The sequence below is a fragment of the Castor canadensis genome, chromosome 18 (assembly GCF_047511655.1).
Source record: "Castor canadensis chromosome 18, mCasCan1.hap1v2, whole genome shotgun sequence".
NCBI lineage: Eukaryota > Metazoa > Chordata > Mammalia > Rodentia > Castoridae > Castor > Castor canadensis.
In genome coordinates this window covers 38,570,539-38,698,805 of record NC_133403.1, presented here as the reverse complement: position 1 = coordinate 38,698,805, position 128,267 = coordinate 38,570,539, and the positions used below count along the sequence as shown (strand labels likewise).

The window sequence follows — 128,267 nt, the reverse complement described above, 5'->3', positions numbered from 1 at the left end:
GAGTTCAAACCCCATTACTAACAACAAAACAAAGACTGTGGCTTCAGCTGGAGATGGTGATGCACACCTGTAATTCCAGCACCTAGGAGGCTGAGACAGCAGAATGGTTACTTCTAGGCCAGCCTGGGTTACACAGGAAGACTGGCTTCTGTTTTGGACTCCCCTTTCTTGGTTTGGGGAAACCTAGCTGCCAAACTGTGAGCTGGCTTATGGAGAGGCCCACCTGGCAAGGATTTGAGGTCTCAACCTACAGTGGGTGAGGACCTGCTGGTCACAGCTATGTGAGCAAGCTTGGAAACCCATCCCCCAGTCAAGCCTCCATATGACTACAGCCCTGGCCTACAACCCCTCCCTCACCCTTACTGGACTCGCCCACTTGAAAGGCAATCACTGTACCCCAACCTTCTGGCCTACATCTTACTCAGCTTTGTTAGAGACCCAGAGCTATGAACTCTCAGCCAAGCTGCAGCTGGATTTTTTTTTTTTTTTTTTTTTTTTTTTTTTAGACAGACTCTCCTGCTGTCTTTGCCAGGGCTAGCTTCCAGCTCAAGATCCTCTTGCCTTTGCCTCCAGATTGGCTGGACTTACAGGCATGCCCCATCAGGCCTGGCCTGCATCTGGATTCTTCACCTTGTGTTGCTTTATGCTACTAAATTAGGGAGTAGTTTGTTACAGAACAAGCAATAACTAATAAAGTCGTGCATTTCCCATGTGTATTCACAGTTCCTTAAAGACAAATGCTGAAGTCAGGATTTAATATATCCTATAGAAGTTAAAATTGTGACTGTTATGCCTCCTCCAAATGACTTTCAGGAAGCCATTTACACAAAACTGACGAGTGTCTTTGAAGAATTGTTACCAAAAGCAACAAAAACTACTGTCCTGAAAGAGTTCTGCCGTTGAAAAGTACTGCCTACACTGAGCCTTTAAAAGCAGCTAGGCTTGAAGGCTGCAGGTGCGACCTCAAGTGGGAGGGCGCCTGCCTGACAAGCAAGAGGCCCTGCTTCAATCCCCAGTACCACAAAAAATGTATAAAATAAAAAAGTCATGATTGAGCTGGGCGTTGTGGTGCACATCTGTAATCCCAGCACTCAGGAGGCTGAGGTTTAAAGTGAGTTCAAGGCCAGTCTGGGCTACATACGGAGACAACCAATATTTCAGTAATGAAAACACAAGTCTTTTAAGTGAGAACTTTCAGGCTTGGGAATTCAGTCCTGTGGATTCTTTACTCACTGTCTGATTTTCAAAGACCCTTCAGCCAAACTCACAGTACTTTTATTAGCCTGTTCATTCTCACCACCTCAATGACTATCAGGCCTCAGGATCCGGAGAGGACAAACTGATGGAGCCAGGTGAGGCAGAAATGCTGAGCAATCTGCTGTCAGTAACCACAGCAACACGCCACACACTCCAACATTCCCAGCCATTCATTTTTCTGCAATCATTTCTTTTCAGCTGGCTTCATTTGATTGGGTTTAATGCATGATAATACATTATTCAAAGCTCTTGATTTCACTTCCAAAAGCATGAAGATTAATTCAAATCAAAACTAACTTGCACCCCCAAAAATCCATCCTCTTCAAGTTTTTGTATAGACCAATCTTCTTTTAAAAAAAAAAAAAAGAAAGGCACATGTAGTTTCAAAAATAGCACCATGGGTAATTAAACCAATGGATTTTTTTTTTTTTCCTAACCACTATGGTTACTCCAGAATTCTTAGAGGCTAATCTATTTGTAAACACTCCAGGAATCCCAAGACAAAAAACAAGAAAAAGAAAAAAGGGAAAAAAGAAGTGTGTGTTTGGCGGGGGTGGGGTGGAGGGGTCCCAGGAAGGTATCATTTACACACCTCGAATGCAAAGTAATAACTTCCCCAGAACTTGGAAAAACCTGAGGGGGTGTGGCAGAATAGGAAAGAACACAGCAACATTATTTGAAAAGCTTTTAAATGAGCCAGTCCCCAAAGGAACACACTTCTGGTTGTTAGGTTGCTCGTTTTGTTTTACCTTGTGGGACAGAATAATGATGCAGTGACAGTATTCACAAGGTAAGAGCCGGATGCCAGCTGAAAGAGAAGAATTCTTTAGTTTTCACTGCAAGTACCTGTGCTATGCAGAGCCAACAATTTAAAGAAACTCAGCCTTTTGTTTCTCCTCCTTCTCTCGTTTTTTGTTTTTATTTGTTACCTTTTCCCAGGCCACAAATCTACTGAAAGCTGGAGGATGGAAGAGTGTACCATTCGGAGAATGCAAGAGGGCATTCAAAATGATGGGAACAGTACAGTGACAGCTGTACTGGCCATTAGCAAGGGGGCTTTTGAGTTTGCTGTGAGGAGTCACACAATGAGACCCCAGGGGGTCAGACAATAATTAATACTGACATGGCTGACCTATGATCTTAGAACAGGACTTGTGTTCTTGTTGGGGAGTCAAGTCAGAAGTTGGCCTAACAATGCTCGTCTTGCGTAAGCTCGCAGTTACCACAAATACACTTGATCCATAAGGTAGGCCTGGGCTAAAGAGTGGTAATGAAGGGAAGGTTTGCAGCCCAGCAGAGCAGAGCAGTCACTGCAAGTCTAAGTGCTTTCTGCACAATACCTCCTTCATCTCATTTTGTAACAACCTGCTGCTATGTCTCTGTGGGAGCAGGGAACTTTGTCCCCTCCACCTCCAGACATTTTTCTTTGTCACAGTTGGCGGGAATGCTACTGGCATAGAGACCAGGTATGCTGCTTGTGACATTATGAAATAGGTATTTGGTCTTTGTCAGGGTTTTCTGGGGAGCAGTCCTGAAATGCTTGGAATCTCCTCGGTGATAAGTGACTTTCTGTATGCTAATGAGTAGACTTTCCTCTTCTGGTCTCCTAGATCCTGGTTGGACCCGAGGTTCTCCACAGCAGCAAGGGGAGGTGAGCCCCATGCACAGGCACTTAGCAGGTCTCTTGTGTCTGTTTCTCTTTCTTTTTTTTTTTTGATCGGTTCTGGGGCTTGAACTCAGGGCCTCACACACACTTGCTAAATGTGTACTCTACCTCTTGAGCCACTCTGCCAGCCCCTCATGTCCAGGTTTGAGGTGTTGGGGAAACAGACTCTACCTCTTAATGCAAAGCTGCAAATGGACTTTGCACAGGATGGGCACATAATGGGAAAGAATTGGTAAGCTTTGTCTGTGAACATCCATACCAAAAACAAATTTTAAAACAAGATGCCTTGCCAAAAAAAAAGTCAGAAGAAAGCTGAGAAGCCCATTTTCCACAATCTAGTGACTTTCAAAACTGTAGATTCTCAGTCATCTCACTCAGGACTATTAGAACCATCCTGGTGGTGTTTCTAAAAAACTGGCTGTCCAGAAATGCAACTACGTGGCCTTGAGAAGTCATCTTCCTTTTCCTCCATACATGCCAGATGTACTCATGCTGCAAAGGACCTTCCAGAGGTGCTGTTGCAGGAACACGGAAGGATAACAGAGCACCCGCTGGAAGCCTCGTTCTGCCTGTAGAGGTGACAGACAGAGATAGATGTCTAGGGTGTGGCTCAGTGGTAAAGCATGTGCTTAGCACGCCCAAGGCACTAGGTTGGATCACCAGCCAAGATTAATTAATTAATGAATTAAGAGATAGACACAAGCCAGGCACCAGTGGCTCATGCCTGTAATCCCAGCTACTCAGGAGGCAGAGATCAGGATTGCAGTTCCAAGCCAGCCTGGGCAGATAGTTCCGTGAGCCCACTAACTCAAAAAAACCTTCACAAAAAAGGGCTGGTGGAGTGGCTCAAGGTGTAGGCCCTGAGTTCAAACCCCAGTACTGCAAAAAAAAAAAAAAAAAGAGCGAGAGAGAGAGAGAGACAAAAAGATGCAGAGACAGGCCTGAAACTGTGCCTGAAAATTTGATCCATGTCTGTCATGACCTGTGAGTCTATGGTTTTCAATTTTTCTTCCTCATAGGCCTAATCACACCCTCTGGTCTCATTTTATTGTGCAATATCATTACACCACTTAGTCCAGGCTGACATTAAAAGTCTTCCCCCTACCCTCCACTTCTTGAAGGGCACTCATGATTAGTAGAATCCTTGGCAATGCAATATTGGATATGAACAGGGAGGGAGGCTTACAGTAATTGCATGAAAAAATGGTCAGATAAATGAAGGCCAGGAAGAGAGGAAGGAGAGAGAACAAAAGCAAACAAGTGAAGAGAGCCTGTTGACTTAGGACATTTCCTAAGCATGTCTGACTTGTACTTTTTTGTTGTTTCGTGGTGCTGGGGATCCAGCTCAGGGCCCTCCCCATGCTAAACACACACTATAGCACTGAGCCACAGCCTGGACTAATTTTTTCTTGAGGTACTGGGGTTTGAACTCAGGGCCTCATGCTTGCTAGGCAGGTGCTCTATCACTTCAGCCATGTTCCCAGCCCTTTTCACTTTGGTTATCTTTGAGATCGGTCTTACATTTATGCCCTGGCCAGCCTGAACTACAGTCCTCCTATTTACACTTCCCATGTGCATAGCTGGGATGACAGGTGTATCCACCATGTCCAGTTTTTTATTGGTTGAGATGGGGGGACTCTTTCAAACTTTTGCCCAGGTTGGCCTCAAACTGTGATCCTCCTGATCTCCATGTGAGCCATTGTGCCTGGCCCCAATTACTTTTTATCAGTTTTATTGAAATAGAATTCATTGTATACAATTCACTCAGTTGCAATGTACAGTGCAATAGACTTTTTCAGTTTACTCACAGTTGTGCAGATATCATCATACTATAATTTTAGAACATGCTTTTCACCCAAAATGGAACCCCATGTCCACAAGCACTAACTCCCATTATCCCTCCTGCCAGACCTTGGAAACCACTAATCTGCTTCCTGCTACCAGCCACTTCTTTTTTGTGCAGTAAAACAGGCACAACATGAAGTTACCATTTCAGCCATTTTTAAATGCACAGTTCAGTGGTATTATGACAGTCACCATCACCACCGTCCATCTTCCCAAACTGAAAGTCTAACCCATCAAAGAAAAAAAACTTCCCAGTTCCCTGGGAACTGTCTCAGTCTCCCTGTGAGCCCTCATAACCATCACTCTATTTTCTGACTCTGAATTTGATAAGCTGAGAAACTTAACAAAGGTGGAATCATGCAGTATGCACTTAGCATGATATCCTCAAACTTCATCTACTCTGTAGCATGTGACAGAATTTCCTATCTTTTAAGGCTAAATAATATTCCTTTCTATGCATATCACAACCTACTATTCCCCAGTAGTTCAGAGGAGAAAACTGAGCAATTTGCTCAAGGAAACAGCCTGGGTTTGAACAGAGACATGGAATCTCAGATCTGGAAACCTTGCACACCGAGAGACACAAAGGCATTGGCCAGGCTATTCCCTATAGCACTGGAAGAGTCAAAGCCCCCAACCTCCTCAATGTCATCAAGGGCGGATGGTAGGAGCAGGGCAGGATGGCAAGAGGCAGAACCAGAGCAGATGCTGCAAGTCTAAAAGCAGCTCTGTACAGATGAAGAGGGCAGGGCCAGAGCAAAGCCAAGCTGCAAAATCAGTACCAGCATTTGGGGGCTTTGTTACTTATTTATTCATTTAACAGTGCTGGGGTAGAACCCAGGGCAGAGACTCACACATGCTAGGCAAGTGCTCTACCCCTGAGTTCACCCACTGCCCACATTTAGGATTTTAAAGAGCAGGAAGGAATTAACACATAACCAGATGCTCCTGGGTGCCTCTGGACAGAAACAAGAGGCTGAGCAACTGCTCCCTGAGAAGGAGGACTGGAGATTATTAAAAAGGAGAGAGACCTATGGTTTACTTGCTGGGCACCTTTGAAACTGTCAGAATTATTTAAGTATACTTTTTTGCCACTTTTGTGAGGTATACCTGGTATACAACAGACTGCTTGTAGTAAACATGCATAAGGGCTGACAGAGTGGCTCAAATAGTAGAGTGCCTGCCTAGTAAGCAGCAGGCTTTGAGTTCAGTCCCCAGTACCGTCAAAAGCAAACAGCATAACCATATTTAACACGCGTAGCATGATACATTCTGACATTTACACATCTGAAAACATCACCACAACCAAGGCATAAACTTATTCATCATCTGCTAACGTGTTCTGATCTGCTTTTGGAATCCATTTCTCCCACCCCAGCCCTCCAGCTATTACTTGCTTTTTTTCCCTTTGAGGTGAGGTCTTGCTATATTATCCAGGCTGATCTTGAACTCCTGGGCTCAAGTGGTCCTCTACTTCAGCCTCCCTTAATACCGTGCCCGGAATTTTTTTTTTTAATCAAAAACGTAGAGGGCTGGAAACATGACTCAAGTTCAGACCCCAGTACCACTACAAAAGAACCACACACACACACACACACACACAAATGAGCAACAGTGTCAGGGTGTAGCTCAGTGAGAGAGCACTCGCTTAGCATGCTGAGGCCCAGCATCAACAACAAAAAGTAGCAATAAACAGTAAGCCACTGTCACACGGCCCTGGGGCTAGGAGAACACAAGAGGTGCTCGTGGACTGTCCATTCATCCCTGAGGCTTCACACTCGGGGTGCAGCAGCAAGCTCCTCCAGAGCAAGGTTGTTTAAGTTTGGACACGTGCCCACCATGCTCACAGGACACCCCTGCTTCATCCTCTCCAGCAAGCCCCATGTGCTGTATAGCTCTCACGCTGCCCACCATGCCCTCTGTGGAGTAGCACTTGTCCATCCAGTCCTCTAGAGCTGCCCACTGCAGACCCCATGCCTACTTCTCCATCTTCCTCTTGCTGGATGTACTCTCAGTCTTCATCCCAGTTGGCCCCAGCCTCTTCTGGAGATACTCTGCCCCTGGCTCCCTGGCAGTCACTCTCACGGCCCCTCCCCTGCCTGACCTCTCTGTGGTGTACCCGGTGGTTGTGGACGCAGCCCATCTACAGGGTCTTCTAGTCCCCGTTCCCAGCCTCAGAGTCACGCTCTCCCTGCACCTCACCCATGCCACCCCTCCAGAGCAACGGTCTGCTCATTCAGCACCTCCCACTTGGACTTCTTGGGTGTTATTGTTTTAGGCAATACTGGAATTTGAACTCAGGGCTCTGCACTTGCTAGGTAGGAGCTCTACCATGTGAGCCAGCCATTTTTTGCTTTAGTTGTTTTTTAGATAGGGTCCCACATTTTTGCCTGGAGCCAGCCTCAGATAACATCCTCCTTCCAGTAGCTGGGATTATAGGTTCACACCACTGCACTAGGCCTGACTTGTTGGTTGATATGGAATCTCACTAACTTTTTCCCCAGGACTGACCTCGAACTGCAATTCCATCTCACCTCCTTGGTAGCTGGGATTATAGCTGTGAGCTACCATGCCTGGCTTGTGTTTTTGTTTTTGTTTTTTGCAGTACTGGGGCTTGAACTCAGGGCCTTCACCTTAAGCCACTCCACCAGCCCTTTCTCTGATGGGTATTTTCGAAATAGGGTCTCATGAACTATTTGCCTGGGCTGGCTTCAAATTGCCATCCTCCTGATCTCTGCCTCCTGAGTAGTTAGGATTACAAGTGTGAGTCACTGGTGCCTGGCTTTGTGTTGTGTTTAAAATGTACTCATGGAGAACAAGGGTAATGGCTGACAAAGCCAAAGAAATAAAGGGATGGATGGATGGATGGATGGATGGATGGATGGATGGATGGATGGATCTACCTACCTAGGAACAGATAACACAGAGGAGTTTAATGGCCGTGGACCTAGAGATACCGATTGACATCTGTGTCTACTTTTAAGCCTATAGGATGTGTCTATCTCAAGCTATATCTTATAGAAATAGGCAGATAATACAGATACAGACACATGGATCCACGCCATAAACTCCTCCAATCATGTTCAAATTAGCATAATACATGGCTGGGCCAGGGGTATAGCTCAGTGGTACAGCACCTGCATAACATAAGTGAGGCCCTGGCTTCCATTCCCAGCACCACAAAACAAACAAGAAAGAACAATACATATGTCAGGCTGGCTTCTGGCTGTTTTTTTCTTTTTTCTGTCTTGTTCAGTTGAAACAAGGAGATCATGGTTCTTTTCACCAGCGCATAGCTGTTTAGGAGCCAGACTCAACACTGGCAGCATAGGTTCCTACTGTTCTTTGGTTGCCTTTTGTTTTTAAGCAGAGTTCAGTGAGTTTAACTTATGCAGGGCACACATCAGGGTATGTCCAACCTCACTATGTCCAAAAGTAAGCCCGGTTGGCATGCATGAAGGATAGAAGCTTTTCCCCCACTCTGCATTTTTTAAAACAAATCAAGTGCAAGATTTGGGCCCTATTGGTACAAAATAGATAATTATGTAATTAGTAGGCACTTTCCAAATCTAGCCTGCTAGGTCCAAGGGTTGTAGCCCAGTGGTAGAGCATGTGCTTAGCATGCCCAAAATCCGGGGCTCATTTTCCAGCATCAAAAAGAAAATTCAGGGCGGGGAGGTGGTGCAAACAATGTATATACATGTGATTAAATGTAAAAACAATAAAAAAAAAAAGGAGGAAGTGGCAAAAAGAAAAAAAATGAAAATTCAGCTGGGCGCTGGCAGCTCACGCCTGTAATCCTAGCTACTCAGGAGGCAGAGATCAGGAGGATGGCAGTTCGAAGCCAGACCAGGCAAATAGTTCGAAACCCTATCTCAAAACAATCACAAAAAAGGGCTGGTGGAGTGGCTCAAGGTGTAGACCCAGAGTTCAAACTCCAGTATTGCCAAAAAAATAAAAAAATCCATCCTGCTACTGCACAACCCCTAGGGATGGCCATAATTAAAACAGTGGAAAAGAACAAGTGGGGAGCAGGATACAGAGAGGTTGGAACCTTCCTTCATTGCTAGTGGAAATGTAAAATGGTACAGCTTTGGTGCAAAACAATTTGGCAACTTCTGGAAAAGTTGAATTTACCATGCAACCCAGCAATTTAACTTGTAGGTACATACATTCCTCTCCCAGATGTAAAAGGGTCACACGACATAATACATGTGCATACATGTTCATAGCAGCACTATTCAGAATAGCCAAAAGGATGAAATAGCTCAAATGTCCACTCACTGATGGGTAAACAAAAGGGTAGAGTACCTGCCTCGGTGAGCCTCAGACACATGATGCTAAGTGGAAAAAGTCACATACCGTGTGATTTCATTCACTGATATGCAGCATCCCAGGGAGGCAAACCAAGCAGACTTGGTGCTGAGGTGCTTGGGGAGCAGCAATGAGGAATGAGATGTCCTGGAAGTTGACAGTGGGTGCGTGACACTGTGAATGTACTAATTGCCACTGACTTGCTCACTTTGGGATGGTTAATTCTATCTTATATGCATTTGATTTCAGTTTTTAAAAAAAGCTATCTTGGCTTCACGTTAGATCCTTCTTTAATTAGCATAACCTTGACTTTCATTGTAAAATAGTTAGCATTTTTTTTTTGCAAAGACTGAGTGACAAAAAGGATTATTGTGTCTCTACAGAGAACACAAATTGCAAAATTTCTTGGGCAGAGGGGACACACAGGGTTCCCAGTCAGAAAAGAACCCATTCATCCCTTCCCCTCACCCTCTCATGAATACACTACTGGGGAAGCCAGGGTGGAATTGAGTGTTAAATTTAGCTGCTCTGTCTTTGAAAGCTTCTTCCCCGCCTGTTACAGCTCCTCACCCCAGCACTCCTAGAGCACTCCCTCCAGCAACCCTGCCAGCCTCCGGTTTCCTTTCTCCCTGAACCCAATTTGATTCAGACATCCCCTTCTCCCACGCAACCCTGAGCCTCAGCGGAAGCCAAGCTCAGATCCAGCCCCAGAATCAACTGACCGTAGGATAATCCACTCTCTTTACTGGTGCCTGGGTCAGGAATAGCCATGTGCCCTAAACCTATGAATTGAGGTGCGAGAGGAAAACCTGGTGGCTGGTGTGATGGTTTCAAAACTATTTTAAGCGGCAAGGTGGTACACTCTCAGCTACTCCAAAGGTGGAGGTCTGGAGGATCAGACCCCACAAAAATTTAGTGAAACCTGATCTCAATAAATAGCCATGTGGGGTGATGTGCACCAGTAAGCCCACCTATAATACCAGCTATTAAGGAGTCATAGATGCAAAGATCAAGGTCCAGGATGGAGTAGGCAAAAATGTGAGACCCTGAAAAATAACTAAAGCAAAAAAGGTCTAGGAGCATGGGTCAAGTTGTAGAGCAGATGCAGGCAACCAGTGTGAACACAGGGAAGTTACTCCGACTTTCTGTGCCTCAGTTTCATCTAGAAAATGGAGACAACCACAGTGCCTACCTGGTAGGGTAGAGCAGGGATGTTATTTCGTGATGCCTGTAAGAAGTGAGCACTAGGCGGCGTGCAGGTTCAGCAGTTAGTGTCGGGTGGAGAAGCAGTTCTGCCCTCTCACTGGGTCTGGAAATGTTTGTTCCTCAGATTTAATCTTTGCCTGTTAAATACACGCATTGAATTATCATACCATACCCCACAAATGTGTACAATTGTTGTGTCAATTAGAGTATTTTAAGATAATTAATGAACAAATAAAAAGAATTCTGTTTCTTTCCTCTGGGATTCACTTCTTTAGCTACTGGGAGCACCATTCAAGGGGCTAGCACAGCCAGACATAGTAGTGTATGCCTGTAATACCAGTACTCAGGAGGATGAGACAGGAGGATCTTGAGTTTGAGGCCAGCCTGGTCTTCAATAGCAAGATCTTGTTTCATAGAAAAAGAAAGGGTGGGTTATGCACACTGGCAACTTCCAGGTTGCCTGGCATACCTACTTCTTCCTCCCTCACAGACACAGTTCTCCCACCCCTGCCTTACAGTGCTCACTAATCTTAACCTTGGGAACTTGGAAACAATGTCCCCTTCTCTATTCACCATTCTATTCCCACTGACTCAACACCAAGCTGCCATCTTTCCTAGAGCTTCTTCAAGGCCTCACTGGTTGCCTAGCCTCCGGTGTCCACTCACCTTGTCCCCACTGTCCTTCCCAGGACCACACCAAATTTCTCACTCTCAGATACCCATCTAGGGCTGGCAGTGTGGCTCAGGTGGTAGAGCACCTGCCTAGCAAGAAGGAAACCCTGAGTTCAAACCCCAGCCTGGGCCAAAGAAAAAAGAAAAGGAAGGAAGGAAATTGCAGCAAATTGCCAAAACTCAATGGGTTAAAAACTACATAATAGCCTTAAGGCACAGTCACAGCGGTAAGAAGTCCCAAAGGGGTTTTATGTGGACCTGGCTGGTTCCTCCTGGAGGCTGTAGCGGAGCAATGCTTCTTGCCCTGTCCAGTGTTTTGAGGCACTCCCTCTGACTCTGCCCTCCTACTCCCACTTGAAAGGACCCTGTTATTGCATTTGGAGACCCTGATGAGCCATGGTCAGGTCACGCACTCATTCCATCTACAGAGTCCCTTTTGCCACCAAAGGTAACAGTACTAGGTCCTGGGTCCCATGGATATCTTTGGGAGCCCACTGCCCTAGCCTGACCCAAGTGGAGCCAGGACACTCTTGGGTCTACCAGGCAGTTCCTCCTCTCTGAGCCCTGGATTGCCTCTTCTCTCTCTCTCTCTCTCTCTCTCTCTCTTTCTCTCTTCTCTCTCTCTCTCTCTCTCTCTCTCTCTCTCTCTCTCTCTCTCTCTCTCTCTCTCTCTCACAGACACACACAATGTTTTTTGAGACACCCTCTCAATGTAGCCCAGGCTGGCCTAGAACTCCCCCATCTTCCCGCCTCTGAGTGCTGGGATTACACATGGGCACCACCACATCTTTCCCCTTTTCAGCTTTCCTTAACCCCCACAACCAGGCAGAATTTGGTGCCCCCTTTCCCATGCCCTGGAGCAGAACGTTTTATGATGCCAATTGCTGTTTAATTGTGAAGCCTCTGGGAGTACAGACTTGGGCTTCATCATATTTACTCTCCCCAGTTCCTACTTCATAGTTCATGGCACTTCATAGGGCACAAAAAAATATTTACAGACTGCAACAACAGTTAGTGAACTCTACTAAGAACCCAGGGTATTGTGCATGCCAGGCAAGGCGAGGGCCCTACTACAGAGCCACACCCCCAGTGAGTTCTGATTTACAGTGGATGGTTTCACAGTGGAGGCCAGTTGCTTTGCCCTGCCCCTTGTTTTCATAGCAGCTGCCTTCCTCCCATTGGGGAGCTCCCCCAGCCCAGGCCCCATCGTGGTGCCCTCAAGGCCACAGCATTGACTGTGATACAAGACCTAGGTGTGGTCAGAGCAGAGTAACTGTCCCAGACAGGGACATGTGATGCAGACTGGGCTAACCAGAACTGTCCTGTTCTGGGATTGAACATGGAGGCTGAAGAGAGAAGATGTCAGTGAGCTAGGTGAGGAGAGCGCAGCGCTCCACCCGTGGAGAAAGCCTGCCCACTCAGGGAGGTAGGAGGAAAGAGGGAAAGCAGTGCTCTGGGTGGTGAGCAAGACAGACAGATGGGGGACAGAGTCCCCAGGGTCAGCTCCACCCCTGGCCTTCCCTTTATGAGAACTCACCAATTCCCTTTTTCACTATGCCAGTTGATGTTGGATTTCTGACACTTGGACCTGAGTGAGTCGATTAATAGGAGTTGTAACTTTTTAAGAATGTATGGTTTAAGCTGGGTACAGTGACGCACACCTGCAACCCCAGCCACTCAGGAGGCTGAGTTGAGAGAAGCACTTGAGCCCAGAAGTTTAGGGCCAGCCTGGGTTACATAATGAAACCCTGTCTCTTAAAAAAAAAAAAAATCCTCTACACACTACAGAAACCCAGCAACCCTGTCTCTTAAAAAAAAAATAATAATCCTCTACACACTACAGAAACCCAGCAACAACAAGACAATCAATGTCTTTCAAATGACATATAAGCTAAGACCTAAAAGGAAGAGAAGTCCCCCATCATCCAAAGGGATCAGGAGGGCATTGCAGAAAGAACAAACAGAACATGCAAAGGTCCTGACACAGGAAAGAGCTCAGAGAGTCAACACCCTGAATTATGCCAGGTTCTGGTGTTTCATGCCTATAACCCTAGCTACTCAAGAGGCAGAGATCAGGAGGATCAAGATTTGAAGCCAGCTCCTAGCAAATAGTTCAGGTGAGATCCTATCTCAAAAAAAAAACCATCACAAAAAAGGGCTGGTGGAGTGACTCAAGTGACTCAAGTGGTAGAGTGTCTGCCTAGCAAGTATGAGGCCCTGAGTTCAAACCCCAGAACTGCCAAAAACAAAAACATCCTGAATTATGGGTTGAACTGTGTCCCTGACATCCTAACCTGCAGCACCTCAAAATGTGATTGAAGGATAGTTTTCAGGCGTTATCAAGTGAAAATGAGGTTACAGGAATGGGTCCTAACCTAATATGACTGGTGTCCTTTAAAAAAGAAATATGTACACAAGGGGAACACCACTGGAACAGCAAGGCAGAGACTAGATGTCTACAAACCCAGTGACACCAAAGATTGCCAGCAACACACTAGAAAGGAAGAAGCACCTGGTACAAATTCTGTCTCTCAGTCCTCAGAAGGAAACAATCCTGCCAATCTTGATCCCACACTGCTAGTCCCCAGGACTGAGGGACAAAACATTTCTGGGTTTTTGGTTTTTTGAGACATGGTCTCACTATGTATCCCAAGCTATCCTTGAACCCCTAATCCTCCTGCCTCAGCCTCATGAATACTTAGGGATTACAGGGGTGAGCTTCCACATCTTGGCAAAATAAACATTTTTTGTGCTTCAGGGAAAAGAAAGTGAAAAGACAATCCACAGAATGGATATAAATTTACAAATCATGTTATCTGCTGGGGGACTTGTACACAGGCTGTACAAAAACTATCTCAGGCACCAGTGGCCCACACCTGTAATCCTAGCTACTCAGGAGGCAGAGATCAGGAGGATCTCAGTTTGAAGCCAGCCCAGGTGATTAGTTCATGAGACCCTATTTTGAAAAAACCCAACAGAAAAAGGGCTGACAGAGTGGCTCGAGTGGTAGAGTGCCTGCCTAGCAAGTGTGAGGCCCTGAGTTCAAACCCCAGTACCAAAAAAAAAAAAAAAAAAAAAAGAGCCGTCATCAATCTGAACACTTAAGGTCTGCATGCATATGTTAATTATATCTCAAAAATAAAAAACATACACTGGACGCCAAGGGCTCATGCCTACAATCCTAGCTACCTCAGAGGCAAAAATCAGGAAGACTTTGGTTTGAGGCCAGCCCTAGAAAATAGTTCTTGAGACCCTACCTAAAAAGGGCTGATGGAGTGGCTCAAGTAGTACAGCGCCTGCCTTGTAAGCATGAGGCCCTAAGTTCAAACCCTAGTACTGCAAATAAATAAAAAATAAACATACAAACAATATATTTCTCTACTATTTTCTCCTAACTTTTAGAGTGTATCACTGTAAGTAAGTAGAATATAAGTGGAATATGAATTCCATAACATAAAAGCAGGTACCAAATTATTTCATAAATTAAATTTGACTTGTTACAATATTAGAAAAGAGGGAAAGAAAAAGCTCTTGTAACACATCTGCACACGGACACATGGCAGTGACACCTTCTAAAATAATACTGCTTTATGATGTCCCCAGTAGTTTACGAGAATGGTATCCTAGGCCATCTCTGCCCTATTCATTCCTTAATAAATTGAAGTTGCAAATTAAGCAAATCTCTTGGAATCCAATTTCCAGCTTGCCTATTGTGCCCTTTGTGCCTCTGGAGAGCAACCTCCCTAGAGTCTGGAGAGTTTTGTTCTAGAAGCAGCTTTTCCAGGCCAGGAAGCACCTCAGTTTCCATGAGACTCTGTGTGAAAGAAGTGAGCATGGAAAGGAAATGCAAATTAAAACCACGCTAAGATTCCACCTCACCCCTGTTAGAATAGCCATCATCAGCAACACCACCAACAACAGGTATTGGCGAGGATGCGGGGAAAAAGGAACCCTCTTACACTGTTGGTGGGAATGTAGACTAGTACAACCACTCTGGAAAAAAATTTGGAGGCTACTTAAAAAGCTAGACATCGATCTACCATTTGATCCAGCAATACCACTCTTGGGGATATACCCAAAAGACTGTGACACAGGTTACTCCAGAGGCACCTGCACATCCATGTTTATTGCAGCACTATTCACAATAGCCAAGTTATGGAAACAGCCAAGATGCCCCACCACTGACGAATGGATTAAGAAAATGTGGTATTTATACACAATGGAATTTTATGCAGCCATGAAGAAGAACGAAATGTTATCATTCGCTGGTAAATGGATGGAATTGGAGAACATCATTCTGAGTGAGGTTAGCCTGGCCCAAAAGACCAAAAATCGTATGTTCTCCCTCATATGCGGACATTAGATCAAGGGCAAACACAACAATGGGATTAGACTATGAGCACATGATAAAAACGAGAGCACACAAGGGAGGGGGTGAGGATAGGTAAGACACCTAAAAAATTAGCTAGCATTTGTTGCCCTTAATGCAGAGAAACTAAAGTAGATACCTTAAAAGCAACTGAGTCCAATAGGAAAAGGGGACCAGGTACTAGAGAAAAGGTTAGATCAAAAAGAATTAACCTAGAAGGTAACACCCATGCACAGGAAATCAATGTGAGTCAATGCCCTGTATAGCTATCCTTATCTCAACCAGCAAAAACCCTTGTTCCTTCCTATTATTGCTTATACTCTCTCTACAACAAAATTAGAAATAAGGGCAAAATAGTTTCTGCTGGGTATTGAGGTGGGGGAGAGGGAGGGGGCGGAGTGGGTGGTAAGGGAGGGGGTGGGGGCAGGGGGGAGAAATGAACCAAGCCTTGTATGCACATATGAATAATAAAAGAAAAATGAAAAAAAAAAGAAAAGGGAAAAAAAAAAAAAAAGAATTAACCCAGAAGGTAACATCCACGCACAGGAAATCAATGTGAGTCAATACCCTGTATAGCTATCCTTATCTCAACCAGCAAAAACCCTTGTCCCTTCCTGTTATTGCTTATACTCTCTCTACAACAAAATTAGAAATAAGGGCAAAATAGTTTCTGCTGGGTATTGAGGGTGGTAAGGGAGGGGGTGGGGGCAGGGGGGAGAAATGAACCAAGCCTTGTATGCACATATGAGTAATAAAACTAAAAAAAAAGAAAGAAGTGAGCATGGGCTTAAGTGGTGGCTGTGGACTGGTCCCCATCTCTCCCAGGATGAAGGGGCCAGGACAGCTCTATGCCATGGCAAGATTTCTAGAGCTAGCCCTTGGGCACAGAGGGAAAGCACCAGGGCTCTTTCTTCTGTCTTGCTTGTTTCTGTGCCACCTGAGCCCCTGCTGATGTTGGAGGTTAGAAAGCTCTAGGTGAGGAGGTGAGGGCTTTTGGGGGTGGGCATAGGGCACCCTCTGATTCCCACAAAAGTGGTCTTAATTCAGTGCTGCCTTCCTTTTCCAAAGCCACAATGAAACAGAGGCAGGCGGCCTAATGCTTTCTCCAGGTGATTATGTGTGCCAGTTAGTTTTCCATGACTGTGACAAAATACCTCAGAAAAATCAACTTAAAAGGAGGAAAGGTTTATTTTGGCTCATGCTTTCAGATGTTTCAATCCATGGTGCTTGGCCCTGAGATTGTGGGCACACAGAAGCACTGTACATCATGATGGTAGGGGCATATGGTGGAGGAGGCTTGTTTCAGTCATGGTGGCTCAGAAGCAAAGACAGAGAGAGGAAGGGGTCAGGGCCAATATTCCCTTCCAGGCCACACTCCCAATGACCTAACTTCCTTCCACTAGGCCACATGCCCTAAAGGTTCCACCCCATAGCATCATCAGCTGGGCACTATGCCTTCAACAGCTTTGGGGGATATTCAAGGTCCAAACCATAACACCATGTAACCACTCAATCAATTCCTAATGATTTCTAGTAATCAATAGAATGTGTTCTTTACATTCTCAAATCTCAAAATTAGGGGAGGCAATAGAGTGGAATGGGGCCCAGCCCAGACTTGGGGGGTCAGATGAGGCAGAGATTGAACACTGCTTTTACCACTTACCAATCCGGTGACCTCAGTCCATGGTGGCCAAATCCCATCCTGTTTCTACTGGGCCTGCGTTTCCTGACCTGTAAAATGGGATGACTATGGACCTGACAAGGCTGTACTAGGAATGAATGAATGATACACACCAAGTGCTCAGTATAGTGACCATGCTTCAGTAAGGAGGAATTCCGCAAATCCGATCTGATCTTGGAATTGAATAGTCAAGCAGTAGAACAGGACTTAAGACTTGGTTCCACTTCTCATTTTCAACAAATACAGCTCAAGAGTCCTGCCAAATAAAGCAGAGATTTGGGATTAGCCTCTCTGGATTGCCTAATTGGAGTGATCAGTGCTTGAAAAGAAGTCTCTCATAGGGATGTACTAGGCTTTTCCACATCACACATGCTAACACCAACCCAATCAGAGCTTCTTAGGGCCAATTATCTCTCTTCCCACAAAAATATTATCTCAGAAGTGAAAAGAAACTGTTTTTTAAGGAATCATAAAAGAGCTAGCAAGGAGAGGAGGGGCTTTTTCATGATTGTTCCGTTTCTAAAAGCCATAGAACATTCTTATATACAACTGTGAGAGGCAGAGAGGAGCAGGGAGAAGACAAGCCAGCTCACAGAGGAAGAAAGACAGGAGCAAGCTTTAGCTTTACTCCAGCCAAACAGAACCAGGAATCTCGCCAATGCAGGATTGGAAGTGACTGAGAATCCTGCCTTTCAGGAAAGATTCTGGGTTATAGCATGGGGCGTCCTCTCTCTGGGCCAGGAGAATTCTGGCAGCAGCCCCCAGCCCAGGCAAGTTCCGACATAACTGAAGTCAAATGTGCTGGGGGAGGGCGGACAGAGGAGGCCTCAGTTCCTCCTGGCTGCAGAGTTCTCTGAATCCTGCAGTTGGCCCTTTTGGGATCAAAGCCAGTTAGTGTTGATTTTCTCCAGCTTGGAAACAAATGCAATGAAGCTGTTTTCCTGAGGCCTGGATTTTGAAAAGAGGATTTGAGTTTTGATCCCCAAGGACAGGTGGGGTGGGGAGGTGAAGGAATGTGACGTGGCTCTTGTATTGCTGGTGGGTTTGCAAACTAAACCATTTTTAGACTTGTAGTTTCTGCCTGAGCATAAAGGAATCAGATGAATGAAGGAATCAGATAAGTGGGTTTGGCTTCAGCTCAGGCTGCATCCCTTACCAAAGACAGTCCCTGAAATGCTGCTAACATGACCCTTTGGCTGTGTGTAACAAGTCAGACTTGGGTTGCTCTTTGTTTAAGTGTTTCCAAGAGAACTCTCCTGATTCCTCCTAAAATTTTCTGCTAGCTCTCCTTTACATCTAGGTATTAACTTTGTGATCTGTTCTTCTGCCCCAGAAATTAGTTCTCATTCATTCTCTTCACTCAGGACCCAAGCCTTCTGGTGCTCAGCATTGTGCTAATAATGTGAAGTGACAGGGGCAGGCTTATCAAATTGTGGGAACACCTCATTCTTTGACAGAGGACCTGACTTCCTCTGTGTTTGGGCTGAGCATTTTGCCTGCTGGACCATCACAAGGCAGTGAGAATTCAGAAGCAGGCATGCGTGCAGCTGGAGGGCTCTCAATGGGTACTTCCTTATTGGCATTTTTTGGTTGCCCTGGGAACTGCAGCCACTCTACTACTGAGCTGCATCCCCAGACCCAGGGCTCTTCCTTTGTGAATGGGGAAACAAACCTGCAAGGAGACTCCGTCTGGGATCTGCTGCTTTTGTGCAAAAGACAGCAAAAATATCTCCATGGAGGCCTCAGTGCCGCAGGTTGACTCTGATCATTTGAAAAGAACAGCACCACCAGTCGTATTGCACCAGGGTGGATTTATCCCAGGTAGCGTTAGCTTTCCCCATGTTGGACTCTGTAGGTGATTTCTCCCCTCCTGGACCACCATCTTGGGCTGGATCCGAAAGTAGTCTCAGATCAGGGAATTTAGAACAGGGTCTGAAAAAGAAACAAAGCTGCTTTAGTTCACTCAGTGAGCTTGGTAATTAGCCTTGAGTAACAAATGTTATCTGCACCAGTGCAGCTCTGAGCCAAGGACCAAAACCACATTTTCCAGATGATTCCGGTGAGAAAGTTTTGACCTAAAGCAATTCCACGTTAGGCCCCGAAGACTGCAGTCATCTTCATAAAACAACAAATTGCTCATCTCTTCCTTTAATGCAGCAAGAATGCAAAATTCAGATTAAGAAGCTACTGCAGAACAGCTTTCCTGTTCTAAGATTGCAGGATCTCGGCGAGGCTATGCAGTGCTCATGGGAACTTGCTGGCTGTGGTGGTTCTGAAGTAGTTGGCCAGGAAGTATAGTTTTAATAATTAGTGCCCAACAGAACCTATGGGTTTCTGTGTCTGGAAGGAGCCTCCCAGGATTCAGATATTCAAGGTGAAGAGGATTATCATTAAAAAATGAAAAGACAAAGTAGAAGTGTTGATTATGACATTAGTCAGGATAAAGAGGCCACAACCCCTCCCCAACACAAAATAAAAGGACTCTTTTTAGCTCCCCTTAACGAACAAATTTAAACGGTATTTTTTTGTTTGCTCCAATATCATGTGGCCTTGGAACTAGGATGAAACTTGGCTTTCCTAAAGGGAAAAGCTTTTCTCCCTGTTACTGCTACTAAATATTGTCACTTAAAAAAATTTTTTTTGGCAGTACTGGGGTTTTGAATTCAGGGCCTTGTGCTTGCCAGGCAGGCACTCTACTACTTGAACCACACCCCCAGTCTTGTTTACTTTTATTTTTCAGGTAGGGTCTCCAGTATTTGCACTGGCTGGCCTCAGATCATGATCCTCTTGCCTATGGCCTCCCTAACAGCTGAGATTACAGCTGCGAGCCACCATGCCCCATTTACTGGTTGAGATGGGGATGGAGGGGAGGTCCTTGCTTTTTGCCAGGACTGGACTTGAACTGTAATCCTCCTGATCACCACCCTCTTGAGAAGGTGGGATTATGGGTGTGAACCAGTGCACCTGCCAGTCACTTATTTTTAACTTTATGCCAGGCACGGTGGCATACTTCTGAAAACCCAGCGCTCAGAAGGCTGAGGCAGGATGGTCTCTACTTTTAGGCCAACCTAAGCTATAAAATAAGAGTGTTTAAAAAAAATCCAAAATAAGAAAAAAAACCACATAAATTTAAAAAGCTACATCTACTTGGTGGAGATATTTTAGGACTCCTATTTTAAGAATTTTCACATGCAAGAATGAGAAGGGTGTGGGGGTGTAGTTCAGTGGTAGAATGTGTGGTTAGTATGTGCAAGCGCTTGGGTTCCATTCCCCAGGACCAAGGGGGCAAAAAAATAGGATGGGTTGAAGGCACCCACCCATCAGAATACCCACCACAGAATACTTGGTAGTGTCCCAAGGTTGGTGGAGGCAATGACTGGACCTTTAGGTAGCTTACATGTCCCCAGCATCACTATGCAGCAGGAGTTGGTCTTCAGATTCTTGTGGCAGAATCAGTGTCCAAGTGTCAAGAGTGCCTTTTCAGATAAGCCCAGAGAGTCCATCACAGAAGCAAAGTATGCCCCAAGCCCAAGCAGCGTGCCATGGCACATCACAGCAGATCTTATTCGGTACTTGCAACATGTGTATCCTGGCTGCACAGAGAGGGCTTTCCAGCACCGACAGAAGGTTGCTCATTCGGGATGTGCCAAATTCTCACACTCTAGTGGCTGGCTGTTTGCAGTTTCTCAGCACTTTGGATGAGGACAACTCTGCTGTGCAAGCAGGGAGGGAGGAGTTGTTTCTAGTGCTTTCTATTACCTAGTGGGTCCCAATGAGTCACATTTGTGACACTCTGCTTGGTATAGGGTCTGGTAAGGTCTCGGGTGTACAAAACTGTGTTTGGTTTGCAAAAGACTGTATCTAGGTTTCTCCTACCCCAAGCTGCCAAATTCAGGTAACGTTCCCTAGTCTGTATCTTGCATGGTTTTTTCTTTTTGAGATGGGGCCTTGCTTTGTTGCTGGCCATGAATTCCTGGCTCAAGTGATCCACCTACATCAGCCTCTGGAGTGGCTGGGAAAACTGGCAGGGGCCACCATTTCCACTTCAGGCTTAGGTTCTACTACTTTGCATTCCTTTGGGAAGCCTGAGGAAAGGTCTGAACGATGGATAATGAGCTTGTCACCACCCTGTGGCAGAGGTGATTTTTATGCTGCTTCTGAAATCCAGGCCATTGACACTTTCTTAGATTATTACACAGGTGCTCCCAAGCAAATGTCAGAGACACAAAGTTCACACAGGGCTGAATAATGTCAATGTCTGATTATTTTAATGCAATCTAATTGTTCAAGGTAGTATGTGTAAATGATTCATTTCCATCTTCAAGAAAACACTAGCAGCTTCAATCTTATGTCATTTTGTCAAATTCAAACATAACTCTTTGACCTTTTAAAATAACATTTTATTTACATATCTTGCTTTTTTCCCCTGGAACTTTTTTTTTTTTTTTTAAACTTCAAATAGTTTGGAAACCTTTGCCTATTTGCTCATTCCCCTGGGCAAGGCCTTCCAGAGCATTTGTCCCACCTGTGCTGACAATCTCTGCCCTCCCAGGTAGTGGCAGGGCTGCTTGATGGAGACGATCATAATGAAAGGAAGAGCTCCCTCGCGCCGTAAACTATTTCCAATTCTCGTAATCAGTATGCTGAGATCCACCCCGATCCACCCCATCCACCACGACTTCTGCAAGGTCAGACATGCAAGACGAGTACTTGGCCAAAACAGCAGGATTCTAACTAGTGTAAAAATAGATTTTAAATAAAATAGAATCTCTATAGGAAAGAGAATTAGGTTATGTTTTACATTCCCACTCTTGCTTTAGGATATCTGTATATTTAAGTCCAAGAAATACTTAAGAGTGTTGGTCTGCCCTTAGTAAAAATGAAGAATGTCTAAGTACATTCATTTTGCAAAACCACAGGTAAGGTTAGGGAAATGCTGCAGCACATTCCACAAAACTGGATGGTGATTAGCAATATAGTTGACTGTTAACAAGTAATATATAAGACATTTAGGTCAAACGGGATGAGGCCCAATCACAGTCTAAAAAGCCAGTTCTGAAATGTGATCCTTTAAAACCTTTGGCGAATTATACAGCAGAAGACAAAACCCATCATTTGACAGTATGCCTTGTTAACCTATCCAGCTACCTTGTCTAGAAGCTAAATTCCAACATGGGTTTCACTTCAATTTTGCTCAATTACTGTAGGTCATGAATTATTTGATGTTTCTGGCTCTAGAGAAAGTACACAACCCTCCTGTTGGCCCACAACACACATTACGTGACTGTTTGAAAGGGGCTCTGTTGAAATTCCAATTTTTTGGATTGAGAAGGCCTTTGGTTGTATCTTGAAAGCATAATTGAAAATCTGCCCAAGCTTGCTCCATCCGCAACCTGAACATGCAGCCTGATCTTTTGTAAACATTCTGAAAATACTGATCCCAGCAAAATACACAATTAGGCAGTCAGAGGCCTCCCTCTGCATTTTCCCGTGGATGGCAAACCTCCTCAATTATTCTTGCTAGATGCTAGGAAATACACTTGGAGATTTGTGTCTTGGAGAACCACTGAGCCTCTTTAATTTGAGGTGCCTAATGACATGTGGAGTCACCAAAATAAACAAAGTAGAACTGCCACCATTTTTCCTATACTGGGTCTACTCAATTTCCCCTGGGTTGTTTGTTTTTCCTGGCTAGCCCTACAGCAAGTCGGGATGGCTGCCGGGGACCAGCCAGCGCCTGGCTTATGACCCTGCATCTCTTCTAAACATTCAAACAATTCTTTGACTCCCCAGAGGAAGGGAAGGATGGCAGTGATGTGAGACTAATGCTAGAGAATTTTCCTAGCTCCTCAGTAGCCAATGGGAACCAGCTGCTATGACCCCTAGAGATTCAGTGCTTTAGTGCTAGGTAATATTACCTTTAAGTCACAATAAAATTTCCCCAAACTGAAGGTCATATGCTCCAACTCAATAAATACAACGCAACAGTGCACAGCGGGGCTGGGGCATCTACCAAGCAGGAAGGCATAATGGTCATTTGAACGTCAAAAGTAAGTGAACTCTCACCACCTTTGAAGCCACTGCCACCAACATCTGCACTCATCACACCACAGCTAGAGAATGAAAGAGCAAACGATGCGGCTTATTCTCTCTCATACTTATTAGGCCCACCCTCCCACTTAGCAAAGGTCCCAGCACACCCTGCAGTCAGGGACAGTCTCAGGGACATGTGCTTCTCTCAGGGTCACTTGCCCCTCTTACTGCGGCCCTTCCTGGAAGGCAACTTCCCAGTGCCCCCTGACGAAGGGCCGGAGGCCGAGGCCATGGCGATGTTGATCTGTCCCTCCTGGATTTCCTGCCGGGTCTCAGCAGGCAGGTGGCTGATCTGCTGCTGCGTCTCCAGGTAAAACATGACGTCGCGCAGCTGCTCCTGGATCTCAGTGATCTGCAGGTCCTTCTGGTCGCAGGTCTCCTTCAACAACCTCTCCTCCTCCTTCAGCTTGTTCTGCAGGAGGGCCTGGTTGGCCCGCAAACACTTGTTCATTTCCTGCTCCTCCTGGAGCTCAGTGGTGAGTTTGGCCACTTTTGTGTTTAGCTGGGTGCACCTTTTAGAAAACAAGGGGAGACGGAAGCACATTTTCATTTGCTGACACAGTTCCCGCTCTGCCCTGGGACTGAACAGTGGGCCATGACCTCAGAATCTGTTTCTTGCAGGCCCCTCCCTTCCATGCTATTGCAATCAGCTGTGCAAAGCAGGAATTTTTGCTTTAGTTAATCCAGATGTACCTTTTTTAAGCATCAGAAAATTTTCAATAGCAGAAACTTCTACTGGTAGAGTACCTGCCTAGCAAATGCGAGCCCTTAGTGCAAATCCCAGTACCGCTTTCCCCCACCACAACCAAAAAAAAAAAAAGTAACTTGTGTGACTCATGTCAACACTACTACTATTTCTGTTTGGCAGTCGATGGTTAAATAGGTGCCTCAGAGACAGAGCTGAGACAAGGAAGTTATGAGGAAAAGTGACATTCTTAGAGAGTCAAGTGCTCTGACCTCATCGCACTTGCTGAGGAGGATAAAAGGTGCTTATTCTAATCTAAGGGCTTTCGAGAACTGGGAGTGCCCTATTCTTTATGCCCACTCTTACTCATAAGCAAACAATTACAAATTAAAACACCATTTGAGGTATCATTTTTATGTATCAAAATGCCAAAGAGCTCAGGCATGGAAAAGAGGCACTGCTAGCCAGGCACCAGTGACTCACGCCTGTAATCCTGGCTACTCAGGAGGCAGAGATCAGGAGGATTGCAGTTTGAGGGCAGCCCAGGCAAATAGTTCTTGAGACCTGACCTCGAAAATACCCTTGACAAAAAGGGTTGTCAGAGTAGCTCAAGGTGAAGGCCCTGAGTTCAAGCTCCAATACCAAAAAAAAAAAAAAAGCACTCCTGCACAGTGGCACCACAGCAAGAATTGTATGTATGAATGTTTGGAAGTCAACTTGTAATAGCTATGAAAGAAAAAAATCCACGAGCCCTTTCACACAGCTGTCCTACCCTTGTTCTACTGTTTCATCCCACAGAACAGATGTACTCAGGACTGTGCAAAATGACACATGGGGAAAGATGTGCGCTGCAATGTGGTTACAGTAGTGCGGTATGTGAGACAATTTAAACGTCTATCAACGGGGAACTGTTTCAAATTAGTACATCCATAGACTGGAAACAAGGCAACTACTAAAAGATCAGGACAGCAACAAAGCTTCCTTGAATAACTGTATATGCTCATAAAAACGTTTAAGAAAAAAAAAGATCAGGGTAGATCTGACGTGCTAGTAGGAAAAAAAAATCTCCAGAGTATTTTACCAAAGAGAATAGGTATCATTCTGTTTTTCTAGAAAAAGATTATGTTTGGTTTTGAGACAGGGTCTCACTGTAGCCCAGGCTGGCCTCAAATTCATAATCTTCCTGCCTCAGTCTCCTGAGTGGTGGGATTACAAGTGTGCACCACCATGCCAGCTAGTAGCAGATTATATATATGAAATGTTTATGTGGGTGGAGCTAAAGATCTGGAAGAGTAATATTCAACAGTACTGTTAATTATGGCTATTGCTAGATAGCAGGACACAAGGGATGGAAAAGAATTTCCAGTTTTAACTAATTTTTAACTTAAGAGTACTTAAACCATAGGAGATTTAAAACTTCGTTTCTATTAATATTGCTGTGTTTCTTCTGCAACAGTCAAAAAAAACTCTTGGTGAGAGAGTTTCAGGGTGATGATGTATTATAAACATACTTTGCTACAATGAAAAAATATTAGAAAACGCATTTTTTTTGGTGGTACTGAGGTTTGAATGCAGGGCCTCACCCTTGCTAGGCAGGTGCTCTACCACCCACTCTGCCAGCCCTGGTCATTTCCCAAGAAATGACCTTACATTCAAGACCTTTGGCCTTCACTTCCTGTTTGAGGCAAAGCCCAAGACATCTCCAGCAGTTTCTTTCTAACTGCCAGTTCTCAGCCACCATGGCTCAGAGAAGCTGCAGCTCTGGACACAAGGAAATTGCTTGTTATAGGTAAAAATGGAAGTGGCCTGTACACCCTGACAGCATAACACCACACTTGCCGTGCATCCACCTCATGTGAAACACACTTTCACTGTAAGTTTATTCCATCCATCGGGAGACCTCTGAAACCTGGTGATGCACATGCTCAAAAAGGAGGGTGGAGGTGTGGTTCAAGCAGTAGAGTGCCTGCTTTGCAAACACAGAGCCCTGAGTTCAAACTTCTATCTCACTGGAAAAAAAAACCAAAAACACAAAAACAAACCTGGAGGGCTGGAAGCATGGCCCAAATGTACAACACCTGCCTAGCAAGCCTAAGGCCCTGAGTTCAACCCCCAGTACCAAAAAATGGGGGGGGGTGTCAGTATTTTCAAAGGAATGAAGGAGCTTAGTTTATAGAAGAGTGGCTAACGTAAAGAACTGATGAAGGGTACCCACTTCCTTTCCACAGACTGCTTTTCCTTGAGAAGATCGTTTAGCTTGTGCTCCAGACTATCGCACTTCTCAATTGTTTCTTTAAACTTGGTCTTCATGTTGTTAATCTGAAAGGGCAAACAGAGGTCAGGCACGATCACGGGGTCTTTAGGACTAATGTCATTACCTCTCCCGCCCCCAGTTATCTGCACATAACTCTCACAAACCAAACCTGCAAAAGACAAGGTGATCATCTGAAAGAATTTCTGTGATGAGAATAAAAATTGTGAGAACCCTTTTCTTCCTTACTATCTCTCTCCTAGGATGAACAAGGGATCAGAGCAGCTGGGTGTCCAGGGAAACTGCTGGAAGGCAACAAGCGAGCTTGAGGCTCTGAAGGAGATGGTTTGACAGAGACCAGACCAGAGCCTCTCATTAAGTACCCTTTTCCCCAGCTTACGTGTCAAACCATCCACTGGTTATTATCCATTGGTCATCTAAGAAACTTGTGAAGATGGATTTTTTTTTTTCCAAACTCATTACTTTTTCATGAGCCATAAATTCACAGGGATATAAGCAGTTCATATTTTTCTAGGATTTATTTATAAAGGCAATTCATATTAATTCATATTCATACGTAATTCATATTACGTAATCTTTTGTTAAAAAAAAAAGACCTTTTTTTTGTGTGGTACTGAGGTTTGAACTCAGGGCCTCACATTTGCTAGGCAGACACTCTACCACATAAGCCACTCTGCCAGTCCTTTTTTGTGTTGCGTATTTTTGAGATAAAGTCTTGTGAACTATTTGCCTGGGCTGACTTTGAACCTCAATCCTCCGGATCTCTGCCCATAGGCATAAGCCTCTGGCACTTGGCCATTTTTATTAGCATATATTATTGTATATGAGAGTGTCACTGTGACATTTCCACATGTTCTTACAATGTACCTTTGCTTAGATTCAACTCCTCCATCATTCTCCCTACCATATTACGTAGTGTTAACAACTTAAGAGAATTTGAAAGACAGAATCCTAAAAAAAGAAAAGAAAAAATAAATAATTGATTAAAAAACCCAAGAGAATTAAAAACTTTTGGTGAATTCTATTAGATGGCAGTAGTCCTGTCCAAGAGTATGCAGCCGGCTAGCCAGGGGGCCCTGAACTGACTTAGGTATAAAGGTCTACAGACTTGAGAATTGTCTCAAGTCCACTGTCTAGACACTGGGAGAGGTGAGGGGGCTGTGTGGACAATGGAGTAATAATGACAGCAGCTGAAAGTGACTGAGAAAACCCTACGGTGCAGCTATTGCCTATGTGTTTCACAGGCAATGCTGCGTTTATTCCTCATAACAAGCCATATGACAGACAAGTCAACGTTTAACAGAAACTGAGGCTTAGGGAAAGGTAAGGCAATATGCCTAGGGTCGCCCAGCTTGAGTGTGGTGCGTCCAGTGCAGGACCAAGTCTGGGTTCAAGACCACATTCTAAACTCCTCTCTGCACACTGGAGGCCAAAGCTCTACAGCAAGGGAGACATGACCTCTGGGCTAGATCTAAATTCTACAGAGACCCTGCTTGTGCTGCACGTGACATCTATCATGCTGGAGAAAGGGTCAGGCTTTAAACTTTATTTTTAAACATTTTCATACAACTTGTCTAGCTGGCTCCTAATAGCATTGTCTTAAAAAAAAAAACCTAATAATTGTTTTATAGAAATTGACTTTATAGCCCATGTCATTACATTGGAAGAATGCTGGACTTCTAAAAGTTCCTCTACTATATTAATCAAAGTAACTTTAAAATTGCTGTAAATCTGGCTTGACATTATCTCTCCTGTCTCTCCCCACACATGTATATGTATATATGTATATATATATTTGTGTGTGTGTGTGTGTGTGTGTGTAGTTTTGGGGTTTAAACTAAGGGCCTAGCACTTGCTAGGAAAATGCTCTACCACCTGAGCCAAACCCCCAGCCCTTTTTTGCATTTGTTGTTTTTTTGAAGAGGCTCTTGTGTTTTTTATCAGGGGCCTTGAACCATGACCCTCCTGATCTTCCCTTCCTGAGTAGATGGGAGCTGCTGTGCCTGGTCAATATTACTTTAACATAAGAGATCACTGGATCCTTTTGGTATTTTCTCCTAAACTGACTCTTTGGGGAAGTTGGGATGGACAGAACTTACTAACAAAAGGAAGTAAACTGTATATGTTTTGTTCAGTGAGAACACTTAAGCCAAACACATTTAAATCAAAACAAAAGCATCTACCATATTCTCTGTAATAAAAATGCGATTTGTAGTTCATCAAACTCAATTTCACAATCCATAGCTGGAGAAATATTGATATAAATGGAGCTAAATGTCAAAGAGAAAAGAGGAATCTTTAGGGGAATTCACACATACTGCCTCACACATAGATGTAGCTCCATGAAAACCAAGAATCTTCAAGTGTGTATGAGCTTCATCTTCTAGACTCTGCTCACATGCTACAGTAATCACACCACCTCAGGCACTGGGTGAAAGGCACAGTATTTATAAGTGAGTCCGCAATGAGTTTCAACTTTGATTCATACCTTGCATCCACCATGAACTTTTTAAGAAGCCCATGAACAAAGATCCATCAGTGAAACTCAGGGTCCAGGCCACTGTTTTCCCCTGCATGCTCTAATGTAGGGGAGTGGGCAAAAGAAGGACAGTGCAGGAAAAAGGCTTGCCTTCTCCAAGCTTACAGACAAATGACATTTGTTACTAGAAAACAAAAGCATCCTTTCAAGCACTGTGAGCTTTCATCTGAATCTGATCTGGTCTCCATCTTACCTCTTCCTAAAAAGCAACTGTGAGCCAGTTCTGCTTGCAGGTTCTGTGAAAAGAAACTTGGTTCCCTGTATTTGTTGGGAATAAGGGAAAATCAAGCAGGCAGAGTCCTAGGCTCTCCACTGGTATGTCACTAAGGTCATACCACTTTCTTCTGACACATTAGCAGAAGCGAATAGCATCTTTTTTTCCCTTTCCCTGTCCCAAATACTTTCACTGGCATGTCTTAAGAGAATTAGAGAATGCAACTAATCCTAAAAAAATCTTTTTTTTTCTTTTGCGGTATAGGGTTTGAACTCAAGGCCTTGCCGCTCCCCTAGACCTCTTTTGTGATGGGTTTTTTGAGATAGGGTCTCATGAACTATTTCCCCAGCCTGGTTTCAAACCCTGATCCTCCTAATCTCTGCCTCCTGAGTAACTAGGATTACAGGTGTGAGCCATGGGAGCCTGGCTAATCCTAAAGAATCTTAAAAGGAAAAGAGAATCCTGGCTGAGCTCTCAAAGGTCTAACTTTAGGTGGTTACACTGAATATCCTGTAGAAAAACCCTTTAGCAAGGCAGAAGAGGCATTGCCAACATGCCTTCCTGTGCATCCACAAAGTGACACGGAGTGGCAGCAACACTGCTCTGCCTCTGTGAGCTTACAGAGAGGCATGCCCTTCCCCATGCACTCCAATGAAGCCCAATTCAGAATCAGACAGTCAAGTGTCCTCAAGTGCCTCTGGAAGGAAGCTTCCACTGTGTGGAAGGTTCTTACAAGAACTTCGCTGGTAACTTTTAACTAAAGATCATTTTAAAGCCAGTATTAAGCATTATTCAATTTACTTATTTTTAAACCTCTTTCTCCCAGGTAATGGTGGGGACTCATTAAGGCACTAGAGCAATCATTTAGGAATTTTTGAAGCCTTCACTTAATAATAAGGGAAGCGCTGAATTACAATGTCCCCAGGTCCACAGAATGGTTCCTAAAGCCCTAATTATTTATAAACCCTCAGGTGCTCACTGGTTTTCAAACTACTTTCTTTGGAAACTTGGGTCCATGTATTTGTTGGGAATAAGGGAAAATCAAGCAGGCAGAGTCCTGGGCCCTCCACTGGAATGTCGCTAAGATCATACCACTTTCTTCTGACACATCAGAAAAAGTGAATGCATTTTTTTTTTTTTTTTTGGTGGTACTGGTACTGGGGTTCGAATTCATGATTTCCTGCTTGCTAGGCAGATACTCTACTGCTTGAGCCCCTTCACAAGCTGTTTTTTGTGTTGGGTATTGTGAGATAGGGTCTTGTGAACTATTTGCCCAGGCTGGCTTTGAACTGTGATCCTCCCAATCTCAGCCTTCTGCGTAGCTAGGATTTCAGGCATGAACCACCAGTGCCTGGCTTTTATTTTTTAAAATTAATCAATTATTTTTTTTTTTGAGGTAGGTTCTTGCTGTATTGCCTAGGCTAGCCTTGAACTTCTGGGCTCAAGGAGTCTTCCTGCCTCAGCTGAGTAGCTGGGATGACAGAAGTGTGTCATGCTTGGATGAATGGCAGCATTAAAGGATTATTTTCTTAAAATCTGAAAACCACTGTCCCAGACCAGAAACTTACCAGAGTGACCACTGAAGCTCCAAATCTCTGCCCAATTTTATTTCCTTCAACTTAGAAGGACTCAGCATTATCTCGTTGCTTCTGAAGTCCACATTCAGCTCCCAAAGCAGCTGTTCACAAGTTGATAAACCAACTGGCTGACTCAAATTACAAACCCTCATGTACATACTTCTATGTCTTTAATAGAATTGCACAAGGCACTAGAAAATCTGATTGAGGTTAAAAACAAACAGATCCCAAGATACCAAAAACATTCAATCCTTTAAACACTTCAAATTATCTTCAAGGGTAAAACAGTTCTCTACCAATTATCAGACTGCAAAAGGAAGACTCTACAGATTCCTCTTTCCCTTCCCCCACCCACCATCTGACTGCCCTGCCATGTGGCATTTCAGCAGTCACCCAACTCACTTCCTCTGCAGTGTCCTTCTCTATCCGAACAATCTTGTTTTCCCAGTAGATCCGCTGAGATTCCAGCTGGCTTGTTAGTAAATATGAATACTAGAAACAGAACAAACATCAAAATGTAAGTCAATGTTGTCAGTCTCGAAAATCCAATTAAAAACTGACCTTTAATGATCTACAGAAGAATAGAAGACCATCAGAATTTTTTTTCTTTTGGTGTTACTGTGGTTTAAACTCAGGCCTCGAGTTGGTGAGGCAGGTGCTCGCTCTACCACTTGAACTACTCTGCTAGCTCTTTTTTGTGTTGGGTATTTTCAAGATAGGGTCTAGAGAACTGTTTGCCTGAGGCTGGCTTCAAACCTCTTATCTCTTTATCCCTGCCTCTTCAGTAGCTAAGATGAGTCACCGGCGATCAGGGTTTTTTTTTCTTCTTTATTAAGACAGGGTCTTATTGTGTTGCCTGTAGTGGTCTCAAACAGCACAAGCAATCCTCCCACCTCAGCATCCCAAGTAGCTGGGATCACAGTCACTGGGCTGGGCTCATCAGACTGCATACTACACTTGGGCTCTACTCTAGTCAACAGGACCTGGGCCGGGGTGCAGAGCTGGAGCTTACAATCTAGATGGGAGAAACGTATATTTATAAAAATTTATTCTGGCCTTTCTGACTTTAAGAACCACCACAGTGTTTTTTAAACCTGTGTAATTCAAGGCTGCGGGGGTATAGCTTAGAAGATAAGCATATGCTTAGCATGCATGAGGCACTGGGGAACCCAGCACCATCCACAGTGGGGGCAAGGGAACATTGTTTAGGTTATAAAAACCCATAACTACAAAAAAGAAAAAAAGAAGAAGAAAAAAAAAAACCCATAACTAAAACCCATTCTGCCATTGGCTTATGCACCCCCCTCAGCTCCCTCAACACCAAACCTCTCATCAGTAACACTCACGACACTAGTGCTTAGTCACTGATTTACCTGCTGTCGCCCTGACTAGATCATGAACTCTCTGGAAGTGTGGCCTGCATCTTCAGTTCACACACTGGATGAACAAGAAATGTCTGCTGTATGACTGTATGAATGAACAAACAGTGCTGTGAACTACAGGGAGGGAGAGATGGCACATGGCAGTTGGATCTTATAGGACTTCTGAGAGCAGGCAAGATTTGAGAGGAGAGATGGATAAACACAGAGCTCTGATTCCATAGAACTGCTAGACACAGGTAGAGCTGTGAACACCTGGCGTCTCTTTAGTACAGAAGAAGTAACATCAATGAAGCTGGAGTGTACGGTACAAGAGACGGGGCCTGTGGAAGGTTGTGGGGTATTATACTAGGACCTGGGAGAAAGAAGAACCCAAGGCCACACAAGGGGACAAAATCACTTCTCTGCTTTGGAAAGAGCGTTCTAGAAGACAGAGGGTCTAAGCACGTTTGTGTCTAGAGAAGGACGATTAGGAGAATGCCTGTAGCATGAGAACATGTGCTCTGTGACGACAGGGAGGTGACTTAACGATGTGTTCAATGCTGTCCGAGTGGCTGACGACAAATTTTTCTATCCTTTTTTTGAGGTACTGAGGACTGAGTCAGGGTTTGTCACATGCTAGGCAAGTGCTCTACCTACCACTAAGCTACAAAAAAAGTTTTTTTGGTGGGGTGGATTTTGAGACCTGAATGCTATGTAACCCAGGCTAGCCATAAACTCTTTTTTTATTTTGGCGGTACTGGGGTTTGAACTCAGGGCCTCACTTGCTAGGCAGGCACCCTACCACTTGAGCTACTCTACCAGTTCTGTTTTGTGTTAGGTATTTTTAAGATAGGGTCTCTGAACTATTTGCTCAGGCTGGCTTTGACCTGTGATCCTTTTGTCCTCTGCCTCCCAAGTAGCAAGGATTACAAACATGAGCCACTGACACCAGGATGGCCTTGATCTCTTGATCTTCCTGACTCCTTCTCCAGGATGATGGTGGTACTGGGTTTGAACTTAGGGATCTGTACTTTGTAAGTGAGCACTTTAACAGTTGAGTCATGCCTCCAGTCCAACAAATATTTCTTGAATGGAAAAAAAAATGTGGCCGGGTGCCAGTGGCTCACTCTTAACAATTCAGGAGGCAAGATCAGGAGGATGGAAGTTCAAAGCCAGCTTGGGAAAATAGTTTGAGAGACCCTATCTTGAAAAAACCCAACACAAAAAAGTGCTGGCAGAGTGGCTCAAGTGGTAGAACACCTGCTTAACAAGTTGGAGGCCTGAGTTCAAACCCTAGTACTGCTGAAAAAAAAAGTGTAACATAATTACAGTTAATGTGGAAGTTACTTATTTTAAAATCTTAATGTTAAGAATTAGATCTTTTCTATACCAAGGCATTAACTTTATTTTTTGCAGTAGAAGAACCCAGGTTCTTGGGCATGCTCTACCACTTGAGCCATCTATTTTGTTTGTATTTTGTTTTTTGAGATAGGGTCTCACTGACTTTGCTGGGGTTGGCCTCTAACTCATGATCCTCCTGTCTCCAGGCATGAGCCTTATTTTAGGCCATTATTTCAAATCTTTAAGAGTCTGCAGATGAGCAAAGCAAAATTTTCAAATGTCCATGTCTCCTGGCTATTTTTTTTTTGTGTGTGAAGACAGGGTCTCATAGCTCAGGCTGGTCACACCCAGAAAAAGTATTTTTTAAATTTAAGCTTTGTCTGGTAGCTTACACTTGTAATCCCAGAACTCAGGAGGATCTTGAGATCCAGACTAGCTTGGGCTATGTGGCAAGAGATCTTGCTTGGCAAAAACAATAATAATAATAATAATAATAATAATGATAATAAAAAAAAAATCAGAGAAGAGGGTGGAACAGATGCCCAGAAGTGGGGATAGGGGAGGGGGCACAAACAAAGTACACACATGTAAGTAGATGTAAAAGCAGTAAAAAAAAAAAAAAACCAAAAAAACCATAGAATTCTGAGTATAACAACTGTACAGTAGACATAATTTACTGCTTTGGCACAACAAAACAACAAATTGTGCTACGTTTGTTGTTTTTTCAAGTAGAAGAACACTCAAAGAGATGGAGTACATAAGCCTCTAATTCACAAAATATATACTTTGAATATACACTTAAATACATAAGCCTCTAATTTGTAAAACATCAGCTCAATGTATATGAAAACACTCCTGGAAAGGAAAGACACTATTGGGCTTTCCTCATTCTAACCACATCTGTTCAGGTCCTGGCTGCTATTATGGTACCAACAGGAACTCTAAATTTCAGTTTTATTGCGGCTATAGAAGATAATCTTTATCGTTTTAACTAGGAACATCTGATTGAAAATAATGAGGCACAAGCTGGGCACTGGTGGCTCATGCCTGTAATCCTAGCTACTAAGGAGACAGAGATCAATCAGGAGGATCGGTGTTTGAAGTCAGCCCCTGGCAAATAGTTCCTGAGACCTTCACTTGAAAAAACCCATCACAAAAAAGGGCTGGTGGAGTGGCTCAAGGTGTAGGCCCTGAGTTCAAACCCCAGAACTGCCAAAAAAAAAAAAAAAAAAAAAGGAAAAAAGAAAATAATAAGGCACAGTGTGAAGCCTAGACTTTCAAAAAAGAAAAACAGAATAAAAACATTTTAATCCTTCACAACAATGACAGAAGTTAAAAAAAAAAAGTTTACATGCAGGGTAAACAGCAAAATTAAAAGGTCAAATGACCTTTTCAGTCAGAATAGTAAAAAGCAATGGAAATAGACACTGAATGACAACTACTAGGCATCTTACCTCTAACTGTAAGGCATCTATTTTCTCTTCCTGGCAAGTGTCACCCTCACATTCATATTGTACTATTTTTCCATCTGTTTTACTTGCAACCAGTCGATGGACATAATTATCTAGAGAAAAGAGTGAGTCAACCAAAGCGAATTTCTTCAGAATCAAAGGTCTCCATGCGCTTTTAACTCTGACAAAATTTTTGTTTTTACAGATCTAAATTAAATGCCTTGCAATATTTCTTTAAAAGTGGGTCAAATCATTTGAATTTTAAAGAGAGTGAGAGGGCAGGAGTGGAAGCACAAACTCTCTTTATAATATTCGATTCAGACTGTCCTGGGCAATGGCGCCTTCAGGGGCACCGTGAGAACTGGAGTTTGCAACAGCTGTCAGGAAGATGACATTTCAAGCTGTGAGGGAAAGTGGAGAGGTTCCGCAGGAAGACTTTCCATACAAAATGAGTCCAAATTAGAAAATGAGAGCGGTGTTCACCTCCAGCATAGTCCCAGACTCGATGGTTGGTGAGCTGCATGGCGTATGTGTGCTGCGTTTCCTCAAAGTGCTTGTACGCATGCCGACTTACGTATCGTCCACAGCCTATGTGGCCACAGATTAAGCAAATCCAAAGGTTCTGCCAAGAGGAGGGAAGATCTTAATTAGCCGAAGAAAAGTACATGACCTGGCCCACTTGGCTTGGGAATGGGCTGACACAGAATGAGATTCAGAGTTGTTTCTACAGGAGTTCTGAATAAACCCAGTGATCAAGGACACTTTTATGGATCATTTTCTCAAACTGGTTTCTAAGAGGCTCTAAGTAAATGGCAAGAAAAAGTCACAACTCACTAATAAAAGTCTTTTAAAAGAACAGAGAATTAAAGCATACAGTAGTTGCTTAAGAGTAATATATTTGTATACATATGTATGTCTTGCCTTACTCTAGACAAAAAAAAAAAAAAAAAAAAAAATTAGCTACACTGGGCAGGAGAAAATCCCAGAAAAATAAAGCTGCATTCATTCTTCATCTCACCACCTGTTACTTACTTCCTGAACGCCACACTCAAAACACTTATTTTCTTCTACTGGCTCTGGCGTTTGACAATACCGGCAAACTGGACACCTAGCCAGAACACCAAAAATAATAGCACCAATTAGACAGAAAAGACAGCTGTTACAAACCCAAAAGTTTTCTCTTATATATCTCATATATATATATATATATATATACGTATATATATATATACGTATATATATATACGTATATATACATATATATATACGTATATACATATACGTATATATACGTATATATATATACGTATATATATGGTTTGTTTGGTTTTTTTTACTTTTTTTTTTGTTTTTGTGTATATATTTTTTGCAGTACTGAGGTTTGAACTCAGGGCCTACACCTTGAGCCACTCCACTAGCCCTTTTTTGTGAAAGGTATTTTCAAGACAGGGTCTCGAGCTATTTGCTCAGGCTGGCTTCAAACCGTGATCCTCTTGATCTGCCTCCTGAGAAGCTAGGATTACAGGTGTGAACCACTGGCAACTAGCTTTACGTGGTATTTTAAGTTATTATTTTTAAGTTTATCATCATTAAGGGTATCACTTAAAAGACAAACATTTTTGAGGGATTTTCAAACAAAATGAAATAACACAATATCTGGGTAAGGCAGAGTAAAAGGGAGAAATTTTTATTTGTCTCATACCCTTTTCCACTCTTCTAACACTTAGCTGATCAAAGAACTAAATATTTACAGGTTAGAATTGGGACTTGAGACGTTATTAATTTCCTTTCATGTCTGGTTATCCAAAATGTATTTTTACTCCAAACATCTAACATATCCCCATTTCTCAAAGATTTAAATCATTAAAAATGTACCTTGACTGAGAGCTGGTAGCTCATGCCTATAATCCTAGCTACTTGGGAGTCGGAGATAGGGAGGATCAGGGTTTGAGGCCAGCCCTGGCAGATAGTTTGAGAGTCCCCCATCTCCAAAATAACCAGAGCAAAATGGACTGGAGGTGTGGCTCCAGCAGGGTTCAAACCCCAGTCTCTCTCTCTCTCTCTCTCTCTCTCTCTCTCTCTCTCTCTCACACACACACACACACACACACACACACACACACACACACACACACACACACACACTATCCTGTCCTCTCTTGGTTTCTCCTAAGCTGTAGATCTAAAACCTGTAGTAAATGCTACCAAGTTTTAAAAAGAGAGTCAGTGCAAGTTCCTGAAATGCACATGACATCTTGCCTAACAATGAACATCATGTACAATATGTACAATACCAGTGCTCTATTAAGTATGCAAGTTTTGATTTACAAAAAGTCAACAAAAATAACAATAAAAAAAAATCAACTAACCCTATTCTACTTTATTCAAGACAAGGTACTACATGTTTTTTGTACAGTGGCAGACACAACAGAGTGGGGTGCAGTTAAGCCTGACTAAATTGGCACCAAGAAAGAATCAAGGTGTAACTAGTGCCAGCTTATTACCGAGCTGAGTAAGAACTTCAACAGGAAGTACATGGGAAGAACACTAAGCTCTTCAACAAGAGAAAGCTGAAAGATTCAACTTGTTTCTTTAGTGTCAAGAGAGGAGACAGGAGGGCTGAGGGACTCAGTGGTAGAACATTAGTTTAGCATAGGTGAGGACCTGGGTTTGTTCCATCTCTAGCGAGAGTGAGAGAGAGAGAGAGAGAAAGAGACAGAACACAAACTGGAAGAAGTAACACAAGAGGCAGCCTGTCAATGGTAAGCAACCATGCCAGAGGTAGAAATAACTTTGTGTCAACCCTTCTGCTGTATGATGTCAGTGGTTGAGGCTCCATAAGGAGACAGCAAACTCATTCTGAAATCTAATTCAGATTATATCAGGGCCAGAATGATCTTTCTGGAATGTAAATCTGATTATGAAGATATAAAAGAAAGGGAAAAATTAAAACCAAACTTACTTGTGCCATGTAATTATGGCACTCTATGATAGACCATCCCATGTGTCTATTAAAAAATAGTGAACAGCTGGGTGCTGGGGGCTCATGCCTGCAATCGTAACTACTCAAGACGTAGAAATCAGAAGGATCAAGATCCTATCTCAAAAATATCCAACACACACACACAAAAGGGCTGGTGGAGTGGCTCAAGTGGTAGAATATCTGCCTAGAAAGTGTGAGGCCCTGAGTTCAAACCCCAGTACCATTGAAAAAAAAAAAAAAAAAAAAAGGAGACCAAACACAATGAATAATTTCTGCAATTCCAGCAAGACCTCATCTCAACAAAGCTGGACATGAGAGCGTGCCTGTCACCATCCCAGCTATGTGGGATGCCTAAATAAGAGGACTGAAGTCCAAGCCAGCAGTGGAAGTGGTGGTGGTTGGCCGGGTAGGGGTGGGGGTGTAAGTAGTGGTAGTACCATAGTTAACCAAGAGACTCTACATGAAAAGAAACTAAAGCAAGAAGAGCTGGGGCATGGCTCAACTGGTAGATGCCTATCTAGTAAGCATGGGGCCAAGTTCAAACCCCAGTACCATCAACAATAAATATTAAAAAATAAAAATAAAATACTAGCAAGTGTGGGGCCCTCACTTCAAACCCCAGTGCCACCAAAAAATAAAAAACTTTTTAAAAAACATTTAACAGTTTATGAAATTATTCCAGCCTCCCCTGCCAAAAATACTCCTGAGTTTTTAATCTTACCTTCTTTCAATCTTATTATCTTGATGAGATCTTTGGAGAAGACCCTTTCAGAGTAGCCTTGCATGACATCTTTACATGTCAAAATGACCTCGTCCCAGTGTGGCCAGCCTCCTTTCTACCCATACCACAGGCACTTTTTCACGCCTAGGCAAATCCCTGAGCCTGTACTTCCCAAGAAGCCCTGTGCATCATGCCACGTGCATGTGGACGCCAAAACCCACCCACTACATGAGCTGCATACTTTGGAGAGCAGACGCATGTCTCAACCCAGACGGTGACAAAGAGGTGAGCCTGCAATGCCCTTGCTCTGTGAAAGATGGCATTCTTCTAGCCAAGGGCCACTTGCAGGTGAACTTTCACCCTCCTCCCCCCAACTCCTGGACTTGGCAATGGGATCTTCCTGTTTTCATGCACACGCCCTTCTCTTGCTCTGGCTCCTCACCGGGCTAACTCCTACCTATCTTCTTTGCATCATCAGGTCTCAGCAGCCCTGGCTATGTCAGCGTGGCAGGTCCCCAGTCACAGGGCTACACACTGCTCTTTTGTGACACCTGTTAAGGCTGTGATTTTTCACACTTAATCAAGTGCTTATTTGTCTATTTTTCCCAATGTACTGAAACCCCTACAGCCAGTATCTGATACACTTTTCTAGCTAAAACTCATAGTGCAGTTTATGAAGGGTGCAACCACCCTTAATTTAAGAAGAAAAAAAGGTGCAGGTACCAACTCATTTCTCTGCAGCAATGAGACCTACAACAATGGCCTCTTGTGTACTGCAGTACAGACACATAGGTGTGTGTCTTATACCTAGAAACTGCTATCACAACTGGCCACCAAGAGCCCAATAAAGCTAAAAGTTGGGTTGCTGTAGGCCAGTTAATAAGAGAGATAAGTGAATGGCAGATACTAAGTATAGGTGATAGATATCAGTCTTTTTTTTGAGGCACTGGGGCTGGAACCTAGGGCTTTGTGAATGCCAGTCAAGTGCTCCGCCACTAAATTGCTTTCAGCCTCAAGACATACTTCATTTTAACACAGAAACCTCAAAGCCAAGCTTTGTTTTTTCTCGTTCTCTAGCTCTTAGAAGGAAAGAACAACTCATGTTGCTTTGGGAAATTCCATGAAGAATCAGAATCTAGACTAAGAGAACTTGGTCTAACAAAGCAGATTTCCACATGAACTAAGCAGAGAGAAGGAAAAATAAAAGCTGCTTTCCTATCAGTAAAACGTTTGAGGTGGTTCACTTTCATTGATGGCTGTCTATAATTCTGAGAAGGTGGAGGACAGGCCCTGCACTCACGTTGTGTCGTCCCAGCGCTGCAGACACTGGCTGTGGAAGCTGTGGTTGCATAGTGTGGTGAGGATGCCATTCACAGACTCGTCCATGCGCTCCAGACACACTGTGCACTTGGGGAGCTCAGTCAGGTCCATCACAGGAAGGCTGGCACCCTGCAGGGAAACACCTCCTGTAAGACTCACTCTTCATTCCTTAGCCATCTTTTTTCTTAATAGTTTTTTTTTTTTTTTGGGGTGGGACTGAGGTTTGAACTCAGGGTTTCATGCTCATAAAGTAGGTACTATACTGCTTGAGCCACACCTCCAGTCCATTTTTGCTCTGATAATTTTGGAGGTGGGGGGTCTCTCAAACTATTTGCCTGGGCTGGCCTTAAACTATGATCCTCCCAATGTCAGCCTCCTACACAGCTAGGATTATAGGCGTGAGCCACCAGCATCCAGACCCTTAACAATACTTTTCCCATTGCCCTTTGACACCTGATATGATGTTCTCAAAATTATTGCTCTATGCAAATTATTTAAATTGGTAAGATTTTACTCATTCAACAAATCTTCACTATTACTTATATTCCCACACTTTCCCGGGCACTGGGAACACAGTGAAAGCAGACAAGGATCCTGCCACATGGAAGCTTCCTCATTCTAGGGAGACTGCTGGCAAAATTTTGACATTAAAATCTAAAATGGAATAGACTCCTAGCTTTAGCTCCAAATGTCTATGACTGTGACAGAGCCCAAAGGAGTAAAAGGAGAACAGCAATGGATCTGAATGATCCTTCCACAGTAAATGATACCTCAACACTTTCTACTTAGAGATAATACTGTCGGTAGCACTGAGGTCATTTATTCAAGCACTGAGCATATACTTATTGAGTGCCAGTGTTTGAGGTGTGGAACAATGGTGAGCAAATAATTTGGTAAGCCCCCCAAAACAGTCACTTCTTGCCCTCATAGAGTTTAGAATCTAGCAGAGGGAGAGACAAAATTAAATTTAACAAAGGATGTGCTACAAGCTAGGCTGTAATGGGCTGTGCAATAGGAGGCACAAGCAGGGAGGTCAGGAAAAGTACCCTAAGACAGCAGTGTCTGATTTGGGTTCTGCCAGCCAGAAGGTGAGCAAGGGCTATCTAGGCAAAGAAAGGACAAATGGAGAAAAAGCATCTTTGATCTATGGTCCCTGAGGAGTAAGTATTTACAGGCACTCTCGAGAAGCCATGTTCATTTAGAGAAAAGAATCTGAAAAACAGAGATGTTGTGCAGCACTTGGCAAATAGGTCAAGAGACATCATCGCCAAAATAACCAGAGCAAAGTTTACTGGGGTGTGGCTCAAGCAGTAGAGTGCCTGCCTAGCAAGTGTTCAAACCCCAGGACTGCCAAAAAGAAAACAAAAAATTCTCCATTTTAAAGTGTATAATGTAGTGGCTTTTAGTATATTCACAAGACTATGCAATCACCACTACTATTTAATTCTAGAACATTTCCATGTTCCAGAAGAAAGCCCACTGCTGTTAGCAAGTCACTCTACTCCTCTGCTCCCTAGCCCCTAGGCAACCACTCATCTCTATGTGTTGGCCTGCTCCGGACATTTCCGCAGCTATCTTAACATCTAATTATTGGTTTAACGTTAAGCGATTTTATACTAATCTGCTACATTTATTATCACACATAACAAATCTTCACACTCACATCTTCAGACTTCAGCACTTCAGCCCTTTCCACGTAGACCAACTGGCAAACGTCATCTTCAATGGAGTTGAACTGGCGGCCATTGCATGCTATATAAAAACTGTCTGCGTCAGCCTGCGTACAACAATGGGGAAAGGGAAAAAATTAAGACAGATAGACTGAAAGAGTGCTTTATATTGAAGATACATGACTTCAGTTATTTCTCATCAGCTTTTTAAATTTATACTTAGGAGAAAAAGCAGCCACTAGAAGTAACATGCCCTAAAGGAGGCTGGTAAGCTGACTGAACTCTGAAGGTCAACATCCTACATCATGACTGTTTCCTGGGCAACGTGAGAGCTTTGACTTGAACTGGCAGAAGGTACAGAAGTGTGATAAGCAGACAGCTACTACAATTTAATATCCAAACAGCCACAACCACAATTTCCCTTGAGTTTTTTTTTTTTTTGGCAGCACTAGGGTTTGGGCTCAGGGCCTCATACTTGCTAGGCAAGCACTCTTACCACTCGAGCCATTCTGCCAGCCCTCCTTGAGTTTTTTCCCTCTAGTCATCTCTTTCACAACAGCTGAGAGAAAACACTCACTTCTGCAAAGCCTAGAACCAAATTGTAACTGATGATTGTTATGGAAGAATTTTTTTTTTTTTTGCGGTTTTGGGCTTGAACTCAAGGCTTTCACCTTGAGCCACTCTGCCAGCCCTTTTTAGTAATTGGTTTTCTCAAGATAGGTTCTCTGAACAATTTTCTGGGACTGGCTTTGAACCGCAATCCTCCTGATTTCTGCCTTCTGAATAGCTAGGGTTACAAGTGTGAGTCACTGGCACCTGGCTTTTTTTTTTCTTTTTTTAAGTCACAATTCATGTTAAAAAACAAAAGGACCAGTATAAGATAAAACCAGCTTCTCTTCAATAAACCAAATGAGGGTGATACATGATGACTGGATGAAGATTCCATCAGGACTGTCCAATACCAGAAGCAAACCTCTTGGTGATAGTCAAGAGGTCCAAGATGAACCAACCTTTGAGACACTAAGACTTGCACTCCCTGTGGTGGAGAATACATGGAATAAAGAAAAAGAACTCCCCTTAGGTAAACCTGCAAAGGTATTGTTTGTTTATAAATAAGGACACAGGTAAATCAAACCATCCTGTCTAGGCTTAGTAGATGGCAACAGACAGATGAATCCAGTTTTTACACTCAGTCAGGTTTTCTGGGCAGCTGGCAGGCCAAGTCTCGTCTGGATTTCACTCCCTACATGAGCATTAGCCCAAACACAGGAAGTTGTGTGCTGGGGCCCTACCAAGTAGACAAGCTGCTTAAGGTAGCAGGAGGATTCTGAAAAAGGAGCTGCTTTTTTGTCTGTTTGTTTGTTTTTACCTCTACCAAGAGATTCAAAGCTGTAGCAGGTAAAAGAGTCCTATCTTGCTACCCTCATAGGATTCTGGATCTCACAGCCACTGCTGTAAGCTTTTTTATTTTGTTGGTGGTGGTGAGGTACTGTGGTTTGAACTCAGGGCCTTGTGCTTGCCAGGCAGACACTTTACCACTTGAGCCACACACCTAGCTCACTGTAAGATTCATAAGCAGTTTTAAATTACATTCCAATAAGGTAAGGCCACTGTGGATTTTACATTAGTCAAATATATATATATATATATATATATATATATATATATATATATATATTTTTTTTTTTTTTTTTTTTTTTTTTTTTTTAAATTTTGAGCTCAGGGCTTCACACTTACAAAGCAGGCACACTTACCACTTAAGTCACACCTCCAGTCCATTTTGCTCTGATTATTTTGGAGATGGTGTCTCATGAACTATTTTATGGGGCTGGCCTCAAACCTCAATCCTCCCCATCTCAGCCTCCCAAGTAGCTAGGATTATAAATGTGAGCCGCTGGCACCTGGCTTATTCATGCCTTCTTAATATGACCAAGTGACTTAAACTGCTGAGGAAGTAGTTTTACTGGGAGTAGGAGAGTCTTTTCCGAAAGAAACAACCTATGTGCTGGATACAATACAGTGCATTTTTACTTCAAAATGTGTAAAGTTGGTTGTTATTTAACAAATCTCTTTAGTACTAAGAAGAGGCATCATAAAATTGCTTCCCCCATTCTTGGGAGCAATGGGTTTTTTTTTTTTTCCTGAAACACTATTGGATGGCTAAGCAATATAGGAAGCTCATGGATTGACACACTGAGAACTGACTGTCTGCAGGTATGGCTCAGCTCAGCTCAGCTCTTCAGAGTCTGCAGCACCCCAGGAACTATCTGCAGCTGTTAGAAAGGCAGATCTCTCATTGGATCGGAGCTCAATAAGTGCTCACCAAGTGACTAGGCCTCCTCAGAGGAAGACACAAAACCCACTCAATACCAGATAACTTTGGGGAGTTGTTGACCTACAGAAATGTACTTTTGTTTGTTTTTGAGACAGAGTCTCACTGTATAGGTCAGGCTAGCCTCCAATTCCGGATCCTAAATGCTGGGATTACAGGTATGAGCACCATGCCCAGCAAAATGTCCTTGTTTTTTAAATGATGACATCTACAAACAGCTGCGAATTCCAACATGAACACATGGTATCTTTATTATCTCAGCATTGGTAATGCAGCTTCACTTGCACAGTATTTACTGAGTACCTGCTATGTGTCGGGCACTGTGCTCTATACTAGGAAGAGAGTAGGGAACAAAATGCAAGTGCTCAGTACATATCAAAATGCACAAAACAAAATCCTGAATCTAACTTCAAAAAACACCGAAGAAATAACTCTTTTATTTAAAATGTTTGCTTTGTATGGAGGCAAAATTTTAAGGAAACCCAGCTTTTGTTTTTTAATTAATGTCTTATTTTTATTGTTCTCTTCTGAGACTGAACTCAAAAGACAAGTCTATCGTGTCCAGCACTCCCTTCACTGTCACAGTGATCAACTATAGGGTTGAAAATATACTTTATTTCTCAAGGGTGTCCTAGCTATCATATGAGTGTATGAGTGAAAATGAGCCAACACACTGAGAGGTTATTTGTCCTATTTTATCTTCAAGAACAACAGCATTGAATCCTGTCCTGTTTTCATGCCCTTGCCCAAACACTGAGTTTTCTAAATATTACACTACAGGTTTATAAGCACATCTCCTTATAAAACCACCAATGTAAAACTAAGGCCAACAGAAATTCAAGAAATTATAAAAGATTCAGGGAAGGCCTGTAAGTTATTAAAAATTCTTCAGCGAGAAAAAAGAATGGAACAAGAATGGAGACAGCTACCCAGTCCAGCTGACTGGGTTAGAATCTTAACTTTGACATGATCTACCTACCTTGGGAAGTGACTTATCTGTGCCTGTTTCCTCAACTACAACATACAAAGGTGTCAAGACCTAGCTCACGGCATTGCTGAGAGGATACAAGAGACAATGTGTGAGAAGCTCTTAAAACTGTATCTGACAGCTGGCAAGTGTTCAACAAGTGGTAGCTTCTGAGTCTATTATTCTCATTAGAGCCCGGTATTAACACCTTGAAGGCTTATTCTGAGGGGGTGTTATTATGTCTCAAGAAAGTCCTTGATAAGATGGGCTTTGATAAGATAATAGGGATCAGACCCTAACATCCAGGGTTAGCAATAAATAGCACAACTCCTGGTACCAAGGACCAGGATTCTATCTCCAAGGCCCAGGGAAGAAAATTTAACAAGCTGTTTCACAGTGTCAGAAAACAACTGTAAACTTGACAGAAGTGGGGTTAGGGATATAGCTCGGTGCTAAAACGCTTGCCTAGCAAGAATATGGCCCTGTGTTTCATCCCAGCAGTGCAAAACAAAGAAAAGACAGAAGAGGAAAAGATAACACAGATGTACAAAGAAAATCCACTGACAGCAACAGGAACATCCACAGTCTTGTCTGCATATTAAAAGGGGGTGGGTACCTGCTACATACAGGGAATTTGAGGGCTTACTAAATAGCTTAGTATTGTGGGTTCATTAGCTTGAGACTGTTTGAAAGCCTAATATATTCTTAAAGTTTTCCCTAATCTGGTTCTGTGGCTTTCCCTTTGTGCTACTTGTTGATCAGTCTTGTAGACAGTATAACTAAAACACTGCTGTTACAAAATGACTGGCAAACAGTGACTGTCTCCTTCAGCACACCTCCGTCCCACTCCTACTATGAGTAATCCTAGGACATGCTGCTCAAACATACATTTCCAGCTGTGTAACCCTGGGCTAATCAACACCTCTCTGCAGTCAGCGTGCTCACCTGTGAAACAAAGACAACGAGATCTGTTTTCCTCGAAGGACAGAGTGAGGAGTAAATGAGAATACTTGCTGGGCATTTTGCCTAGTAAGTCTTACACAAGAAGCTATCAATAAAGATGACCTGTTATTACCATTATTATTATTACATGGGCACCAGGTCTAACTGGCTGAAGGTGCCACCTTCCCATCATTTGCAAAGCTCCTCAGAGACCTCAGAAGGCCTGCTGGCAGTCAGTGAGATGTCTCAGTGCTTTTCCATTCTGAATGTCAGTTTGTGAAGTCCAGGTCTACAGGAGAGTTGAAACACGTTTTAAATGTCTCCGATGCTGGGGTAATTTGTAAAGGTTAAAGCAAACAACTCTGTCCTGTCATGACACAAAACCCCAAAGAAGCCCACAGAACAATACAGATATAATCCGACTGCCATTTCTTTTAACTTCCTCCAGATGACCACTGAATGGCTGCAGCTGATGTCTACTGGCAATGAGGAAGGAAGAGAGAGCAAGTAGACCTTGTGTCATGGGCTCCCTTTCACCCACAAGCCTTGGTGACCAGTGAGAAAGGAAACAGCAAATGATCTTACAGACACACCCACTTATTAATCAGCAAGTTGGAACTCTTTATCTGGGGCAAATTCAGGAAGGTTGGTTATCAAAGAAGTGAGAGAGAACTTTTTTGTGTGTGGTACTGGGACTTGAACTTGGGGCCTTCACCTTGAGCCACTCCACCAACCCTTTTTGTGATGGGTATTTTTGAGATAGGATCTCTCGAACTATTTTCCTAGGTTGGCTCTGAACCACGATCCTCCTGATCTCTGCCTCTCAAGTAGCTAGGATCACAGGTATGAGCCACCGCACACAGCCAAGAAGAACTTTTGACAAAGCCACATTTCAAGACCTAACAAAGCTGGTGCCAGTGGCTCATGCTTGTAATCCTAGCTACTTGGGAGGCTGAAATCACAAGGAATGTGGTTTGAGGCCAGCCCAGGCAAACAGTTCACGAGACCCGATCTCCAAAATAACTAGAGCAAAATGAACTGGAGGTGTGGCTCAAGCAGAACAGCATCTGCTTTGCAAGCATGAAGCCCTCAGTTCAAACCCCAGTCCTCCCTCCCAAAAAAAAGAAAAAAAAAAAAAAGAACCAATAAAATTTCAGTGGACAAATTCAACAGGCAACTTAAAAAAATCAAAAATGAATGAATGTAAGGATAGGATAGCTCATTGATAACCTGACTAGTACATAAGGCTTACCTTACTTATGCATATGAGAAGTATGCATGCTCATAAGACTGAGTAAGCAAAACCAAGAAAATACCTTTCTAACATCTCTACAACTGAGGTACTTAATGCACTAGGTGAAACAAAGAGGGATGTCAAAACCTTCCTCCATCATGCTACTTGCATGAGAATGTCCAGAATCTAAAAAATCACCCTTCTCTCAGTGTTTGTCTTTCAACTATTGTAATTTTCTATCAGGCCTTTAAAAGCATCCTTCAGAGAATGTCAAAATAATCCCTCTTGTCACCAAAATTTAAAAAATAAACAAAATGGATTTTATTTTTTAAAATGTGTCAAAAATGTGTAAAAAGAGAGTGAAAGGAAAAGGGGTAATGGAAAATAATACAACGATAATACAACTTCAAAGTCTGAGGCCTACTGCTCTACTGGGCTAGGTACCGACAGATAAGCAAACAAGACCTTGCGTCCACACTCAATCTGATTCAAAGTCACATGTATGAACCACTCTTGTCTTTCTGGTAATGAATCTAAACATTTATCTACAGTGACAGTTCCCTGGAAGATATGTCGAGAACCTTAAGTGCAAAATATTGTAAATCACACACAACATCATGCATTTTCAAAAACGCAGTTTCTGTGGCAAAGAGATTTTTAAGATCTTAACTTTTACCTGTGCACTAAACTTTATCAGCACCATATACTGATTTGGAGTAGAGTCTCTGATGATTTTCATTTGTTCAATTACTTCATTAAATGGGGCGACAAACTTCATAAGGTCGTGGCTGGTCATTGTAGCAGGGACTGTGAGGATGCACAGCATGGCGCTGCGCCTCACGTCTTCTTTTAAGGAGGTCATCTTGCTAATAAGACAAAAACTAGACTGTCTTGAGTTGATGAGCTATGGTTAGCTTAGATAACACTAGCCAGACAATTCTTACATCCAATAACAACAGGAAAAGAGAAAACTTGTAATCTTTCACCAATCAATTTAAACAGCTTGTCACTGTACTAGAGAATGCATATGATCAGAGTAAACGCAAAATTGCTTACACGTATCTGCAGGGGACTTTAAGGCAAGCTTTTAGATGTTCCATATTATACCCTCCACCAGAATTTTCAATTTCCAGTTAAAGGTCTGTTATGGTCATGAATCTGCATTAGGCCAATTCACAATTGTGTTTTATTCTGTTATGTTTGTGAACAATAATCTGTCATTGGGCAAATTAGAAGTACAACTCTAGCTATGGACCTCTCTCAAAAGGTCTAGAAGAAAAAAGGATTCTAAACCTATGAGACAATTCTAGACCATGAGTGTTCAACTCATAGGTTGAAATAGCTGGAAGAGAGGGGAAAGAAAAACCACAATGCGATCTGCTTTTGAAATACTGCAAACTCATTTGAGAGCTGTGATCCAAAATGGCTACAAGAGTATTCACTGCTTTCCCAGGAGGGAGCTGGCCAACAAGTCAGGACAAGGATAACCTTTAAGACATTAGCTACCAATTATCCAAATAGCTGATGGCCTGGCTGTGGGTTATCTAGCTAAATGCCTTTCCTTGGACCTCTAGCAAGCTTTATTTGGACCACTGAAAAGGGTAAAAAGAAGTAATAAAATTAAAATTAGTTAACTGATTTCTTGGCTTCTTTAGGAAAGATTTGTTGGGGATATGAGACTATATTGATGCTGTGGATCATTTTCTTTTCTTGTTTTGATTATTCTTCCTTTCAACTCCCCAATCACCAACCAGGTCTAACTGCTAAGAGATTATTTTCCCAGGTATTTTCTTAAGTGTGCCTACATGTTTCTTTTATGAGAAAAAGCTCTGATCCCTCCACAAGATCAACCAAATGTAAAACATCTAAGAATTCTCCAGCACAAAACATGAAAGTACTGTCTTCTTGAAGCTTAAAATATCCACCTTCCTTCAGGTCAAGAGTTTTCTCTACCTAAAGGCAAAAAATAGACCAACCCAAAAGGGAAAAATGTTTCCTTACTTTGTCTTGTATAGGTGCATAATACCATGAACTATTTCAACTGAAGGGTTTCCACTGAAGAATGAAATCTGGTCTGGAAGCTGTTTGGATGGAGACTCAGGAGCTGCGTTTATGCATTCCTTACTCTGATCTCTACTTCTCTGCACAGTGGAGGACGCTTCTGAAGACTTTTCTTCCATTGTATCTTTTAGTTCATCTTTCACAAATCAAAAATAAGCAGATTAAAAACAACTAAAAATATGCTGAAAGTTTCTAATTACATTAAGATTTCAAGTTAGACTATACACTGACAGAGAAATTGTAATACACCGTATTAAGAATTACATTCAGCCAGCACTGGTGGCTTACAATATAATACTAGCTACTTGGGAGGCTGATAGGGAGGATCACGGTTTGACACCAACCTGGGCAAGAACTGCAGGAGACCCCACCTCAATCAATGGTTGGGCATGGTGATATATGCCTGCCATCCCAAGCTATATGGGAGGCTGAGATTGGGAAGTTAGAGGCTTAAAGTCAACCTAGGCAAAAAAATTTGTGAGACCCCATCTCAATGGAAAAAAGCTGAATGTGATAGCATGTGCTTGTCATCCCAACAACAGCAGAAAGTTTAAAATAGGAAGATCACAGTCTAGGGTGGCCTGAGCAAAAAGCAAAAGACTATCTTCAAAACAACCAGAGCAGAAAGGGCATCTGCCCAGGATGCAAGCTCTGAGTCTAAACCCAGTATCGCCAAAAACAAAACAAAACAAAACAAAACAAAACAAAACATAACAAAACAAAACAAAAACAACAAAAAAACCCCAAAAACTATATTCACAGAACTGCTGAATTTGGAGGCATCTCAACTTTGAAGCATTCTTTGCCCATAAAGTACTCCTAACACCCTCAGAAATTTTAGGGTGCCTCTTACATCCAGTAGTGCTATAATACAAGCAGGGATCTTCCACCACAGACTGCTAAGTGGGACAAACACTCAGGGCTATTATGTTTGAAAATCAAACTGACCAGCTCTGGCCACCCCATGCTGGAGATGCATGGCATACCCAATCCCCCAGCTGGAATGAGTTGGCTGAGCAGGGGAGGCAGGGCATGCTTGTCTGGATGCACTTAACAACTTTCTGCTGACTTAAGTGGAAGGAATTCTCCTCAACTGGTAGAGTTGCAAATCCAGCTTGCTACAATTAATATATATATATGTTATTTGTTTGTTTATTTATTTATTTGAAACATGACCTCACTATGCTGACTAGGCTGGCTTTGAACTCGTGGGCTCAGCCTCCCAAGTAGTTAGGACTATAGGCTTAGGTCACCATGCCTGGCTTTAGGATTAATTTGTAAGAAACATTTAGAAACTAAAATGTGGCTAACGACTTAACATAAAGCACACAGGCAGTGAAAGATAAATGTATTTAGAGGTCAACATCAGGGGCTCATCAAACAACATGTACAAAATAGGTGTCACTGGGCTGGGGGCATGGTCCAAGTAGTAGAGCACACACCTATTAAGTGAGTGCAAGGCCCTGATTTCAAACCCCAGTACCACCAAACAAAAAAAGAAAAAAAAAAGAAGTAACATAAACTAGGTATTGCATTACCAAAGAATGCAGGGTTTCTGAAGGCATACCTGAGTTAGCCTTCATGGTCTCAATGATCACATCTGTCATTTCCCGACGGCCAAGGTGCTGATGGATGATTGCTGCTTTCTCCCCTGCTGACTTCCCTTCTAAACAGGCTACAGCTGAAGCGAGTGTCTTCTTTTTGATCTCTTCATCAGACATTTCCCCAGCTAAAGAACACATGAATGATTAATACCTGATAATAAAACAAGCTCCCCTCCATTCTCAGTGTCATACCCATCGATAGGTTTCCTTTTTCTCTCTGCTGCTCTCCCCCAAGATAAGACATCTTTCCGGTATCCATCCCATGTGCCTCTGGGACTCCTGCAGTACTCTCAGCAAACAGTTAAGTTATCAGCACCCAGTATAATAACTGTTCTAATGAAATTATGCACTTTCAAGTAAATCAACAAGAAGCCTGGCATCAGTGGCTCAAGCCTATAATCCTAGCTACTTGGGAGGCTGGGATAAGGAGAATCAAGGTTACTGGCCAGCCCAGGCAAACAGTGTGGCTCAAGGAGTAGAATGCCTGCTCTATAGGCTCAAAGCCCTGAGTTCAAACCCCAGTCACACACACACACACACACACACACAAATGTAAATCAACAGAAGGTTCCATAGTGATTATGCCCAGATGAACTATTGGTAAGACCAGGTAAACTGAGATCCTGTGTTGAGCCCACACTGAAGGTATCAAGTCCATTAATAAACAGTATTTCAAAAGCCTTTAGAGGTTGTCTTTTTAAACATCCCTGAATTAACCTCATGCTGTGTTTTCTTTTAATCAATGAAACATAGAAGAAAAGGAACTGAGATTTGACTTAATATTAACTTAGTATGTAATATAAGCTCTGTCAGAGCAGAGACCAGGCTAGTCTCACCCACTACTGTATTCCAGCACTTATGCCAGTGTCCGGCACAATGAGAGCTCTCTACATAGTTGTTGAATAAATGACTCCATGACTGACCTATGTAGATGTCTATATGTGGCTAATGCCAATTTAGTTGACTTTTGGAACCAGGGTCAGTTTTTGCCTTTGAAAGATACTCAACCTTGAATTAAGTAGTTTCATTAGAGATCAGCCTGGGCAATATGGTGTGACCCTGACACACACACACACACACATATTTAATCTTAGCTTAATCTTTAATTTGCAGCTCCCAAGTCCACATACTGAGGGAAGCTTCCACGGACACCATCCTTACCTGCCCCAGCCAAACAGTTTGAGTTCCCCTGACACTTCTCCATTCAGCACAGCGAGGTCCTCCATTTACTCTGTACTTGTTTAATGTACATGACTCCCTACCCAACTGCTGGCACCATAAAGCAGAGACCATGTCTAATTCTGCACACAAGGAAAGCTCCTGCAGACACCGAGAATCCATAAATCCCCTGAATGAATGCTGTCCTTGTTATTATTATTATTTGGTGGAGATGGGGTTTGAACTCAGGGCTTCACACTTGCAAGACAGATCCTCTACTGCTTGAGCCACACCTCCAATCCATTTTGCTCTGGTTATTTTGGAGATGGGGTGAACAATTTGCCTGGGCTGGCCTCAATCCTCAAACCTCAATCCTCCCAATTTCAGCTTCCCAAGTAGCTAGGATTACAGATGCCAGCCACCACTCCTGGCTGAATGTTATTATTAGGTAATGTTGGGAGGTCGAAGGAAGATTCGCAGCTGCGTTCCCCACTAAAGAGATGTGTGGCTGATGGTGAAGGGCTGACTGACTCCCAAGCCCGGCTGAATTAGAATCCCAGTTTCACCACTTACAGATAACCTTCTGCAAATCACTTCATCACTGAGCCTCAGTTTCCCAATTTATAAACGTGGCATACTACCTATCTACCTCCTAGGGAGCTGCAGCGATCATTAAAGAAGATAATGCACACGCAGTGCTCAGCGCGACGCGGGATACAAACTGTGTTTCTTAGGATAATTTTCACGGGGCACTAAATGAGTCCCTTCCAAAGCAATTAAAGCAGAAAGCTAGAGGGGAACAGGCAACACGCACAGCCCGATCCTACAAGGGGCGGAGGGGAGACGCGCCAGTTCTGAACGGCAAGGACTTCTAAGAAAGGACATCTGGGGACAGGTGGGACGGGAGGATCCCCATCACTTCCGTTTCTACCCGAGGCCAGAGCCCTCGCCGCGGCCCGTCCCCGGCCCCAGACGCGGCCGCGGGACTCACCGGCGGCACTGAAGCCGAAATCGGCTGGGACCGGCGAGTGTTCCGCGAGCTCCAGTCGGATGACAACCAGTGACACACTCATAGGGCAGGCGCTGGCCGGCGCGGGCCCCGGCGGGCTCAGGTGAGGCTGGGGGGCGAGCCGAGAAGCCGAGCCGCCCGGAGCTGGCAGCTCCGCCACCGCCTCAGCGCCGCCGCCGCCGCCGCCTTAGCAGCAGCAGCAGCAGCAGCAGCAGCAGCAGCAACAGCCCTCGCACAGCTTTCGGAGCCACAACAACCTCCACTTCCGCCTCCCGGCCGCCGTCGCTGACCCGCGAGGGTCACGCATGCGCACAAGAACGCAAGCCGAGTGGGCGTGGCTATGCGGAGTCGCGCGTGCGTCCTTCGGACCCTAGATCCCCGGGGTCGACGAGGAAGGAGAGAGCTATTGCTAGCGCCGCGGTGGGATTGCGTCCAGGCTGGAATTAACCTCCGCCTGCACCGGAGGCCTTGTCCTGAGGCCACCGCAGTGGACCGCTCCGCGAGATATCCGAATTGTCCAAGGAACCTACTCTTTGCTTTCTTGCTATCCTAAGAGTTTGAACCCCTCGCTCCAACCCCGGGTTGCTTAGTGTCAGGCCCACTTTGCAGATTGGTACGCTGAGACTCAGAGAGGTGAACTTGCTTCTCTAGGGGCTCGTGGGGACTCGATGGCAGGGTTTTTGACGGTTAAGGTAGGGTGTTGGGCGGGTTAGAAGCGCAGTGCTAGAGGCAGATTGGAGTCCCGCTCCCCGCCCTACAGCTTCGCGAGTGTTTACTGAGAGCCTCGACACTGTTGGGGTGCTTGGGGTACACTGGCGAGTAGAGTCAGCCCGTTTCTGCCCTTGTGGAGTCGACCTTCACCCCCACTGGTGCGATCTTGACCTGTCGTTTCGTAACATGATATGGTGGTTGTGAAGATGATGCGTATTGACTTTCTGGGCTATACTTCCATGAGTGTGTGTGTATGCGTGTCTTGGACCCACTAGATCTCAGTCTGCTTTCAGCAATGTTGTAGATACTAACACCTACAGTCAGCCCCAGGCATGGTGGTGCATACCTGTAATCCTAGCATTTGGGATATGAGGCAGGAGGATTGAGAGTTCAAGGCCAGCCTTGTGAGACCCTGTCTCAAAAAACCGTGGACTAGGATGAGCTATAGCGTAGTGCTAGAGTGCTTGCCTAGCATGTACAAGGCCATGGGTTCGTTCCTCAGCACCACATAAAAAGAAAAAAAACAGCAACCCACATCAGTGCCTATGTGGCATGTTGAATTGACAGAGTGCTGTAATAGTATGTAGGTGTGTCAGTGTATGGTGGACATGCGTGGGAAGATGGGTTGTATATACATGTGTAACGTCACCGCATGATATATGCATATATACAGTTGTGACTACACCCTGTGTAATGTCTCATGTCCTGTTTCACAGTTTGTCAGCCTCTGCACCATTGACATTTTGTCCCCTGACAATTCTTTAGGATATTGCTATGACACCCACTAGGTGTCAGTACCACTCTTCCCCAGTGGGGAAGAAATGTACCCAGATATTGTCAGGTATCCCCTTGGGGCCCAAATGACCCCCCCCCTATTAAGAATCACTGGTTTGTGTGAAAGTGCACAAGCCATATACACATAGTATAGTCATTAACACGCGAGACTCACGTGAACTTTTAAAGAACATGATAATAGTAGGTAGCATGTTTTTGGTGGTGCTGACCTCTTCAAGGTCTTGAGCATCCTAAGCACACACTCTACTGCTGAAGACACACCCCAGCCCTCTAATATTTAGAGGCGTGCCAGGTACTAATCTGAGTGCTTTACGTACTCTGCCTCACACAATGGTAGCAAAGACTTTAGGAGATAGGTACTGTAATTGTTCCCAAGTTACAGAGGAGGAACCTGAGGCTCAGAGAGGGGAATGTACCCAGGAACTCACTCTTAATAAGTGGCAGAGTTAGAATTTGAAGCCCGGCAATCAGATTCTAGAGCCAGAACTTAATCTCTCTACTAATCCATCTCCTTAATATACAACAACACACTATGTGTGCATATTTACGAAAGTAAAATTTAGGCACAAATCTACATTGTTCTAATCTCATTATTCTGAGTGGCAAAGAGGAGCATATTCTTTGTGGTATAGAAATGCCAGTCCAGAGAACTAGAATTGTCAGTCAGAAATAGACAAGTCATCATTTTTGTTATTGTTGTTAGGTGGTACTGGGGGTTGAACTCAGGGCTTCGTGCTTGGGAGGCACGTGCTCTACCTCTTGAGCCACAACTCCAGGCTATGTTGTAGTTCCTTCTGGCTGCCAATCATAAATCTGTCCTCAGCTTTTCCCTGTTTCTCTCTCTCTCTGCCTCTCTCTCTCTCTTCTTTACTTTCTTTTCTTTTCTTTCTTTATTTTTGAGATAAGTTCTCACTATATAGCCCAGGCTGACTTAGAACTCTGGATCCTCCTGCGTCTGCCTCCCAAAGCTGGGATTACAGTCACATACCACAACACCTGGCTCCTATTTTCTGATACATCCAGTTTTTTCATCCTTCCAGCTCATTTATACTGAGGACCTGCTCCGTGTCTAGAAACTGTGGGGAGGAGGGAGAGGACATGGATGTATATAAAGATGAATGAGACAGTTCCTGAAATGGTAGGACTGAGGTAGGCATGACAACAGTTACTGTGTAATGGGTTAAGCGCTCTACTGAAGACACGGAGAAGGAGCAATGGGAGTGAAAGAACATTGCCATAGTGTGTTTGGAAAAAGAAAGAAAGGCTTCTGGGGAGCCATGAGGACCAGGCTGTGATGTAAAAAAGAATGGAAATTCACAAGGCAGATAAAGCAAGAAAAAGGGTTCCAGTCCAGGAGTGTAGCAGGTGCCACAGCTTAGGGGGATGGGAAGTTGCAGAGTTTTCCTGCTGTGACAAGATGGCTGGGCAGTAGGTAGAACAGAACTGTCATCTGCAGGTAAAGGAATGAGCAGTGGTCACATATCCATTAGCGGGAGTGTGTGGAGGACAGGGACCCCAGAAAGGATTCAGGTCAGCCCTGCCGGCCCCAAAGACTCTCTTATCAGCTCTTTTACACCTTCCTAACCTCTGTCACCTGAGTAGCTAGGATTATAGGTATGAGCCACTGTCGCCCAGCAAGATTTCTTAGTTTAGATGCTTGCGTAGGTTTTTGAGTCCTTATGGCAGCACTGAAATGACCTGTATAAACTTGTAAGCAATTTTACCAATCTGTTTTGCTCTCACCTCATTTTTAGAAAGGCTTTAAACTATAGAAATCACATAAAAAGCTTAATGGTTTTCATGAGGAAAATAGAATTTTCCTGTGTCATATGTGTGCAAGTCTGCGTGTTGTATGTATTTTTTCCCTGAACCTTTTGAATGTAAGTTTAGGCTAAGGCAAGGGCCTGTAAGAGAGATGCTGCTGTTTTGAGGAGGTAGTGGTAGCATTGTTAGTGCTAGGAGAAGCTGGGTATGGGACATCTTGGGATGTCCTGTCTAATCTGTCTTCTCTGGCAGCCAGAAGAGGCTGATGCAGACAGAGACAGGTAAACTAGCACATGAAGGACCATTTGGACATAGCCAGGCAATAAGTGGAGAAGCATTCCAGGCCAAGGGAACAGTATATGCAAAGACAGGAGGACCCTGTGTGTTTGCAGAAACCACATATACATTTGTGTGCATGTCACCCAGACTGAGGTTAAGAAGTGGGGAGTTAACCAGGTGCCAGTGGCTCATACCTATAATCCTAGCTACTCAGGAGGCAGAGATCAGGAGGATCCTGGTTCCAAGCCAGCACAGGCAAATAGTTCCTGAGACCTTATCGTGAAAAAATCCTTTGTAAAAATAGGGCTGGTGGAGTGGCTCAAGGTGAAGGCCCTGAGTTCAAGCCCCAGTACTGCCCCTCCCAAAAAAGAAGTGGGGAGGTGTTGTGGGAAGTGGGGATCAGATCTTAGGGAGCCTTTTAGCCAGGTTGAGGAACTGAGTTTATCTTGAGGGCAATAGGGGCCATGGAAAGTTTAATTTTATTTGTTTGCAGGTGGGGATTGAACCCAAGGTCTTGCACAGACTTGGCAAGTGCTGTACCACTGAGCCACATCCCCAGCTATTTTTTACAGGGCAACTCGATAAGTTGCCCAGGCTGACCTTGAACTCTCAGTCCTCCTACCTTAGCCTCCTGAGTAGCTGTGTACCACCACGCCTGAAGGTGTATACCACCACGTTGAAGGTTTTTTTTAGGGTTAAGATATGACATGACTTGCACTTTTGGAAGATTTCTCTGGCTGATGAGTGTAAAAAGAATTGGAGGGAGGTGTGAGAAGGGGCAGGAGGATGGCCTAGGATCCACCGACAGATGGACAGACGGTGGCAGTGAGGAAGGAAAGAAATACAGATGGCGGTGTTCAAGAAGAAGAATCCATAGCGGGTGCAACCCAAGTGAGGTGGCTAAGCTAAGAGTAGGGAAAGTCAGGGCCGAATCCCACTTTTCTAGCTTGGGTACTTTGGGGAGTGGTCAGAGGGGGAGGAGATGCTGAGGTCAGTTGGGGACCAGTTCTGATGTCCGATGGATGGAGACTAAGGTCAAGCAGTGTCCTGTGCCTTCTTCCCCTGCAGCCTCGGCCTCACTATGTGCATAAGGAGACTTTTCCAATCCTCCTGTCTTCAGTGGGCACGGAGGGCAGCCATCCTGGGCCCTATCCAGTGCAGGCATCAGGGAGCACACCGATGGACACATTCTGGACGTGGTGTCTACAGAGCAGTGATTTTCGACATGGGTGGAGTTCTCATTCCCTCTCCAGGGAGAGTGGCTGCAGGTGAGCCCTTCCTTCTCTTTCCCTTTAGGGGACTGAGGTGGTGGGGAATGAGGACAATGGGGAGACAGAGAACCTTTAGGCAACAGTGTATCTAGTGGGCAGTGCGCTGGTCCTTGTGTCAAATGCCAAGCACTCCTTAGTGGCTAAAGTGTTTTGGGCAAATTACTCAGCTGCTCTGGGTCTTAGTTTCCTCATCATGAAAGTGGGACTAATAATAGTGCTAATTTTATAAGATTAATAATAATAATCTTTGGGCTTTGGGGATGTGAGAATCAACTGAAGTCAGGTGTTTTCTGTCAAAGGAGTTAATGTCTAACTGTCACTGTGTAGGTGCCAGCTTCCCTCCCCAAATTGCTGCCTGCGAACTTTGTGAAGGGTGGCTTGACCTTGCAAGGTTCTTGCAGTCAAAGAACTATTTACTAAGATGCCCTATTCTCAAACTGCTTGCTTAAAGATGAATATTGCCCAAAAGAATTTGCTTGTTCTCCCTGCTTCAAGGTCCCCCTTTTCCCACATGCCCCCGTTTCTAAGTAACCAATCGCAAAGATTGTGAACCCAAACCCATCCATCAGGGTGAGGGCCAAAGAGAGATCAAAACCAAGCTGACTCCCCTCTCAGTGTGTTCTGCCTATCAGATTCTGGTCTGTGGCTGCACCCTTCTGCAGAAGTAAAACTTCTTTTTGCCTTGTTGAGCTACTCCCAAGTGTTTCTCTGATCACTGCTTGGGAACAGTGTTTCTAAGAGCAAGAGAAATGAGACAGTCCACGGAAGCACGTGCTTGGCTCAGTGAGGGCTGGCGCATCCCATATTCTCAGTAAAGGGGAACTGTATTTAGAGTAACCACGCTTTCCTGGGAACGGTGCTAGCTGTAGAATCCTAAATGCTCAATGAACTCCCCCTGGGTCACAGCCTTGCTCCCCTAAGCCTGCACCCCAAACTGCCATGTCCAGCCTTGCCTCCTCATCCTCCCTTAGCTTGGTTTTGCTTCTTTCTTAGCTCAGTTCCACTTACACTAGATACATTCATTTTGCCTTTTGGTGTTACAAACAATAACAAAACAGAGACTGACACAAGATAGTTTCACATGAAAAAAAAAAAAGATAGTTTCACATGAAAGCTTAGGCATGTGGTCTGGGACTAGGGTTCAGCTTCATCTCTCTCCTTCCCTTCCTCCCTCACTCCCTCCCTCTCTCCCTTCCTCTGCTTCCCTCCCTCTCTCTCTCTCCCTCAGCTGTGCTGTGAGTTCTCTTTATTTCCTTCCACTTCATGGTCTGTCTTAGTTGCCTAACCTCCTGCTATAACATCCTCATCCCAGCCATGGGAAGGAAAAGGGGCCAACAGCTGTCCCTCTTGTTTGGTCTCTCTGTGGAGGCTGGCTGGCCAGTATCCTTCCTAAGTCAACCTTGTACAGGGGTTCTGTGCCTCTGTGTCTAGGCTGCCTGGCACTGCTGGGCAAACTGGCCACATGAGCTAGTTTTCATGCTTCAACCTTAGCCGGATCCTTGGTGCTATTCCAAAGCCTCTGCCTCCACTCTACTTCCTTTCACATGCATTGTCAGCTCCTCCAGGCTCCTCACTCTCACCCCAACCTTATGCTGACAGCTTGAGCTCCTCTTTTTTTATTTTTTGAAACAATTTCTTACTATGTAGCCCAGGTTGGCTGAAACTGGTGATCTTCCTATCTCAGCTGTTGGGATTATACTTCTTTTACAGAGAACATAGCGATTACTGGACAGGGAGTTGCTAGAATTCTTTCAGAATATCTTGAGAACCTACTTCCCTCTCTCCATTCCTGCTGCTTCTCCCCAAGTTTAGAGTCCAGTCTTCTCACACCCGAGCAATTGTATTCACTTCCTAACACCTGTGCCTGCCTCTGGCTCTCTGGCACTTCTGCCCTCCACACAGCACCCAGGACTGCATTCTGAGATGCACATCTTCCTTCCCTCCTATGCTTCCAAGCCTGGAATGCCTGCATATTGTCCCCCAGCTTTCACCTGGGATTCAGGGCTCTCCCGATTAGCTTCTGCCCCATGTCACACCATTTACTCACGCATCAGCTGCCCGGGGACTATGGGATGTTTTCCAAACATACCAGACACACATGCTTTTTGTATGCCTGTGCCTTTGCCAGTTCTGTTCCATCTGCTGGCCTCCACCTTTCCGTGTCTCCCCTCTGTTCAATCCTACTCTTACCTTTGTTTTCGTTTGTAGAAGTCCTAGGATTTGAACTCAGGGCCTTGTACTTGCCGGGTAGGTGCTCTTCTGCCTTAACCACGCACCCAGCCCTTTCCTTGTTGTTTCAATGACAAGTTTTGGGGGGGTATTCTTCGGCACAGTGTCTGGAATCTTCTAAGTCCTCAGGAAATCTTGTGTTTTTTTTTTTTCTTTTGTAGTGCTGTGGATGGAACCCAGAGTGCACATTTATATATGCTAGGCAAGCAGTCTACCACTGAGCTACACGCCATCCCTAAACCTGTGGTTTCTATCATTAGCTTTAAGCCTTCTCCTCTGTCAGGACTTTCTACCTTGTCCCCAGGTGGAGTGTCCTAGATAGCATGCACCACGTCTGCTTCACCTTCACCAATGCAGTGGGACCGTTCATATCTACTCTGTGGGGCTCTTGGGTTCCAGGACCCCAGGTGGAATTTATTTACTTTACCTTTCCAGCTCAGCACTGGCTCAGTCTTTCAGGAAATGTCCACCAGATAGATGAATGAACAGAGTTCTGAGACCTTGTATTCTCTCTGTAATTTCCTCGATTGAGCTTCTCATATTATTTGTTTCTGGTGAACCATATCAAAGGTAATTTGATAAAAAAAGAAAAAAAAAAAAAACACTGGTACTCAGGGGTTAGGGTGTAGTCAGTGGTAGAGTGTCTGCTTAGCATGCACAGGCCCTGGGTTCAATACCAGCCCTGAAAACCAACAAAAAAGCACTAGAATTCAGCTCACCTCAAGCATCATACTCTCGAGGTGTGTGTTGCTAGGCTGCATTCAAACCCAGGGCCGTACACATGCTAGGCAAGCCCCCACCTCTGGTCTGCATCCCCAGCTCAATGTCATACTCTTACTATTTTACATTTAAGCCAGAGCTGCGTTATCTATGACCTGTGGGGAAAATCTAGCCTGCTGTCAGTTTTCATGTGGCCTGCCAGCTAAGAGTGACGCTTGCCTTTTGAAAGAGCTGGAAAATGTCAAAACAAGAATAAGATTTTGTGACATAAGAAATTAAAATTTCGGTGTCTATAAAAATGAAGTCGTTTTGGAACACAGCCAGGCCCATTCATTTACATGTTGTCCCTGGCTGCTTTTGCCCTGTAATGGCAAGATTTGGATAGTTTTGACAAGGACCTGATAGCCCCACAACTTAAAATATACACCATCTGGCACTTTTTGGAAAAGCTCACCAAGCTTTGACTTCAGCTTTTAGCTTACTGTAAAATTAACATGAACGTGACTAAATTTTCAGAGTTTGGCCCAGACACTTGAGAGTTGTACGCAGGATTATAACTGCATGCTCAGACTTCTGCATTTTTATTGGTGTGATGGGGGAAACTTCCATCCCTGTATTTCTCTCTCTGTTACTTTGACTTCATTTTCCAGATTGCTAGTAAGGTTCAGCTCTCTGTGTTTTTTATTGTTCTTTGGCATATTTATTGCTTACTCAGTTTTTTGTTCTCTAAATTGCTCATTTTTCTTGTTGGTTTCTAATAACTTTTTGTCAGTTAATGTTGCCTGCAAACATTTTGTCCCTTCTGTGACATGTCTTTTGACTTTGTTTATAACACTTTTTTGCCATACCAAAGTTTTCATTTTTAATGTTGTCAAAGTCATCTGCACTTATTCTTTAAGGCTTGAGCTTTCTGATTCTTGGTTAACAAACTCTTTCCTTCTTTCTTTTTTTGTTTGAGACAGCATCTCACCCAGGCTGGTGAGATGGTTCATGATCAGCCCAGGCTGGTCATGAACACACCAAGGTCTTTCTGCCTCAGTCTTTTTTTTCTTTTTTGCAGTACTGGGATTTGAACTCAGGGCCTACACCTTGAGCCACTCCACCAGCCCTTATTTGAGATGGGTTTTTTGAGATAGGGTCTCATGAACTATTTGCTTGAGGCTGACTTTGAACCTTGATCCTTGTGATCTCTACCTCCTGAGTAGCTAAGATTACAGGCATGAGCCACTGGTGCCTGGCTATGCCTCAGTCTCCTAAGTTCTGGGATTACAGGCATGAGCCACCATTCCCAGAAAAGACTTTCCTTCTTAAAGTTAATAAAGATGTTCTATATTGTTTTCTGAGTTTTAAAGTTTTGTTTTTCTGATTTGGGTATTTAATTTATTGGGAATTTATTTTTGTGATGGTGCAAAATGGAGATTTAATTAAATTTTTTCCCATTTTGAAAGCCAGTTATGTCTCTCTCATTTATTGATTACAGTGCTAAAAGAGTATAAAATACAAAGGAAACTTCCTGCTGCCATCTCCCTTCCTCAATAGGTTCAGCCTTCTGTGGTTATCATTATCAAAAGTTTCTTGTTATCCTTTGAAAAGTTTTATGTATCTAGTAGGGCACCAGTGACTCACACTTATAATCCTAGTTACTAGGGAGGCAGAGATCAGGAGGATCATGGTTTGAGGCCAGCCTGGGCAAAACGTTTGTGAGACTCCACCTCAACAGAAAAAACTGGACATGGTTGCATATGCCTGTCATCCCAGCTGTGACAGGGAACATAAACTAGGAGGACCTGGGTCCAGGCCAGCCTGGGGAAAAGGTGAGACCTCTTTCCAAAATAACTAGAGCAAAAAGGGCTGAGGCAAGGCTTAAGGGGTAGAGTACCTGCCTAGCAAGCACAAAGCCCTGAGGTCAAATTACAGTGCTGCCGAAAAACATTTTATGTATTTATATATCTGTATGCATTGATTTATGAGTTTATCTGGATAAAATGCATATATATACGTACACAGATTGGATCATACTCTGCCAATTATTCTGTACATTTTTTTTTTACTTAGAATATTCTGCCAACTTTTTTTTAGGTGCTGGGGACTGAATCCAGGGCCTCACACATGCTAAGCAAATGCTCAGCCCTTTGCCAGCTTTTTCATATCGATAGGCAAAGGTCTAGTTCAAGTGTTGGCAAGCTTTTTCCCATAATTGTGTTTCATAATGTCCTTGTCAAAGGTATTTGGGTCTCTATCACAACTATTAACCTTTATCATAATAGTGAGAAAGCAGACGATAGTAAAGAAATAGATGTGGTTGTGTTCCAGTAAAACTTTATTTATGAAAACAGGTAGGAGGGCTGGGGATATAGTTAATTAGTAGTGGAGCACTTGCCTGTTACGAGGTCCTGGGTTCAATATCCAGCAATGCAAAAAACAAACACCAACAAACAAATAAACAGACATGTAGCAGACATAATTTGACCTTCAAGCCATGTTTTTTTCTTTTCTTTTTTTGTGGTGCTGGGAATGGAACTCAGGGCACATGGTGGGCAAGCACTCTAACCACTGAGCTGCACCCCAGCCCCCCAAGCCATGGTTTTTGATCATTCATCTAGTTTATATATATTAACGTGTGTGGTATTCCTTTATGTGGACGTATCATTGTTAATTTAATGTCCATTTAATTTTCTAGTCCTTTTTATTATGAGCAATTATGTACAGAGAATCTGGCATATAATCTTTGCTTACTTTTGTAAATATATTGAAGAAGTTTCTGGGAGTGGAATTACTGTATCCTGTGTATGTCAGTTTAAGTTTTTGACGGACACCACAGAATGCTCTCCTTAGAGACTGTACTTGTTTAGCTCGGTCAGCTCATGGCTGCTATCTCTGGGACTGTGAAAAGGGTTATTTGCTTTAGATTAGCCCTAAAATGAAGGAAATATTATTTTTAGATTGAGCTTTAAAGTCTTATTGTTCTCAAAGCACATATACCATACTGTTAACATTGGTTATTTCTGAAGAATAAGATGCTTGTCATTTTACTTTCTTTTTTACTTATTTATCTTTTCAGAAGTACTGGGGTTTGCACCCTGGGCCTTACACTTTCCAGGAAGGTGCTCTACCACTTGAGCCACACCTCCAGCTCTTTGCTTTCTTTTTATACTATCTATATTGTCCAAAATATTTTCAATACACAGGTACTACTTTGTTAGAAAAAAAACACAAGAGTGTTTTCATTTCAAAACAACATATGTATAAACTGTTATGTTTTAGGTATATAATCATGAATTTTATGTATAACATATATAAAAGCCCAGCAACTGTATTATATAGAAGAGAACCAACGTGTACAAGAAAAAACACCCTTATCCAAGAGTTCCCAGTAATGCACAAATGCTGATCCACATACTGCCTTAGGTCTTTGTGGATGGGAATTTTCTTGCTTATTCCACAAAGACAGTCCCCAGTGACTGGTTCAGTCTTCCAGCTGTGCTGCCAGGAAGGGTGACTGACTCACAACATTCAGGGCTTGATCTGGTCTGCTGTCAGAACCTAGCTCACTCCTTCATGCATTTCCTTATCCGTGCCACAGCAGTAAGTGACCTGATGTCTCGTCCAGCCATTTATGATATGGTGTCCTGAATCATCACATGGGGTGGTAAGGACCTAATGTTGCCTGTCGCACACATTAGTATCTGCCCCTTGCAGGACTAAGGTTGAGATTGTGTCCCCTTCTGAGCGCCACAGTGATGTCCTTGGAACTGGTATGACAATTCCCCTGGGCTTCCCAAGCCCCAGCCGTTTGTCCTGTGTTTCATTTTTGGATATTTTGCTTCCTACAGAATGGGAGGTACAGAATCATATCCCCTCCGGAACTGTACTGAAGGCCTTAATAGAAGGTGGTGAAACTGGGCCCTGGGTGAGATTTATGAGAGGAGAAGTAACAACTGAGGCTTTCTTACAAGAATTTGGGAGACTTTGCTCTGAATTAGTAAGTGATAAAGACACTTGCATTTCTTCATTATTCCCTTTTGCTTTGAATATGGTTGTAAAATTTACCCAGAAGTTGGTTAAATTGAAAATAAAGCGAAAACCCAATAACCCATTATATGTTTTCAAGCTATTGATTCCATCTCTAGGGGCTCAACTTATACATTAATAAATAATTAATTAAAAATATTCTTTCCTCTGAGCCATCTGCATAATGGCTTTGATCTGAAAGCTTATTAAATCAATAACAATATTGAACATTTTCTCTGCTGTGCATTATTCTAAGCATTCTATTTATATAAACTCATTTAACCTTTGCATAACTCTACTAAAATATACTTTAAAATGTAACAGGAAGAGAAGTCCGGTGGGTGGATGGTGGCACACAATGTGACTTAATGCCACTGAACTGTACACTTAAAAATGGCTAAAATGGTAAAGCTTATGTTCTGCATATTTTCCACAATTAAAAATATATAAGTGCTGGGTGTCAGTGGCTCATGCCTGTAATCCTAGCTACTCAGGAGGCAGAGATCAGGAGGATCAAGGTTCAAAATCAGACTGGGCAAATAGTTCGAGAGACCCTATCTTGAAAAAACCCTTCACAAAAAAGGACTGTCAGAGTGGCTCAAAATGTAGACCCTGAGTTCAAACCCCAGTACTAAAAAAAAAAGAAAAAAAGATGACAAATGATATGATTCCATTAATATGGAATGCCAGGGTACTCAAATCTACAGATGCAGAAAGTAAGAGGAGAGGTTTTCTAGAACTAGGGATTATGGTGTTGGAAGAAAATGAGGACATTGCTAATGAGTGCCATTTCTCTTTAGGGTAATAAAAGTGTTCTGAAATTGATTGTGATGGTTGCACGACAATATACATTGACTTTGTATACTTTTTTTCTTTCTTTCTTTCTTTATTTTGTGGTACTGGGGCTTGAACTGAAGGCCTACACCTTGAGCCACTCCACCAGCCCTTTTTTGTGATGGGTTTTTTTGAGATAGAGTCTTGTGAACTATTTACCCTGGCTGGCATGCAACTGCTATCCTCTTGATCTCTGCCTCCTGAGTAGCTAGGATTATAGGCGTGAGCCACCAGTGCCTGGCCAGCTTGTATACTTTAAATAGGCAAACTAAATGGTATGTTAATTATATTTCAGTAAAGTTGTTATAAAATATATGTGCATACATAAAATACCAGACTTGCCTTTGCAGATTTTGATAGATAATGAGAGTTTTCAGAACCAACACAACTTGAAATTGAAAACAAAATTAGGCTGAGAATGTCAGTCAGTGGGAAAGCACTTGCCTCATATGTGTAAGGCCCTGGGTTCAATCCCTAGACCCACACATACACAAAAAGGATCAGAACTAAAGTTCATCATGGTCATGCAGAGCACATGATTAAATGCCTTCCAGATCATTAAAAATAAACTGTGTGTTTAATGCATCCTCTTGTGACATTCTGGCTTTTTAAAAATTGTCAGTCCGTGACTGGAATAATTTTTCATTTTTTAAGGTAACTATAATATAGATGCTTAGTCAATTCTTTTTTTGTTTGCTTTTTGGTGGGACAAGGGTTTGAACTCAGGGCCTTGAGCTTGCAAAGCAGGCACTCTACCACTTGAGCCACACCACCAGCCCCCATGCCTGGAATAAAGAACTCATGTAACTGTGGTATTTATGTACATGGCCCTATTCTTTACTCATTGTGACTCTAAGTCTTTTTTTGTTGGTGGTGGTGGTACTGGGATTTGAACTTGGGCCCTCATGTTTTCTAGGCAGATGTTCTAACACTTGATTCAAGCCCCCAGTTCGTTTTTTTCTTTTAGATTTTTGATACAGTGTCTTGCTGTATAGCCAGGTTGGCCTTGAATTCAAGATCCTCCTGCTTCTACCTCCCTAGTACTGTGATTACAGGCTTGAACTCCCATGCCTGTTCTAAGTCAGTTTTAAAAACTCACATGTAGCCAGGTATCTTGGCATACCTCTACTGTCCCAACCACTCAGGAGGCTTAGACAGGAGGATCCTTTGAGCCCAGGTATTTGGGGTTGATCTGGACACCAGAGTGAGGCCCTGTCTCAAAAAGCAAACACAATCTCACAAATCATACATGGAATTTGGCACATAGGCAAACAAGCCAGTGGCCCGGGCCCTGAAAACCAGGTGGCAATAGGAAGCCAGGAATGGATTCTGTCTGGTGAGTCATGAAGACTTCTCATGCTAATGACTTCAGGTTCTTCTCTCCCCTTTCCTGTTTGTAGTCAGAGACCTCCGTGCCTGTGGACTCCTTTTTCTCTTTGCTGACCAGTAAGCGAGTGGCAAAGCAGTTCCCGGTGATGACTGAGGCCATCTCTCACATTCGGGCAAAAGGCCTTCAAACTGCAGTCTTGAGCAACAATTTTTATCTTTCCAATGGGAAAAGCTTTTTGCCCCTGGACCGGAAACAGTTTGATGTGGTAAGCCCAGGCGATGAATAGAAACAGGTGTGCACTGGTGCTTCAGGGTGCACCATTAAAAGCTGCCCGTTTGCAGCTCTGGAGTCAATGATGTGACTAAGTTAGGCTTAGATGTAACAGGTCGCAATAGAGCTTTTAAAAGTTTTATTGTGCTCTGACAGGGCTAAACATTTATGGGATTTGATAAATGATTGGAACATGAGCCTTAGAGACCACATTTACATTCTGAATTTGAACCTTAGGTTATACCTAGCAAAAACATCTCCATAAGCCCTCTTGGGTTTTTGTTTTGTTTTGTTTTTGGTGGTAGTGGTGTACTGAAGGCCTCGTGTTTGGTAAGTAGGCACTCTATGACTTGAGCCACTCCACCAGTCCTTTTTTGTGATAAGTATTTGTGACCTGTTGGCCCGGGCTGGCTTCAAACCGTGATCCTCCTGATCTCTGCCTCCCAAGTACATAGGAATATAGGTGTGAGACCCCATGAGATGCAGTGAGGGATCTCAGATTCTGTTTGTGGCTTTCTCTTGTCACATGGCCTTGGATCCCTTCAGTGAAATGTGCAGCTTTTCTACTGTGTAACCACATGTGACATTAACAAGGGCCTTGTTAGTTTGGAACTCACTCAAGGTTCCCTTTAAGTTTCTTGTAACCACTAAGCTAGATAAGAAAGTGTTATTATTCCCATTTAATGATGAGATTGGGGCCAGTTGTTTGTACAGGGCCATGGTGTCTGACCCAGAGCTGTGATTTCTCAAGTTTGTCAAGCCCAGGTTGTGACCCAGAATCTCCCAACTTAAGAAGGCAGCATCATTCTATATCACAGCCCTCTTTCTTTCCTTTTTTTTTTGGGGGGGGGAGGAGCGGGTGATGGTGGAGAGAATTGAGACAGGGTCTTGCTATGTAGCCCAAGCTGCCCTTGAACTGGTGATCTTCCTGGCTCAGTCTCTCAAGTGCTGGGATTACAGACATGCACCACCATGCTCAATTTATCACAGCATTCTTAAGTTACTTGTTTTAATAACTCTCAATGTCTCATTTCTGCTTTTTCTCTAAAAAAATATATCAGGGTAAGTGTGGGAGCTCCACCTTTAGGAACCCCCCTCTCTCCTCCCTTAGGTGGTGGAGTCCTGCATGGAAGGCATCTGTAAGCCAGACCCTAGAATATACCAGTTGTGCTTGGAGCGGCTCGGCCTGCAGCCTTCCGAATCCATCCTTCTGGATGACCTTGGACCAAATTTAAAAGCAGCTGCCAGCCTTGGCATTCACACCATCAAGGTCACTGTCACTGGTTTGTGAGCCCTTCTGTGCACCAGGACTTAGTGCAAACATCTCTGTGTGGTCTTTACACGTCTGCAGCTATACGTTTCCATAGTGACTTCCCCTGCCTTTCCATAGTCGCCTCATTTTTCACTAATGATGAGATCTACGAGAGAAGCTGCTTGTATTTGCAGTGGCAGGCAAGACAAACCTGTGTGAAGAAGGCCGTTTGAGAAAGGAGCTGCAGGTGAAGGCATTTGAGGTGGTGCTCAGACTGGCCAAGCGATGTTTTTTTAGGTAGAGTCCTGGGATACCCCAGGACATGGCTGTGAAGCACAGAAGCCAAGTGACAGGGGTCACAGGCCAGCTTTCTGTGTTAGAGGTTTTCATTGTTGAGCTGACAAATGGAGGGACAGACCAACACTGCAGCACAGGCTTCTGCCCTCTGCACAAAATGTATTTTTTCTTTTTTGAGACAGGATATTTTATTTTATCTATTTATCTATCTGTCTGTCTATCTGTCTGTCTGTCTGTCTATCTATGTTGGTTTTTTGAAAAACAGTCTTACAATGTAGCCCAGGTTGGCCTGAAACTCACGATGCTCCTGGTTCAGCTTCCCAATGGCTGTGATTACAAGTGTGCACCACCAGGCTCAGCTTATTGTGAACTCTTACACAGCGCTCTTCCATGCAGTAGATAGTTCAGTGTGGTTAGGAATTAAATGGAAGAGAAAGTCATTCTGCTTCCTTGTTAGCTGAGAGTCCTGGCTCCAGTGGCCTCCCCTAAAGAACTGAACCCATGGGCATTTCCCTGTAAGGAGTGGCCCTAGTAGAAACTGGCAGAGAAGAGGCCAGAGCTGACAGACACATGGTTGGGATTCTCTTTGAAACCAGGTTGATGATCCAGAAACTGCAGTGAAGGAATTGGAAACTCTTCTGGGTTTTCCCTTGCGCAAGGGGATTCCCAACACTCGCCCTGTGAGGAAGACCATGGAAATCCCAAAGGATGCCTTGGAGAAGTACCTCAAAGATGTGCTGCGGCTCCGAGCCACAGGTATGGCAGCCTTTCAGTTTGCTTCTCACTTTCAAACCCGATCAACCAGGCTGGAGAGAAAGGCGACGTGGTGAGAAAAATGGCCTTCAAGCCTGGCAGGTCTGAGTACTACTTTCAGTGTTGCTTGGGGACAAGCATTAACTCCCTTTTTTATTGATCCACAAGAGTACACCTGTCCCCCACCCCCATTATCCACTTCAGAGTTTGGGATGGCAGCACCCACCTACAGATGGCTGCTGGGGAGGGAGAACTTGGGAATTGCAGTTTGTGCTCAGGGGCATTTGAGTATTTCTAATTCTTTTGAGACAACAGCCTGTTTTATGAAGGTATCTTAAAAGTTGCATGATTTGAACCAGGTGCCACTGACTCATGCCTGTAATCCCAGCTACTGAGGAGGCAGAAACTGGAAGGTTTACGGTTCAAGGCCAATCCAGGCAAATATTCATGAGATCCCATCTCCAAAATAACCAGAGCAAAATGGATTGGAGGTGTGGATCAAGTGGTAGAGTGCCTGCTTTGCAAGTGTGAAGCCCTGAGTTCAATCCCCAGTCCCACAAAAAAAAACCTTGCATGATTTTAAAGAGCAACAAATTGACCCAACTTTTTAAAGATTCCTCTCTCATTCTTCACATTTCACCCTCAGAAAAACAGGTGCCTTGTGAGCTTTTGAAGAGAATTCCACCTGGTGACAAAGCTTTGCCTCATCCACTCGATCCTTATAAACTTTCACTTATTGTTTTTTTCTTTCTGGTGGTACTAAGGTCTGAACTCAGGGCCTCATGCTTGCTAGGCAGGTGCTCTACCACTTGAGCCACTCTGCCAGCCCATAAACTTTTATTTATGGACTTTTATGCTAGCATATCTTACAGTGGTTGGGTTCTTGGTAGCGCCTCCAAAAAGTTGAAGGGTCCGTGGGACCAGGCTGACCCCTGTTCTGGCCAGCTCTCCTGAGTGTGTGAAACAAATCTACATGGAGTTCAGCTTTGTCCTGACGCTGAGGTTGAATTAGGTCCACCTCCGCCAGGAGCTCACAAGGGAGCCACAGCATGCAGCTAGCAGGGTGGAAAAACGCACCTCCCACAAGCAGCTTTGGCTTGAGCTAAAGGCCTCTGACAGCTCCTTTCGGCTGTCATAGCAGGGTTAGGCATTGTGTGACTGAGTAAGGGTGAGGGACACATGGGGTGCTTTTCACCCTTGGTTGTAAAGCATCCATATGGCCAGATGTGCTCTGTTCATGAGAAGGTGATGGAGTGGAAAGGAAGTGGCTTTTTTTCTTTTTTGTCTTTTTTGGCAGTACTGGGGTTCGAACTTAGGGCCTCATGCTTTCTAAGCAGGTGCTTTATCACTTGAGCCATGCCCCCAGCCCAGGAATTGGCCTTTGCTACACTGTAACAGCATGTGTTTAGAAACTGGTGGATGTGCCTGCCAGGGATGCTCAGTAGAGGTGGTACCCAGGGAGGAGGGGCTTTTCTGCCACTGCATCCCAGGTGAGGCCATTCTGCATCCTGAAGCAGGAAGGAGCATCGCCCCAGACCTGGCCCAGCTGTGATTTGAGTGTCATTTCATACTTGCAGGCCCTTTGGAACTCCTTCAGTTTGATCATGGACAGTCAAATCCCACTTACTACATCAGGCTGGCTGATCGTCAGCTGGTTCTGAGGAAGAAACCCCCTGGGACACTCCTTCCATCTGCTCATGCAATAGAGAGAGAGTTCAGGTAAGATCTCAGGGGCCAGGGGATGCTTGCTGGTGCTTGCCCACCAGACCTCCACAGTGTGCAGGTGCAGCCCTAAGCTGACAGGTGAGTATCTAAGAGCCTGAGATGTTTAAAACAGCAAGGGTGAATTTCCACATTATTTCAGATAGGAATACGAGACCATTTTTTGTTTTTCATTTTTGTTTTGAGATCTTCATATGCTTCCCAGGCTAATCTGTGACTCCTTGCCTTGGCCTCCCAACTACCTAATTTTATTTAAGTTTGTCTTCTCTTTGTATACTTAAATCTGTAAGACAATGCATTTTTTAAGAACCTTTAGAAGAAAAAAGACAGGATCAATACATCTTAAGTCTTAAAGACTTTTGTTTTGACAGTGCTGAGGATCAAACCCAAGGCTTTGTACACCCCAGGCAGACACTTTACCTCTGAGCTACATCCTCAACTCCAGGACTTTCTTGGTTTTGTTTTGTTTATGTTTTTGATAGGGATCTGGCTTTGTTGTCCAGGCTGGCCTAGAACTTACTATGCTCCTACCTCAGTCTCTTCAGTGCTGTGATTATAGGTATGGGCTATCCCACTAGCTACACCCAGGGCTTTTGGATGGGTGCAAAGCCGTGGGCGAGCTCTAGAATGGGCTTGCTTGGGAAAGTCCCCTTCTTTCTCTTGTTTCTCACTGCGGCCTGTTATGCTCTACATAGGAAAGATGCAGTCACAATATGACATCAGCTCCTGGTCCCTCCTCCTTCTCCATGTGCTCTGCCTCCTCTGGACTGTTGAGTTCCTACAATCTGACTTGTCCAGATTTGTCAGGGATGGCTGACTAATGACCATGAAACCTTAGGGACTACGCAGGGGAGGAAAGCTGTAGCTAGTTAATATTTACAAAGATGTGCCTGTGTAGTAGCAGGTGTATTAGACACCCCAAAACTGTGACAATGCCGCCCTCTTTTCTGTGCATCCTGTTTATGAGCTCTCTCAGAGAGCAGTTCCCAGAGGTACCGAGGAATTTTGGACTGCAGGAATGTCACCCAAAATATCCAGGAATGCACACTGTACTAAAAAATGAGCTGTACTTGAGCATGATACATAATATGGCATCAGGAGAATCATGGTTTGAAGCCAGCAGGGCAAATAGTTCTCTCAACCCTGTGTCAAAAAAAACCTTTACAAAAAAGGACTGGTGGAGTGGCTCAGGGTGTGGGCCCTGAGTTCAAGCCCAGTACCGCAAAATAAATAAATAAATAAGTGGTGTGTCCCTATAATCCCAGCTCATAGAAGGGCTTAGGTAGGAGGATCATGGTCTGAGGCTATCCCTACACGAAAAAAATGTGAGACCCTACCTACCTAAAACATAGCTAAAGCAAAACAGGGCTGAGGGTGTGGTTCAAGTGATAGAGCACCTGCCTAGCAAGCCCAAGGCCCTGAGTTCAAACCCCAGTACTGCCCCCCAAAGTAGAAATACTGTAATTAGTGCATGTTTGTGTGTGTGTGTGTGTGTGTGTGTGTGTGTGTGTGTATTGCATTGCGAGGGGATCAAACCCAGGACCTCGTGCATGCTTGGCAAGCCTCCTACCTCTGAGCTACATCCCAGCCCCAGTGTACTATTTTTTAAATTGGAAAAATAATTACAAGAAAATCTCATCAGTTCTACACACAGTTTTGGGCATTTTTATTTGTTCTGGCAGGATAATGAAAGCCCTTGAAAATGTTGGAGTACCTGTCCCCACAGTCCTTGACTTCTGTGACGATTCAAGGTAACATTCACATGTATTTTTGCCATTGCATATTGAAGCTACAGGACAGAAAAGCCTGTTTACTGACCCAAATTTGTTAGGGTTGGAGAGAAAAGAAACTCTCCAGCAGCTTAGAGGCTCTTTAAGTTATCCTGAAACATGAAGCAGGCCTGCCTAAGGGGGATGGGTAGAAAATAGCCTGTTTAGCATTTTAAAAATATATATTTACCTAGTTTTGTGTTGTTTATTTAATTTAATTTTTATTGTGGTCTTTCTAAACTGTTTTAAGTTGCATCATAACCTGCTTTTTTGAGTCTATTTTTTTCCCTCAACTTTTAAATTATAAGTATTTTGAAACATACAGAAAAGTTCAAAGGAGAAAAAAATAGTCTAATAAGCACCTACTTACATGTCATCTGGATTAACACCTTGTTACTACTTGCCACACTTGCTTTTGACGACTGAGAGGAGGGACCTGTGTGTGTGTGCTATATGTCTCACACATTCGTAAATGGCCTTTTCTGAGGCTTTTGAAGTAAGTTACAGACAGCTCACATCTCTTCCAAATTTACAATGACGTCACCACTATCACATCTAAGACAATTAACAGTAGTTCTTGGGAGGTGTCCATGAGGGATTGTTTCCAGGATGCCCCAATATACCAAGTCCCTTACACGAAATGCCACAGTCTTTGCACAGAACCCATGCATGTTGTCCTGTGTACCTTAAATCATCCCTACATGACTTCCAGTACCTCTCACAATATAGGTGATACATAAGTGGTTGTCATACTGTATTACTTAGGAATAATGACAAGAAAAAAATCTATACATGTTCAGTACAGTTGCAGTTTTTCCAAATATTATTGATCAATGATTGGTTGAATCCATGGGTGCAGGACACATGAATATAGACAGCTGACTGTACTTTAATAATATTACTTAATATTATTAAATAATATTCAAATTTCTCTAATTATATCAATTTTTTTTTTTGCAGTACTGGGGTTTGAACTCAGGCCTACACCTTGAGTCACTCTGCCAGCTCTTTTAAATGATGGGTTTTTTCAACAGGATTTCCCAAAACTATTTGTCTATGATCCTCCTGATCTCTGCCTCCTAAGTAGCTAGGATTACAGGTGTGAGCCACCAGCGCCCAATCCAGTTTTTTTTTTTTTGTAAAGACAGGGTCTTGTTATATAGCTCAAGCTGGCCTGGGACTCAAAGTCCTCCTGCTTCGGGAGGATTACAGGCATGTACCACCATGCCCGGCACCCAGGAAAGTCTTTTATAACAGCTTTTCAAGTCAGGACAAACATTTATAATGATAGAATTTTCAAAACTACTCTTTAGAATAGTAAAACTAATTTCTAGTCAGAACTAACAGGTCCATCAGTGACCTCTTGGTAGGTCACTCAATACTAATCAGGATGGCATAGGCGCCAGTAATTTAAACAGTGGTAAAAATCGCATCAGTAACAAGAAGGGATGTTTATTGACTCTTACTGGAACCTGACATCATCCCAGGCACTCTGTATATTTGATCCCTTGGTTCTGACAGCTACCCTTTGAAGTAGGCATGTTTTATAGATTAAACAACAAAGTTCAGAGAGGTTTAGTAAGTCTCTTAGCAGTTACACTGCTAGTAACTGGCGTAGGTGGGAGTTAAACCTAGTTCTATACAGTTCCAAAACTCCCATTTTAACTATGCCGCTTTGTGTGTTAGGACACTTAAAACTCATTCCCCTGCTTCTGCAGCAGGCTGAGGAGGAGAGAGAGCATGCTGGCTAAGAAATATAGACAGGTGCATGTGTGTACATATGTATCTTTGGGGGAGGGGTACTTCAAATGCCCTGTGCTTATGTGCAAAGGAACCAGGAAACATCCATTATGTCCAGGAAGAACTGAGCTCTTCCCAGTACCCAAACCATGTGCTCAGAACAGAGCAGACAGCTTGCCACTGTCTGTGTTGGGTCCCTGACACCCATCTGTGTCCTTCCCAGTGTCATTGGCACCCCCTTCTACTTGATGGAGTACTGCCCAGGCCTTATCTACAAAGACCCCTCCCTGCCAGGCTTGGAACCCAGCCAGAGACGAGCCATATACTCTGCCATGAACAGAGTGCTGTGTCAGATTCACAGTGTGGACCTGCAGGCTGCTGGCCTGGACAGCTATGGGAAGCAAGGTGAGCCAGGCCATCTGTCCTCTGGCAGCTGTTGCCCCACCAGTGGCTCAGCTCTACCAGTAGGGTCCGGATGGTGAGGTGTTAACTGCCAGGCAGCTGTTAAGTGTTGGGTGGACTTTGCTCTTGCCTTCGGAGCCCAGGCTAATCTTAGTGGAGATCTGTTTACTGCACATTTGGTCCTGGAGTACATCCCATCATGGACTTGGAGAATCTCTTCTTCTTGTAACTTTGGGTTTTTTTGTGTGTGGTACTGGGATTTGAACTCAGGGCCTCACACTTGTTAGGCAGGTGCTCTACTGCTTGAGCCACTCCACCAGCTGCTTTTTTTTTAATGTATGAATTTCAGTTGTTCCTCATCCTTGTCAGCATTTAGTGTTTTTGTTGTCCTTTTTTTATTTTTGAGACAGGGTCTCACTACAGTGCCCGGCCTGGCCTTGAATTTGCTGGGCCAAGTGATCGTCCTGTCTCAGCCTCCTGAGTAGCTGGGAGCCAGGTGTTTTACGTATTTATTCTCCCAGCAGCTCATCTCGAGCACCATTTCAAGATGAGGAAAATTAAGCACAGAAGGTTAATTAATTTGCCTGAGATCACACAACAGACAACATGGATTCAGACTGCAGCAGTCGGCTGCAGAGTTCCTGCTCTTAGTCAACCCCTGTTGTTTAGCCACAAAGGGATTCAGTAAAGGCTATTAGGATGCTCAGGTGGTCTCCACAAGGGTCAGGGAGCAGGCTTGAAGGCCATGTGTTAGAGAATAGCATCCAGGCCACATGGAACCAGCCAAGGTAAAACAGCTGGTGGGCAAGAGAATCATGGGAAATAGCCAAGTACCACGAGTATGTTCAAAGATGCAGGACCACCACAGAGCATTTCTGAGAGTCTCAAAGCCTGTGGAGGCTGTTGGCATGACGGCCATGTTCTAATCCTCTTCCCCTCAGGGGACTACCTTCCCCGCCAGGTGCAGACCTGGACCAAGCAGTACCGAGCTGCAGAAACCAGCACCATCCCGGCAATGGAGAGGCTCATCCATTGGCTGCCACTCCATCTTCCCAAACAACAGAGGACCACGGTGGTGCATGGGGACTTCAGGTAGTCACAGCCCGGGGGCTGAACATTAGATGTGAAAAATGGCTGAAGGGGAAATGAAGCAGTGGGTCTGAGTGCATCTTATTCCCATTATAAATGGAATAAAGACCTCCTTCCCACCCCCCCAAGATAGGCTCTCACAAACTATTTGTCTAGTCTGGCTTCTAAACATGATCCTCCTGATCTCTGCCTCCTGAATAGCTAGGATTACAGGCGTGAGCCACCGGCGCCTCGTTTATAAACTCCCTTTAAAGTCAGACTTTCTCAGCCTTGACACTGGAACAGTCTTTTGTTGGAGGGCTTCTTGTAGGATGTCAAGCTTCACACCGGTTTCTACTGATTAAAGGCCAGCAGCCCCTCCCCCCAAGTCATGGCTGTCAAAACTGCCTCAGACATTGTCCCACACTGTGCTCTGGAAAGAAAGAATCCCTCTGGTGAGAACCGATGTTTGAAGATCAGGTGGAACAAAGGCACCTCTCCCCCATGAGGCTGGTGTGGACGTTGGCCTTGCATCCAGAGTAAAGGGTCCCTGTGATGCACACTGAGTCTGGAGCCTGGCTGAAACCAGAACCTGACTGTGCCATGCATGGGGCCAGGGATCCTGCTTAATCTTCCCATCTCTGCTCTGAACGAAGCCTGGATGCACTGGGGCAGCTTTCACAGGGCTCTGTTTCCCAGCAGTACTTGGAGGGTACTTTGGATACGCATGGCTTATTTGGGTCCCTGATCCATTTGGTAGTTTTACCCATCCTGGGGATCTGTGCCTTTTATTTTCTTTTGTTTTGTTTACTTACTTACTTATTTTGGTTCTGGGGTTGGATCCACACCTCATGCAAGCTCTGCCACTGAGCTATACCCCAGGCCCAACTGTGCCTTTTGAACAAAGCTAGACAGTAAAGGCTAATTCTTTGCTTTTCAAATTAGATTGGCTTTTCTTCACAGACTTGACCTGTGTCACTCACTCCCACTCCTTCCTTCAGCCACCTTTAGTAGTTGCCCTGAATCCGAGAGCAAAAATCTGAGCTTTGTCTCAGTTACATCTCCATCTGCAGTAGTGGAACCCGTTTGTGCTTGCACCAGTCTCTGACTGACTGGGCCACATCAGGTCCTCCACATTGCCTAGAACTTGTCATGCAGCTGGGCTGCAGCTGACCCCTCTTCCATCTTCTCACACCTACCCCATGGCACTCTTCTTGCCATGTAATCCTTCCCTTTGGTGGGGAAGACTGGCAGAGGGTCTTTATGCTATTAGCCATAATAACTGCTCCACTGACCTTGTTTTTTGCCTCTTGTTTGCCCCTCAGGCATCCACAAATGGGATTCAGTACAAGAGTAGGAAGGAGACATCAGTGAGGTCTTCAAGCCTAGTCCTCAGCTGTACTAAAGTACAATATTGTCCATGATGACACTTTCAGGAGAGGCATCCCCTGATTTTAGAGGGCATGAGTGACTTCCTGACCAACACGTTCCAAAAATATTTCCAACTGATGTTAGATGGAAGAACATTCCCTCCTCAGACAGTCAATGGCAGGAACATGAACAGTTACAACTGCCTTGAAAAGTAATAGCCAGTAACATAGAAAGCAAGAACATGCTACAACCTGGAATCCCATGTCTACAGGAGCATTCACACCTGTGCACCAGGAGACTGCAAAGATGTGAATTTTGAGCTGGGCACGGGTGGCTCACACTTGTAATCCTAGCTACTCAGGAGGCAAAGATCAGGAGGATCACGGTTCAAAGCCAGCCCTGACAAATAGTTCGAGATACCCTATTTCAAAAACACCCAACATGAAAAAGGGCTGGCAAAGTGGCTTCAGTGGTAGAGTGCCTCCCTAGCAAGTGTGAGGCCCTGAGTTTAATCCCCAATACCACCAAAAAAAAAAAAAAGCATTAAATGCCATGTATGGTTTATAGGTACATGCAAAGCTAAGAGAAATACATAAATATCTGAGATTAATGCTTGCTTCAAGGTAGCATTTATCTTTGAGGAAGGCAAGGGAGGGACAGTATGGAGGCCATAGCTAAATTTGTAATGTTTAGTGTTTAAAAACTTGAAGGAAATGTAACAAAGAAGTAGATATCACATCTGTTAAATATGGAAGATGGGCACATGGGTTTCTGTTTATCATTCTCTGTATTTTTCTGCATGTTAGGTTATTAATTTCCTTTTTTTTTTATTTGTAATTGGTTGAGACTGGGGTTTGAACTAAGGGCTTTACGTTTACAAAGCAGACACTCTACCACTTGAGCCATACCTCCAGTCCATTTTTTACTCTGGTTTTTTTTTTTTTTTTTTGATAGTAATGGCAAAAAAAAGTGTGAACTCAGGGCCTCACACTTGCTAGGCAGGTGCTCTACCACTTGAGGCACTCTGCCAGCCCTTTTAGTGCTGGGTATTTTTGAGATAGGGGTCTCGCAAACTGTTTGCCCGGGTTGGGTTCAAACCATGATCCTCCTGAGTAGCTAGGATTACAGGCATGAGCCACCAGTGCCTGGCAATTATTCTTTTTTTGTTGTTGTTGTTACTGGTTTTGAACTCAAGGCCTACACGTTGGGTCACTCCACCAGCCCATTTTTGTGATGGGTTTTTTTGAGATAGTGTCTCTATTTGCCTGAGCTGGCTTCCAGCCGAGATCCTCATCTCTGCCTCCTGAGTAGCAAGGATTACAGACGTGAGCCACTGGTGCTGGCTCAGTTTTTCTTGCACTAGAACCCTGGCAGGAAACAGGACTCAAAGAGGCCATTTGAGGGGAGTTTGACACGGGGTACAGCCTGGTGTAGAAGAACCAAGAACAGCCTGGAGTGGGAGTGCCAAGGCTAAAGTGTTCTCACTGTTACTACTATATACCAGACTGCTGAGGCTGTGACAGGAATTACTGTGCTCACCACTGCACCAGTTCACAGGACTGAGTGGCTCCATGGCAGGGGCTGGATTCATCTGCAGGCTAACTGGCACGTAGCTCTGGGGCAGAGGAGATGGTAGCAGCTGGGCTCCTCAGGCCGCTCTGTCGCTTGTGGTTTCCCAAGTTCTCCCCAGCATGCTGACTTCTTATTTGGCAGCTCAGGGCTCAAGGAAGCAGACCCACATTCCTGACCTGGTCTAGACATGTCCCTCAGCATCATTTCCTTCTCTGAATTTGTTAGGAGCCAGGTGCTTTGAGGAGTGAGGAATTAGACTTGACCTTTTCCTTCTGTGGCTGGAGACTTGTTTTAGAACTATCAGAACCCAGAAAGGGCAGCTGTGTGGAAAGGGCTCCATGGCCAGAGCCATGACCTTCAGGACAGGAATTCAGCCACCCCTCAGCCATCTGCAGAGAAGGAGCTGTGGCAATTCGTAGCCAGGCCCCTTCCCATCTTCCACTGGTGCCCTGACTGACTGGCTCCAGGTGGAAGTCAGAGCTTGGAGGGTATAGTCCATGCATCTCAGGTTCCTGGTATACAGAGCCAGCAGTGTGGGGAGTGAGCCTGGAGGGGCAGATTGACCTGCCATCGCAGAGTGTGCCCTATTGGTCAATGTTCTTAGAGCTGTCATCATTCTTCTGTGCCTCTTTAGGCTTGACAATCTGCTGTTTCATCCAGAGAAGGCTCAGGTGCTTGCTGTCCTGGACTGGGAACTTTCCACCTTAGGTGACCCCCTTGCTGATGTGGCCTACAGCTGCCTGGCCCACTACCTGCCGTCCAGTTTTCCCTTGCTGAGAGGTAGGAACCGTTCCTGGGACAGAGTGGTGGAGATGGCTCATTTCTCCCAAGTTTGGTGGAGCAAACTTGGCTGAGGTGGTTTGTGATTGGGCTGGGGCTGTGAAAATGCAGTCCTGTGATTCTGGTAGAAATAATGTCATTGGGGTGTGTTTCTATCACAGTGGGAATGATAGGCATAGTATGTGTGTTAGGTGAGTGTACACCGTGTAGACACCTCTGTGTTTTCAAAGAGCTGACTTCTACTTAATTTTAAATTAAGAAATTCAAGTGCTGGACACTGGTGGCTCACATCTGTAATCCTAGCTACTCAGGAGGCAGAGAGGAGGAGGATCACAGTTTGAGGCCAGTCCAGGTAAAATTAAAGTGAGACCCTGTCTCAAAAATACCTAACACACACCAAAAAAAAAAAAAAAAAAAAAGGACTGGCAGAGTGGCTCAAGTGGTAGAATAGTGCTTGCCTAGCAAGCGTGAGTTCAAACCCTAGTACAGCAAAAGAAAAAATGAAAAAAAAAAAAGAAAAAGAAATACAAGCTTGCTGTAAAAACATTAGAGCCCACAAAAACAAAAATTAGCTATCCGGGAGCTGGTGGCTGTAATTTCAGCTGAGTAGCTGTAATCCTAGCTACTCAGGAGGCAAAGATCAGGAGGACTGCAGTTCAAAGCCACCCAGGAAATAGTTCGAGAGACCCTATCTCAAAGAAACCCATCACAAAAAAGGGTTGGTAGAGTAGCTCAAGGTGAAGGCCCTGAGTTCAAACCCTAGTACCACATACAAAAAAGAAAAAAATCTCTTAGTCCCAGAGATAATTATTTGATGATGCTTCAGTATCTATCCTTGTTGTCCTTTCTTCTATGTGTATATGTACATTTTTAAACAAAAATGTATTTCTATATTTTTATGACTCAATTTTTTCCACTTCATTGTATACTTCAGAGATGTCTTCATATCATTAACTATTTTTTTGATGACTTAATTTTTAATGAATGACAGCATTGGATTTTTTCATGTATAGTTAAAATTCAGACATTTACTTCCTATGGGGATATTTAATTTCCCCTGAACCCCATAAAATAAAACATTGAACATCTTTGTAGCATTATCTTTGCTGAAATAAAAGGTGTCCTCCTAGGATCAATTCAAATCAGTAAAATTCTTCTTTTTTTTTTTTTTTTTTTTTTGGCAGTACTGGAGTTTGAACTCAGGGTCTTGTGCTTGTTAGGCAGGCCTCCTACCACTTGAGCTGCTCCCCCAGCCCGTTTTGCTTTGGTTATTTTTGAGATAAGGTCTTACTTTATGCCTGGGCTGGCCTGGACTTTGATCCTACTATTTATGCTTCCTGAATAACTGTGATGACAGGCATGTACCACTATACCCAGTTTTTATTGGTTGAGATGGGGTCTCGCAAACTTTTTGCCTGGGCTGGCCTTGAACCACAGTTTTCCTGATCTCTGCCTAGCTAGGATTACAGGCTTACAGGATTGCAGCTAGGACTACCAAGCTGCAAATCCGTGGAAATTCTCAATTTATTGTAATTTTTTTTTATAAGTTGGTGAGATTTCTCTTCCAATGCCTTTGTATGTGTGTCTGTGTGTGCTCACATGTGTGGTGGTAGGGATAGAACCCAGGGCCTCGTGCATGCTAACTAAGTGCTCTCCCACTGAGCTGAAGCCCCAGCCTCACCAGTTCCGTTTGTCATCGAGTGACTGCTCGAGGGAACTATGCATCCGCCAGGCCCTGTGGTCCAGGTGGAAATCAGGGTCACATTCCTGCTTTGCCGCTAATTTAGACTGAAACTTTTGAAATCCAATCTGTGAACAACGGCTCCATGCCTGGATCTCCAGCCATCTGGCAGAGGAAGAGCCACTGAAATCCTGAGCTACCTCCTTGAACTGGCTGTGAGACGAATTTCTGAGATCTTCAGAGTTGCGACACTTGCACACACGTAAGTGTGGACACTGACTGCCCAGGGATGCCTCTGTCTTTCACCTCAGGGTTTGGTGACCTGGACTTGACGCAACTGGGAATCCCCAGTGCGGAGGAGTACTTCAGGATGTACTGTCTTCATATGGATGTCCCTCCCATTGAGAACTGGAGCTTCTACATGGCCTTCTCCTTTTTCCGTGTGGCTGCAATCCTCCAGGGAGTGTACAAGCGCTCGCTCACAGGTAAGACAGCCAGCCTCAGCCAAGTGGCATAGAGGCTTTGCAGGGACTGATGTGGCCAGAATTCTATAACACTCAGTTAATTCAATCATCATAAAATTTTATAGATAGATTGTGTATTCTTTTATGCATTCTAGATTTCTTTCTTTCTTTTTTTTTTTTTTGGCAAGCATGAAGCCCTGAGTTCAAACCCCAATGCTGCCAAAAAAAAAAAATGTCTTGGTGCATGTATTAAAAAATGATGGTAAGAGAGTGCTCTCTGGCACTCAATCAGCTGGTGCTGGTTGTTCACCCAGGCAAAATGGTGCCTAAAAATAGGCCATTTGCCTGCCAGCTGTGACACTGTCATTCAGACTTGTAGGGTAGTGAGGACAGTGCAGGACATCTCCCAGCCCATTGGTGCAGCAGAAGTGATTTGGGGAAAAGCAGAGGTAACAAGCAGAAGGCAGGCAGACCTGAGTTTGACTTCCAGTCCCTGCAATTCTCAGGTTCCTCACCGACTGCAGAGCACAGCTTGAACAGCTGTGCTGCCCTGGGACTCAGTGAGCTGTGATCACTACCACATGGTGTCTGGAATCACCAGAAGCCATGCACGAGCTTCATTCAGAGGGCTTCTTAGGCGTGGTCACTGTTTTCCTTCATTCTGCTTAGGACAGGCGAGCTCAGCAATGGCCAAACAAAGCGGGAAGCTGACTGAATTCATGTCTGACCTGGCCTGGGACTTTGCAACCAAAGAAGGATTCCGGATTTTCAAAGACACGCCAGCCAGCAAACCATCAACCCGGTCCTATTGTACCTGGGCTACTCCACAGTCACTGCTGAGCCCCACAGGCACGAGGAGGTACAGCTCTTTTCTAGAGGCTTCCCCAGCTCATGTCTCAAAGGGAGCTTTGGTCATCTCTCCAGAGGGCCTCTCCCCACGTGTCAGAGAGCTGTATGACCGGCTGCAGCGGTTTATGGAGCAGCGTGTGTACCCCATAGAGCCAGAGCTGCAGAGACACCAGGCCTCCGCAGACAGATGGAGCCCTTCGCCACTCATAGAAGACCTCAAAGTAAGGTGGCCTGTCAACTCTGTGAGACCTTGTTAACATGGTCAGCCTCGGCTCACTTTCTAAGGTACATCTGTGCCCTTCTCAGGCAGGGAACAGACAAGAGGTGAGAAAATTATCTTTGGCTTTCCATCATCTTCTGTTACTCAGTTTTCTCGCTGTGTAACCACAGATAGCTCAGGTCTGAAAAGGAATGCCATCCAGTGGCTTAGAAAGCTGAGACAGGTGGGCTTCTGGGATGTAGAGCTGAATTATGCAATTTGAAATAGCATGCTATACCAAGCAGTAAACTGTCTCTCTAGACAATGCACAATGTCAAAGCCCACCAATTGTAAGCGGTATTTGCTGTCTTGCAGTGACACGAGGTTAGTTAATGTGCTAGCCGGTTTTCTGGTGGCTGTGACAAATATCAGAGAGAAAAATGTAAAAGGAGGAAAGATATGTTTTGGCTCATAGCTTCAGAGATTTCAGTCAGTGGTTGGTTTGCTCCATTGCTGTGGGCCTGTTGTGAGGCAAAGAGAGTGTGTGATGGAGCCCACACTTCCTGGTGGACAGGAAGCAGAGAGGGGGATTGCCCATGCTGGCTGGCTTCCTCCTTCTACTGCTTTTATTCCATCCAGGCTCCTGGCCTATTGGATGGCGCTGCCCACATTCAGGGGACTAGGTGAGGGTGAGGGCCTCGCTCCTTAGCTAATCCTCTGTGCCCACACAGACACACCAACCTCCTATGCGGCTCTCAATCAAATCAAGTTGACAGTCATCACAGCGGTTCTGTCCTCCTACACATAACCTCGAACCTTGTTAGTCTTCAAGTTATTCAAGCTCTTCAGGTACACAGTGCAACCATCGTCTACTTTTCTAGAAGTAGCATCATTTGCTTTTCTGGCTTCAAGGATATTGCAAAATTAAACAAAGCTTAAACATGCCAAAAGCACATACCATAAAAAATAAGAGTTCTCCAAAATCCTCTACCCCTGAGGTAATCACTGTCAATAACTTGCTGCACTGTGCGCCCAGATTTTTTTCTAGTATTGTGAGCATTTCTGTTACATGCTAGCACATACAGCTTTTGCTATGTTTGATGAAATTGTTCTGTACATTCAAATTTTCCACTTGCTTTTTACGTTTATAGACACCTGGAAACACATGGAGATTGGTGTTCTGCACACTGTGATGTGGGTGCACCATAATTTATCTAACCTGCCATTGAGGTTCACTTTGGTCCAGACCCAGTGGACAGCCTGGGTGTAAGCCACAAAAGCCAACTGTGGGTCACTTAAACACAGAGGACATTAGGTAGCTGGTAACATCAACAGGAATGCTGAGGAGCTGACTTCAGGGAAGTCAAGGGAAGGTAGGCCGCAGGAGCACAGGCCAGGCTATGTACCAAGGGAAGCTGGCCAGGAGGTCTTCCCTGGGTGATTCCTTGGGCCTTGGGATTTGAGGTGGGGATTCCAGCTGACCGGGTAGTTTCCATGCCCATTGCCAGAAGTGGGGAGCAGGAGGCAATGTCTGGCCCTCTTTAGCTTTTGCAGGTGTGGATCACAAGTTTGAGGCCAGCCTGGGCTATGTATGTAGCAAGACCCTGTCTCAAAAAAACAAAACAGAACAACTCTCCAAAACCCAAAACCCCTACAAGGAGGGATCTGGTCCTGCCTTCCACAAAAACTTAGATAATGAAGGAGTCCCCAAAATAGGAAGAGATTTGGATCTTGTGCAAGCAAGGAGCATTAAATGTTCTTTTCTGTATTTCTTTGTACATTATTTGTTTCTACAAGATAAATTCTTTTAAGTTAAAAAAAAGTGGTCCAAGAATAAAATCTGTGTGAGTCATTTTTCTATTACTATCACAAAGTACCTGATCTAATCAACCAAATAAGGGAGAAAGTTTATATGTTTTTAAAGGTTTTTTTTGGCAGTATTGGGGGCTGAACATAGGGCCTCACACTTGCTAGGCAGGCAAGCTACCACTTGGGCCACTCTGCCAGCCATTTTTGCATAGTTTTTTTTTAAGATAGGTCTCACTTTGTGCCTGGACCAGCCTGTACTGTTATCCTCTTGTTTGTGCTTCCCCTTGTAGCTGGGATGACAGGCATGGACATGAGATGAGGTCTTGAACTTTTTGCCTGGGCTGATTTCAAACCATGATCTTCCTGATCTCTGCCTCCCAAGTAGCTAGGATGACACATGTGAGCCTCTGCACCTACCCTGAGAAGGTTTGTTTTGGAGTGTAAGAGGTTTAGTCTGTGGTTGGTTGGCCTCAATCACATGCTTTGGGCTGTGGTGGCACATCATAGCCAGGAAATGAAGAAGAAGAGACTGGGCTCGTACAATCCCCTTTGATGGCACCTCCTCATGACCTAAAGACCTTCCACTGGACCCCTTCTCTTAAGGTTTCCATCACCTCCCAATAGCAGACAGGTAACTAAGGCCTTTAATACATGGGCCTTTGGGGACATTCCAGATCCGAACCATAGCAAGACCACTTACAGGGTCAATAAATATTGCCACATTGTTATCCAATTCATACTCCCATCATTGATGTCCCCTAGGGTGGCTAACATACTTCTTGCCCATCTGATACAGGCCTGACCAGTTACAAAAGCAAATACTTGGGGCCAGGTGTGGTGGAGCACACCTATCGTCCCAGCTCTCAGGAGGCAGAGATTGGGAGGATCATGATTCAAGGCCAGCCTTGATGAAAGTTAGTGAAACTTCATCACAACCAACAAGCTGCTTGTGGCAGCATGCGCCTGTACCCAGGAGCACCCAGCTACTCAGGAGGCATTAACAGGATTACAGTGCAAGACTGGCCCCAGGCAAAACCATAATATCCTATCTTAAAAATAATTAAGATGAAAAGGTGGGGCATGGGGACATGACTCAAGTGGTAGAATACCTGCCTAGCAAGTGTGAGGCCCTGAGTTCAAGCCCCAGTACTGCCAAAAAAAAAAAAAACTCATACAGTAAACACCTCTAGGTCAAGAAATAAGGCCTAGTAAAAACCTATCTTGGTGAACATTCTACTAATTACACCTGAATGGATTCATAATGATCACTAAGATTTTTAAGTACAGTGATAAAATCACAGCTCATAACTATTATCCAAAATATTGTAAATGAGAAGTAATATTTGGCTATTTACCATGCACTGCACAAATCCTGTTACATGACCATTATCATCTTAATCTACAGGGAAGGAGAGGGATTTGTGCAGCAAATCAAACAGATTCCCCAGCTCAAATTCTGCACCTTTGTTATCCCCCCTCCTACAAGCAGAAAATTGAACTCATTTCCTCTGTCTCTTCCTGTTTCTCCCTCCCCATCCTTTGCTTGCTAATCTGCCCTTTTCATTCTTGGTCATTATGCTGAGTTAATTTGCTCAATGAAGAGTGAGAGAAGTCCTTGTAGTGCTTCTGGAAGCAGGTAACATGACGAGCAGGCCAGCTGGTGCCCTCCCAGTGAGCAGAGTCAGGAAGAGTGATTCTATCCATGGTCTTTAACATTCACTGTAGCCTGCTGGCTTCGGTGCCAGGCTTCTTGTGCTCTGTGCATTACCTCATTTATTCTTCACAGCAACCCAGTGAGGTGGGTGTTCTGGCCGTGGTAGGCTTTGGGCTGCCTGGTATCCATCTCCTCTCCTCTTGGTAGCAGCACCCCAGTTACTTAGGGACATTGCTTTCCCCTTTGGAGACAGAGTGGTCAGTCAAGGTACCAGCCAAGTCCTGGTCCAAAAGTGGGCATGTGACCCAAGCTGGGCCAGCCGTTTCTCCCTTCTGGAATTGGAAGAGGATGAAAAACAGTCAGCGCTCACTCATTCCACAGCAGTGGGGTCCCAGCAGGACCACCAAGCATCCTGTTGGTGGGGAACCTTCCCATGGCCTCCTTGCTTCCTTTAGTTATTCACTGACTACTTTTGTGGCTGCCCCTTGGCCATCCTGACTTGAGAGGGCAGATGGTCATGTCCCCATTTCACAGATGGGAAACTAAAGCACAGAGACCAGAGCTGTTGTCCAGAGTCCCCCACCAGGTGTGCTGGGCCGAGAACTAAGCCAGATACCTCACTGAAGGCCTAAGCTCTGGCCCCCAGGCTGTCTTCCTGCCTCCCCAGCCTGAGGTCTTTGGCCTAAGAAGAAAGTTGTGCCTCATAAAAGAAGCTTGGTCAGGGGTTCCTCATTTCCCCTATGAAAGCAGCTGAGGTGTTGGCCACAGGTTCTGGACCTGCCTCCTGTCCCTTGCACTAGGGACCTTCAGCCTATAGTAGTCCTTGCTTGAGTGGGTTCCTGTAAGGTTCCTAACTGTAGTGACACTCATGAGATGTGGCTATAAGGGAATATCTGGGAATGGAGATCCCAGGGGAGCTGACTGCCAGTCCCCATTAGCTTGCCTCCTGAGTATGCCACCCACAAACCTGCAGGTTTATATCTAGCCAATTGCATGAGCTCAGGTCATTGTTTTTGGAACATGCTGCTGCTCTCTTCTCTCTAATCCCTTTCACTGTGCTCCCCAGGCCAAAATAAAACTCAGTCATTCTCTGTGGCTCACTGACTTCTTTTTCCTGTGATAGGAAAAAGCCAAGGCTGAAGGACTTTGGAACCTTTTCCTACCCTTGGAGAGTGATCCTGAGAAAAAGTATGGAGCAGGACTGACTAACGTGGAGTACGCGCATCTGTGTGAAGTCATGGGCATGTCTCTGTATGCTCCCGAGGTACCCGCTCTATAGGAGGTTCGGGGACCAGCACATCGTCTCCCTGCACTGCTGCAGAAAGTCAGACTCAGGGCATCGATATGAACTTAAACTTCCTAAGGGGAAGAAGGACAGCTGTGGGCAGTTGGCCAGAGCAGAGCAAGAAAGCAGCTCAGATCTGGTGGAGTGGCTCAACTGGTAGAGCACCTGCCTAGCAAGCATGAGGTCCTGAGTTCAAACCTCAGTGCTGCCAAAAAAAAAATAAGTAGCTCAAGAGGGGTGTTGCCCAGTGATATGGAGCCTGCAGCCCCTGGTTCCCCTTTCCTTTCTTGCAAATAAAAAGGGACATCCTATTTCAAAATGTGTGTCTGAGCTGGGCACCAGTGGTTCATGCCTGTAATCCTAGCCACTTGGGAGGCAGAGATAGAAGGATCACAGTTCGAGGCCAGCCTGGGCAACAAAAGTGAGACCTTATCTTGAAAATACCCAACATAAAACAGAGCTGGCAGAGTGGCTCAAATCTTAAAGTGCTTGCCTAGGCACTGAGCTCAAGCCCCAGCACTGCCAAAAAAAAAAAAAAATGTGTCTGGACATGTCTCTGAGGAGAGGAAGAACTTCCATGAGTTGTCAGAGGGTATATGATGTGGAAGGAGTCCTGGGGAGTCTGACATTTTAACAATGGGTGTGGGAGTCATCGATGCGCTCTTTCTCCTTCTCAGATATTCAACTGCTCTGCTCCAGACACAGGGAACATGGAGCTCCTGGTGCGCTATGGCACTCAGCAGCAGAAGGCCCGCTGGCTGACCCCGCTCCTGGAGGGCAAGGCCCGCTCCTGTTTTGCTATGACAGAGCCCCAGGTACCTCATTTGCCCCGTCCCTTCTTACTGAGCCCATCCAGTCTCTGCTCCCAGGGAATACAGGATGCTGGTGGCTCTAACTGGAATGTGATCCTGCACAGGTTGCCTCCTCAGATGCCACCAACATCGAGGCTTCCATCATAGAGGAGGACGGCTTCTACATCATAAATGGTCACAAGTGGTGGATCTCAGGTACTTGGCCTGATTTTGACTTTCAAGTATATATCAGTTGGTATTGATAAGCAGGTCTCTTGACACTGATAGGAACCAGCTCTTCTCGCAGGTGACTGTCTCTACTCCCAGCAGAGGCAGCAAGCCCCAGGGAACATGAGGTAGCTGCATGGAGTACCCTGTTCTCAGGGGCTGTGTCCTGGGGAGAGGCATCACCAGATGCCTCTACCCCACACGTGTGACTCTAGGAATCTGTCATTCACCCCTGCTCTCTTCATTCTGCCTTGAGTAGTTACAGGAGGCCACTTTCACTGTGGCTTCCCCCTCGCCCCTAGGTCAGGTGTGTTATATCCTAAGAAGTAAGGATAACCTGGCTCTTTCTGGAATGTCACCTCTACCAAGCCCCCCATAAGCACTCACTTTCACAGACAAGGAAACTAGGACTCAGAATCACCAAAGTCACCTGCCTACGGCTCTGGCCCCCAGCTAGCAAGTAGGAATTCCAGAGTTCAAGATTTGCTTGATTCCAAGGCCTGCGCCCCAAGCCATTGTTTACACACCTATAGGAACAGAGCAGAGCAGGAGTGCAGTAGCAGTTTTCAGCATCTTGTCCCTGTCTTATGTTTCTAAGTCTAGCATGATGCTTTTTAAAATTTTGTTGTTATGGGAGTGATCTAACCAATGTACAATGTAAGCCTATTCAGAATTATCACAATGAATCCTCACGATACAACGAATATATCCTAATAAAAACTAAAAAATAGAAAAATTTGCTGTTATGATTCTGGATTCATGCCTCACTGGAACAAAACCCAGTTGGCCCTTTTCTTTTTTTTTTCTTTGAGTACTAGAGACTGAACCTAGGACTTCATGCCTGCTAGGCAACCAGCCCTCAGCTCCAGTTTGCTCTTCTGTCTGGTGCAGAGTCTGCATATGCTCATCGTTGAAGTCTTACAGAGCTCTATCTGCATGTTGTCTTGCCTTTCATGGGCCAGGATGGTGTGTGGACAGAGACTGATAGCCCTGGCGTCAGCTGATGTGGCCTGTCTCTTTCCTTTTCCTGGCAGGCATCCTGGATCCTCGCTGCCAACTCTGCATGTTTATGGGAAAAACAGACCCACAGGCTCCAAGGCACCAACAGCAGTCCATACTCTTGGTTCCCATGGATACTCCGGGGATCAAGGTCATCCGGCCTCTGACTGTATATGGGCTGGAGGACGCTCCAGGTTAGGCCTCCCAGTGTGGGTCACCCTGAGTGTGGGTCTGGTTCTCAGGGAACGGCTTTGGGCAGCCCTTGGTCAAGTTCAGGACTTGTCACAGGTAAGGATCTGATGACATCTGGAGGGCCACAGGGTCCTACATTTCATTTGTGTAATGGTTATCAATCACTTGGCATATTTCAGATGGTACTTATGCATGTTTTTCCTCTTCTAAGGTTAGAAGATAAGCAAGAGTCTAAGGTGAGACAAGGAAGCCAGGCAGGACAGGGCAAGGCAACCTTCTCTTCCAAGTCCCAATGCGCAAAGCAACCTCCAAGCCACAGTCCCAGTCAGTTCTCAGATGGTGTGGTGGGGATTCTCCGCTAATGTTGTTCTCATTTTACTTGTGGCATTTCCAGAGGGTCACTGTATTGATAGAGTCACACACTAGGGAGTTTCAGCCTAAGCTTGCATCATAATGTTTGCTTAAGAAAACAGAAAAGTACCTCATGTGCCATTGTTAATCAGCAATTCCTTTTCCATCTTCAGTAGGCTCCTTCCTGCCAGTCCCCTAGCCATGACCCAGTTAGAAGGCTGAATGAGAGGCAGGAATATTGCCAGCAGATAACCCAGACTGAGGCAAGGCATAATCCCATTCAAGGGGAACTGGAACCAGAATCGCTCATGGTGGTTTGTTTGGTCTTTCAGGTGGCCATGGTGAAGTCCTATTCAAGCATGTGCGTGTGCCCAAGGAGAACATAGTCCTGGGCCCTGGACGTGGCTTTGAGATTGCCCAGGGCAGGCTAGGGCCTGGCCGGATCCATCACTGCATGAGGCTGATTGGGTTCTCAGAGAGGGCCTTGGCTCTCATGAAGGCCCGCGTGAGTGGCCCCCTGGCTCCCCCACTGCTGGCTGAAACCCTCTTCCCTGAGAGCAGACCTGGCGGGTAAAGCAAGGGAATGTTATTGCCAAGAAGTTCTGTATGTGTCTTTGCTTTCTACCTTGCTACTTTGCTGCAGCTTGATATCCAGAGCAGAATGGGCCCCACTCTGTTGAGATGACCCAGAAGCAAAAGGTCAGGCTCTGTGGCATCCATGGGAGAGGTTCCCAGGCCCAAAGGGTCATGAACTTCTGGGAGCTATTTGTGCTCCTGGCATATGGTAAAAACGCAGATACCAGGGAGAACCTGGGTTGCTTGTTTTTGACCCTGGGATTCCTGCATCTGGTCTTACACCAACCTCCTCTCTCTAGCATGTCAGAAAATGTAATGGGCTATGATCCCCTCAAAGGTTGGAAGTCTACATCAAAGAGATATCAGAGATTGCCAGGGACAACCAGGTGCCAGTGGATCATGGCTGTAATTCTAGGTACTCAGGAGGCAGAGATCAGGAGGATTGCAGTTTGAAGCCAGCCCGGGCCAATAATTCTGTGAGACCCTCTCTCAAAAAGCCCTTCACAAAAATAGGGCTGGTGGAGTGGCTCAAGATGAAAGTCCTGAATTCAAGCTCCAGTACCGCAAAAAAAAAAAAAAAAAAAAAAAAAAGATTGTCAGGGACACGAGTTCACATCATTGGTATTAGTTTCACAAAGATGAAGCAAGCTCTTGTACCAAAACAAATACTTGATAAGAAATGCTACACAACAAACAGAAGCCATCAAATGCATTTTAGTTCCTGAGCAAACCTGCAGTGACTTACACCCTTTTGGTTGAGATAGAGCAATTCATTGGGCACAGGTGTGGCATTTTAGCCCCATATGGCTTACTACTCAGGCAAGTTTGACTGCATGTGTCAGAAGACCTGAGAAGGTGCACAGAGCTAGTGTGGCAACTCTGGTCAGTTGGGGTTCATGGGAGGAGTTAGGAATCTGTAAGAGTACTGGTTCTAATGGGAAAATGCAGGGTACAACCTACAAGACCAGGCCATATAGACCATGGTGTGGGCATGCAGTGAATTCCCAAAAAGATGCTATGGAAATCTACTTCTCTTTTTTTTTTTTTTTGGTGGTACTAGGGTTTGAACTCAGGGCCTCATGATTGCTAAGCAGGCATTCTACCACTTGAGCCATGCAGCCAATCCTGTTTTGTGTTGGGAATTTTCAAGATAGGGTCTCACCAACTATTTGCCTTTGGTGACTTTGAACCTTGATGCTTCTGATCTCTGCCTCCTGAGTAGTTAGGATTACAGGTGTGAGCCACCAGCACCTGGTGGAAATCTATTTCTTAATGTAGAAAAATGCTCACTATATTCTCTTAAGTTTAAAAAAGCAAGGGCTGGAGGCATTGCTTAAGTGGTAGAGTGCCAACCTAGCAACTGCAAAACCCTGAGTTAAAACTCAAATATATATATATATACACATATATGGTACTGGGGTTTGAACTCGCACTTGCTAGGCAGGTGCTCTTACCACTTGAGTCACTCCACCAACCCTTTTTTGTGTTGATTTTTTTCAAGATAGGGTCTAGTGAGCTCTTTTTCCAGACTGATTTCCAACTGTGATTCTCCTGATCTCTGCCTACTGAGTAGCTAGGATTAGAGGCGTGAGCCACCAGTGCCCAGCTCAAACCCCAGTATTGCAAAAAAAAGAAGTAAATTTAAAAAAGCAGTATATAGCGTATGACTTCGTTTTTTTGTAAAACTATACCCTCTAGGCTATGTTGCCCAGGCTGGCCTTGAATTCCTAGGCTCAAGTGACTCTCCTGCCTCAGTTTCCCAAGTAACTGGGACAACAGGCATGAGCCACCTGCCCTGCTCTGACAGCCACCAACTATTAACTATAGGTGATTAAATGGTGGGATCCTAGGTATGTTTATTCTCTTTTTGTCTGAAAATTGACAGTTTTTCTGTCATAAGTTATGTAAAAGTTTCTTTAGTAAAGTTTAATAAAACACACACACACACACACACACACACACACACACACACACACACACACACACACACACACACACACAATGTCTATAACCCCTTCTGAGCCTTGGGGCCTCCTCCAGACTTTAAAATTCCTGGGGCAAACAAGGCAGCCTACAGTGGTACTAGCTCCCAGGGGAGGTCTGGGGTGTGAGGCTGGCTGTGGTCAGCAGGGGGCGCCCTGCCCCGCATGTGAGGCTCCCACAATCTCCCTACTTTCCAGAAGTAGCCTTGGAACAGATGCTGTCTCAGACCTGAAAGAACTGCTGAGAAGTGGCTTTGTAGCTGTAGTAATTTGTCTAGCCACCCTGAGGACTGGGGCTGGAGGGGTGCACGTTAGATCTCCCTGAAAGTGCCTGTGGCTGGAGAGTTGGCAGATAGGCTGCATGCTCTTGCTTTCCACTCCTGGCCTACACTCCCATGTGTGTGCCCCCACCCAGCTTTGCAGGCCACCAGCTCCAAGCCTCTTGTGACCATCTTCAGCTCCTCAGATCTGTGTCTCTGGTGTCCACAGGTGAAGACCCGCGTGGCCTTCGGGAAGCCCCTGGTAGAGCAGGGCACTATCCTGGCAAACATCGCCCAGTCACGTGTGGAGATCGAGCAGGCTCGGCTGCTGGTGCTGAAAGCTGCCCACCTCATGGATGTGGCAGGAAATAAGGTGGGAAGCCAAGGGGTCCTGAGAGCCTCACAGATGACAGAGATCCTGAGGCTACAGCCTGGAAATCTGTCTCTCCTCACTCAGCAAACCATGGAGAAAGCTTGGCTCTTTAACATTAATGACTTTAGTTCAGCTCTACTTGGAACTTCATTGGCAACTACTCAAAACCAGAAAAAGACTCAGTGAAAGAGGATTGGACTTTCATTTCATTTCTACTGACCTGGTGAACTTGGTTCAAGACAGTGGCCCTAATAGAGCCATGTGGCCCCCTGGCCTGCCCTGGCTTCCCAGGACCTGGTATATAGGAGTCAGACGAAGGATGAGTAAGCCAGGCAGAAAGGACTCTGAGGTCCCTGATCTAAACATTAGAATTAGCTAACATAAACTTATTTCCAAGGGTGACATTACCTATTGTATAATGTTCTTTCTAAGTGCCTCTAACAGCTAGGCACAAGGTCCACTTTGACTCCTACCTCTTCCAGCTTTCTGTGGGGGGTGGGGATGGGAAGAGGGAGCTCTGTCTGTAGCCAAGAACCTCCGTCATGCAGGGCTGACAGGCTCAGGGTTGCTGGCTCTTTGACTCTCTGGCTCTGGGTATGTGGGAGCCTTTCAGCACCTCACTCTATGCCGTCACCCAGGACAGAGCCCTGTAGCTTGCCTTCCTGGATCTACTGAGCCCAGCCTCAATCCACTGTGCTTGGAGATGGAGCTGGCTATTGTTTTTGTTTCTGCAGTGCTGGCAATTGAACCCTGTACCTTCAGCATGCTAGGCAAGCACTCTCCACTCAGCCCCCTGGAACGGGCTGTGGCCTGGAACAAAGCGTAGACCATTCCCACTCAAAGTTGAGTCAGGCCTACAGTGTCTGGCAGTGTGCATGCCCTGACAGCCCAGCATACCCTCTGGGCCTCAGATTGGCCTTGTTTTTTTTTTCACTCCTCCCTGTGAAATGCATTGTTCTTTCAAGCAGTCTCCCCTTCTCCTTCTGATTTTGCTTTCTCCTTGCAGGCTGCAGCTCTGGATATTGCCATGATTAAAATGGTGGCCCCATCCATGGCCTATCGAGTGATTGATCGTGCCATTCAGGTGAGCACAGGCCAGGTAACCTGGTTTGTTTGAACTACTGGCAGCAGACCCACAACTCACTGGTCATTAGCTGCCCTCTCACTGTGCATACCATGTTCCCTTCCTCTTTAAGACAAGTCTATGAGGGGCCCATCCTACCCTGTTTGAATAAGAGAGGCACAGGACTGTGAAGTGATCTGCTCAGCTCACTCGACTTGCAAGTAGCTGGCCTTAAGTTTACTTGAGCCTGGGTCTTCGGTGCCCCTGAGCCCAGTCTCCTAACCACTGGGGGATGCCCCCCTCCACATCCTAACACCTGGCTGAACACAGAACTTTCCCGATAACAGAATGCACTTTGCAGAGTGGGATGGGTGAGTCAGGCATGCAAAGGATAGCAGTGTGATCCCACTCCAGGCAGCCTCTGGAGTATTACTTGTGCCACCTAGGTGTCATCTGACACCCCGGAAGATTACCTTTATCAGCAGTTCTTAGCAGGCTGTCATTCCCAGGGCCCTGGGAAACAAGGGCTCACCCAGGACTTCCTCTGCTGCTCTGTGTCTCCAGGCCTTTGGAGCAGCTGGCCTGAGCAGCGACTACCCCCTGGCTCAGTTCTTTGCCTGGGCCCGAGCACTGCGCTTTGCCGATGGTCCTGATGAGGTACACCAGGTAACAGTGGCCAAGATGGAGTTGAAGCATCGCACCTAGACCCATGGAACTACAGGAGCCAGCATCCCTGCTGGTCAGCCATGCCAGACTGTAAATAGTGTGCTGGGAAAGGCCTGGTGTGTGATCCTGACACCCCACCCAGCACTTGCTGGGACAGTCAGCCTTTCTGAGTCCCCACAGAAGCCATTTCTGTGTGAATTTGTGGTTCAGACATGGAGGAGGATCCATGGGCTGAGCGATACAGAGCCAGGAAAGCTGGTCTTCAGTCTCTCTAGCTGGCTTTGGTCCCCCTCTCTCCCTGGCTGTAGGAATCTGGGCACATTAGGAACTGGGGTCCTGTACTGTGCTCAGTCCAGAAACAGTGTGCCTTCTGTGCTAGGAGCCTCCCTGAAGGCAGAAGGACAGGCTTGATGGGCAGCCAGGGCCATAGCCAATGCTCCTGGGAAAATGGAGTGAAACCCAAATGGTGACTCCATTGGCGCATCACAGAGCACTCATTAACAGACTATTTTGAGAAGTGGCTTTAGGCACATAAAAGAGCAAGAAGGATACTTTGTTAACTTTCTGTGTCACATGAAAGGCACAGAGAATAAAGGCTCCTCAGCCCCTGCATCTCAGGACACTGATTGCTTCCTCTTACCTGTGTTCCTTCAGCCCCTCCCTGATGCACTGGCACCCAATGCACCCCCCCAGTGGGGGGCACGATGCCATGGCTCCCGGTAGGTCCCAAGTCACTGCCTTCTGTTACTGCTTTCCATTCTCTGTGCTCCTGGAAGTGGCTCTGAAGGAACTGTGACTTTCACGTGTGAGGTGCCTCTGCCTGCTCTGTTCTCTTTCCTGGGGGAGGAGGAAGGTGGGGGCAGGTAATACACATGTGATTTGGGGTCAGAGTTCCTAGAGAAATGGGTGCCCTGTGAGCCCAGGCAGAGCTAAGCCACCAACTGGGAGGACCCAGTCTGCTCATCTAATCACTTGTGAGGTGGCCAAAGCCCATTTCAGGACAGACAGGATAGGAGGGACTGTGGCCCTTGTCTGCTGCATTGCAGACTTGACCTTGGGGGAGAGTACCCACCTGCAGCCAGGACCACACACCCCAGAACACAGAATCTCGGGGGCTTGTGCTGGCCCCGAGCAGGCTGGGGAGGCAGGGCCTGCTCCACACTTGAGAAACTGCTTGTTGCTGAAATGAAATCCCAGCCCCTGCTAATGGCCATCACATGCTGACAGCTGACAAAGAACCTTTGGTGAACTCTGCTTGGGACCTCAGGAGGGAGCGGGGAGCTTCAATAAAAAGGAAATAGTTATGGCTGGCATCTCATGTGGCCCTAAAAACTTCCCTCTGCTCTTTGGGGTTCACTTTGCTTGTTCAGTTGTGCAGCTGCAGGGTGAACACAAGAGCCATGCCTTAGAGCGGCACTACGACTCCCTTGGCTTCTGTGCTTTAAGGGCTGGAGTCACTCGAGAAGCACCAAGAATGCTGCCTGCAGACTGGCCAGACCAGGCATGATGTCCCTGCAGCCCATTGGTCAGTCTCCAATTCTGTTCCCGTTCCACTCACCACTACCAACTGAGCCCCTGGCCTAGGCCTTGGGATTGTGCAGGTGAACACAATGGGTAACACTGTGTTCTCAAGGGGGGGTGGCAGTACATACCCTGAACTGGTGGGTGATTTGGCAGATACTGTTGGGGACGGGGAGCTCAGGGGAGGACTTTCTGGAAGAGTCACTGGAGCCAAGACCTGATGGAAAGAAGGAAGGGCAAGGGTACTTCCCAAAGCAAGAGCAGCAAGTACAAAGGCCCGGGACAACCTGGTGTGTGGGGCTCAGGTACGGGAGAAAGGGACAGATGTGTGGTTGGGTTGGGAAGGTTAGGCAGGTGCCTGGCCACATGGGGCCGATTTTCTTGATACTCAGTGGAATAAAGTGGTGAAGGTAGGTAGTAGTGCTGTGACATGCCATGATTTGGGTTTCTAAGAGATCCTGCCACTCTCCAAAGTTCAGCAGGACTGAGAGGGTTAAAGGGATTAAGGCTGGTTTGAAGTTCCCTAACACAGTAGAAGGCTCCAAAGGAACTGCCTGAAATATAATAAAAATAAATTAAAAATTAGGAGGTGGGCAGGAGCTTAAGAAGATACGAACAAAAGATCCAAAGAATAAGAGGATGCTAACCCAGTCCTAATCTTTCTCCCCACATTCACCAACAGTCAGACTTCCTGTTGGCCGAGCACTTGGCGACTGTCATGGCTGTGTCCCAGCAGGGTGCAGATGTGTATCTGGGAGCACTTGGGCCTGCCCAGCCTTGGTGTGGGAATGATGTTGCCTGACCAGTTTTATGTGGGATTCCACATGATCAGAACATACTAATATTTTTTTGTCTCACAGCAGTATTCTACCCTAAAGCAAAGGAGAATGAACACACATCCCTCTGCTCCCCTCTTGGCAGCACTGGGCTGGTTACTGTAGGGTTGACCTCCTCAGAGACACTGGGACCATCTGAGCCCCCACTCATCTCTGGAGGATGGGGCTTTGGAGGAGGCTCTCCCCACTCCTCCTCATTCTCCTTGTAGCTGCCTGCATCTGGCCCTCAGGCCCTGATTTCATATACTATCAGATGATTGCAGAACACTCCTGAGATATTGAAAGGAGACAGAAGTCTCAGCAACCTGCCTGGGTGGGGCTCCTTCAAAGCCACAGTGAGGAGTGGCCTCAAAGGAACAGTCTCCATTGTCCTCGTCCCCAGTCCTGGAGTGGTTTTCTGTCACCACCAGGGCTTCAGAGCTCACCAGCGATGGTTGAGGGTGCTGGCTGTGCAGCATATGTTACTATCAGAGTGTATGAACTGAGTAGACATCCTAAATGACAGTCACACAAGTCATGTGGGATAGTGAAATGGCTTCGAGAATTTTCTATCATATCAACATCAGATGGCTAAGATAAAGCCAGACCCTCCTTGAAGTGGTACCGACAGGTCTCAGTCCTCTGTGATAGACCACTGCAGTGAGGAGAGGGCATTGTGGATGGAGCTCAGCTCCCATTGGTGCAGAAGTGGCTGGAATGGCAGGGATGGGGGTCTGAGCAGTTGGGATGTGGAGTTTTACAACAAAGGGGAAAGGGAGCTTGGGCAGTGTGAAACCTATCTGGGTTTGCCAACTGGTACTTAGGGAAGTCAAGAGTCTAAGAGAAGGATCCTGCCCATCTTCAGGTGGTGTCAGGAACAAACAGTAATTTCTTTTGTTTGACAGCTCTTAACTTTTAAGGGGGTCTAGCGTAATCCTAGCAACCAGGCTTTGTACTGTTAGAAACTCAGGATGGGGTGGAGCTCAGAGGTAGAGAGCTTGCTCAGCTTGTGCAAGGCCCTGAGTTCCATCCCCACACCATGAATAAATAGATAGATGGGTAGATGGATGGATAGATAGATAGAACAAAGAAACCCTCAGTGTTTGCTCAAGTCTTTTCATGTGGTACTGAGGGGAGAGTAGACAAAATCATTTATGCAAAAGAGGATACAGGAATTGTTTTGGTTTTGGTGGGACTAGGGTTTCACTCAGGGCTTTGTGCTTGCAAAACAGGCCCTCTACAGCTTGAGCCATTGGGGAGCAGAATATAAGAAGCCTATGAGAACTTGACATAAGCACAGCGATGCCCAATAATCTGCAGGCTGAGTTGGCAAAGCCCCAGCCACAGAAGGGAGCAAGCACAGCTATGTCAAATAATCTGCAGGCTGAGTTGGCATGGAGCCAGCCACGGAATGGGGAGAAGGCAAAATGCAGCATGGCTGCGTTTCCTAAAATGTCTACTTTCAGAGATTGCAATTGCAGGTTTCTCCTGTTACAATGTCATACTGCTCCTGGAGAACTGTGGCTCCACCTCCTCGTTTGGCACTGTATATAAAAGACTCTCTGGAGGATGCGATGGGTTGGCTACTTGCGGGTGGGCTGCTTGTGGGTTAGCGGCTCATGAGTGGGGCTGCTGGCTATTGGCTGCTTGAGAGGTTGGCTGCCGCTGATGACGTTGCTGGCTGCTACTGCTTATGCTGCTGGCAGCTGCTGTTGTGTGTTTGTGAGTCTAAGGACCAAGACTTTAGGAGTTATACTAGAGATTAGAGGAAACATGGGACAGTGCGAGTCTAAGGACCAAGACTTTAAAGAATAGAAAAGAAGTAAGGTTTTAAAGAATAAAGAAAAGAAGCAAAGTAAAAGAAAAGAAATAAAAAAGTAGTAACAAGGCTGTTGTGTGTCTCCATCTGAGCGCCCAGCCCACCTGGCCCCAGCTTTCTGCATGTTTGTATTCTATCTTTTGTCCTTTCTGCATCTCCAGTCACCCCCAGTTAGGTCAGTAGGACAAGCTTGTGCAGGTTGCAAAAGAGCCACACCTCCAGTCCATTTTGCTCTGGTTATTTTGAAGATGGGGTTTTTCAAACTATTTGCCTGGACTGACCTTGAACCAGGATCCTCCAGATCTCAGTCTTCCAAGTTGCAAGTATTACAGGTGTGATCTGTAGGCACCTGGAAGGATGCAGTTTTTATAGACCAAGGCTGAGGACTAGTTGAGAAGAATAGCCTGCCCAGAGTTTGGTTAAGGAGAGAATTTTGGTTCTGGATTCAAATGGGTTTGACTTCCAGCTGCTCCACTATGGACCAACTACATGATTTTCCTTCTCTTAGTCTTGCTTTTTCATTTGAAAAATAGAACAGCATTTCCCTCGCAGGGCTGTTGGAGGATTAAATGAGATGGTGCGTGATTTATTATAAGCCAGAAATGCATGCCCATTATTCCTGCATACCTAGAGTTAAGAAAGGGGCTGCTGAAGAAGAAGAGGCTGTGCTTAAATGGGGGCCCAGGCCTGCGGGGCCTCATCCGGCCTGTGGGGTTCATCAGGCTGCAGCTCTGCTGATGACTCACACTTCCTACCCAAGTAGATCTGGGTCCAGACTGATTTTTGGGGTTGGGGGGAGGCCTTTGGGGTTTGGAGATAAAGAAATGCAGGGCCTTCTTCTCTCCCCGTCAGAGAGGTTCCACTGTAAGCCCTCTCCTAGGACAGTCCCCTCCGAAGTACCCGTGAACAGGCTAGAAAGTGCAGGGGCCTTTCGCTGGCATCTGTTGGCTGCACATGCACATCCTCCATCCTAAACTTTATTTTTGCTGAGTGCCACCTGTGTACCTGTGGGACTTCCCAAGGCTTTCCTTTCCTTCAGCTTGCAGCCCCACTTGGGGTAGATTCCTCTCTCTCTTCTCTACCATTCTGCTTAGTGCTCTAGTTTGGGTCTGGCGCTTCTTTTGTAAACTAAAGTTCAGCATTTCCAGAGTTCACCTGGTGTCTGTCTGCTGTTTACTGTTGCCTGCACTCACCTTTCCATGCCACCCATCTCTCCCTGCAGCCATGCCCTCACTGTTTTGTTTCACATTCAGGGAGATGCAGGGAAGTGCTAGGTGTCTCCAATCCACCACCACCTGAGCTGAATTTTTTTTTTTCAGTACTGGGGTTTGAACTCAGGGCCCACACCTTGAGTCACTCCACCAGCCCTATTTTTGTGATGGGGTTTTCGAGATAGGTTCTGGGTTTTGAACTGTGATCCTCCTGATCTCAACCTCCAGAGTTGCTAGGATTATAGGTGTGAGCTTCCAGCGCCCAGCTTGGGCTGAATCTTGATAGCTAAGATTTCCCTAAGGAGAGAGGGTCCCAGGAATGATGGTGAGCACCACAGCTGACCAAAATAGAGTAAGTGAACCCATGATTCAATACACTGATACACAGAGATGCACACCAAACATAGTGACAGGGACCTAGTACGTTTGCTGCACACCGAATCGACATAGATGAATGGAGGTGATCCTTCCCCTCCTCAAAGTCAAGTTTACTGCCTCTCTGGCTTCCCCATCCTTGGGAACCCCAAGTGGGGCTGCAAGCTGAAGGAAGCTCATCTTCTACTCCTCCTTTACCTTCACACAGCTACCTGGCAGTCCTACCTCCACACTCTCTCCCAGGTCCACATCCATCTTTCAATACTGTTCCCTAAGGGATCCCTCAGAAGTATATATACAGTTTCATCACTTCTGGACTTAAAATCTTGGTTGAGAAAAAAGATAGCATGAGAGATTAAGACTCAGGAGAAAGACAGTGTTCAAAATGGTGTCACACTGGCATAGAAACAGATCAGTGAACAGGATTTAGTTTGGAAATGCTCACCTACTTAAAGGTATTTACTGATAAAGCAATAAATGATGACTGGAAGAAAGTATTTGTACCACACTATAGACACAGAGTTAATTGCCTACTCACACACATGCACACACATATTCACGTGTGACTTTGACAACTCAGTTTTAAAGAAGCCAAGGTGATTGTTGGCTTTTTCCCAATAGGAAAATGAGCCAATGATGTGAGAAACACACGGCCTGGGCTGGAGGTGTGATTCAAGTGGTAGAGTGTATGTTTTGTGAGCACAAAGCCTTGAGTTCAAATCCCAGTTCCACCAAAAAAAAAAACCACCCCCCCCAAAAAAAAAAACAAAACCCAAAACCATAGGCTAAAAAAAATCTGATAATAAATTGTATTGGAAAGGGTATATACCAGATATGATAGAGGGTGGGGATATATTAATCATCCATCTATAGAAGATAATACAGATGATCTCTGGCTTATGATGGTTTTCCTTATGATTTTTCAACTTTATCATGGTGCAAAAGTGATTTGCATTCAGTAGAGCCTGGACTTTGAACTTTGAATCTGGATCTTTCCCTGGGCCAGAGACATGCGGTGACTCACTCTCAGGGAGCTGGACGGTGGCATCAGCACAGTTCCCAGTCCGCCCTGTGGTCAACCAGGGGAGCAACCCACACCCTACAGTGTGTGATGCAGCTAAGCTGTGATGTGTGATAAAGTCAGGTGTATTTTTTTTTTTTACAGTACTGGGGTTTGAACTCACACTTGCTAGGTACATGCTCACTCCACCAGCCCTAAATGCATTCTTGACTTATGACTTAAGATGGAGTTATGCACTATGCACTCTTATAAGCCAAGGAGCATCTGCTTGGCAACATCAGTATTCAATTAATAACTATCCCTTGGCTTTCTGGTTCCACTTCTGGGAATTTCTCAAGTAAGTCAAGGATATACATTGTGGCATTTTTGTAACTGCCAAAGATTGGAAACCTAAATGTCACCCACAGGAAGTTCCTTAAATAAAAATGGAGTATCATGTAGCTGTTAAAGAGAATGGGGATGCTTTCCTTGTGTTAAGTGAAAAAAGCAAGGCACCTTTAAGAAGGGGTAGTGTGGACTGAGGGAGAAAAAAGGCTTGCTGTCCTGACAAACCTTGCAGCTGCCTCATCTCCAAGCCTATTTTCCTCTTTCCCAGGTCACAGCTCCACTCATTTCCCAGACTCCTTTGCATTGAGGAGTAGTCATGTGACTGAAACCTAGCCAGGCTTAGCCATAGAAACCTGCGTGTGCCATCCTTAGTGCTTTTTTGTCCTCTGGTTTGTGTGGAATGGTGCTGAGCCGCAGGGTAACTTTGGAGATCCTATGTTAAAATCAGAGAAAGGGACCTGGGTGCCTGAGTTCCTGCCTGTGAGAAGCAATTTGAGCAGCAATTTTGTTGTGTGTGATCACTGGATTCCAGGGCCTCTTTCTGAAGCTCTGTGACAATACCCTTTAGCTATCAGGTTATCTCTTCAAAGCAAAGCAAAACAACACAGTCTGCAGGTCTCCTTGAGCTCTTGGATCAATACTTGTGTCTGCTACTTCATAAATGGTCCTTGGCCAACCTCTCAGGGGTCCAGCCTCAAACAGCTCCCTGGACCCTGGTTGTCTGATGTGATGTGCCTGTTTCCTGAATGTCTCTGTCAAAATACACGTCTCTCTGCACAGCTCAGGTCCTCCTGCCAACTCTGACGCTCCTCCTTGGTTTTTGCTGACATTTATTTACCTGGTTGAAATATGCATGTTTGGATATCCATCCCCTCCATGCCAGTCAATGACATCTCATTCCTTCCTGCTTCCCCAGTATCCGGTTCCAGGATGTCTACAGAATAGAAATATTTGCAAAACCCTTGCAGGTCCTGGCCCGTCTCACCTCTCACCATCCTCTCCTTGGTCACAGCTCCCTTCCTTTCATTTTCCTAACAAGATGCTCCATCTCAGGTCCTCTGCACTTGCTGTGTTCCCCCCTTCCTCAATTCCTTAGACCTTTACAAACTAGCTGCTTCTCCTCACTCATGTCCTCTGTCACTTCCTGACCAAGTATCGAACAGCAGCGCTCTCTACCCCCGCCTCTCCACCTTGTTCATCTCCTCCATAGCCCTTAGCACAGACCTCGTGTTTGGCTATGGCTGGTGTCGCCCGCTAAAATGTCAGCCCGAGGGAGTCAGGGGCGCTCTGGTGCAGGCCTGTGCGTATCAGAAGTCCCGGCACACGATAGGGGTTCAGCTTGCTGAATGCTGGAGCGCGCAGTGGTAGAGCTCAGTGGGTAATCAGCCGAGCACCGCCCAGCCGCAGGCCATCGAGACCTGCACGCCCTGGGCGGAGGGCGGACACGCCCCCGTGCCACGCCTGCCCATTGGCTGCCGCGCGGGAGGGCGGGGCGAGGGGCGGGCGCAGGGACGGGCGGCGGCGCGCGGCACTCGGCTGCGCACCCAGCTCCTGGCGCGCAGCTCCTTGCACCCAGCCCCTGGTAGCATGTTGCGCGCCGCCGCCCTCGCCGCCGCCGGCCTCGGGCCCCGCCTGGGCCGCCGCCTCCTGTCGGCCGCAGCCACCCAGGCCGTCCCGACCCCCAACCAGCAGCCTGAGGTCTTCTACAACCAGGTGAGACCCCCGCTTTGTTCTCGGTCCTCCGCAGGCCCCTCGGCGGGACGGAGCCTGCCGGCCAGGAAGGCCCTCGGTTTATCCGTTGGGGGATCGCTGTGGTTGGTGTTTAATGCGTAGGTTTCCTTTCCCGTCCTGCGAGCATTTTGTCCCCTCGTCACCTCGGACAGTCCCCATGCCATTATCCAGCTGCGATTCCGTCCGCTCATGCAGCATCGTGCAGCCGGGGTCGGTTTTCCGGCGCCTGCTGGGGGTTCCGCGGTCCTGGGCCTCCCAGTCTGTGCAGCGTCCCCACCGCCACCCACCCAGAAGACGTGTCCATCTCAGGCCCTCCTTGCAGGAACTTTTGTCTTTTCCTCAGTCATCTCTTTTCCCACTTGACTCACGCCTGCTGGTCCAAGGAAGTTCTAAAGGAAAGGCCAGGACCAGAGAGGGATCCTCCATGGCTGCGAAGGCCCGCGGCCTGCAAGGGGCGGCCTGTCTTCTCCCGCTTTGAGGGCTGCTTCCCAGTGGCCGCTTTCTTGCCCAACCAGGACTTTGGAATATTTTTTCCTTTTTAGTCTTTGGGTTTGGGTAAAGTGCTGAGTTCACACAGAAGGAAATCGGTTATGAAAGAATGTTTGTTTGTGCAACAAGTTGGCTGCCCTCCCCTGAGCTTCAGTTTCTTCTGTAAAATGGGGAAGCAGTCAGAAGGCATGGTGGCTTTTTCTTTTGTTTCTTTTTGTGGTTGTTGACAGGGTCTCTCGATATGGCCCAGGCAAGCCTGGAACTCGTTATCCTCTTGCCTCTGCCAAGAGTGCTGGGATTACAGGAGTGCACCACCACACCCTCCAGTGAGCTGTCTCTTCACACAAGGCCTCATTTATTTGGTGTGAGCACTTCATAGTTAATAACAGCCCCTCCTCTGTGTACAGCATTTGAGTCTGGAAGCCTGTTAAACATTTACTCCTTTTGTCTTTAATCCTTGGAACAACCTTATGAGGTTGGTACTGTAAATATCACCACTTTACAGTTGAAGAGACAGAGTTACAAGGAGGGTTAGTGACTTTCCTAAAGACTCAAATCAGTGGCAAAGTTCATATTCACATTTGACACCTAAAAGTAAGTCCCTAACTGGAACATTCCATGGTACACTGCAACTTTGGGTGGGAACCATGATCTGATCCTCCTGATGATTGCTGATGGAGGAGGCTGTGTCACTGGCTGCAGATCTCACAGGGCATGGGCAAGCCACAATCCTGTGATTTTAACACATGTTAAAGGGGTTATTCATGAGGGAATAAAAACAAAAATAAAATAAAAATAAAATGGTCTTTGCGTAACACAAGCCAAAAATGCAGAGGCTGTAGCTCACTGTGTAGGCTGGGTAACTGAGGCATTCAGGCTTGAAAGAATTGGACATCAAAAAGATGGAGCAGAAATACACTACAGGAGAGGTGGCAGTGCCCCGAGAGCCCCCAATCTGATTTTCCTCTGTGGTGTCTGGGTCCTAACGTACTCTCTCAACTGGTAGGTAGTCAAAGGTCTGTTCGCCAGATTTAGTTTGAGGGTGTGAGTTGGGGGAATGGAGTAAATTCTCCCTATGGCTGCCTTTCTTTACCTTTTTTTTTTTTTTTTTTTTTCTTGGCAGTACTGAGGTTAAACTCAGGGCCTTGTGCTTGCTAGGCAGCTAGGCAGGTGCTCTATCACTTGAGCCACTTGCTAGCCCCTTCTGCATTGGTTACTTTTGAGATAGGGTCTCACTTGTGCCAGGGCTGACCTGGACCTTGATCCTCCTATTTGTGCTTGCCTGTGTAACTGGAATGACAGGTAGGGACCAACTGTGCCCAGCTGTTGCTTGAGATAAGGTCTTTTGAACTTTTTGCCCTGACTAACCTCGAACAATGATCCTCCCGATCTCTACCTCTCAAGCAGTTAGGATTGCAGACTTGAGCCACCTGGGCCTGGCCATCTAAGTTTTTGAGATCACAAAAGTAGCACGTGCTCACTGTATAAAATGCAGAGAGTATGAACTTACAACTCTATGGATACTCCATCAGATTCCTTCCAAGAGCACTATTAACAGATGCGTGTGTGGTCTTACAGACATTTCTTTGCATTTATGAGTGTGTCTATGAGAGAGCCAGAGTTCTGATGCTCTCCGTCTCCTTGAACAGTTGTGTCTGAATTATCTTTGAGACCAAGCACGTTCAGATCTGAAGTTTTCCCAGCACACCAAGTACTCTGCTCCAGGGCTACAGAACTGGACTAGTCCCTCTAGAAGCTCATTGGCTGTTTGCAGTGTGGTCTCACTGCACACTGTGCTGGCAAGAATGTGAAGTCCTTGTACCACATCATCTTCGTGGGAGTTTTCAGTGCCTAGAAGTTCAGTGGGCTGTGCCAGAGCCATTTCCCAAAGATTGTTGCTAGAGTGACTTCAAGGTTCCTTCTGTAGGTTTGCTTCCAGAGGAGATTTAGGGGGGATTTTTTTTGTAGCTTAAATAAGAACTGGGATAACAGTGCTACTATTGACAATATGATGGTGATTAAAAACTTTTTGTGTGAGTGTGGTATATTTGCAGATTGTTTCCGGGAAGAGTGAACTTGGTTGTAGTAAAGTTGATTTGGCATCTGGGATGAATTAAATTTATGTACTTATTCTCAGCCTTTTTTTTTTTTTTTTTCAATACTGGGGTTTGAACTCAGGGCCCCACACTTGCTAGGCAGGCGGTCTACCACTTGAGACACTCCACTGCCCTTGAGAAGTGACTAAAGCGGAATTAAAGGATCTCCTGGGCTGGAGGAGTGGCTCAAGTGGTAGAGTTCAAATTTCAGTACCACCAAAAAATATGTATATATAAAATCTCCCTATATAGAGTTTTCTGATTCTCACAACTCATGCATCCTGAAGTACAAAAGTACATTCTAACTGAAAAGTCTGCAGAGTAGAAATTCACCAGAAGTAGTCATAAGCACTGAGCAAAAACGCATTGTGACATAGTTTATATTAGCAACGATTTAAGAAGTAATGGCTTATGCATCAGTTACAAAGAATTAGGTGATGCCAGGTGCCGGTGGCTCACACCTGTAATCCTAGCGACTCAGGAGGCAGAGATTAGGAGGATCACAGTTCGAAGCCAGCCCAGGCAAATAGTTCACGAGACCCTATCTCGAAAAACCCTTCACAAAAATAGAGCTGGTGAAATGGCTCAAGGTGAAGGTCCTGAGTTCAAGTCTCAGTACTGCAAAAACAAAACAAAACAAAGAATTAGTGAGTGTATATGAATAAAGGATCTCAAAAACAATGTTCTGGGGAAGAAAAAAGGTCCAGCAGTCTACACTATAAGAAGTCAATTGAAACTACACTAAATAAAAGTTTCCATTGAAGGTAGCTGGACCTGTCTCCATGTAAAATGTGTTAGAACGTACCGTGGGGAAAATGGTCTGGTGTGAGGGTGGTGACTGTTTTGATCTCAGGGCTGGCAGGGAGCGCCCATGGGCAGTGATGAAAGAGGACTTTGGCTTTCAGCGTTTTATTTGTTTGAAAGTGAATATGCTGTATGTGGCTATTAAAAGAAAATAATGGGCCTCTGATATCTGACCTCTGCAGATAATCACTGTTAACAGTATGATCAGGGAGGGAACTTGCTTTTTTTTTTTTCCTGGGAGATTCTGACAGAATGAGCCACAACCTTCTTTGAACTAAGCTGTGACTTTGTGAACTGTCTCCCCACTGACTGCACTGGTTTATTGCTTGTTGAGGAGCTTCTGTAGAAATACATTCCAGCAACCACAAATGGCTCTCAACATGTCCTTTCTGTCCAGAATCCAAGGGACACACTTGCATTACAGATGATTGGGCTGTGATAATATTTGTGGCATTAGGGTCAGGCCAAGTCCAGAATGTGCATGCTGTGGAAATATGTGTGCATTTCCTGTGCAGTGATCATGGCTACTATAACCCTACTGAGGACTTTTACCTACATTATCTTTTTTTTTTTTTTTTTTGGCATTACTGGGCTTTGAACTCAGGGCCTCATGTTGCCAGGCAGGCACCCTACCTATGCTACTCCACCTCTTTCAGCTACAGCTCTATAAGCCAGGTACTGTCAGTGTCCCCATCTTAGAGGTGATGAAACTGAGGTTCCAGTTCACGTTAACTTATGTTTGAAACCAGGCTTCGAACTCAGCTCTGCCCATCTTGAGCACACACGCCCCTAGCCACATTCTGTGCGGCTTCAGGACCAGACCCTGTTGGACAGCTGAGGGTATAAATAATTGAATTCTGAAAGGAGCCACATTTGTGTTGCTCGTATTTGTATTCCCAGCCCTAGATTTGGCATGGAACACTGTTCAATAACTATTATGAAATGGATAAGAGTTGCTGTGTATGAAACTATGTCTACGATTCTGTGCTACAGGAGCCAGAGAAGGGTCACTTAATGGGAGCCCAGTATTTCCACTCAATAGAGCAAACATTGCAAAATATTTGGGAGTTCACATGAGCATGGGGACATGGGGGAGGTGGTAATATTGGCCTTGGCAGGTGGTTACAGCAAGATCAAACAAAGTTATAAGCAGATGGACAAATTGAAACTGCACCTTCCTGGCAAATGGCCCACAGTAAAATTAACACTCATCCTGGAAGTGGTGAAAATCCAGGGATAAAACCCATTGCTGTGGGATGTGGGAGAGAGGAGAGGAGGGCTGGGGTGAGGTACCAGAATTGTCCCCATCAAGTCTGGGGAGATGGCTGCCCTTGGGCCTTAACCCCCAAACTAAGTGGAGCTTTTGGATGATGGGTGGAGAAGTATGGATTGTGTAGCATCCTGTGTTTAATTTGAACATCACCCCTTGAGATCTGTGATACACAAAGGCATCTGCCTTCCACTGGGTAGGTTAGCTAACTGCCACTTAAAAAGGAGATGTTTGGCTGGCAGAGTGGCTCAAGTGGTAGAGCACTTGCCTTGAAAGCCTGAGGCCCTGAGTTCAAACCCCAGTACCGCCCTGCCCCCCCCCCCCAAAAATAAATTAAAAAGCAGATGCTATCAGGAATGGCCCCAGCTGCAAAACCAGAGCCTTTGCTCACATGCTTTGGGAAAGTAAGGAACTTGGTTTTCCTAGGAAACTCCCCTAAATTCTTTAAAGTATGAAAGCTTGAACTGAAATCTTTAAGTGTCCTGTCTCCTTCCATCACAGCTACTGTACATGATTTAACCTTTCACTGGAGACCGTGGGCAGATTATGACTCCCCGTTCTACTGGGATGTGGGGGCAGTGGTTGGAATCTCTTCTGTCCCACCTCAGTCAGGACTCCGTGCTTGCCCAGCTCCTAAATCCCTCCTCTGGGCCACCGCCACTGCAACTTGGTCCCCATTTGCAGTTTGTAATCTGTAACCTGCTTGGCCTGGAAAGAAAGATATCCAAGACAGTGAAGGATCTGCAATTCTGAATTTTACACACAATCTGAGCTTGCAGATTTCTACTGATCCATATTGGCTCCAGCAGCACTAGAGAACTTGGGGGCACTCCTCAAAGCACATTCCTAGGATATGGTTAAATGAACTGTGACCATCTGTACACCAAACATTTCTGCCTATAGAATACTATCCAAGATAAACTGTCATTGAGAAAGCAGGTTGCATGTTAGAAAGGCTGTCATTCCCACTTAGGAGAACACCACCAGTCTGCTCTAGGCCCTGAGGCCCCTAGCAGCAAGCCTGCTCTCCTCTCACCACACTCTGCAGCCACGCAGGCCCCTTCAGTTCCTCCTGTTTCCCAGGCTCTGCCTGCTGCCCCATCCTTTCCAGCCTGTTCTTCCTGCCATTTCTCACTTGCTTTCTTTGTTTACCATCCCTCAGCAGCAGGACCTTGCTGCTTAGCCCGCTTTGGTATGGCTCTTAGTTACACAATTATAAAGTGACATAAGAAGTATTTATGAAAATGTGGAGAACTTAGAGTGCTTTGATGGAAATGTTTTGTGTGTTTTACCAACATGCAGATTCAACATGCCAACTCCTTACACTCTGCTTCTGGAAATGATCACGAGGAAGTGAGAGCTGGGAGGACCCCCTCCTCCAAGGGTGACTGAATTTAGCTTGTTATGTAAGTCAGACCTGTTTTGGGGCCAGGAGATTTTAAAGCATTTGCCCTGGACTTTGCCCCTGTGTTTTTTCAAGACTAGTTGCTGTGATGCACTCCTCCTTGAAGCAGAGATTTGGCAGGACCTCAGTGTGGGAAAGTTCCTACTGACTCTTCCACTGATGGGGGATGAAGACCACCGAATCTGGCCATTCTGGCAGTAGGGAAAGGAAAATGGGAACTCTTTTTTTCTTTTTTTTCAAGTACTGGGGTTTGAACTCAGGGCCTATACCTTGAGCCACTTCACCAGACCTTTTTTTTTTTCATGGGCTTTTTGAGATAGGGTCTCATGAACTATTTGGCTTTGAACAGTGATCCTCCTGATCTCTGACTCCTGAGTGGCTAGGATTACACGAATGAGCCACCAGAACCTGGAGAGAAATGGGAACTCTAAACCCAGGAAGTCTGCAGGTCCTGCTAGCCAAACCTCCCTTTACTTTGCCAGATGAGAAGAGAGGAAAGACTGTTGAAAATTCAGCCAGATTCACCCATTGAGAGTGACAGCAAATTCAGGGCTGGAAATGCTCACAAGGCCTGGAATGATTCTTCCAGGGCTGGAATCTCTGCAGAGGGAAGGGATAGGGCTGGTGGGTCCCTAGCCAGATTATCCACCTTTCTCCCCTTCTTCTTTTTTTTTTGGGTAGTCCTGGATTTGAACTCAGAGCCTCACACTTACTAGGAAGCCTGCCCTTTTTTCTGTTGGGTATTTTTGAGATAGGGTCTCATAAACTGTTTCCCTGTGCTGGCTTCAAATCTTGATCCTCCTGATCTCTGCCTCCTGAGTAGCTAGGATTACAGGCATGAGCCACCGGTGCTTCTTGATCTTTGCAAGATACTCATGAAAACTTTCTTAAGGCCAACTAATTTAGTATGCTGTTGTGCAGGGATTGTGCAGGAAGCAACACAGCAAGTGGCAGCAGACCTGGGCCTTGCTTCCAAGAGTCTTTAGCCCAGAGCAACAGGACCTAGAGTAATGGCATAGTGATTGCCTGCATCTAGGATGCAGGGGAATCCTCACACCAGCCCCCAGAAGTATTGGATGAAGAATCTGGGTTTACCAAGGTCTCAGTCTGTGAGGAGTGGGGTCAGGACTCCAACCCAGATCTGTCTGGCTTTGAGGTTGCTACTTTTTACAAGATCCAGAATAAAGGTGATGGACTGCTAATCAACTGTTAAGGTGGGGAATTAGGGGATAAGAGTTCTAACCTTCTGGAAGGCAAATGGAGGCTGTGACCAAAGACTGGATTGGAATTGTGCAAAGAGCACAGGCCTTGGAATCCCAAAGCCTGAGTTCAAATCCTGACTCTGCCTTTGATGCTGTGTGATTTTTTTTTTTTTTTTGGTGGTACTGGGATTTGAACTCAGGTGCTCTACCACTTGAGCCACTCTGCCAGCCCCACGATGCTGTGTGATTTTGAGCCAGCTCCTGACCTCTTCTGTGCCCCAGTGGCCTCCTCTGCAGAGAGGATGAAGTTCACCTTCTAGATTTGCCATGAGGTTTGATGAGAACAACCCAAGCACCCGAAACTCCTGATACAGGTGTTGCCACTTAACGAGCAGTTCATAAATGTTAGCTGTTTCTATGACATGCAGGTGGTAGATGGAGGACAGGTGAGGGACAGTATAAGACTAACTGATGTCACCTGCCTCCTCCCATGCTCTCCCGAGCTCACTGCCTCTGGTGCTTAACTACAGCGGTCCGTATGAGGCTGGGGCTCTGGGCCTGCACTGCAGGTTGAAGATGGAAACCAGCTCCCAACTGGGCCACAGGCTGCCTGTGCTGCATTGTCCTGCCCTCTTCTCATCTGTATCAGCTCCAGTCCTGTCCTGCTTCCCTCTGCTCTACACTGACCAGAAGGAGGTGATTCTGAGAAGGGGAGCTGCTGGCTTCAAGCCTGAGCTCTGTGGCCATACCCAGCCCTCTCACGCCAGAAACTACATGGGTATCATGCTGGAAAATTAGCATGACTAATTAATTAAATATTAATGCTGACTAATATGAAACCATACAAACATAGTTCCAACAGTCTAGTTAATGTTTACCCACATTCTCAGTCCAGCTGTGTGTTGCACTGCAACATAAGGGTGGGATAGGGATTGTGCAGAAATATCAAATTTAAGTCTGGTAAAGTATCCCCTGCTGGCCTCTTACCTGACCATTCCTTCCCAGTCACCACCCCGTCACTGTCACAGTGTCAGGCTCAGTGCAAACCTTCAAGTCCGACTTACCACTATGTGAAAGGAGCACTGCTGTGCTCTTCTTGCCAGTGATGAGGGAAGAAGGCTGAGGGAGGGGCAGGCCTTGTCACAGGTGACAAAACTGGGAGCAGAATTGCTGAGTCATCACCTTTTTGCCTCCACAAAGACCACAGAGACTACCACTCCTTCCCTAGCCCTGGTGTGAGCCAAGCTCCAGGCTCCGCTTGGTGCCCTGGTCTTACTTATGGTCACAGACTGGCCTGGAGCATCTGCAGATGACTTCCTGGAGTCCCAGAGCTAAGATGGGATGCTGAGCCCAAAGAGACGTCTTGAGGAAGACAGGCAGAGAGCTGGACATCCTTGCCTTAGTCCCACCCTGACCTTTGCTTCAGCTGGAGGAGCGACATGGACTCTTTGAGAGACCTGCTTCCCAAGTCTGAAGGGAAGAGCCTCAAGAGCTTTGCAGTCCCATCAAACCATCGCCAGCCCCTACTGAGCAGAAAGCCAGCTTTGGGTGCTTTTTCTGAACTAATGACCTCCTGAGCAATGTGGTCTTTTCCTGGGCTTGCCTTGGTCACTATTAATAGAACAGCAGCAATAGTGACACCCTAGTGTGATACCAGGTGCTGCCCCTGCCCATCTCACATGGCTCTCTCATCACTTCCTTCCTGATTCACCAGTAACCCTGGCCACCTTTGGACTTGCCATTCCCACTGTTCATCCTGCTCCACCCACGGTGGTCCAAGTCAAAATCTGCTCCTCAGAGAGGCCCTCCCAGTCTTTGCAGCTACAGTGCTCTGTCCCTCTCACTTGATCACTTCTATATCCTGTTTTCCCCTTTGCACTCAGCACTTCAGTCTGAGGTTTCTTGTGCATTTGATTGATGCTTTGTGCCCTCCAGAACAATAGCACCATGAGAGCAGGGGCTTTGTCTTTCTGTGTTCTTGGCCCTAGAACAGTGCCTGACCCAGCACAGGCATTACTAAATTGTTGCTGTGTAGGTGAAAGCGTAACCTAACTTGGCTCTCTGCTACCTGGTGCTATAGTGTAGTGAAGAAGGGAACACTCTTGCCCCTGCCTGTGAATTTGGACTGGGCCTGTGACTCACAGAATTTGGTGGCAGAGATGAAACCATGTGACTTCTAAGCCAGGCCTGAGGAAGCCTTTACAGTTCCACCTGGGTCTCTTGGGACCCTCTGGGGAGGCCCACTGCCATGGAGAAGCTGAAAAAGCCTGGTCCTGCCATGCAGACAGGAAGTCCAAGCAGCCCTGTTGTGCCGTATGAGTGGGTAAAGAGCCACCCTGCACATCCAGCCCAGGTGACCCTGGCTCAACTGCTTTTGGATTGTGCTGCAGTCGTGAGCATATGTGAGCCCTGCCCAGCTGAGCTCAGTCAGTGGGCACAATTGTGAGAGATAAGAAACCATTTTAGGAACATTCTCTTCATTTTGCAAAGAAACCAAGCACCGAAAGATCAGATGACTCACCCAAGGTCACTTGGCAGAGTAGGCTTTCCAGTGCAGACTGTCTCCAGGCTGGTGTTTTTAATCTCCAGGTGACAGCACTCTGAAGCAGTTTTGCATTCCTTCATATTTGTTCTTTCTTGTTCTATTTTTGGTTTTTTTTACATCACTACTGGTCAGAACTTCTTTCTTTCTCATCGTAGATCTTCATAAACAATGAATGGCATGACTCAATCAGCAAGAAAACGTTCCCCACTGTCAATCCATCCACTGGAGAGGTCATCTGTCAGGTAGCAGAAGGGAACAAGGTAAGAATTAGTGACTTACCTCGGGGTGGGGATGGTTTCCTTTTTTTTATTTTATATGTTGTTTGTGTGTTCGAAACTTGTTACGAAAATGGCATGTATATTACGCTCATAATTTAGAAAAACCAGCTAAACATTTTGAGTAAATGAATCAATAGAAGCTCTTCCCTGAAGACAAAGGTAGTAAATTATGTCTGGGTTCCAGAATCCATGTCGTGAACTGTAGACTTGGAAGTGAATTTGGAGCGCATTTAACTTAGTGTCTCCTTTATAGACCTGGCAGTTGAAGGTCAGGGAAGGGAAATGTACAGCTACGTGGAATTTTGGAAGAATTTGGGTTTCCTTGTTATAGCTCTGATGCCAGTTTGAATTATATATACTAACAGGAACTTTAAAAACTGACAGAACTTTAAAATTTTTTAAATTAGACTCAGTAAAAATATTTTTTAAAATAAAAAGGCATTTAAAATAATTAAAAAATGCTTCCTGCCCTCTAATTTAAGACAGTCTTTTTTAATTCATATATAAGCCTCCTTTGCTGCAAGCAATTGCAAATATTTTTTCTGGTTTGGACAGTATCTTGTCACAGATGTGTTTAATATAAATGAAAAGCTTGCTGACTTGCTCCTTGCCTCCTTATTTCCTCTTCCCTGAATGGAGAGGGAAGCTGGTCAAGCCTGCATTTATTAGATAACGCTGGTCATCAGAAAAGAATGGGTCCTTTTGCTGGGCTTGCCTTCTTAGGGAGCAGGAAAAAGTGATCCAATTCTAAGCACTGACCTCTGGGTGCCTCTCCCTCCAAAACTGTGGGGTGGGTGTTTGAAATGAAAATACACAGGTAGAAATGTCAGGACTCTCATATCTACTGTGACTCCTGGCAAGAGAAAAGGGTGTGTGACTTGGCCTTGTCACTCAAGTCCGGAGCACATCATATGGACCCCTGGGAGCTTGGAAGGGCTGTTTTGGGGTGGTTTTCCACGCTGGTCCTGTGGGTGTGCTTGGTAGTGGGGTGGATGTGTTTGCAGGTGTTTACTGCTGAGAAGGTCTGAGCTGCTTTCGTGGATATTTTGCAGGAAGATGTGGACAAGGCAGTGAAGGCTGCCAGGGCTGCCTTCCAGCTGGGCTCACCCTGGCGCCGCATGGATGCATCGGAGAGGGGCCGACTGCTGTACCGCCTGGCTGATCTGATCGAGCGAGACCGGACCTACCTGGCAGTGAGTGCTCAGCCTTCTTGCCCTTGCTTCCCCACATGCAAAGGGGCTCATAGCAGCCTATGAATAGCCAGGGCCACATTGCTGACATGTAACTGATCAGAATGGCACAGGATGGACGTCTTTGTGATGCACCCCCCTCCACCCATTAGGGGAGTTTCTCTGTGATGCAAGAAGAGACTGAGAAGAGGGAGAGAAGCTGTACTAGAGAGACTTTCCCAGGGGAGACCCCCAGGGTTTGTCACCTCTCCCTGGGCCCATCTGCATAGTGGGTCCTCCTGCCTGGCTACTAGAGGCAAAAGAAACCAGGAGGCAAATCCCCTGCCTTCAACAATCCATTCCACACATAGCAGCCAGAGTGGCCCTTCCAGAAGGTAAATCATACCATGGCATCATGTGTCCTCAACATGGTCCACAAGAACCTGGTGGGCTACCTCTGTTACCTGTGTCATGCTGGTCCTGCCCCTTACACACCCAGCCCTGCTCACAGGCTTCCTTTGGGTTCTTGACTGCCAAGCCTCTTTGAGCAGCAGGGCCTCTGCACACACTGTGCCCTCTAGCTGGGGTGCTCTGCACTTGGCCGTGGCACTGGCCCCTTTTTGGATGTATGCTTCCCATACATCCTTCAGGAATGCTCAAGAATTGCCTGAGCAATTCTTAGAGTTGCTCAGGCAGGGTTGGGCAGTCTATTCTTATTCTAGCATTCTTGACACACGTGGTAGGTGATTTATGTCATTATTCACCGTCTCTGTGCTCTGAAAACTCCATGGTTATTTGTGTATTCCCAGTAGCTGGGTCTGGCAGAAGCTAAAAAATAGGTCTGTGAGGTGAGTGAGTGAGAAGTTGGTACCTTGTCCACCTTCTGCTTTGGGTCCAGAAATGCCTTGGACATTCAGTGGCCCAAAGGGCACTCTCACTGTTGGCTTCCCCAGTCTTCGTCAGCCCAGGCTTCAATGCCATTGGTCAGCCTAGTTGCTTTGCTTTGTTCCTGTGCTGACATGCCTCTGCTAACCTTGATCTCTCGTCAGGCCTTGGAGACCCTGGACAACGGCAAGCCTTACATCATCTCCTACCTGGTGGATTTGGACATGGTCCTGAAATGTCTACGGTATTGGATCAGAGTTTCTGTTCTTCTTTATTCAGGCCATTGACCAAAGGGAGGGACTGATATTGGGAGGTAGAATCAGAATTACAAAAATGCCAAAGGATCACATGGAGAAGTCTGCTTCATGTAGACTCCATCTCTCTTGGGAAAATCCCTCAGAATCCACAACTGTAACTTAGTCATCAATACCTTCTCTTTCTTGGAGTCATTTTTGGTAACTAATGTGTCTTTGAGACCTGTCCATTTTATCTGGGTTACCTAATTTGTTGGGTCTACAGCTGCTTATAGCTTTCTCTTCAGATCCTTTCTACCCTGTAGGGTGGTAGTAATGTCACCACTTTCATCTCTGATTTTAGTTATTTGCATCTTCTCCTTGTTTCTTAGTCCAGCTAAAGGCTTGTTCATTGCTTTGTTGATTCTGCTGATTTTCTGTTCTCTATTTTTATTTCTCTGCCAGCTCCAGGTTTAGTTTAATCAGAAACAGCTTAATGACTGTGGAAAAGAGTCTTTATTAGCGCCCTTGGTGTTGTAGGTAACAGAAACTCAGCCCAATGTACACAATCTAGAGAGCACACGGGTCTCAACAAAAGGCATTTGAGTCTCGCTCACCCCACATTCCCGTACTTCGTTCTTCTCTTGCTACATGTGGCCTCCTTCCAGGCCACCTTTGTGCTGGAACCTGGCTCCTCGTGCTGCCTGACTAAGCTGCAGTCTCTTAGTCCTAATGCCATGTTCCTGGGGAAAGGACTGCCATTGGCTGGTTGAGTCTGAGCAGCTGTCGGCAGAGTGGTTGCTCCTCTGGGACATGTGACCTCCCTACCAGGTGGTAGGGAGGAGGCAGTGGTGCCCTGCCAGGGCCATCATGTCCCCCCAGGAGATAGGGCATTCCAGAGACATTTTTGGTTGTCACCACTGCAGGGTGCTACTGGCACCTAGTGGGAAAAGGCTAGGGAAGCTGCTTATAATCCTGCAGGGCACAGGACAAACCCTGTAACGAGGAATTTTTCAGCACTCACTGTCAATAGTGCTGAGGCTTCTTGGGTGCAGGGCCACTCCAGAGCGCCTCCTGGTGACTGCTGGGCAGAGCCTCATTCCTTTTAGAGCTTAGCATTCTTCCTGTGTGCTGACTGAAAATCCCATCTGGGCCTAACAAACCAGATGCAGTGTTGACCATATTTATGGAGATGTGGAGGCAGGGGGCAGTCAGGACTGAACTGCAATAAATCAGCAACTCCCTGGCTGTTTTCCCTGCCCCAGGTTTATAAACCCATGTTCCAGGTTATACACAATGGGTCACTGTCCTTGGCAGTTGTGCAAGTCTTGCTGGGAATAAGCCAGATGCAAGGGCAGTTATCAGAAAGACCCAGTTGACCCTATGTTCACTAAAGCTTGGACTTTCTTTTTTCAAAGTTATTATGCTGGCTGGGCCGATAAGTACCATGGGAAAACCATTCCCATTGATGGAGACTTCTTCAGCTACACCCGCCATGAGCCTGTGGGGGTGTGTGGGCAGATTATTCCGGTGAGTGCCAGCCCCTCTGGAGGTCATCAAGGGGCTGGGGTGTTAGCCAGACATGGTGGCACATGTCTGTAATCCCAGCACCCAGGAGGTAGAGGTAGGTTGGAGGGTCAAGGCCAGCCTGGGCTATGTAGTAAATTTGAGGCTAACTAAAGCTACATAAGCAAGATCCTGTCTCAAAAAAAGAAAGGAAAAAAGAAAAAGAGGGTGTGGTGGGAGGGATGTGAGACTCTGATCCCAGTCAGTCTCAGTATAAATTATAAAGAGTGGGTTCCACAGGTGGCACTGGAAAGTAGCTAGGTGGCAGCTGAGAATATGGGCTTTGTCAAGCTGACCTAGGTTCAAGTCTGAGTCTTGCCACCTGTGAACTTGGGACATTGAACAAGTCTCTTAACCTCCTAAGCCTCAGTTTTTCCATCTGAAGTGCTGATTAGTGTTTAGTCACTGTCATCCTCATCCACCACCTGCTTTGTCCATCTGTCTTAAACCTATGCTGGAGTTACGGGACACATGGCTTCAGAGGACTTGGTGCTGCTTCTGGCCTCAGAGGTGGCACTCCCTGCCTCCTGGTGTAGCTCTCTGATGAGAACTTGGGGGTCGGGGTGGCTGTTTTGTACAGTGGAACTTCCCGCTCCTGATGCAAGCATGGAAACTGGGCCCAGCCTTGGCAACTGGGAACGTGGTTGTGATGAAGGTCGCTGAGCAGACGCCTCTCACTGCTCTCTACGTGGCCAACTTGGTCAAGGAGGTACGTGGTTCACTTCCACCTTGACCTCTAAGTGCCCTTGCATAAGCTTATTCTAGAAAGTTCTGAGAAGGAGCCTCAAAACAGAGGGTTTGTAGAGTCCTTCCTCCCCATCCTTAAACCAGAGAGGCTTCCTGTTTACTGTTTTCCACATCAGGCTCCACAGCATGGTCCCCTTCTGAAGAATGAAAACCATTTTCTAAGTGAGTTGCGAATTGCCCACAGGGAACCCCACAAACAGGCTCCTTATTTAAACCATTTAAAGTTCTGGGCAATCCCCTATAAAGCTGGTTTCTGGCTGAGTGTTGTGGTGCACACCTGATCCTAGTATTCTGGAGTCAGAGGCAGGAGGATTGAGAATTCAAGGCGAGCCTGAGCTATACGTTTCAAAAAAGAACAAAACAAAACAAAAGCTCACGTGTCCTCAGCAAATTCTCTCGGCCTCTCTGGGAAGGGATGTGTTTTCTCCAATCCAGGCCATGGGACAGGAGGATGACTCCCAGTGTCCTCTGGCTTTTGTTTACAGGCCGGCTTTCCTCCTGGTGTGGTCAACATTGTTCCTGGGTATGGCCCCACCGCTGGGGCTGCTATTGCCTCCCACGAGGATGTGGACAAAGTAGCATTCACAGGGTCCACAGAGGTAAGTGGTCCCCAGACCTCACAGTCACATGTGGTGGGCCCAAGCTACTCTATTGGGGAGGAGCTCCTGGAATTCTGTGGCTTGTCTGTTTCTGTGACCCCCAGGTTGGCCATCTGATCCAGGTTGCTGCAGGGAGCAGCAATCTCAAGAGAGTGACCCTGGAGCTGGGGGGCAAGAGTCCCAACATCATCATGTCAGATGCTGATAGTAAGCTGTGGGCCTGTGGTGAAGGCAGCTGCTCACCCACACTGTCCTCAGCCTCCCACAGGATCAGCTTCAGGGCTCTGTGCTCTGCAGCCTCTTCCTCACCTTTGTTCCAACCTCGGCTCTTGGACTACGCTGCTCTGCCTCAGTCATACCCTTTCTCCTGGTCTTGCCAAGAAGCCCTTGGACTTTCCCTCTCCAAGGAATATTCCTCTTCTTGCCTGTCCTTACTGCCTGTCCCCCTGCCCAGTCCCCATGCTCCAAAGAGGGAGAGATAGCTCTGTTTTGTGTGGCTCAGGTTTTGGCACCCAGCAGACACTACCCCTGATAGTGGGGTAAATGGGTTACATGGGTAGACCTTGCTGGGGCCAGGATCATTCTTCTGTTCTTGGGGTCACCTTTCTGTCCCCTGTCCCTTCCTCACAGTGGACTGGGCTGTGGAACAGGCCCACTTCGCCCTGTTCTTCAACCAGGGCCAGTGCTGTTGCGCTGGCTCCCGGACCTTTGTGCAGGAAAATGTGTACGAGGAGTTTGTGGAACGGAGTGTTGCCCGGGCCAAGTCTCGGGTAGTCGGAAACCCCTTTGACAGCCAGACTGAGCAGGGGCCACAGGTAAGTCAGGCAGCTTCAGGTGGGCCTGGGAGTCCAGAGACAGTATGGGGAAGCAAAAAGGGCACTGGCTCAGAGTCAGGTGGGGCTGGGTTTGAGTCTTACCTTTGCCACATACCAGCTATGTGCCTACTGGGGTGAGCACAAGATCCCAGTTGCTGTCTGTTTCCCACATTTCAGAGGTCTCATAGATCGGTAGACGAGCCACAGCCACGCATCTGAAGATGGACTGGCCTCACCATGGGATGGGGTTACAAGCTCAACTTCTAACACCTTTATGGAGATACCATTTACATACCATAAACTGTACTGTTTTAGGTGTACAAATCATTGGCTTTTAATGTATTCACAGGGTTGTGCAACCTTCACCATTATTTCCAAAACATATTCATCAGCCTCCAAAAAACACCCTGCACCTAAAAGCAGTCACTCCCAATGCTCCTCTCCCCTAGACCCTGGCAACCACCAATCTACATGCGCTTTATGGATTTGCCTGTAGTGGGTGTCTTATATGAATGGAATTATACAATATGCGGCCCTCTGTGGCTGGCCTCCTTCACTCAGCAGAATGTCTTCAAGGTTCATCTATGTTGTACTCAATTCTTTTTTTGTGGCTGAATCATAGTCCACTGTGGATAGGTTGCATTTTATTTTTCCATCCTTCAATTGATGGACACTTGGGTTGTTTCCCTTCTTCTGGTTTTTGTGTATACTTTCTCACCCTTGTTTTCCTTTGTAGTTATTAAGGTAATTAATAGTGTTTTTTTTAGCAAAAAAAAATAAGACCCCTGCTTCTCTTATGTCTATTTTCCATAGGTGAACACACACATAGAGGTCTGGAGTTATTTGTTGTATGCTTAACAGTAATGAAGAAAAGATTATGTAATACACATTGTCTTATAAGCCTTTTCTTTTTATAGCATATCTTCATGTCAGTGTCAGGCATAATATATGAGCATACCACAATTATTTTAACCAGATCCTTTACTGATTTATACCGGGAATTGCGTCCTTATTTTACTATTACAAAATACTCCCCAGTGAAGAGTCTCTTTTGGTTCTTTGTGCATATGTACAATAAATTCCTGGAAGTGAAAGAAATGGGTCAGAGGATATGAGCACCTGTATTAATAAACCACTTGTAAGAACTGAACCAGATCACAGTTCTTCTGTGTATGGGATATACTCATGTTAATGTATTCTCTTCCCTTTGACGATGAGGATCAAACCCAGAGCCTTATGCATGCTAAGCTCGTCCTCTATGAGTGAGCTACACTCCAAACCGTCATAGTAGCTTATTATTTTAAAATTTTGCTAATCTCACAGTTGAAAAAGAAAAACTATGGGCTTCTTCTTCTTCATTGTTCTGAGTTAGGGTCTTGCTATGTAGCCCAGGCTGGCTTTCAACTCCTGCCTCCACCTCCAAAGTGCTAGAACCTCAGCTCAGGCATGTGCCACCACACCCTGGCAAAACAGTGGACTCGATAGGCATTTTTCTGATGGCTTTTGAGGTTGATCCTCTCATGTATGATGTTTCTTGACCTTGCGTATTTCCTGTTCAGCCCTTGCTTATTTAAGACCTTGGCCCATTTCCCGGCTCCTTCATTGCCTGTGTGGTTCTCAGCAGAACACCTAGAAGAGGCCTGAATCTCTACTCTGGGCTTCCTCTCCCACAGGTGGATGAAACTCAGTTTAAGAAGATTCTTGGTTATATTAAATCCGGGAAGCAGGAGGGGGCAAAGCTGCTGTGTGGTGGAGAGGCCGCTGCTGACCGTGGCTACTTCATCCAGCCCACTGTGTTTGGAGATGTGCAAGATGGCATGACCATTGCGAAGGAGGAGGTTAGCAGCTGGGCGGGCGCTGGGGGATGCTCTTAAGAGAGGGAGAGGTGCATGATTTGGTATGGTGGCTTGATGCTGTGACCCCTACACTGGCTTAAGACCAGCTCTGTGCCTAGAACAAGTTGTGATCATTAGCATCTGATACTGCCCTCTCCTTGTCAGCCTGTTACATCACCAGCTGTGTGAGAGAATGCCTGAATTCTCCAGGATGGCCCACAGGCCTTTGTGTTCTGGTCTCTGTAGGCGATGAGTCTACAAATGATGCCTCCTGGCCCTTCCTGTGGCCTTGACACAAGCAGGACATTGGATTAGACCATGGCTGACTCCTCATCTGATGAGATTGCTCTGATATTCTTCACTCAGTGCTCACTGTGGCTGTAGAACAGCAGTTCTGCCTACTTGGGTCACCTGTGCACTTCACAGTGAATACCTGCTATGTGCCAGGTCACAATAGACCCTGACTGTGACCTGGAGATGCAGCAGAACCTAAGACCTGCCTCTACCCTCAGACTTGCTCCACTTCCCCCAGCTAGATAAAGCCCTTGAGTGGTCCCATATGGGGAAACCATCATGCCACCCCCCTTTCATGGATTTGTTAAAATCAAATAATATTAAAATCAAAACCAGGATAAGAAAGTTCAGCAGAGATCTGCCTTTTCCCCATCATGACTGCTTTGATACTTTTTCTTTTTTTAAATCTCAGATGCCAGTTCTCTGGATGGGCAGGGGCTGCCTGTGCTTTGCTAGTGCCAGAAGCTCACAGTCTCTAGAACATCTAGAACAACAACAAGAGTTCTTGACTATTTTGTCCACCTCCATCTTTTTTTTTTTTGGTGGGACTGGGGATTGAACTCAGGGTTTTGCACTTGCAAAGCAAGCACTCTACTTCTTGAGCCTCCAGTCCATTTTGCTCTGGTTACTATTTTGGAGATGGAATCTTGTGAACTATTTGCCTGAGTTGGCCTCAAGCCCCCCTCCCCCCCATCTCAGCCTCAGTAGCTAGGATTATAGGTGTGAGCCACCAGCACCTGGCTTCCATCCGTCTTTATACTGTCCCTTCCTGGAATCAGCCATTTCCTTAAGGAGTCCTGGTTTCTCTTAGTGGAAAATGGGACTTAGTGAGAAAGGATGCCCAGTGTGCTCATGCCCGGGACTCTCTCTGCCCCTCACCCCATCCCACTTTGCCCATTCTGCTCTTGTTACATCCCAGTTGAACTGTCCCTTCTGCCAAATCTTCCTGGCACCCCCCTCTCCAGCTTTCAGTTAGGCCCAGGCTTCCATACTGCAGTAAGTGCAGTATGGTCAGCTGGTTATAATGAGGTCAGTTACAGTCATGTCCCCTCCAGGGGTTTCCCCAGGAAGGATCTGAATGCAGCAACACCTCAATGGCAGCAAGCACAACTAAGGTGTATGTGTTGGTATCTAAATTTCATTCTCCACAAAAGGAACCACAGCTCCCATCCTGGGAATAGTGCAGGGAAAGTGCAAGATAAACCTGGGCTGTCTTGAGAGCAGAGGTCATATGTTGTTTCTACTTGTGTCCTCAATGTGCTGTGCTTTGCACCTAGATTAAATTTCACGAATGACTGGCTTAAATTCTTTGACATTAAATCCACATGTCACATGTGCGTATGACAGTCTACCCCCAGCTGTGCAGGATTAGAAATAAGATACTGTGTGTAAAGCATGGGGTATGTAGAAGGTAGTCTGTTGTCTTTGTGTTTCAGTGAGCTTAGTGGCTGCCATCTGGCTCTGCAACAGCTAAATAATATGTGGGAACTTGCCCTGCATCTGCCATCACCTGCTCAGCACTGAAGGCTGGGGATCAGGTGCTTCCACCTTGCCCCACCCTACTCTGCTTTGTCTTCCCAGATCTTTGGGCCAGTGATGCAGATTCTGAAGTTCAAGACCATAGAGGAGGTTGTTGGCAGAGCCAACAATTCCAAGTATGGGCTGGCCGCAGCTGTCTTCACAAAGGACTTAGACAAGGCCAATTATCTATCCCAAGCCCTCCAGGCTGGCACTGTGTGGTAAGACGCTCCCAGCAGCCTCTAACCCTCAAAATTTCCCAAAGCCAGGGTCTTCTGGAATCCCAAAACTTGGGGTGCTAGGCTCAGTTTCCCCTGAGTCAGGAGGTTTCTAGCCATCTCCCCTCTAGGAGAGAGAGCTCCTCTGCAAGTATAGATGCCCTGTGGCTCTCCTTGGGTGCCAAGTGGGTGACCAGCCACTTCACCTAGTTGTGACATGGGCACACACAAAAGCTTAGCACTGCTTCATACCCACTAGGATGGCTATTAGTTAAAAAGCAAAAAACAAAGAAAACCAGAATGGCAAGCATGTGAAGAAATGGGACCCTCATAAAGACCTGGTGAGAGTGAAAAATGGTACATTTGTTGGGGAAAAGGGCCTGGCAGTTCCTCAGACAGTCCAACAGAGTCACCGTGGGAAATAAAACACATTCACACAAAAGCATGCATACAAGTGTGCATAGCAGCATTAGTCATAACAGGCCGAAGGTGGAAGTAACTCAGATGGAGGAGGGGATAGGGTGAAGCTGTTTATTGGGTACAAGGCTTCTTTTTAGGGTAAGAGAAGTATTCTAGAATGTGACAGCAGTGATTGTAAAACCTTGTGACTATGCCACAAACCACTGAGCTGAATACTTTAAAATTTAAAACTGAATTTTAAATGCGGTTTTTAAGTTGAAAGAGGAGACAGAAAGGAAAGCCTAGCACCTAATCAGTCAAAATGATTAGTTCACATCAGAAGCTGTCACTTGGTGTACTGTTATTGATATGGCTTGTGACATCATAAAGGACGAAGATGACATAGTACTCGTCTGTCTCATGAGGTTTACTTTGGCCTTCGTCCATGGTTGGGTATGACCATGGTCCCACCCATTCATTTTTCCTCAGTAAGATTTTAAAGCCATTCAGGGGACAGTAGGGTTAGAACACATGTCCCTTACAGTGGTCTCTGAATTCTCATTTCAAATTACAGGGTCAACTGCTATGATGTATTTGGGGCCCAATCCCCATTTGGTGGCTACAAGATGTCTGGGAGTGGCCGAGAGCTGGGCGAGTATGGTCTGCAGGCATACACTGAAGTGAAGACGGTGAGTACTGGAGCCCATGGGATTCCTTGCATCTCCTTGGCCCCTCCCTCAGGCTGGAGGGCATCACTGTTTATTACAAGTTTCTCTTTTCAAGTCAGAGAAGCCACAAAAGAGGTTAAGACCCAGTCTCTAGGGTCTTGACTACTCCAGGCCTACACAGTTACTTATTGGCCTTGTTTCAGACCAACGACTAGTCAATCTGAGCAGAAGGAATGACTCCAGTGGTCAGAAGCAGCGAGGAAAATGTCTAGTAAAAATCAAACCAGCAGGTATTAAATACCCAGGGCTACACTATATCCATTCACAATTTGATTTTGCAATTTCACTGACAGGAATATAGCTGAGGAACTAATCAGAAATACAAAGAAAGTGGTAGTACCATGAGTAATCATGACAACACTCTCTCTAAGGGAAAAAAGTCATCAGCTGGGTGCTGGTAGCTCACACCTATAATCCTAGCTACTTGGGAGGCAGAGATCAGGAGGATCACCATTCAAGACCAGCCCTGTCAAATAGTTTATGAGACCCTACCTCATAAATACCCAATACAGAAAAAGGGCTGGTGGAGTGGCTGAAGTGGTAAAAGAACCTGCCTAGTAAGCGTGAGACCTTGAGTTCAAACCCCAGTACTGCCAAAAAGAAAAGAAAAAAAAAAAAAAGGAGAGAAAAAAAATCAAAGGTAATGTAAATGCCCAGCTGTGGGGTTGAAGCAAATTTCTGGGAGGAGAAAAGGCAAAGAGGGGCTTTAGTCCACCCAGCAGTGCCAAGCCTAAGACCAAGACCAAAAAGACAACCTATGCTTTCGAGAAGCTCACTGGAATAAGACAAATGTGTCTGCTGGTTTACTGTGAAATTTCCTAACATATACAAGAGCAGATGTAACAGAGCAGTGAGTTCCTGGCTCCTACCATACAGGCATAACAAAGGTGAGCTCACAGCCAGGCTGGCTTCCTGCATGCATCCATCCAGATCCCAGTGTACAAACTTCATACAAGATGCATGTACGCAGCCAGGTGACCAGGTAGGCAGGAAGCTTGCACTGGGTTGGGGAGATGACGGAGGGTCTTAACTCTTGGAATGTGATTAATGTTGAGCATACACACAAAGGTCCTACAGGACAAGGTGGTATTAAAGCTGACACCAGCTGGATGATATGGAGGTTAAGTAGTGCAGGAAGAAGGGAAGATCAATGTAGACAAAGAGCTGGTTTATGGAAACACTTTGGCATCAAGAAACAAGACTCTTCTGGGAATTTCAGGGAAAGTGCTGATAGAAGATAGTGTTTCAGGAGGAGTGTGGAGGCCAGAGCACATGGGGCCTCATCCTCTTGATGTAGAGTTTGGTCTCTTTCGTAAGAACCTTGGGAAGCTGTGGAACCATTTGAAGTGGGAAAGTAAAGTGACTTAGTTTGCATTTTTAAAAGATTGCTCTGCTGAATCAAAAGACAAGAGTCTTTTGATTTGCCTAGGAACTGGAAGGAGGGCGTGAGGAACAGTGAGGTTTCTTTTGGAGATGATAAAAAATGTTCTAAGGTTAAAGTATGGTGAGGTTACACAACTCTAAATATGCTATAAGTCCTGTTTACTTTATACATACTTTCTGATGTATAAACTGTATTTTACTAAAGCTGTTTAAAAATTGAAGAAAGCAAGCCCCAACACCTAACTGGAGGTAGTGTTCCTACCCCCATTTTACAGATAAGGAAACAAGTTGACCAAGGTGAGAAGCTTGCCCAGCTAGAGGGCAGAGCTGGGATTCAACCCAATCCCATCTGAATCTGGAATCTTCCCATTTAACATACTGAGACACCTGCAAGCTTATGCATGTTAGTTTTTCCTCACTTTGATTCTTGCAGAGGAAATTATGGACATAGATCTGCATTTCTCTGTTTTGGTGACACTACTTGGGGTTGGATGATTCTTTGTAGTGGGGGGCTGCTCTATGCAATGTAGGATGCTAATCAGCATCCCTTATCTCAGCCCACGAGATGTAAGTACTGCCACCCATCTGTGACAACCCAAATTGTCTCCAGACATTGCCAAATGTCCCCGGGAAGCTTGATTGCCTTTGGTTGAGAATCACTGGACTAAGGGGATCAGGGTGTGACCTCCCACAGAGGACAGTCCTGGTGATTCCTGCGATTGGCTGGCTGAGATGTTAGAGGAGAAGGCCTTTCTGTCACACTGGCAGCACCTTGCTCATGTACCTGCGTGCACCAGGAAGCATGAAGATTTAACTGTTTCTCTGAACCCTCTTACAGGTCACAATCAAGGTGCCTCAGAAGAGCTCATAGAGAACCATGTCGGCTTCCTTCCTTATCCAGTGCCAGAAAACCTACCAGGATCCATAAGAAAGCCAAGAAAAACAACACTTGCACACTGCAAGTCCCAAACGAGACATCCCACCTACAAATCTGTTGCTTAAGAAAGTCCCAGAATTTGTATTGACAGACAGTGCAGGTTGGCCAGGTGAAGCTAACGCAGAAAGCCCTTTTTAAACTGCACCCCAGGCTGGGGAGGTAGCTCAGTGGCAGAAGGCTTGCCCACTATGTGCAGGACCCTGGGCTCCATCCTCAGCACTGCAAAAAACCAACACCACCACACTAGCATAAACTGCAACAATACTACTGGCTTTCAGAGTGGTTTCTTTTAAAAAGAGCTTGAAATGTCTTATCTCTCTGATACACTTTTGTATGTTGCCTGTTTGGGAAGGAAAAAGCCATTATTTACAACTGTATTAGCATGGAGGGAACTGCCTGAACTTTGCTTTGTGTTCTGGATTAAAATGCATTAAAACAGAGCTGCTGTCAAATTCTTGGCTAACTTCCTGTGTCACTCGCCCAGGGAAATGCTACCAGGCACACACATTGTCCACACTGTTGATATGCCACATTGTGTCCCCCTCCCCTTCTGTGGGTAAGTCACTTTGTTTCATGCATGTAATGCATAGATGTCTCTGGCCTGGGTACCTGTGGCAGCCCCTGAGTGAGGCACTAGGGATAAAATCCAAACGTGAGTCACAGTTCTGCCTCAGCTCTCAGGAAAGAGAGGTCAAACCATCAAAGAGACACTGGAGGTCCACAATTGGTATTCAGCTTTGAAGTTTTAAAACTTTGGGCTGGCATGGCTCAAGTGGTAAAGAGCCTTCCTGGCAGGTGTGAGGCCCTGAGTTCAAATCCCAGTACTACCACCCCCCAAAGAAGTTCAAAACCTTGGCCAGACCACATGGGACAGAACTGCACTGACCAACTTCACATAGTGAGCCAGATGCCAGTTTATTCAGGTTTAGTGAGACGCAGATTGGTGTCTTTAGGAAGCAGACCTTGAGTCTCATGTCTAGAATGTAGCCTTCCTTTAGCCAAGGTTCCTGGCAAATGAGTCATTAGTGTTTCTTTGTGACTGAAGACACTCTGGTGAGGAAAGGAAACAGAATGAAATGAGGTGAATGGCAGAAATCATGACATTTGTGACATTTAGGGGTCACAG

At 45.4% G+C, this 128,267-nt stretch overlaps 3 protein-coding genes, 1 long non-coding RNA gene and 1 other non-coding gene across 13 annotated transcripts; 3 read left to right on the top strand and 2 right to left on the bottom strand.

The window, feature by feature from the left end:
- Positions 1-21,256: 21,256 nt before the first annotated feature.
- On the bottom strand, positions 21,257-52,830 carry Brap (BRCA1 associated protein). Of its 2 annotated transcripts, none has more exons than XM_074061187.1 (12): positions 52,527-52,830; positions 50,341-50,502; positions 48,714-48,909; positions 47,389-47,602; positions 41,231-41,344; positions 39,548-39,696; positions 35,576-35,651; positions 35,027-35,165; positions 34,547-34,656; positions 30,793-30,882; positions 26,004-26,107; positions 21,257-23,615 (listed from the first exon to the last, which is right to left on the bottom strand). In XM_074061187.1, exons 1-12 carry the CDS (start codon positions 52,606-52,608, stop codon positions 23,255-23,257), a joined length of 1,797 nt encoding a protein of 598 aa, XP_073917288.1. In that variant the 5' UTR covers positions 52,609-52,830; the 3' UTR covers positions 21,257-23,254. The 2 variants fall into 2 exon arrangements, with proteins under 2 accessions (XP_073917288.1, XP_020033500.1); XM_020177911.2 differs by having other exon boundaries at positions 47,389-47,578.
- An 87-nt stretch (positions 52,831-52,917) lies between these two features.
- On the top strand, positions 52,918-95,532 carry Acad10 (acyl-CoA dehydrogenase family member 10). 7 transcript variants are annotated; one of them, XM_020177913.2, is made up of 22 exons: positions 52,918-53,157; positions 55,091-55,199; positions 57,162-57,361; positions 64,147-64,295; positions 66,559-66,753; positions 67,870-68,028; positions 68,904-69,063; positions 70,638-70,779; positions 72,465-72,533; positions 74,515-74,696; positions 75,635-75,785; positions 79,339-79,484; positions 81,477-81,650; positions 82,299-82,699; positions 87,264-87,404; positions 88,103-88,240; positions 88,342-88,432; positions 89,479-89,637; positions 90,319-90,491; positions 93,034-93,177; positions 94,184-94,261; positions 94,805-95,532. In XM_020177913.2, exons 2-22 carry the CDS (start codon positions 55,153-55,155, stop codon positions 94,943-94,945), a joined length of 3,240 nt encoding a protein of 1,079 aa, XP_020033502.1. In that variant the 5' UTR covers positions 52,918-53,157; positions 55,091-55,152; the 3' UTR covers positions 94,946-95,532. The 7 variants fall into 7 exon arrangements, with proteins under 7 accessions (XP_020033502.1, XP_073917283.1, XP_020033505.1 ...); XM_074061182.1 differs by having other exon boundaries at positions 52,918-53,177; XM_020177916.2 differs by lacking the exon at positions 55,091-55,199.
- LOC141418889 (uncharacterized) lies at positions 82,698-103,494 on the bottom strand. Of its 2 annotated transcripts, none has more exons than XR_012443556.1 (4): positions 102,834-103,494; positions 96,559-96,644; positions 95,547-95,743; positions 82,698-86,472 (listed from the first exon to the last, which is right to left on the bottom strand). It is a non-coding gene; the product is annotated as an uncharacterized lncRNA (long non-coding RNA). The 2 variants fall into 2 exon arrangements; XR_012443555.1 differs by lacking the exon at positions 82,698-86,472 and adding an exon at positions 86,855-90,549.
- On the top strand, positions 87,564-87,636 carry Trnaa-agc (transfer RNA alanine (anticodon AGC)). Its single transcript has one exon. It is a non-coding gene; the product is annotated as a tRNA-Ala (tRNA).
- Positions 103,495-103,526: 32 nt separating the features above from the next.
- Positions 103,527-127,581, top strand: Aldh2 (aldehyde dehydrogenase 2 family member). The gene is made up of 13 exons (XM_020177925.2): positions 103,527-103,708; positions 113,693-113,797; positions 114,868-115,008; positions 116,034-116,113; positions 117,521-117,632; positions 118,249-118,377; positions 118,901-119,014; positions 119,119-119,221; positions 119,645-119,829; positions 121,503-121,667; positions 123,540-123,697; positions 124,668-124,782; positions 127,043-127,581. The coding sequence occupies exons 1-13, from the start codon at positions 103,583-103,585 to the stop codon at positions 127,073-127,075; spliced, it is 1,566 nt and encodes a 521-aa protein (XP_020033514.2). The 5' UTR covers positions 103,527-103,582; the 3' UTR covers positions 127,076-127,581.
- Positions 127,582-128,267: the final 686 nt, after the last annotated feature.

What these genes read in the sequence shown, in the direction of transcription:
- Brap (XM_074061187.1), bottom strand. Translation starts at nt 52,608, where the DNA reads ATGAGTGTGTCACTGGTTGTCATCCGACTGGAGCTCGCGGAACACTCG. An exon ending in TAGATGCCTTACAGTTAGAG is followed by an intron (nt 30,883 to 34,546) that starts GTAAGATGCCTA and finishes TTCTGTTTCTAG; the next exon opens with TATTCATATTTACTAACAAG. An exon ending in AGAAGGACACTGCAGAGGAA is followed by an intron (nt 26,108 to 30,792) that starts GTGAGTTGGGTG and finishes TTGCCCTTTCAG; the next exon opens with ATTAACAACATGAAGACCAA.
- Acad10 (XM_020177913.2), top strand. Translation starts at nt 55,153, where the DNA reads ATGTATATAAAGATGAATGAGACAGTTCCTGAAATGGTAGGACTGAG. An exon ending in CAGTTTTCCCTTGCTGAGAG is followed by an intron (nt 79,485 to 81,476) that starts GTAGGAACCGTT and finishes CTTTCACCTCAG; the next exon opens with GGTTTGGTGACCTGGACTTG. An exon ending in TTGCTATGACAGAGCCCCAG is followed by an intron (nt 88,241 to 88,341) that starts GTACCTCATTTG and finishes GATCCTGCACAG; the next exon opens with GTTGCCTCCTCAGATGCCAC.
- Aldh2 (XM_020177925.2), top strand. Translation starts at nt 103,583, where the DNA reads ATGTTGCGCGCCGCCGCCCTCGCCGCCGCCGGCCTCGGGCCCCGCCTG. An exon ending in CTGAGGTCTTCTACAACCAG is followed by an intron (nt 103,709 to 113,692) that starts GTGAGACCCCCG and finishes TTCTCATCGTAG; the next exon opens with ATCTTCATAAACAATGAATG. An exon ending in AGACTGAGCAGGGGCCACAG is followed by an intron (nt 119,830 to 121,502) that starts GTAAGTCAGGCA and finishes CCTCTCCCACAG; the next exon opens with GTGGATGAAACTCAGTTTAA.